Source organism: Scomber japonicus, chromosome 7 (genome assembly GCF_027409825.1).
Source record: "Scomber japonicus isolate fScoJap1 chromosome 7, fScoJap1.pri, whole genome shotgun sequence".
In the NCBI taxonomy this organism is placed as follows: Eukaryota; Metazoa; Chordata; class Actinopteri; order Scombriformes; family Scombridae; genus Scomber; species Scomber japonicus.
The window spans coordinates 24,132,708-24,270,572 of NC_070584.1; the positions used below are offsets into that span (position 1 = coordinate 24,132,708).

The following is a 137,865-nucleotide window of genomic DNA, read 5'->3' on the forward strand; positions in this document are numbered from 1 at the left end:
CTACCAAGACAAAAGATGACCAATATGTTATTCCAAAAATTCAGTGGTTATCTCTCATTTACAGAAAGTCCTTGGCCTTGTATTTGTTCTCCCAGTTGGTCACAAGTCCCTCTTTGTTAAAGTTTGCACTGGTCATTATTTTACTCACTTTTATCTCTGTTTCAAGACAATTTTGCAAGGCCTGTTGTTTCTATTAAACTGCATTCCCCTGTATGTAAGTACGTCCTTCACTGTGAGATACAAGAATCTGAACAAGGACGTGACTACCTCAGTAGCTGCAGGGATGTTTTGTTTTTGGTAAAAATCAAAGCTGATATATTACCCCACTTTTTTTAGATGCAAAGAAAAGAGCCACCTATTAACACAAAGATCCTGAATTTTGAAGGGAATAATATCAGTTTAATTTGTGTTCTCAGCACACAGAGGGTGACAAATCAAAGCTCAAGAGAGACATACAAACGTTTGCCTGAAAATACAGTCATGATTGAATCTGCTGCATAAGATTATACTATTTCACAAGTTTCATGTTCACATGAGGGTGTATCTTACTGATTTATGTGATAAAATGTCCTTTATATGTTCATGAAATATTTAATCATTGCTATTGCATTGGTGATGCTTTAAGGAATGGTTGTACTGAGTGTGTGGAGGCACAGATGTGATTTGGTCAAGCACTGAGTGCCACATAAAAACAAAATACAGAAAATATGTTTGGGTTTTTTTATTGATTAGAGTTAATATTACAAAATCATTCAAAATTTTAAAAGAATGTATCATGACAAAAGAGACAATATCAATATTACAATTATCAAACAAAAATCAGTTTTGTTCTACTAAATGTTTGCAGTTTCTGTCTGTGCAGTTTTTCAGTTTAGTATAGTGTACTCTATATTTTGTTTGTCTCTATATTCCTGTGTGATCAAAGCAAGTAGTACAAATAATAACAGTCATGAAGGCATTACCTCTGCTTGGTCTCACATACACACACAGAGTCAAGTTCACCAAGTTCGCCCGTTTGGAGCAGTGCCACCACTGCTGCCAGGTCAACAAAAATGTGGCTTAATACATGGAGAAAAACGTGAAAGGAGAGGGGGAAAGAATGCTATTTTTATGTAAATTAAATGAAAATTATGAGTATGACTATCGTATATATAAGTTTATAAAATATTCTTGCAGTATTTATGAGTCAATGTGTTTCAATTTCTAAATCCAGAATTCCCCCTGACTTTTAGATCCATTCAGGGACCTTTATCTATAATCCAAAGCTTCTTTTGTGGTCTGTGATTAGTTGCAGGCAATTATTTGTGCGTCGGCTGGAATTGAAGACCTCTGATGTGAAGCTTTTCCTTTAATTCTCAGCATAAAAAGCCTACGAAAACCCCTCCAGGAGAGCAAGTGTAGTTACACATTCATACACTAGATGGTGGCATAGCTTAATCCTCTGAAACATTTCTCTTGCCTGAGAACAAAAGCAGACCTACAAAAAAAAAAAAAAAAAATCCCAAATAAATCAAAGTTCTGTCCAAATGTTTTCAAAGATTTGGGAGTATGGCATGAACTTTGCAAAGATATGATTGGGCTCTGCATCCAACTGAAATATTAAAAGTGGATTTACAAAGAAAAAAAACACACTTTATTAAACTTTTGTTTTTGTTATGAAATCCCTGATATGAGACATTGTTCTCTGTGCATAGGTTGCAGACAATGACAGGCAAGAGGTGTTATTTTAAGAAAGAATCAGAGCCCTAATTTCTCCGTCTCCTGATTGGTTTGATGATAATTGTAAACAGGCAAAGTGCTGCAGCCAAAGCCACGCCCCCAGTGACTGCCGCCATGACGTTACGATAAAACCAGACGCAGGCCGGGCAGCAAGCCTCTGTGCTGTGGAGGAGAAAAGAAAAGAAAATGTTCAAGAGGTGTCCTGTTTGAGATGTAAAATATCAACTGGACAAAATCTCTCCTGTGTTCTGACCAGACAGAAAAAAAAGTTTATTATCAGTCTGTTTATTGATCATCCATCAAACTGTCTTGTGAGATGGTGTGGGATAAAATGACCTCCAGAAGGCATCAGGGTCGTTGTTGTTCACAGAAAGACTCACCTGCATGGTCTGATGCTCTGGATAAGGATGACCCCGACACCATTAGCTACCTTGTCTGTGAGGCTCATCGACCCATAAACGAAGGCTCCACTTTGCTGCAAAATAAGACAGAATATATAATAAGAAAGATTGGAGATTTTAAAATTATTGTAGTGAAGCACAATTAAATCTTGAAAGTCTACAAACATGTTCATGGTGGGGGGTTTTGTCAATAAGAGACATAAAGAACCTTTTCTGAGCATTTTTTCCAGTATTTTCATTAATCACTTTTTCAACAGTGTGATTGAAGAAACAAAGACATGAGAAGGCAGCAGTGAAATGTGCTGTGATTCAAACACAGCAGTCCCAAAGACTCGCCTTTAATTTCACAGCTGATAGACTCTTCTAAAGGGATTGTGATCCAGTGGCCTGAGAACAAACTTACTGGTTTGCTATGGTAATCTTAATATTAATGCACAACATTAACGCATTCATTGAACTGTAGATCTTCCCGTAATGCTCTTGTGACTGAACAGCTGATTCTGATGTGACGATTAAAACCAAAAAAGTAGCTGTTTGTTTCTGCCATGTGAGGATTTTTCTTTGTGCTTTGAAATTTGGCAGCAGTAACCAAAACTTGCATTGAAAAAAAAAAACTATTTGAACACTTTCTGCACATTTGTACTTCTGAATGTTACTTTGGCATGCATGTGATTTTTTGTTTTTCAAGGATGATTTGTTTGAAGGACTAGCATGAGTTGATTGGTTCTAAACTCTCACAGTTTGAACATTTAAATTCCACAATTACATTTTGGCAAAGCTGCTGAAGATCTTATGTTAGAAGTTTCCTCAAACTACGGACAAAATATTTCCCCATGATCTGGAGAACATTATGCACGCCTTAATTTATATTGTTGACATCAACCTCCTTTCATTTTTTCTAGTGCATTTTGGAATCCATTTTAAAATCAAAACAGTCTGTCTTAAAGGATATAGGTTTACAATTTTTTAGGTCTGTCTTAAAGCTACAATGTGTAGGATAGAGGCATTTAGTGGTGAGGTTGCAGATTGCAACTAACTGTATGTATTATATTCCATTTCTGCCAAGTCCATTGCCCTGAATAAACCACTAAATTCTGCACACTGCACCTTTAAAACCATAGTCAGGTGCCTACATGAGCACTGAAGCAGGTTTTGTTTGCTCCTGTTCATACTGACTATTAGGTGAGGCGTCAGCAGTCTGAGTTAGTCAAGTAAAGTTTAGTAAACATTTACCTCTTTGTGTCTCGATGGTCTGGAACGATTGTAACAAGAAGAGGGAATTTAGCTCTAAAAAGAACAATTGAAAATATCTTCTTGATTTGACTGATTTGGATGACTGAAGCTTCACATTATCTTCAAATAAACTTTTAAATACACATTCATTTGGGCATTGAAATATTTGGTCACCAAGACAGACTTGAAACATTATGAACTTGTGAATTGTATTCATAATTGTAACACAGTAATAGTATTATGTCGTTCTTAATGGGCTTGAGACTTTTTAAACCATCAAATCTCAGCTCATAGAGGTCTTGTGACCAAAAGTTGTTGCCTTCTGGATTTTAGTGCAGTGTCAGTAACCCCAGACCTGGAACGCTTAAGTCCTATAAAGATCGGTATATCTCTGTATGTTTCTTGTATGTTTTCTATATATGAATTACTTATTCTTGCACAATTGGTTTTTAACCTTGTTTTAAAAATGATTCTCCCCTCCTGTAGATGGCACAGAGCTTCCTGATGCAGGGTTAAACGCTTTCTTCAATGATTGGGGGCTTTATGATGTGTGCTACTGGTTTTATATCTTGTCTTATATATTATTGCCTGTGTTGTTACCTTGTGCTGTCTACTTTTTTATTCATTGTGGTGTATAAAACAAATTTCCCCATGGGTAGGAGAATATAGCTTGATCTTAATTGACGTAATTCTGCCAACCATTTGGAGGTGAGCTGCTCTCCGCTTACCGTCTGATCCCCAATGAGTGTGGCAGTCATGGACAGAGACATTACGAGGATGGTAGCTGAACCGGTTCCCAGGAGCGCCGCTGCGCCGAAGATACTATGAGCTCCCATGTTCCTGTCCAAAAACACCCAGATAGCGAAGCCAAGCACCAACAGCAGGCCTATTAAATATGTCATCTGGCAACAAACAAATACATCTCATTAAAATATATCATTCGTTCAAATCAGCAATTTATTAATCATGAAATAAACATTCATTCCTCATACAAAGGCAGTGTTTGCCAATATTTTAGAGTTTATAAAACTGAATGTTTGCCATTAAGGGAACTTCTGGCCATGATACACTCACGCTAACATCCTGGTTATGTTTTGTGCATGTGAAGTTTATACCCTGGTTTGAGAAAAAAAGTCCATCTTCAAAACTGGTTCCTTTTTTTCTATTTTTAACTGTTGAGGAAACTCCGCACAGAAATGACAGAGTTGCTGCTTAAATGAGTACATTGTTCTAGTGAAAGAGATGACCAAAATGTTGATGTGATGTGTATCTCATGTTCTATATAAGCATCATATCCCAAAAATGTTCAAAACCAGAACTCCAAAACAGGATACTAATGAGTGTATAGCAGTGGTCGTCAAATAGTGGCCTGGGAGTCAAATCTGGCCCTCCAACAAAAATATTTGGCCCCCGTGACAAAAGCTGATATTTTTCTCTATTCATAAATCTACAGTACGAGGCTCATATAAATCCTAATAAGTATGTCTTTGTAACATCTTATAACCCGATGAGACAAAAAACACAGTTAAATAACATAATTGGTCCATTTCTATTCTTATAGTGGTGCGCAGAGGATATGTCGATGTCTATGTGTCAGTTTTGCCAGATGAATAAAAGACCTTCTTCATGGATTACTTAGAAGAAATAAAGACACGAAACATATTAACAACATATTAGGATGTCTTTTAAATGTGATCAATAAAACAATTACACAAATGTAACCTAATGTGGCTCATCAAAACGAACCAACTGCTCCACTTTTCAGACATAGATAAGTTGGAATTTAAAAAATACATTGTCTGTATGCTCAATTTGTAAAGCTCATATTTTCCAGCAGCCAGTTTAAGGCTTTAGATACCAGCTAATGTTGATGTCTTAATATCAGTGTCACTGTCCAGGTCAGAGAATTCCAGCTCATATCTGTTTTTACTGCTGTAATCCACTGATGCCACTTATATGAAGTATAGAAAACATTTATCTTAATGGTTCAGGAGCCTTCAGCTGCTGCTTCCTGTTTAGTCAAATACAATAAATGTCATGAAAACTGAGACACTCACACTGATGCCTATGAGCTTGCTGATTGGTTTCATGGCCAGAGAGCACACAAAGCCGCTGACATACATCACCAGTGGTATGATGGCAATGTAGTTCTGAGGAGAGAGCAGGAAAATGAATATTAAACAGCTACATAGATGTTTCAGCAGAGGCTGTATAGCAATGTGTGGTCTTACCTTTGGTAACATCAGTGAGTTGGTGAGGTAAACTGAGATGTACGTCTGGGACAGGTTGACTATTAGTCGTGTGCACATGTAAAGGAAAGCCACCTGGTACAAAAGTAAACAAAGAAACAAAAAGGATCAATTCATGAATTTATGTTGTAATTTATGTTTTGGGTTTTTTTGTATTTTCTTTCTAGAGCTCCAGGCAGCCATTAGTTTCCACTCATTTCTGTAGAATATAGACATCAATTAGTAGACTCTTAAAAAATTGCTTAATTTTTATCATGCAACACAGCTAGAGCTCAGTGTATTTGAAATATCCAAGTTTGATTCTTATATTGGGGAATACAGACTTGTTTTACTTTAAACCCCTTTTTTAAATCTATTACATTAAAGCAAAGAAGAAGCCTGGAAGTAATGGAAAACTACATCTATAATTCTGAAATAAAGCAGGATAGTTTACTAAATAGTTAGCTGTGATATAAACTCACCAAGCATTTAATTAGAAACACTTGTGCAACTGAATACAATCCAATACAACAGCTCAGCCATAATTTCTGCTTTTATGGAGCTTGTATATTTTAAACTTTGTTGACATTGCCAGAAAGGTGAGTGGGCGGTGGTGTTGAAGTGGAGTGTATTACAGTGAAAAGTGTTCCTAATATTTCATCTAACCTCATGTATGTTAATGGGGTGGACAGAATATGATTATTTAAATATTTTATGGCAGAGATGTTGTATTGGATTGCATTAGATTGTGTAGGGGTTCCTGATAAGTGAATGTAACATTTATGTGACTTAACTGCAATAGCAAATTATATCTAAAGTTAGCAGAGACCAATTCCTTGTAACAAAGAGGAAGAGAAACTTTGCAAATCAGTATGAATTCACTGCAGCAGAGATTTAGGAGTCACCTGGTAGAAGGATGATTCCTTCAGCCAGTGTTTCCACCGGAATACAGGACGAGGCAAAGCTTCCCGTGAGGGGGCCGGAGTGAGCAGCTGACTCTCCGTCTCTGAGCGTGGTGCACTCTCTTTTGTGCCGACGTGAAATATGACAGAGAACAATGCTCCGATGCCCATCATAATCAGGGACAGCGTCTATAAATAGAGACAGACAGCTCAAGTGAAAGTGCTGATTTTGCCAGAGTGGTTAAATGTCTCTTGCATCTCTTCTCTAACCCTGAATAGAGGGATGTCCACCGGGCCCAGGCTGCCTGAGATGGATGGATCCATATTGTGCTGCGACTGGAAGTGAAAGAGCAGCCAGGCCACAGCGTACACCGTGATATTGGCCACCACAGTGAATGCATACCTACACAAGGAAGAATATGAAGTGTTCAAACACGACTTCAGTTGTTATAAAAGCTTTAAAGTAGAGCTCAGACTCAGTGATATGTACTTGCTTCTATATTTACCAAGTTACGGCTTCTAGGATTTTAGCTGCACTGGACAATATGATCAAATCAAACAACAAACAGTTACTTCTCTTTTCTGAGGAATGTTAGTTCCTCTGTTGTGTTTTTACCCAAGAACTCAGCTGCTACTGTTTTAACTTCCGCTGGCAAAATAATTATGTTTATGTATGAACAGTGCATTATTGGAGGACAGCTCTTTAAAAATGGGAACCGAGGTTTGGATTGCACAAAGGGAAAAAGGGCGGCTGGAAAGGAAGCCAGATGGATGAGGAAAGCACAAACAGTGGAAGAACTGACTGGATCATGTTCGAAATCAAAGCAAAATATACCAATCCAATTTCATTATTAAGATTATTTTTTTCTGACATTACGGCAAGTTTGACTAAGCAAACAACCTTGGTTATAAAATTATTTTTGGAAAAAGCTTTATTTCCTTTATTCACAAGAGGGCTGAATGGAAAAATGTGGCTGTAATGTAATGTCCCATAACAGTGAAATTCTGCATCAGAGATTCCTTGTAAAGGAGAAACTGCTGTTGTGTGAGTCAGACATGGACTGCAGAGTTCATAACAAACTCAAACAAATACTCAGAGACTTGATGTCACTATTAATGACGTAGATTAAAGGAGGAATACACTCCAATGTAAATGTACATTTTCTAATTCATAGCTGCAAATCTATATATCTCAAACAAATCATAGAATCAGTCACGATATTCAGTGTCAGTGGACCAATTCAGTTTTGATGTCTCCTTGTGTCTCCAAATAACATTATAGTCCAAAATCATCATAACATTATAATATAATAACTATTATATTTTTACACTAAAAGATCCCTCATCAGTTGTGTCCTTGATGACGTCACCTCACCTGTACGCAGTGAGTTCCACCTTGGCGCTCTCGCTGGACACCAGCTCTGGGATGAGGGAGAGGTGTGAGATCTGAGTGGCCGCCCAGCCAAACTGGAAGACGATGATGAAGGGGGAGAAGTAAATGATCTGAGCCCACTCAGCAGTGTTGTTGGTGCAGGCCAGGCAGGGGTTAAAAATGAAGGGGAAAGACAAGAGGACACAGAGGGTTCCTGGAAAGTAGGCGAGCAGCTGATTAGGAGAAGTCCCGTTAATCTTTGCAGAATATTACTGAGTGTTGATTAAGTCAACTGTGGTGTGCGAGTATGAGTTCAAGATACCGGCATAAATAATAAATCACATCTTGTGTTTAAACTACTTTATATTCTGTTCAGAAAAGTGTAATTATATCCTTTTTATTTAGTGCTTGAAATGACTTCAACTTATGGTAGTTTGTTTTTCTTAACTTAAAGATATCTAAATATATCTGAACCTTATGTTAAAGCAAACCTAACAAGAAATCAAAGGTCCTTAGTGGCACAGCTGAGAACAGGAATCCTTCCCTTCAATCTTGAAGTTGGCAGATTTAAAAACGTTCTTGAAGATGAAAGGTTATGTGAATTATGTGAACTCAACGAAGGTGAAAATGAATCACATTTTCTTTTATACTGTCCCTTGTATGATGAACTGTTCTGGTGCTCTGATGATGATAGAATGGACTGGCTGTTTAACTTTAATGTCTTTAAGTTTCCTAAATATGTATCTGAAGCCTGGAAAAAGCGTCAGGATGGTTTATATGTTTAATTGCTCTAATTGTTTGTCTGTTATCTGGTTTTCATGTCTTGTAAGTCCACTTGGGCTAGGCACTTCTGGTACTACTTTATATTCCCACTCTCCAGGGGTGGAGTGTTTGGGACTTAAACCCCGGGGATTTAAAGATCTGGTTAAAGTCACTTTTTCTGAACAGCAATTTCAACCTGCTGCTGACTGAATCTGAGTGAATTTATAACAGCTGTGATTAAGAGTGAAATCAAGTGAAATGCATTTAAAAAATGTAATCATTAATATCAAATATAGTATAAATGTAATATTGTTTGTATTCCTTTTGATCAAAAATTGTTGATAAGGACGAAAAATAAATCATTACTACTAGGCTACTACTGAGGTTTTGCAGTAGTCAAATAACGCAGTTCAATTAAATTCTGCACATTAAACATTGTCCCTGGCTCTGGGTGTTCTGGGCTTAGCACCAGATCTTGTCAATTCAATTATTTTACATTTTACTCCACTACATTTATTTCACTGCTATGGTTAGAAGCTACTTTTCAGATCAATATCAAGCATATGATTTGTTACATTGTTATAGATTTTCCAACAGTATAAATATGCTAAAATTATCTCAACCTTGCCAACATAAAAATGCTGCTGACATGAACTCAATGATCAATTAAACAGTATTAATATTCAATTACTTTTGATACTGACATTTTACTGACAATACTTATGTACTTTTCTCCAAGAATGACGTTGAATGCAGGACTTTTACTTGAGTGTTTTCTCATTGTATTGCCACCTTTACTTAAGTAAAAGATGAGTACTTTTTCCATCACCGTTTAAAAGCAGCCCACAACATGAGATACTTTTCTTGACCATTGGCATTTTATGCAATAGTTCAACTCCATTACAATTCAGAGGGAAATATTGTACACTATACTTATTTATGAATTACTATGTCATTGTTATACTGTAGCTCAAAGTATATAAAGTAATTTAATTGAACTTCATTAAAATGCCCCTCACACATTAATGCACCAATAATAATCCAATGAGAGCAGCCCTGCTATATTATGAGTTCTTCTACTTGGGATACTTTGTCATTTTGCAGACAATATTTCTGTACTTTAACTCACCTTTTGACGCATGACTTTTACTTGTAGAGGATAATCATAATGTGGTAGGCTTATTACTATTGTTACTTCATAATCTGAATACCATTTTATCACTGCTCATCATGAAACTAGTGTTGGTTTCACCTCAAACGTCCAATAAAGACTTAAAACGTGTGACTTAATGTACTCTCTCGCATACTTACCCAGTAAATGCCAGGTCTTCCTCCTGCCGGGGGTCCTGTCGGATTCATATCCAACCAGCGGCGTGCACACTCCATCTGCTATTTGCCCGATGAGCAGCAGCACACCAGCAGTGGTGCTCAGGAAGCCGAGCACAGAGTGGAAGTAGACCAGCAGATAAGTGAACCACATAGAGCTGCACAGGTCGTTCAGAAAGTGGCCCGTTGCGTAAGAAACCCGCCTGAAGACCGGCAAAGACCGATCCGCAGACACAGACTGCTCCATGACTGATTTGACTCCTGTGATAAAACTTCCTTTATTCACAATTAGAGATCTGTCGTTTTCATATTTACAAATACATAATGCAAATAGTTACACTAACAGACGTTGAGCAAAAACACAGTTCAACCTTGGTCTGAGCATCTCCAAAAAACCTCCCTATAATTAAACCATATAATAAACGCAATGTAATGGATTATGGCAAGCTGGGTCCCCACGCTGGTCAGCTGAACCGGTTTAACTTCCGGTCGAACACTTTAATGCTCCAACAAAAAGTTTCTCTGAGCCATCAGAGACCGTTTGGATGCACCGACGACTTCACGCGTAAAAGCGCGCGGGCGCACCATGACATCCTCGGTTTATCTCGTCTGCAGGTTATTATAAAGCGCCCGACATACAGCTCTGCAATGTACACGCCTCATATCTAAAAGAGATGAATAATCAAGCCGTGCTTATGAGTGGTTTTGAGAACTCGTGAGCAACATTACTGTGCCCAAACTGGTTCCTCTTTTTGTTCTTCACATGGCGAGTGATTCAAGCACGGACCCCACTGTTGTCCTCCAAAATCTCTCTCTCCTTCACCCCTTAATACCATTTAGGTTTAAAGAATAAAATGTCAGTTTCATAAAAGCTTAACAGATATGTTTCCATACCAGGTGTGAAATATTTGCTGAAATTGACATTGGATTACCATTGTGATAATTATGAGATCCAGTACTCCTCAGATCTCTTACATCATGTTTGTGTGGTCAGTTAACTTTGTGGGCTTGTTCATTTTAATGAGCGCGCTTTGTGTAAACTTCACGTGAAAAAGAACCTAAACTTCCCTTTACCACTTCATGACACATATGTTGTGGTTTCACATGGTCATCATTCACATCACACAATGGTGACATAATGGCCTGACAGTCTTGTGTCATATGTCAAACTAAAGATAAATTTATACAGAACTGAATCATGACAGTGAGGGAGCTCAAGTGGGTCTTAAAGGACAAGTTCACAATTTTTCAAGTCTGCCCTAAAACAATCCTCCTGGTCATGACTATTAGAAGATGCCTTCATAATGCACTTTCAATATATGTGATGGGGGACAAAATCCACAGTCCCCATGCTGTGCAAATAAGCATTTAAAAGTTTATTTTTATGCAAATTAGTAAAAATCAAGTCAATATTTTTCAAAGTTATGATCTTTTTAGTGCTAAATTCCCTTTTTGCAATGGTTATTTTCTGCAGCTGAGCCCAAAAACTGTCCATTGTGACACAAAGAGAGAATTTTTAACTAAAAACATTGACACTGTGGAAGATGTCCACTTTATTTGACTTAACCCAGACAGCTGAATCCTCATATTATCTTCAAATAAACTTAAATGTCAGACTTGACTGCTGTTTTAAGAAAAAATTGTGAAGTGATCCTTTAAAAAAGGGCAACGCCACTGATTTCACATAGTTCAGGAGTACATCTCAGTCTCTGAAAAACAATTGTACGATATCTTTTGTAGCTCTGGTGGAAACTTTCCAAAACTTGGGAAAAAATAACCAGGAATTCATCTCAGCTTGGGTTTGAAGACTACAATTTCTTTTAACAGAAAGCTTGCGTTATAAACTGCGTGTGCATAATGGGAAAATGTTGCTTCCAGTGTGCTTCGATCTCCTAACCCTAACCCAAATTGGTGAAATACTAAAAATACTGGAGTACTCCTTTAAATAACTCAGGGCTCTTTCACCTGCAATTCCCGATGTCCTAAAAACCTTGAGGGGAGACTTAAAGTGGCTGCACATATATCTTGAACACAGACAGAGATTCAACCCGTTAGACATACTGTACATCTAATTTTGTCCAGGAAACCAAAAAAAAGTTCACAAATTTAAAAAAGACACACATGAAACTGCAGCATGGAACTTAAAAGAAAATGACAATTATTGTTGTTTTTTTCCCCCTCCAAGCTGGTACAATTTCAATTTGTGATGGTTCTGATCTTTTTCCAGCTCAAAAAACAGCAGCCCACAATTAATTTTTAGTGACATGATGTAACTTATAAAACAATTAAACCGTGTCGAGCTGCATGTCTGTCTGTCTGTGACCTGATAAAAATGAAACAATGGTTCAAACAGATTTAGGTTGCTGTCTGCTAGATCTCTTTGAGCTGGCACCACACACACACACACACACACAGCCCTGATTTCTCTCCAAACCAAACACCACCACTGTACAGATGTGTTGATTGTCACAGCAGAGGGTCAGGGGGATAAATGTATACTGCTTATAGTGTTGGTGATAGTGAGGGATGTGCACACACAGTCGATACACATGTTCAACTTACAAAAACATGCAGATTTGCACGTGCACACACACACACACACACACACGCAAGCGCACACACACATACACACACAGTTGCACAGTAATCCAGTGAGCATTTGGGACAGATTAGATAAAATGTCATTGCGGGACACTCACTTGAGCTTTAAACATTTTACTTAGAAAGGCACAAACTATGATTTCCTGGTAAATTATTTTGATGTAAGAAATAAAAGTTGAAAGACATATCCCACCCACCCCCATCCTCCCCTCCCCCATGTAAATCAACATTTCTCGGCCATAACTCAGATATAAGCGTTGTGAGGACTCTTCCTAGATCAGTCTTTATTAAGTTGTTTTCTTAATTGTTAATTTCAAACCTAAAGTTACCACTGTAATTGTTTTCTTTTTTTTTCCAAAAGTGCAATAATAATAATAAGAGAGCTTAATATCTGTTTCTCTCAATCTTCCACAGTACCTGAGGCCAGTGACTGTGCTACAAAGTCCACGTTGACAGACAAAAAGAAAGCCAGAGTGAGGAGAGAAAAAAAAAAAAAAAAAAAAAATCAACTCCAGAAACACTACAACATAAAAACAAGTTTTCAATGCAGGGATTCGAAAAAACTGAGGATTCAATTACAAAAAAAGAAAAAAAAAAACAGAAAAAAAAAGAAAAGAAAAAAATACATAAAAATCCTCCAGGTTCTTGTTTTATAGATGAAATGCTTCCTGTGTCTCTCAGATTGAACATCAGCATAGTTCACCTTTTCCTCTTTACCCTTGATCCCAAAACACACACCAAAAGAAAAAAAGAAAAGAAAAATAAACATTTTTTCCTAAAGGAGCAGATTTCTTTCACTCGAACCACTGACGGTTCCCCCTGATCAACAGCTGACTGTTGGAACAATACGCGCTCTTTATGGAATCTAGGATACAACAACTGTTTCAAACAGCATCTTTTTTTCATATTCACGCCACGGTATTCGAGTTTCATTGTTACAGCTTTTTTTAACTTTTTCTCAAGCCCCCCGTTGTAATGCAGGTACTTTATTTTAATTTTTTTTGTTGTCCGTAAAGGAATCAAGAGTCTGTTGTGTAGTCGGTAGGACCGCAACATTCCTTTAGACTCGCCAGTAGCCGGGGAGCACTGAGAACGAGAAAGAGAGCGAGAGAGAGAGGGAGAGAGAGAGAGCGAGCGAGGTACAGAGTGACAGGGGAAATAAAGTGAGAAGGGGTAAAGAGGTGAAGGGGGGAAGCTGGACAGAGATAGGAACAGGGGGGTGGGGTCGGGGGGGGGGGGGGGGTCTGTGTAGTTGCTTCCATTTAAAACTTGACAGTGACCACAATGTTTCAAGTTCTCTCCATTCTCTTCTTTCACTTGTGCCTCTGGAGGGCTTTCCTCTTTCTCCTTTTGAAGAAACAACAGCACCTGCAGGCAAACGAGGGAGACACTTCAGAAACTTTACAAGAAACACATCTGTACAAATGAGACATCAGAATATCAACAGATCCAGATCCTGGTTCACTACGATAACAAATCTCTTATCAAACCCTTTGTTCTCTGTTCTCGCCTTTTCTTTAAGCAAAGATCTGAGAACAAAACGTTCATGAAGCAGGATTCTCATTTTTTTTCTGGTTATAATATCGATCTCTGGTGGCAGATTATATCAGCTGCAGACAGCTAAAGTGAAGCTTTTGGTTTCTGTCAGGAAATGTGCTCTCTGCTCTTTGTGGCTAGTGTCTGTATATTTTTAACACCACTCTATGTCCATGTTTTTGTAATTCAACAAAACCAACAGAGTCACGACTTTTACCCCTATGAAATGATCCAGCTGATTGTGTCAGGAGTATCGCACAGTTAAGCTTTTATCAATATCATGTCAAGATTTTAGGCAAAATAATAGTTCTGATCTCCAGTATTTGGAACAAGTAAATCGTAAATCGTAAAAGTAAAACCTTTCTCATGTATCAGATATGTTTGTTATTCTGTTTATCTCATTTTTAAAACTGAAGCATTTCTTTCCTCTCAGCCAATAGAAGTTTTGATAATTTACAAAAGTTCAAAGCTAAAAACAATAAAATCCGATAAGAGACTGAAGAGGAATGTGATTTGCTTCAGATTCTAAAAATCGACCCTTTATCAAAGTGCCACAGGAAAGGTTCACAAACAGTTTTTTTATGTGACAGGACAGCTGTTTCGTACTTGGTTTCGTCAGCCACTTCAACCTCGGTGGGAGCGGTGATGGGAGCGTTGGAGTGTCCAGCTGTGGGATCATCAGTGTTCAGCTCGCCATTCGTTGAGCTCATCACCTGTACAAAAGGACACCAGAGTGCTCACACACACGATCTGAGCCACTGCTTGCAGGGTGGAGATGAACATTCACATAAAAAAACATATATAACCTTCATTATGTCTGATTATCAGCACTCTCTGATAAGGAGAGCAGTTTAGTACATACATGACCTGAAACGCCCCAACTAAAGCAACTTCATTGAATTTTAAAAGCTGCAATTCTATTAGTCAACACTGGGTGGCATATTTGAGCCACAACATTAACAATGTAGGCCTCTAACTTCAGGAGACACACAAATGGCCATTTGACATCATGTACATAAGGGAAATACTAGATTGCTCTTCCATCATTTTAATAAACCAACAAACTCTTTTAATCTACTTCATAAAATAAAGATTTCATGTATTTTTTCTAATAATTTAAGAATCCTCGTGGCTGCTAGATGGCCCTTCCTGTGAGCATCTTATTAGCAGATGAGGCGAATGAAGCAGTGTGAGCAAACATAGCCGACACGCTGGGATTCAAACAGTCTGATGCAAACACACAGAGGGGGGTCAGACTGAGCACCTTACAGGCAGCCGGCGTGAAGTCAGCGTGAGGGGAAATGGGAAAGACATACACAGAGCTACGTGGCTTCATGCATTAGCCATCAGAGCAGCAGCAGCAGCAGCAGCAGCAGTAGCAGCAAGTACCTGAACAGAGCCCCCCAGCCGCTCAGCTGTGAGGTGCGACCCCAGAGTCTCCTTATTGGTCACGGGAGTGGGCTGAGACTCACTTCCTTTCGGCTCAGGCGACTTGACGCAAAAAGCAAAAAGGGGTTGAGGAAGGCAGGTGGTCGTGAAGTAGGTGAGGAGGTGGGGATGGGATGGGGTGAGGGGAGGGGAGGGGAGGGGGAGAGGTGATGTGATGTGGCGGGGGAGGGTAGAGGTGTGGAGGAGGAGGGACAAGGAGTGAATAAAAACAAAAAACAAAACAAAAAAGAAACAAAACAAAAAAATTATAGAAGACATCTCCCAAGCAGAAGCAGGCTTGTTAAGACAAACTATGTTAATAGAGGAGAGTAGAGGGAAGCAAAAATTCATGTGAAGCAACAGATCAACACACTAACAAAAGTCATGCAGGAGTAAAAGAAAAACAGCCTTGATCACCTCAACTAGAACTGCAGATAAAAGAACAACACAGGTGAATATCTAAGAGACCGAGTATTTGGATAACACCTGATCTGTAACAGTACACATCGAGTATGGGGTAAGTACATTTTAATTTGCTGAATTTAAAAGTTAAAAAGGTTTCTTATCAGTCCAATAAACAAAACCTTTAACTATTTCCATATTGTTTGATGCGGCCGACAGTTAAAGGTTTTTTGGTTTTTCTTTTTACAGTCAGGGGCAACGTGCATGAAGCTGAAGGTGTGGCTTTGTGAGCTTCAGACTGTAGCGTGTTATAAACGAGCCAATCAAGTTAAACGGGGAGCAGTAAAGAGAGGCTAGAGTCCACAGTAATAAGTCAATCATAAAATCTAACGCAGGCCATATCTGGACTTACAGGGAACAATGAGTCATCAAGTTCAAAGACATGATTTGTGTTTATCAGAAATATCTCAGTTGTTTTTATATTAGCTCGTTATTTAACCTACTATTAAAACTGTCATAAAAAACAAGGCTCGGATAAGCATGCCAATGAAAGGAATATAAAAAAATAAGAAAAAAAGAGAAAGAAAAAGTCTACACTTTGTCACACACTAAGCATAGAGGCTTGTCATTACTGGTATGAACAATGCAATTTGCATTTTCAACTCATGCATGCAATGACTGGAGCTTAGAGTGGCAAGGTGTGAGCCAGAAATGGTGCTTTGTGTCACAGCTGGAGCAGCAGAGATGCCTCATGACTGTTCAGTTTAATTCACTTTTAAAAAAGGCATCAAATCTCTGCACACTTTCTGGAAAAATGACGTCACCACCAAGCAGACTGTAGACAGGAACGAGGGGGGGTTTGAAGGAGAAGCTGAACTAGAACTGAACGGCAGCCATTTTCTCCAGGAAGTTGCTTAGAGTTGTACTGAACAGAAGTCCAGCAGAGGAACTTGAATGACAAAATTGGTCGGTCGGTCGGTCGTTTGATAGATGGGTGTGGGTGTGGTGTGATAACGCTGATGACCTCACCTGGTTTTTGGTCTGCTGTTGTGCTTTGTCTCTGCTGCTGGGCTGCACAGGCGTGTCACTGGGGATAGGACCTATTGGTGTGGGCTGCGGGATAAACACAAGATTTCGGTTAAAGGAAATAAAAGGAAGAAAACTGAAGTGTTTGAATTAAAATGAAGAATGCGTCACCCACAATATTAGCTATTTTAAATCAGTTTTAATCCAGAAGCAACTGCATCAAGAGGGACTCACAAGTGATTTGCCGACCCAGTCGTATTCATAGTCAAAGACGTAGCCGTTCCTGTCAAACAGATCAGTGAAGAGCTTCCTCAAGTAGTCGTAATCAGGCTTCTCAAAGAAGTCCAGCCTCCTCACATAGCGCAGGTAGGTGGCCATCTCTTCTGTAGCAAAAGGGAAGGTATTCAAGTCAAATTAGACATCTGGTTGGCTAATAAAGAAATTAAAAAAAAAAAAAAAAAAAATGGAAACTGTTTGGTTCTACTGACCAGGGAAGCTTTCACAAAGCACTTCAATCGGTGTCGCTCGTTTGGTGTCCCCAATTTTCTGATACCTCTCCTTCAAAGTGTCCGCCTAGAGGTGGAAGACGAAAAATACATATTAATCTCAAAATGTGTGCTAATACATGGCTGGGAGCAGTGTGAATGAATAGTTGTTATATTCAAATGTGTTGCACATTAGGCATTCAACTAGTAAATCATCTGGTAAGTTATTCTCAACTCTTGAATCATTACACAGCTTAGTGTACCTCAGCTTTAAATTTGCACCCTGTGGCAAGAAAAATGGAAACTCGTGTTTTGAGAGCTGAAATAGTGAGTCAATTAATCAATTAGTCGATCAACAGAAAAGTCATCACCAATTTATTTAAGGATTGATTTCAAGCAAAATATCAACAACACTGAGGCAAATTCCTTATATGAGCAGACCTACTTGGCAATAAACCTGAATCTGGTCTTGACGCTCGCTGTCATGTTACAGAGAACTGGTTTTGGCCTGGCTGAGCCACCCGACATCGCCCACAATCAAACAACCCCACACATCCCTCTACCACGAGCTTCCTCCCACCTAGCAAATGTTCAGATGTGTTGCTTGTCTTCTCGTCTTATTCTATGTAAACCTTTGATATCGCCTCCTACAAGAGTGCCCTGCAACCTTGCGCTGCTCTAGCTTGCTCTCCTTCCATCTGTAATGTGTGAGAGTCTCGATGAACTCTTCTCGTGCAAAGCGTAGTATGTGTGGAAGGGGATTTTTCTTTGTGGCAATTTATTCAAATGAAAGAAAGCCCTGTTTCCTCTACGGGATGAATTTTTCATTTTTCTAGTTAGTGTCTGGATCAGATTGAAAGCACCTGTGGATGCTGTCATGAGGAAGACAGCCTTATCAATCATTATACCACGACCACTCAGGATTCTTTACTGTGATTGGCTGGCAGGTGAAATTTTAAGTTGATGAATGAGTTTGTTTAGGATGTCATAGCAGACATTATGGAAAACTTACTGTTTTATGTGTGGAAATCCTATTTTAAAATCAAAGTTTAAAACTCTTGTAACCTGAGACCAGCCATACTTGTGAAAGCCTTTTACTGCTATCAGCTGTTCTACTGCAAGCAGCAGGAAATGACAAATGGCGTAGGGTAATGTTAGCAAGTGGTCACAGCATAAATGAGATAATACTCTGTGCGGTGTAATCTGCACTTGCTGTTGGGTGACAAAGTAAAGACACACACTTCCATATTACAAAGTGGGTAAAAGATTTTTAGTTTTCTTTATAAGTAACTGAAGGAAAACTAAAATAAATACAGAAATCAGTTTCTCAGAGGTACACAAGTCTGCTGCAGGTTGCCATGTGTTGTCTTTTATATCTGGACACTTAATGATCGGGCATTATCACTTCATTTCAAGCCAGTCCTGAGAAACTGCAACAAATTAAACAATCAAAAGGTATCTAAATAGTTTTGTGTTGGGTGGCAAAAGACACACACTACAAACTAGGGTGATACATTTTTAGTTTTCTTAGTAAGTAAAAGTAAAAGGATGAATAAAATAAATACAGAACTCTGTTTCTCAGAGGGAACCAGTCTGCTGCAGGTCTGGACACTATCTGGACACACTTGAGCTGACATGAGCCACAGATGATTTCGAGCTAATCCTACGAAACTGCAGCAACTTAATAAGGCGTCTAAATAGCTTGTGTTTCTGCGTGGGACTGAGGTGGCTTCTTTTCAGCTGTCACAAATTTCAGGTTCAACAAATAAAACAGAAAAACATCAACAGGGGGACCTTGAAATGTCGCCAGTGTGAGCGGATGGTGTTTTTCCAAACAAGGGAGTAAACATCGGGCTTTCTGTCCCTGAAGTTAATTTAGATGAGAGGTGTGAAGAGCTGCTGTAGTGAGGAGTGCAGCAGGAAAAAGGTAAGTCTCTATACTACTCATATGGGGCACTGCAGGAGTGATGATGTATGTGCCAACATGTTGATGATGTTCAATAACGCACTCCAGTACCTTTAGGCCCTGCCACGGGAGGCTGCCTCGGAGGAAGTACATGAACATGTGACCCAGTGCTTCCAAATCATCCCTTCTGCTTTGCTCTGAAATAGACAAGAGGAATAAAAACAGGAAATCTATGAGAAACATGTTCACAGCTTTACAATAATAAGAGGTAAATGGACAACAGGAAATGTAGAAGAATGAAGAATTACAATACTGTAATGTTAAATAAAAAGTTATGCATATTCTTCAGTAATTCTAATCTAAGTTAAAATGAACCACGTATGAAAAGACTATGATTCACGTTCATGAAGAGCAAACAGTCCACAGGTTTTCATTCCAACAATAAACCCACTTATGGACACCCCTTAAAGTTTAGAGGGGAACTAATCAGTGAAATCACCTCCTGAAGTGAGCACTCAGGATGAAAACATGCAGACTTGGCTTATCATTGATAAAGTTGACTATTATTTTTCTCCATTCAAAGTTTCGTCAATAAAATGTCAGTAAATAGTACAAAACTTCCTGTTATAATTATCTGAAGTCTAAGGTTAAGTATTCAAATGTTCATTTCATCCAATCAAAATATTTAGGTTACTTAAATTAATGTATGACAAAGAAAAGCATAAAATCTTCAAACCAGATCAGTTCTGGCATATTTTGCTTTAAAAAGTGACTAAAATGATTATTTAATTATGAAAATTGTTGCCAATTAACCCTCCTGTTCCTGTTCCTCTTTCCATTGACCATGCATTTTTTGTCGCCGAGGGTCAAAGCTGTGTCTGGTTTGGCTGTTTATAAAGCTTGAGGTATAAATTATCACCAAATTCTGTGTTGGACCTTTTTAGCCAACTTCAATCTAATTTATTACCACAGGTTTTACATATGTTTTTAGAAATTATGGTCAGTAGGCCTCATTTAAATGAAATTATACTTCATATTAAGAGGAGGGTTAATATTCAGGTTTATTAACTAATTTTGAGCTCTATGTGACACACAGTTGGTCCCTCCTACCATAGAGGGGAAAACCAGCAAAGACGATTTAAAATACCTCCAAAATTAAGGTACACACAGGAGAAGTCTTAATGATTTATGTAAGGGAGATATGGAAAATGGAAACATGCCGACACAGTTACAGCTGATCACAGGAAACACTTTTACAGTAACTTCAAATGGTTAAGCAAATAACTGTATGCAAAGTCAGCTTAGTGCTATTTGAGTACAACGCTGTGTAGACACCTGTAAGCAAAACATTTAAGCCTCCACAAAACTGAACTTCATGCAATGCTTGCTCATGCAAATTACCCCCCCCCTCCCAATAAAAGGGAGCAATCACAACCCTGTTCTCGACTCTCTCACCTTTTCCCAGGTGTGTGTTGATGCTCATGTATCGTGCCGTTCCAGTCAAACTCTTGTGCTCCCGGTAGGGGATGTGTTTTTTGGTCTCGGGGTCTATGTATTCTTTGGCCAGACCAAAGTCGATGATGTGGATGGTGTGCTGCCTCTTGCTTCCTGGCCGCCCAACCAGGAAGTTTTCTGGTTTCACATCTCTGTATATCAGACTCTTGGTGTGGACGTACTCCATCCGTGTAATCTGGACAAGCAGGTAAACAGATCAGAGTTAGAATCACTCATTCATCCAGACAGTATTATCTGCTTTTTCTGTGTATTTGTTTATTTTGGGGTTTTTTTTGTTATCCTGCAATCACTCCAAACCTGATGCTTTCACCTATCTTTGCACACTGCACCCAGCATTCCCATCAATATTAAAAAACACTTTCAAAGTTGCACTACATTGTCAGTAAAGCCCCTGCGAGCTTGTCTAAACATTTCTCATCTTCTGTCCTCCTCCGGGACTCACCAGCTGTATGGCTATCATGAGGACGGTCTTGAGGGAGAAGGTGCGGTCGCAGAGGTCAAACAGGTCCTCTAGACTGGGTCCGAGCAGCTCCAGCACCATGGCATTGTATTTCCCGCAAGGGCCAAAGTAGTACACCTGTGGGATTCCCTCTGCGTGATGACACAAACAAAGAAAACAGACTTTGTTAAATCAAGCAGCTAAATGAATCTTACAGAATAATAACATTAGCTCTTTAATGGGCACTTTTATTTCAGCAGAGGTTTATGTACTGACACTTGTGATATATTTTAGATTTACTGCAGTGTTTTACTACAGTGATGACGTGGAAACACAAACAAGCTCTTGAGCATTTCATGACATGAAATGTGGCCAGTACATTATTTCTCAACCTTTTATTACCTAAGCTCCAGTTTCTACTGTCTCATCTCTGCGTCATATAAACTAAAACTGATAAAAGAAACTGATTTCACTGGTATTAACCGTGTTGTACAAGAATTAAAATACTCCCTCTTAGGACACAGTGATACAACACTTAGTGCAGAGTCGTGTGAAACGTGCTTCGTGCTCTGAGCTGAATTATCAGTCTGGTTTGTTGACAGGAACAAAAGTGTGGGAGGAGTCCACTCTCGACGACACAAGAGCAGCAGTGATGGACTACAGTTGAGCACGCTTCCCTCAACAGGTCTGTCAGAAACAGAGGTGGCTTATGGTTTCTGTTTCTCTAAAGCAGGCATAAAAAGAAAGTGACGGTGAGCAGCACACTTGTCAGGAGCCATTATTACCTTGTGCTGCTTGAAACCACCACACCCAGTGAGTGATAATATGTGTGACTTCTGAAGAATGTGAATGAATCAACCTGACAGTGGGCAAACTGGAGCATAGGAATACACTGTGTCCCTTCTGATTAAACAATACACATACATTAAGTAAAATATTATTAAAACTTCTAAAAGAAAAATTACATTACAATGATTTATAAGTGTGTAACAAAAGGCTTCACAACCTGCTGCGGCCTGTGAGGAACCAGCATTGCATTTCACAAACACTCTTGAATAACATGCAACAGCTTGCTTGGGGAAAAAAAGAAAGAAAGAAAGAAAAAAAAAAGATAATGTCATGTAAGAAATGCTACGTCGACACTAAAGTCATTTTTCTGGTATTTTTTCAGCCCTTCCCTGTTGCAGTTAAAGTGGCTTTTTTATGTCTCTCGTGGATTTTTTTTGGGCTGATATTCATTTCAGACAGAAACAAAAAAAAAAGCGCCACCTTTGGGTCCCAGATTACTTGATCAGGTTAGTCTGGTTGTGTCACTAGTCAGCCAGCCAGCTGTCTCAAGACCTTTGAATTTCTCTGTGGTGCCAAAGGCATAGTATCCACACGGTGGCCATCTCCCTTAAAAAAAACCCCAAGCTTAAGATACCACGTAAACGTTGCTCCCACAGCAGGCGTAGCAGCGCTGATATGTCGTGTGAGTTTAAAGAGAGAGAGTCTGAGTCAGTGAGATAAAGATCAAAAAAAGGAAATAGATTTCAGATGATGAGAAACCACATTTGTACTCATTTGACAGAAAAATGAATAAACGCAAGACGGAGATGAAGATAGTTAGGGATTCAGTGCTTTTTTCGTCTGCTTGTCATAGGGCGGAGAGTTTAGTTACAGTGTGATTTTATTTTCCTAAACAACCCTCAATCACACACACACACACACACACACACACACACACACACACACACACACACACACACACACACACACACACACACACACACACACACACACACACACACACACACACACACACCTATCTGCACTTTAGTCTCCAGGATTTTCCTGGTAATGATGTCCATGACAGATGAGGCGGTGACAAGAGATCACTGGGAGGCTGACTCATCAAAGCTTGGCCCAAATCTAGAGGGCATTCAAAGCACAGTCATCACAAAAGGATGGCACACAGTGTATTATGATCTTGTGAGCGTGAGCAAACAGCTGGTGGTAAAAAGCCCATTTATGAGGTGGTTTCTAAGATAAAGTTTAAAGCAACATTATGCAACTTTTTTTTACCTAAAAAAAAAAAAAAAACTGCTTCAGAATCAGTTTGATGCTACACGAACTTGTAAAAGGAATAACGGCGCCTCTTTTACTCCCACTCTGCACCCTGAATGCCTGCTGCTTTGCGCCTTTGGTTGAGTGGGTACAATCCACCCATGACAAAATAGTAGTTACCTGGATGTAACTCCATTTCCTGCTGCTGCCACTTCACATTAAAAGCTTTTCACTGAAACTTAAATTATGTTGAAATGAAATGTAAGTTACAATCGCGTTAGCATAGCTTCATTAGCAGCGATAGTTTCAGACATATGTGGATCAGCAGATCAGTCAGAAACACTACATAGAGGAAAAGTACAAGCAGAGTGATGATGTTTGATGAAGAGCAACAAAAAACTAGCACATAATCCAACTCACCTAAACTACTTATTTTACCTTGCAGTGAAGGTTCACACTACTTCAACGTGAGGGATCACTGTGTGAAGAGGATCATACTTCAACACTGCCTCACTGTGCTTCTGGCTGACATTATTTCCGTGATTGTCAACATCTGAAGCCACAGCTGCTGTGTGCTAAAATGTTGTCGCTAACACTGATTGACGTACGTTACAATCCGCATCATCTTCACACAGCGCACAAATTAACAGTCCGCTGGCTACTAGTACGGATCTTAGATTTGTTGATGATGACTGATGAGATAATAAGTGATTGTAATTCACTGAAGGGCTCGTCAGGCGAGTCAGCTGTCGCTTATTAACTGAAGATCCATCCGCATATACTGGGAAATGTCTTCATCAGCTGGAAGCGATCAGGAAAAGGATTTCTGCAGATTCTTAGATGTAGAATGAAAACATTCAGTCACATTTTACAGATTTCTATCAGCAGAATTAAACACACCAGCGTCCTGTAGTTACCACGTGTGGCAGCAGAGGCTGCTGTTACAGAGTCAGGCTTTAATGTAACGTGATATAACCGACAGCCAATAATAGCTCTGTGAAATAGGATTTGGGAGATGTTATCTTAACTGTCACCAAAACCACCCCACAACAACAAAACAAATAGCAGAATTACTCTGCCATGCTACAAATTTTCTCTGTAACAGGAAGCAGTTTGCGGCTCTGAAGCAACAAAATGACGAGGCATGACTGGCAATTTTGTTTCCTTCATAAGCTAAAAAGGCCAAAAGATTCCATCGGAGATACAATAAAGCAAACGTAATCACCTCTGTTAAAAGGCTAAATGTCTGTAATTTTAACAGTTACATATGGTCATATTAAAGAAAAAAATCAAAACAGTACAACTGTTCAGCAACATGGGGGAAACTCTCTCTCACTGCGAGCCGACCGGTCGGTGGTGCTCTGACCCCTGCTGTCTTGACAATTTTAGACAATCCAGCCTATTGTATCCGCAGGAGGGCCCCCCTCTCAGGCCACATCGTGGCAGCTCAAGACAATGTTGCCCTACAATAAAATGTCAGCGCTGAGGGCCAGAGACGAGAGGGCTGGAGGAGAGAGGAAGATGGCCAGAGAGATGAGGAGAGGAGAGGGAATGCGTATTAAAAATTTAGATCATGGAGTATGCTGAGAAGGACGAAGACGAGGAGGAGGAAGAGGAGGAGGAGGAGGAGAAGAAGTGGCTTCCATTAAGGCCTGGCGCTCTGGAGAGGTTCTCACAAGGCTGAAATGTGATCAGCGCTCAGGCTCGTGCAGACAGCCTCGAGCTGCAAAAACCAACACAAGAAAAAAAAAAAAGAAATCCTGCGAAACGCCCCAAAGAGCTGAAGCGTGGTGGAGAAACAACAAAACTGTTAAACTATCAATATCACCGAGATCTGATATCCCGTGTTGATTTGTTTTCTCTGAGTTTCTTTGATGAATGTACATGTTCAAAACCACTAACGACCAGGCTAAATTGGGTTATTTACGAGATTGATTGGACTGTTTGTTTTTAACATTAGTCATGATGGAAAAGTTGTTGTCATTCTATCACACCACGCAGTGGTTTATATAAAAAGGCAGAGTTGGCCTAATTTGTCTTCCAACGTTGCCGCGACTGCAGCGTGACTACCAGACATACGAGCAAACATCAGGATGTGGATGCTGATTCATACATCGTTTAGCCCTGGGATATAACGTAGATTTAAATTGACCAACACTTAGTCTAGCCACCATAGACAGCACATAAGCTTTACAAAGTGCCATGTTTATTATATGATGGTTTGTTAGTATGATGTAGCTTCAGTTTTACCCCTGCATTGTTAAAAAGGGTAATCCCTTTGATGATAGCAATGAACATGCAAGGGTCAAATGTGTCGATGAGGTTTAGTCGAAGTAGGTTTTTTTTGTGTGGACCCAGCATAAAATGTCTCCTTTTAATCCATGTTGAGAGAATATATTAGAGGATTATGGAAAAAATGTCTAAGTGGTGTAACCATAAAAACTTTGTACAAAATAATTAAACTTGCTTAAAAACGCTAATTCTAAATAAAACACCACATCAACTAGTTTGGCATAATATTAGATTATAACTTTTAATTAAATAAAGGTAATGGAAAACAACAAAAACGCTAATGTACATTTTAACAAACCTGATGCTGCTTTTAAGATGATTTTTTAAAAGATATTTTTGAATTGCTCATCTTGCCAACCCTTATTTGTCACTGACCCATAAACAGAACTTATAATTTTCTGTACATTTATGCACATGCATTGTATAAGAAGTATATGATTTGCATGATATGGTTTGAATACTGTAGATCCTGTCTCACTAACACAGTACATGATGCCATCAGAAGCCTGGACGGGGCTCATAAATATTCACGGGTATGTGGACACACATCACCATTTAATCATTTTCAGGACCAGGCATCCTTGTATGTGACACTAATCACACTAATCTTGCATGTCCATGATGGTGTGAACCAAGTCCGCCTGTGAAATATTAATAGAGAGCCGGTCCATAAAAACTGGGCGTCATTTTCCAACAGTGGTGACGTGCCTGAAGACTAGGCCAAAGAGCCACAGCTTCACTACTACAAGAACTGCTATTAACGCCAGCACATTTAAAGTGTTTCATGACTGTCAATCATTTAACTCAGTAACAATGAACAACAACATTTTATTAAATACATATGTGCACAAGTGGACCTCATGAATTTTTTGTCCTAACCAATAATGTCAAAATCTTTAATCCTGACTGATAAATATTACTCCAACACAAAGTGTTCAATAAAGAACATCTGAATTATTTGTTAGAAAAAGAAAATATTGTAAATGTTCTTGCAATCGTTAAAATGACTCAAATAGATTTAAATAACACTTTTTATAGTTTCTATTATTCCATTCCACTGCTGGAAGTTTTGAGTTATGTTTGTTTGACAGATTGCTGCGGGTGAAATTAGCCGTTTGTTCCTCCAGACTGTGGTGGCAGAGTTCGGGGGGAGATATCCTCACAGCTACAGGGCCGAATTTGTGGCTAACTTTACATGCCTCAGTACATACACAGATGTTGGTAAATAAAATTACACTAAATTTGAACTTATTCCTGTATTTCTGCAACATTTGAGTGATCTGTGACTGTGATAGACACACATAGTTGACAACACTGTTTAAAAGTATTTCTAAGGGGTAGGTGGCAGGCTGTGTGTAATTAATTTATCCAACACGCTGATGTGGCTGAATTAGGTCAATTTGTCTGCAACCTTTCATTTAATTCTTCTACTACAAAGCACGACGTGTAGACGAGGACTGAGGGACAAACAACTGAATATTCACCAAATTGGTAAACTGGAAAGCAGCGTTCTCAACAGCTGGGCAGTGTTCAGGACAGGAGAGAATTAACAGTGTATAGATAAGCTCCTCCTGGGCGTTAAGCGCCCAGTAGTCCACACTGTGACATACTTGAGGCTCTTGGGTTGCGCAGGACTAACAGGGTCACATGTCCCCATTTAGCCAAGTAGACAACATAAGTAGATTTAATCTATCGCCTTGATTCCTCCCATGCTAGACAGTCAAGTGAGCCCTCCTGTCATATCACCATGTAGTGGCCGATCATCCACTGGAGACGAGGCCTCTCTGCTCATGCTGTAGTCCCAAATTTTTTTATTTTTTTTTTAGAGTGGAGCCACTGAAAGTGTCTCTGGCTCAGCCAAAGGATTATGTCTGATCTCAACCTCAGTAAAACTGCGTCACAGAACAAATATATTATGAATCAGCATTTAGCCGAATCCTCTGTCATTTACGTTGGCTAAAAACTGTTTTTTGGCCATTTAAAGTGCTTTATTTTACAGACTTAATATTCTGACTCTTGTTCAAAATATCACGCAAGCTGTAAAAGACTGAATCACAGTAGGAGGGAATCTGACATCTGTCTTTAATTGTGGTATTGATTTCCACACACACAGTGTCAGTCACACTTTGGTGACATTACATGGCACAACACACCACATGCTGTGTATGAAAATGTTTAGACTTTCTGATGATGTCAAGACACAGTCAGAGCTGCTTCATCCAACTAAAACAGACCGTATCACAAACCAAAGAAACACAATGTATGTGTTTATGTTTCTCTTTTTAAAGACAGAAATACTTTGTAATAATAAGCAGAGGTCAACATGACATCAACAGCACTGTATGACAATTACAGTACAGGATGTGCAAAAAACATGTCCTGCTTGTATGGCTTCGTATCATAGGAGACAGTGTTTATGTTCCTATAGGAATATTACAGGAGTATTGGAGGGATTTTCCACTCTGTAAATACATACCGCCCGTGGATTCTCTGCACCGTGATCCTGTCTAGTCAAGGCTCTGCTCCTGAATATGCTATTCAGTATGTTCATATTATTGTTTCATAATCTAACCAATTTCAGTATGAAACTCAGAGTGGCAGAGCTGACTCACATTAGTCTGGTAGATGGTGTTGACTCATATCTGTAAAAGCTGTGCAGTGGCAATCATAACAAAAACCATGTAAAGAGCAGCATTGATGCTTCAGAGCGTATTTGAAAACACTATAAAGACTATATGAAAGCCTACCTGTGCATATAGTCTCTAGTTCTGTGTAAAGGTTAGGAAATTGTTTATATACTGGCTGCTCCTCAGCCAATAAAAGAGAAGCTGATAGCCATCCGTGGTCTCAAAGGAAGAAGGGATGGTTAGGATGTGTTTAATGCACCAGAACAAAACGACAGAAGGCAGAAAAAGACAAGCCTGGTCTGGACGAAAGATCTACTAAAAATCACATAAAATTAAAAGCTACTGCCAACTTGTATGTGTGGGCATACATCACATAAAATTAGCTCACATCAGAGTGACTGATTAAAAAAAAAAAAAAAAAAAAAAGATAGGCCACACCCTGTTAGTAATGCATGTTTCAGTTTCCCCTCCGCTCTCTGCAGGCAGTGCTCAGTCAATCAGGGAGGCAGAGGATCCTGTGGCTGAGGAAGCCATCCACGTAGACACACCATTAAGGCCCAACTGCTCGTAGAGGGCCAACTATAAATAGTCAAGGACTGCCCTAATGCCCCATCTCCTTATCAACAGTGGAGAGCTTTTGCTGTGGCACAAGGAGCCAGGAAGCTGGCACGTGTCGCTAAATTAGACCGAGACAAACACACACACACACAGATGAGGGAGTATCACTGCACCGACAGGACTGGGGCACTTCTAAAAGTATAACACGCACAAAAATATCTGTGAGCCTTCTCACATAAAAGTACAAATATAACATGAGTTTTCACATATGCTGATACAGTAAATGCTATTTAAATAGTAGGTACTGATGCTTACAAACTAAACTTATTCCACACTAGTGCTGGGTGGTGTGACCAAAAACTTTTATCACTATTTTTTTTAAGATTCTGGCAGTTTCACAGTATCACTGATTTTTTTTAAAAACATGAACATGACTGGACCTTTATCAAGGTTTATAGTAGCTTCTTCTACTGTCAGGAGGACATAAAATATTTTTTAAAAAGTCATATATATATACACTGAAGGCTTTTATTATTATAGGGTATAGGGTTGCAAAAGTATACATGAAGGAATCAGAAAGCCTGAAACAGTTGTAGACTGTAAACAATTTTTATTATGGAAACTGCAATGTAATAAAAAGAGAACTAAATAAATACATATGCCAACAACTTTAACAAGGCTTCCTTCTGAAAACAAGATATTTTAAAGATAGTTGGATAAACAATAGAAACTGTATTACTGTAAAGTATTCGAAAGACATATTTCTCACACACTCTATTGCACAAGTAAGAAACAAGCCTTATATTAATTCACATTTTTATCCTTCAAGCCAAGTATTAAAATGGCTGTTGCTCGGTCCAATTTCACTCAGTTCTCAGTTTATCAAATAGAACATTACAATTTTTTATTTGCATTAATGTTATCCTTCAAGGTACAGTATTCTCTAAATAAATAAGAAACAATCCACATTTAAACTCACAGTAATAATATTCTGTAATGTCAACATCTTGGTACATAGGACACATTTTGAACATTACCTGCACAAATCACCCTCACAAATACAAGCTTTGGTAATCACAGGTCGTAGAGACATTACAAATATTGTTCCAGGAAAATCAGCCTGTCCACAGCATCTGGTTCCAGTGTGGAGCCTGCAGCAGGTGACAATGTTCCCACCGAGGCTGAACACTCTGTCAGACTGTGGCGCTGATGGCAGGAATACAGATCTACTTCCTGGCTCTTGTTGGCATTTCCACCACTCAAAAGGGGTCGGTGTCACTGTCGACCTCCAGAGTCCGCAGGTTGCATCTCAGTTCCATTTTCATAGAGTCCTCATCTGAGGGAGCGGCTGCACTGCTTTTTGAGAAAACTTGCCAAAGGCTTTTCACCTCGGGATCGGCCTCTGCTATTACAGTCCCGAGAGAGCTGATGAAGTGTCGGTGGTATCGGCCTGTTGCTCTGTCAGCAGTGATTCGATCTCGTCTAGCGCTCTAGCTTTGAAGTCATCCACCTTTTCATTCTTGATGAGGCAGTTTTGAAGCGGGGATCAAGAACATCTGTGGCAGGAGTACTGTTCATTCAAGTAGGTTAAAATAGTTTTCTTCATGTCTTTCATCAGTCGAGTGTCATTTTCCTCCCCCTGCGACTATGGTTTCATTGAAGAGTACTGGCTTGAGGTATGAGATGCTAACATAGCGTTCACCAGACGAGGCATCTGTGAACTCCTGAAGTGGGCTCAACACCTTGTTTACTGCCCCCTAGCACACATGTCCTGTTGGCTGGGAACCAAGTGCCTTGTTTCCTTGTCTGCTTTCGACACCTGATTTATGGCTCTCTTTTGCTCAATCAGTATTTGGATCATCTTTTGTTGCGATCCCCGTCTACTAGGTATCGTGAGCCGGTGTGTTGGCGAGCCCAGTTCAGCCTGAGCAATGTCCACATCCCTCTTCCTTTTCCAGAAGACCGAGAAGGCACCAATAATTTAAAAATACCATATATAATAATCTTTCACATTTCTTTGTGTAAAAACTATGAACACAATGTCTACTACATGCCATTCAAGTCTTTTCCCATCTCCAAAAGGACAGTCTTAACAATGTTGGTCCTACAGTACGTTGTTAGGGCCACCTGCTTCTCTTCCTCCAGTCCACAGGAATCAAGTGCCTCTCTCAAGCTTTGTGTAATTATTTCTCTGATGTGGTCATCCAGGAAACACAACGGTGGTTGTGCAACACCCAGTCAAAACGGATGAAGTGCACCATTATTGCTGAGGTATGGGTACGCTGTGGGTCTGTTGTTGTAGAAAAGTGAGCGAACAACCTGCTGTGGTGTTGTTCATATAATATTGGGATTCAGTATTTAAATCATGGCTCTGAACCCGTCTTCTTCTCGACTCTGCAGCGGGATCACGTCCATGCACCGGTGGATTGTTACTGCGTTTGTAATGTTGCTCAACCACTCGTTTTTCCTGTTATAAATGTTATGTGCCTCGAGCAAATGCCTCTGCAAAGATCTGACCCTTTGACGTTACCCTTTCACTGACGCTACTGACTGACGGCTTGAAGTGTAATGACTGTGATTACATACACTCTTTGTATTTGGAGTAAGTTGCTAATGTTATCACCACTAGCAACAATAGTGGCTCAACAACAATAGCAATACAGTGTTTTAGTATAAGGATTTTTTGTTTTGTTTTCCGTATATAATATCAGTAATATGATATGATCAGTGACTTCCTGTTTGCAAAAATACACAATAAAAGAAATGACATAAGACAATAATAAGCAAGCGATGATAAGATAGACAACACTGATAAAAGTTACAGTTACAGAGTTGCACTTTGAACTGATTTGACGGAGGATAAATACATTTACAACTGATTAACTAACTATGAGATAAAAGGCTTCTTTAAACACACACGAACAGCAAATCTCATCTTCTCTAAGTTCAAGAACCTCCGAGTAGTGTTTAAATGTTGGGGCGGGAGGGGTGGCTTCCTTCCAATTTAATAGGATTAATCTTCTTACCAACAGAGAAGTGTATGCAGTACATTTTGATCGGCTGTTTGGTAGAGGGTTATCTTCAGGTTGAATACCAATAAAAGCTGTGATGGGTTTGGATTCAATATGTTTCACACATATTTAGTAAAAACACTTAACATGACACTCCAGAGACTCGAGAGTTTGGGACAGGAACTAAAATGTGTGAGCATGTGGCTCATGAGTATTAAAATCCATCACATGAAGCATCCACTGATGACAAACATATACATCTAAAACTGATTTAACAGCAGACACTGCTCCTCTCTTGACCACAAGCTCTTCTGGTGCATCTCCGGTCTCTCTTTCTTCATCCTCATCTTCATCTCTCTTTTCTGTTCTTGAATGTAATGTAGTGACGGAGCCTCTCCCAGCTGTTGACTACTATGTTACCAGGCTAGCTACTCAGTTGTACACAGAATGCCAGTCAGTGGTGTCATTTTGTAAATATGTAATTATTAGGGCTAAATATAGTTTTGCCCTGTTACAGAAAGTTAGTTGTGGATTCTTAATTGCTGTTGTGTTATAAAATTATAACTGTAAGAGGAAGAAGGTTTAATGGTTCAATCCACTCTACACAGCTTGCCTTGACCATAGAGCACTTCACAGTGAAAAACATTAAATATTTTGTTGCCTATTGAAGAGTTACAGCAGTTCTTCGAGCTCTGCAGTAGTACGGCAGTGTATGAAAAATGTGTATGATACGGGAAGCGATAAACCAGCCCAGCACTATTTCGCACGCAAGCCTCAATAGACTTAGTACGAAGCAACTTTTACGAGAATACACTGTAAATCCCAAATCTTACAACTGGAAACTTCCTGCTGCAGAGTGACAGCGTGGGACAAATGTCACCTACAGCACAGGTCTAGTGGGCGCAGTAGAGAGGAAAATATCAGGGTACTGTAGAGGTAGGACGAGAAAGGAGGAAACAGACTTTCGAGGAATCCACTGACTGCCACTGATGTGGAAAGACAAACAACCACTGTGAAATTTCAGCCTCAAGTAGAGCGGAGGCCCTCACAGTTTTGTCTCATGTCCACACTAACGCAGATACATCTCAGCATGTATCCCTCCATATTTCGCTTTTAACCACAGTCTGCTGACAATTTTCACATTAAAAAAAAAAAACACTACTTTTGACAAATTCTCTCCCTAAATACATCTTAAAACTAAAATTTCACATAACAGCGCGGACTTGGAAACAAGGATTTTCCTAAATTAAGACTATCTGTAAAAACTGGATGACTACAGAGAAAGATAATGAATCAAATCAATACTAACAAAATATGAACTTCATAACAACTGAATTGTAGACCTGACATTTAAAAGGTTTCTTCACTTAGAACAGCAATGTCACACTAAAATGTCTGCTACATTTTAAAAAGTACATGCAGTATTTGAGTTCATTTTCCACTTTTACAAAACAAGAGAGACAAAATGGTAAATGGAAACAAATTGTTAATACCAGTGGCACGGCATAAAAAAAAAAATCCACTGAACCAAGTAAACATCACTATATTTAGCCACCTCTGAATCAGTGTCAACTTTTTTAGGGATTATATCTTTGTCCTCCTCTTTCTCTCTCGCTCACATTTGTTAGCTTGTGCTCGTTAATGGCTTCCATTACAGTATGTTGTTCCAGCCCAACTATCAGATACAGCTCTCTCCTTCAGCTGGTCTCACAAGTGAACCGGTCACACTCAAAAGGCCGGAGGAGACAAAAGCAACCTGCTCAGACTTCTATAAACTCAACTTATTAAATTAACCCTTACATACTGTTCATTTGAGAGCTGTAAAAAAAAAATCCTTAAATATGATCCACAGTACACAATAATGGAAATAAAAATGCTGTATTTTATTTTTTTGTGCGCAGCTGATACATATTTTATATATGTGAATGTACAAATTTGACCTGTGTTTATTAAAATATTGAAAATGTTATATTCATCATATTCTATAAAATGTTCTCCTGGTCCATAAACTAGTGATTGTGAATGTCTTTTTTTCCATAAGATGAATCAAACAGAGGGATTAATTCAACATTTATTAATGACTGATGGGGAATTTATGAATGTGAATTGGTGTAGAGACTAATTACATACTACAGTATGTAAGGGTTCAATAACAACTGTATTAAAATCACCAATAATAATGAGTTTACCGTCTCAAACACAACCTGAAACATGCAAGAGTGCACATGATTTCAGGTTTTCATGTTTCTGTATATGAAGTCTGACATAAACTTTTCCGTAGTGTTAAAAAGGCCCATCATGTTTTATTCATCATTATCGTGCTGTCAGCATCTCTCTTACCTGAATTTCCCAACTGTTTGTAAAATCTATACTCCAAATGGAGCTGTGGCGCCCTGGATTTAATAGGTTCCTGAAAGAGAAGGGAGAAGAAAGGAGAGAGAGAGAGTGTTTAATATTAAATAGCTCACATTAATTAACACACAATATACACAGTCTTTTAACACAATGACATTTGGGTTGTTTGACTCAGTTAACCAAGCCTCAAGCATTATTCTCCAGAGAATAACAGAACATTATGTATTTGTTAAAAAAAAAAAAATTTAAAGCTAATTTGAAGTTTAATTATGAAAAATCAATACTTGCATAGTTTTCACACAGTAAAGAAGAAAAGGAAACTCGCTACAATACCACAAGGACGCAAATGACTGATTAAGCGCTTTACCCCAAGGGAAGAAAGTAGCTTGTGAGCGACACCCTCGCATACACTTTGCTACGATTACCTCGACCTGCAATTACACTTAAATACCTACAGCGTTTTACTTATTTTAATACCGGCAGGAACTTTAATTGAGTCTCAGGTCAGACTTGTGCAATGCGAGAGGATAAAGAGCAGTTCCAGCTGGTGAACAGCAGGCTTTTGTGATGACACAGCTGATAATCAACCCACCGGGACATATTGTTCATTATACCGCTAGCTACAGCTTTACAACCTAAAATGTAATCTGATTAACCCCACTCTCATGATGACAAGGGCATTATAGACAAACGTGAAGAGGATAGAACACACATACAGACACCCAACTTAATTCCTTTCTTTAATCTTGAATAGCTGTGCCCCGGCCTGTGCTAACACCCTTGTCCACAATGGTGATGTGGTGCGCCCCCCTTTTCACACCCCAGTACTGACTTTACATGGGTTCACATACAATCTGATAAGTCTCACGTTATGAGACATCAGTTATGCATTAATTATAAGTCTGTTAAATGTAAATGTTGGCGATGTCAGGCAGCAAGATGCAAGGGAGAGAGTAAAGCTCGGTATTCTACATATAAAAATATGAAAATGCTTCTCAAGAGGTGCTTCAAATGAGATTTAATCTTAAAAGTTGTTTCCCATGTGCATCTAATTCCAAAGCACTTCTATTTTAAATTATATAAAACTAAAAGCTGAAAGGCTGTTAAGCTCCCACATTCACTCCATTAGGCCCTTATCAAATCAGGAGCATTTTCTCTTCTGGTGCCCTGACAGCACGTAGGAGTGTGCACACTAAGTATAAGCCATGTTCAACGCAGCGAGTGAGGGGACTTTGAATCCATTCATTTCTGATGACTGCTCTCGGTACGACACGACGCATGCTGCTGTTTCAAGTCGGGGTTTCCATGAGCTGAGGAGGTGATAAAAAAAGAACTGACCCACCTTTGCTGTATGTCAAAATATCCCTGCATAGCTTACTTATTAAATCACTGCTCCTAAGTGTTGTAATGAGCATGGACTCTCATATGCTCCTGGATTAACGCTCTGCCTGATTGATTAACACTGTTGGATCAAATAAAAATGTGTTTATTTTACAACTCAATTTCTATCTTGAAATAAAAAAACGTATGAAAAGCTCCAGCAGCGGTGAACACAAACCATCCCTTCAACAACCTCCAAGTAACATCTTCAATACATTTTATGGGGGAAAAATTATTCAAGCTCTCGCTCCTTCGAGATGCTGATGAGGAAAAACTGCCAGGGGAGCGAAAAGTTGCTGTACGTGTTAAAAAAGGGGGCCTGGCGAGGATGCAACCGAAAACTCAGTGTGGAGGAGAGCACGTAGCGATAGGGAGGAGTGAAGACCTGTGGGAGGAGGACACATGACTAGGCGTAGTAGGGAACTGCTGAAGCATCATCCACCTCCCACATGAATTCAAGACAACGGGCACGTCTCACACAAGTCAGACCATGCCACGAAGGAGGGAGAGATAGAGGGAAAAAAAAACATAAAAATATATAAATAATGAGTCAAAACAGATGGCACCAAACTGCAGGACCCTTTAAAAACAGCTTACAATAGGAAACAGAGGCTTATGGCAGCTTTACGTACTTAAGAGTCATCTCCATTCCCAGCAGATGGGCTAAGCTATGGCTATGCATCGCTGTGTAAATGAACTGGGAGCCTGAGCTGCCAACGTCTGATGTAACATCTTTGTATATGACGAAGATTTTTTTCTCTGCGCTCTCTCTCGCATATCAAAACATTTGATCTGCTCCCCGGGCCACCATGCGGGCCGTCGTCTGGCAGGGCAGGGCCGCCACCACAGAAGGAAAAAGAAGAGGAGGAGGAGGAAAAGGGGAGCTGTATTAAAGCTTTATTTTAAAATTGTTATCAACTCACCTGTACCCTTCACATTCTCCTCTTTTGTCTATGTATTATGAAAAGATGCTTTACTGATCCTTCTTATTAATATTATTGTCTAGCGTTAATATCAGAAGTCACTATTTGAATTAAAACTCACTTAAAATTTGGCTTTCAATTGAATTTTATTTATTTATTCATCTGCCTTTTATTTTCTATTTTAGCCTGTTTTACTACTTGGACTATTTTATTGTTTCTTCTTCATCATCACCATCATGTCTGTTATACTTCTTTACTTTTACTCCTAACATCTCCAGTTTCACTCACTTTATTCTATAGTGACTTTATTTTATTCTGTCCTTTTATATATTTTTAATATTTTATTAAACCTTTCATTAGCGCTTTATTTTATTTTTTGTTTTTTTAATATATTCATTTTTAAATCTTAAGACTACCTCTGGTGTTTCCTCATTACAGATTCTTGAGAATTATGATAGCGTTCCCTAACTTCCTATTTTTAAGTGAGTTCCTGTTTTTAATGAGTTCCTGTGTTTAATGATTTCCTTTTGTTTGTTTGTTTGTTTGTTCTGAATATGTTAAGCACTTCATGATACATCGCAATGTATGAGAAGTGTAACACAAATAAAGTTCGATTGACTGATTTAATTATCTGACAACTTCATCATTTACCTTTCAATATCAGCTTACTTGCAATATTCAATTAAAGATTGATAAGATAAAGAGTTTTTTTTGTTTTTCTGGTCACCCTGTGTGGTGTCATGCAGAGAGCCGCTGGCTTGTGTCCAGGGCAGCTGACCTACAGGCCAGAAGGGCCCTTCCCTGTCTGACCTGCTGCTACATTACCTCTCCACCTCAGCTGTTCCTCACTGCGGTGGTGTTACCGACTTTCTGTGTGTTTCTCTGTTGTTGAGTCTAAATGGGGCTTCGTGTGTGTGTGTGTGTACGGTTAGTTGCCGATACGAAACAAAAAGTGAAACTGAAACAAAAGTCATAGTTGCTACAGTCTGGAGGAGGGGAGACATTTTGTCTAACTTATTGTGTTTAGGGATGAATGTTTATCAGGTGCTGCCAGATAATCAATACTCTAATATATCCTGCTTTACTTTCTCGTGACTGCCACATTCTATTTCAATAATGGGGTTTGGGTATTTGCTTCCTTTGCTACAGACATTTAACTCTTTTTTTGCATCTCAGTTGTCTATAAAATTATGTTTAATTGAATTTTGGACAACATGTGCTGCTTGTATCATATCATACCTCTCAAATGACAATGATAAACACTTTCAGTCATTTGCTGGAATATGAAACCTTTTGGTGTCTACGCATCAGGTATTAATTTGTTTATATATTTTGTATCTTTACAAACAGATTGTTTTTCAAAGCAGCATTAAATTTATAAAAACTTAAACTGAATGAATGCAGCTAGAATTTCATAATGTGTGTATGTAATATTAATTAGGTTAACAATATTTGTTTATTTTGATATTTTACTTTGTATTGTTATTGTGTTTTATCTCTTATAGGTGAGGTTTTAAGATAAACCCATAGTGGGTTCCTGTATGTGTGTTTTATTAGATTTTTCATTGACTTTTATTTGACAAATGTGCAAATAAACCAATAACTAACTAAATGTAGTTTCTCTCATAAATCAAAAATCATTTTTTTGTTAATCAAGCAGAAAGTACCAGTCCTCTCAACAGCAGTGGTGGACACATAGATCAGATAGTGATAACAGACTTATACTAGCTGTTGCTCAAAGCTAAAAAGCTTATGGATTTATTGATATTAGCGTTACCGGCAAATGCCGCTCTAGCAGGATGAAAGCTCATAGCCTCAGTGGCGTGGGGACGGGGGGTGTGAGGTGAAATATTACGCGCCATTTCAAGGATCCCTCTCAGTACAAACACTTGTACAAATATATGATTATGTCATCGTGGATTAAGCAGCGGTTTCCGTATTTTAACCTGCGGCAGCCTCTGTAGATTTGTGTGGATGGAGCGAGCCATCAGCGGCGTACAAAGTCCTCTTCCTGGGATTAACCAACTCTGCATATGATGTCATCTGGGCTAAATCTGATCTCTGCTCTGACACAGCTGAGAAAGATCAGAATCAACCTCGGTGACTGGGATGGGAATCATGACCACCAAAACGAAGAGAGTGGGAAAAAAGAAGAAGGAGAGGAAGCAGAAGAAGAAGAAAAAAAAGAGAAAATTATAAATGATAGATATAATCAGAATAAAATTAAAGGGCAGCAAATAACAGACGGTGAAACCACAGGTGATGCCTAAATGGTACGTGTTGTGTATCTAGCATCGAGCTGAAACTGAAAATATGCAGTCAAAACAAAGAAACACACCAACACGGCAGCAGTTCTTTTTTTTTTTGTGTCGCTGACCAAATGTAAAACAAGCTGCGTGGACCTTTCACCCACGTAAACACTATCTACAATTACATTTATAGCATATTTCCACCTCTATTGATCTCTGTGACTATTAAAAATGATCTTATGACTCATTTGTGGCTTCTCCAGGTTCAACTACAATCAAAAGGCTGATAAGGGATTTAATATTACCATTGGTCATTTATCATTATGCCAATATTCTACAAAATACTGATGATAATGGTACAATCATGCTAAGTACATCATAAAAAGACCACTTATAGACTATAGACATTATTTTTAGATCCAGGTTGCACGCTCATATTTTATGCTCTGTTTTAGCCTGGCTTCTTGTTTTCTTACTTACGCTTACTTATTGTCCTCTATCTACCTGAGTGTTTTTAATCCATCTCAATGGAATAAGACTTTTACTTTGTGTAACTACCTGTTTTCTTCAGCATTTTTTTCCTTTATATTTTGCTGTTTGGCCCACACATGTTGCTTTCTAGTGAGAACATACAGGCGTGCCCTTTGACCCCACGAACAAGCTCCTACATTTTCTAAAAACAGCACGGTGTGGTGAACACAAGACAGCTGCGATGATGTAATGTGACACATAAATAAACATCTGTGTTTATTATCATCTGGAGAGTCTGTGTGACATTCAGGGGTGTGCATATGTATGCCTATGTGTGCCATATCCAGGGGAGCAGACCCAGCATTATGCGCGAGGGCCCAAAATAGACCTGTGACCTTTGCCTGACTCCCGGTTAACCATTTCACAATATGCAACAGGCAATGTGACTCAACTCATCTTCGACAGAGCGACTCAAATGACATCTCTATTCTATTTTAATACGAGAGCTCATGACAGCGATGGTTAATGCTATAGCTCAAACAAATGAAGATGATTGATATGCATGTGTGTGCCTTTTCTCTCTGCTCTTTATGATTGGAGGTGGACGGGGAAATGGGGGAGAGGGAGGGAGAGAGAGAGAGAGAGAGAGAGAGAGGGAGAGGGAGAGGGAGAGGGAGAGGGAGAGGGAGAGGGAGAGAGAGGTGTGTCAGAGAGCAACAGCTGGCCCGTGTCCAGAGCTTCTCCTGTTTCAGTTCAGATTTAACGTGCCCAGATGGAGCCATCAGCTGCTCTAAAAAACCCAGAGTGTAATAATCAGTCACTGCTTGAATCCGACAGAATTAGACATCAGTTGTATGTTTGAGACTTTTTTTTTTTTTTTTTTTTTTTAAATAGAGAGGAGTACACCGGGGTAGTTGAAGCTTGTGACCTTGGTTCACCTCGTTTGCCTGTCGTGATTTAGGTCGGATGATTAATTTGTCTACCTGTAAAAGGCAGAGGGAGAGGTCTGGTGCAGCGAGTGTCATGTTTCTCTCTGGGCTAACGCAGCAGTTCAGAGCACCATTAGCAGGCTTTTGGTGGATCTTAGAGCTGTAAGTTTTATAATAACTGCAGATTAAAAAAACACACTATTCAGATTTTATTTTGATGTTAATAGATTTTTTTTTATAAACTATTATATTATATGTAATAGATGTTGATTTCAGGAGTTGGTCTTAATTGATGCAACATATCAGCTGTTAAGACTGGAGTTGTCTTAAATCAGTGTATCTGCATATTTCTATTAAAGTACAAATTTAAAGATCTTTAACACCTCTAAGTTTTTCAAGTTTGCACTCAATGTAGAAAAAACATCACGTGGCTGGATTACTCCTAAACTCCTAAATACTCCTAAATAAATGCAAAAGCAGGATTTTACTGTTGTAGTGGGTTGATATGGAGCTCATTTTTGAAGTAATTTATACAGGACTGCAACTAATGATTAGTTTCATTATATAACTGATGATTATTTTTTATTTTAATCAATAAGTTGGTTTGTTGGTTTTTATAAAATAATCAGAAAATAAATGATAATGACAAATAACATTAATTGAACAAATGTAAGCATGCTCAAATCAAATTTAATTCATTTTGATGCATTGACCTTGAATGTCAAAAGAACCTCAATTTAAGACTTTAAAACTTTTTAAGGATCGACGGGGACCCTGTAAATGTGCTGGCGAAACTGGACGATTTTAGAGATTTTAGAGTATGAAGAAAAAAAAAAGGTGGGGGGGGGGGGCAGCTTTTTTTAAAACATGCTGAATTCAGCTATTATGGTCATCGGAGGGTAAACTCAGCACACAATGCTGCCAATGATCTACACAGTCATGGGAAGTTCCACTCAGATGAAGCCAAGTGGAGAGTCTCCTTTGTCATTTATTAGAGGAGCGGAGCACAGCAGAAGTACAATGTGCTGTATTGTGTTTGCCCTGATTTATTTAACTTTGAGGTTGTACCCGATGTGCGTCGTACTGCTGCGTTCAGAATAAAAAACACAATACAGTCACTGAATAAAAAGCACAGTGAGATATATTTCTGTTTGTCCCTCCATCTCTACTGCAGACTCCATTTTTTTTTTACAGCGTATATTGGATTTGAAAACACAATAACAACTGGAGGTTAAAGTTTCAAATCCACATATGATGAACAACCTTTTCTCACATGTATGTTCCCAAATTGCAGGACAGTGTATGACGGGGGGGGGGGGCAAACTGATTTCCATTCAAGGGCCACATACAATGTGATCTCATGGAAGGAAGGAAGGAAGGAAGGAAGGAAGGAAAGGAAGGAAAGGAAGGAAAGGAAGGAAAGGAAGGAAAGGAAGGAAGGAAAGAAAGGAAAGAAAGGAAAGGAAAGGAAAGGACAGGAAAGGAGGAAGGAAAGGACAGGAAAGAAGGAAGGAAGGAAGGAAGGAAGGAAGGAAGGAAAGTGGGTGTTCCTGCTATGGGAGGACAATAATCCTAAATTAACAGCTAAATAAACTAATGGGCAAAAAGCGGAAAGATACTCTTTTCAAATCACCATCATCTGATTCTGGTTCAGTTATTTTGATTCTGGTTTACTACTTCACTTATGACGCTATAAAAAAGTAACTAGGCAATCACAATAATCAACAAAAAAAAGAAGAAAGTATTAAACGATCTCTACAGCCTTGAACGTTACAACACTGTCACTGAAACTCTTCGGAGAAACTCTTCACATATAAATATAAATCTCTCTCTGCCATGAACCAGGATGAACACTTGGAACGTACAATTACACTCCAGCCCACACCCTTAGTTTGTGCTTATGTATATTTTCTACATGAAAAAACAACAACAAAAAAAAAAAAACACTGACGCTGCTCTTATTGCAGATCTGAAGTCACCAACATTTTGGACTCTACTGTATATATCGTGCCAGCTCCTAAATCATCTTCAAAGCAACGACGTCTGTGTGAACGCTCTGTGTTTGCTGCTCGACCAATTCATTAGAGGATTAGCTCGCTGACTGAAGGTAGGGCTTTTACATGCTGTTGACATCCAAGGATTTATTCATTCAGGCTGCCCAGCGTGCTCTCCGGAGAGCTCGAGCAGGGGCAGGGAAGAACTTAAATCGTCAAAATGTCACTTTAATTTAAGCCAAACGTGCTGATAGAGCTTTTGTTGCCTTTGCAGTTCTCCGACAATGGCCCCTCCTGGCGAACCGAGCCGGTGTAAAACTGCTGCTGAGCTAGACCACAACCAGAACTGCGGGATAGAAACACCTCGGATTGTCTTCAGAGAATCATGACTGAGCGTTAGCGCGCGTGAGAGACTTCGGTCACTGTAAACGGCTTTGCTCGGGTAGCCTCCGCGTCGGACACACACACACAAACACGCACACACGCACACACACACACACACACACACGAATGAGCTGAACGTCACCAACACACGTGACATATTGTTGACTTACTAAAGTCGTTGCTGCCAACACATAGTTAGTTAGTAAATCTCAAAACTGGTTCCCTGTTTACACACATTCAGCAAACACAGAGCAACAATAGCGTTGGTTTACAGGTTACTGGCTGAGTCCAGACCTTTAAATGAGCTCACTGACTCGTCTGGAATTGTGACGTGAAGCAGCTGTTTTTGGAGTTGAAAAGGCGATTGATCTGATGAGTGCCGAGATCTATACTCCGCTATGCTCAACTAGTTTAGTCACTAACTTTGGCAGTGTGCAACTGGTGCAGGGCAGAGGACATACATTGCTACGCTTTTTCTAGGAAAGTGAAGAAAAAAGTAAGTTTAAAAAGGACTTAAAACCAAAATAATGAACTGAAATACCCATAAACAGGCAATGTGCACCAGGTGATACATACATATGTACATTTGTATACCTTAATAGGGGCAACGTATCCTGGTGGAGACACATCTTATAAAATCCAAAATATACAAAATATCTTTAAAATTATTTGTGGAAATGTTTACTTAGGTGCAAATGAGATGCTTAGTAATATCAAAGTTAATAAAGAGGTACATAAAAAAGAATAATTAACATAATTTCTCACTCCTGCCTGTGTAAAGGTTAAATGCTCTATACGGCTGAGGCAGACTGCAGGTTCATCATTAGGAGTCACACCTCTCATATTACACATGATCATTCAACCTCCTTCTCATGTTAACATATTAATTGTGCAGCTTTCTTAGGTTTAAATAGAGGATTTTGATTACTTTTCTAGACTGCAAACCTAGCTAGCTAACTTGGCTGTTTCAAATAACAAGTTGTGATTTTACAACTCCCTCACTCTGAAAAGACACTATGTTGTTTTTCTTTTTGGATACTGAAATTACAGGGTGGCATTTCTTCATCTGTTACTTCTAGGTAAACATCTTTGCTCATACAACAGCCAGTTTTGTAGTTTGGCCAAGTAAGAACTTAACCTTAATTAGCCTCAGCTGATAAAATATGACCCTGTCATTTCAGACAGACCAACTAATGTCACAGGCTTGGAAAAAAAAAAAAAAAAAAAAAAAAGAAGCATAGATTCACATTTTATTTTATTTCATTTTATGGCTAAGGTCAATTTGAATCTTCTTCTTAAATCTTTAACGGAGCACTGTCACCGCGTATAGGAGTAACACACTGCTCTGTATGGTAGGCACACAATGCACAGTACGCCTCTGTGTTTACAGGGTCCAGCATCACCCCCCCTGTCACTGAACTATAGTACGCTGTACAGAAAGTCTCTATTCTATAAGACCCACTTATCACTGCCCTCCCATGTTGACTAGATATTAAAACCACCTGTCATAGTCAAAAACGTTCATCACCACACACAGGAGCCACCAACCGAGGCCATCACAATGAAGGAATTTCCCCTGCAGTGATTCAGGGTGGCTCAACAGCGCCAAATGTTCACAAGTATCAAGGTTTATTACTCTGATTATGTGTCGGCCGAATTGAGCAGCAACATCTTCAGAACACGGAGAACACTTTAAAATCGTATCATGGCAGGAAATAACATTAGCCTACAGCCAAGTGCCCTTAACCCTGGGATTTAATGAATGGAGTCTGGCCTTCAGATTATACAATTGGTGGAAAACGATTTTACTCCGCAGGTAAAATGCCAGCCTGGTCAGCCAAAAGGTGACCCGGGAGAGTTCAAACTTATAACCAAACTAAAATACTCATACGGACGTGTTTTTAACCATCAACCATCAGCACCGATCCCCCGTCAGCTCTGTGATGAGGACTGGGGACCCGGCTGGATGCTAATCTGAAGGAGGCTTGCAGGAGCCCCATGAGCTAGATCCCAACATACAAAACGCTGCAAATGGCGGTGCCGAATCTTCCGAACCAGACCAGGAGAGCCGCGTAATATTCAATACACACACATGGAAGTGTAAAACAAAAACAATCTGACCTTGTGAAAAACTAAAAAAAAAAAAAAAAGAAAGAACGTAGCGCAGTATTGGCAGCTGCTCGCCATCCACCATGGTTTCCTTTTCTATAACGCAGTATTGCAATACTACAATTACTGCAGCCACCCCTGAAATGGATTTAGAAGTTATTACTGATACCATATTTGCAGGCGGCCAGTCTCACACGCACATCCAAGGTGTCAAAAACACATACAAAAACCAACTTCAAAACCTTAAAAATCCAAACAAACCAAAAAAAAAGGACTCATGAGAACATCCAAAAATCAAATGAAGACACTCGTGTGAAAGAATCTCCATTAGACATGTGAATCAAAGAGATTCCACAAAAAAAGCAAACTTAAAATCATGTGACATTTTTAAAGGGGGGGGGGGGGGCTACATACAGCATTTATTGCCCCATTTTATTTAAATCATCACTGACTCAGTATCTAGTTTCTCTGAGAAATCTACAAGAAAAATGACAACTGGAAATGTTAGTGATAACTGATTCAATAAGCTCTCTCATGGATTAGATGTATGCGTGTGTGTGTGTGTGTGTGTGTGTGTCCGTCCAGCACTTGACACAAACATAATGGAGGGAGGTTAAGAGGGGGCGGATGACCTTGAGAGAAGACAGTAGCCTAAAGACAGTGGCAGAGAAAGTAAAGATGGGAGCATGAAACAGAAAGGTTAACAAAACATCTTTGAATGAAAACAGCTTTAACCTTTTTCCTCAAAAACACTTAGGAGAGAATTAGAGGGTGATTTTTTTTTTCTCTCCGTGGATTTTTTTATGTCACCATGCCAGGACACGATGGATGGAGATGGAGATAGAGATGGTGGTGGGGTAAGAAAGCACGAACAAAAGACCCTTAACCCTTTAAACAGTTTCTACAGTGATCCTCGAGAGCAAAACGGCAGACATTACGCGGCAGGTGTTTCTTTAAGACGCTGGGATCTCCCTCTGGGGGTGAAGCCTGCAGTGCACATACAGCAGCAGCTATACAGTCCTGCCTCCATCACACGCAGGCGTTTGTCAGTGTGAGAAAAAGCGCCCAGCTGAACCGAAGACTTGAACCACTGTGTGTCGACAAGGCTCGCTTAACAAAGACGACCTTTCAGCGCTCAGCAGTTTCCCCCTTCTCTCTCTCTCTCTCTCTCTCTCTCTCTCTCTCTCTCTCTCACTTTCCGTAGCAGTCGTGGACCCACTAACAGAAGATCGATCTGGTGCTGCACTGGCCAGCTCGCCATACATCTCTATCTCTGCCGTCACGTGGTGGAGGAGGGTGACACCGGCATTCACCTTTGTCCCAGGTGCTGGCAGGCACCACCCAAATGCCCAGTTTGGTACACAAGACACTCATAAAAACACTGAGTAATCACTGTGTGCTGTCCTCCGCAGCCCGGCGTCTAACGTTCATTAAAATACAACAAACGAGGACAGAGATTAAACTAGGTGTAACCCACCAGATAAAAAAACCTCAACACTTTAACTGAATAACATTTAATTTGACCAAAAAAACAGCCTCATCTTAGATCAACAGCAACCTTTACCCAGTCACACAGAGTACATACTTCCTCAAGAGTTACAGATACCAGCAGCTGTTAAGCTATACTAGACGCACTGGCTTTAACTAGGGGAAGAATTGTGTCCGTACATTAAAACTGAAACTAAGAAGCATATCAAAATATCTGAATTCCACCTCAAGCTTGAAGATCTGCTGCTTTTTCTTCCTTTTTTAAAATTTTAAATCTAATATATTCAGGTTTTATCTGTTGTTGGACAAATCAAGCTTCATAAAGATGTCACCTTGGACTCTGCTCTGGAAACTGTAATGGTTATTTTTCACAATTTGTTGATATTGTTTAAGTACAGTGACAATAAAGGCATCTTATCTTATCTTTCCCTAAAAGGATTTAATAATAAAGTTAAATAATTGAAAATATAATGAATAGCTGAATCAATGATAGCTATAGGCCAAATATACAAGTTCACATAAATGTATGATTGTACCTTCTAGCTTTTTCTTATCTTATCCAATTAAAAATGTGATTCTATCAAACATTACAGCGAACTTAATTATCTGGTGCTTTTCTTTCTTTTGAATATATTCAAGTTTTTGACTGTGACTGTTGATGTCACCTTTGACTGTGCTCTAGAAACTGTGATGGTCATTTTTCACCATTTACTGATATTTCTCTAAAAGGATTGGTTAAATAATTGAAAATATAATCAATAGATGAATCAATGATAGTTCTAGGTCAAATATACAATTTCACATAAATGTATGATTATACTAATATTAATATTTTCTTATCTTATCCAATTAAATGGGATTCTATCAAACTTTACAGCATACTTAATGATTATCTGGTGCTTCAGGCTGCCAGCCTTTATTTCAGCTTGTATCTAATGAAGGTAGCGTTCGAGGAGACGCCAGTCATTCCCAGCATGTGTTAGCAGGTGGCTGCAGATAACAGGGCTGTTATTTGTCTTAGCCTGTAAGGAAGAGCTCGGTAACAGCCTCGGACAAAACAGAGGCCTAACTTGACGGGCAGTGACATTCACTGGGTTACCCCGGAGCGAGCTGTGAGATCAGGGACGGACGTTAACATGTGGACGGACAACTGTGTTGGAGTCTGGGGGTTGGCCTCAAGCCTCAACAGACAACACAGGGAGAAGCCCTTTTTTCATGTCAGACCCAACAACACCAGGCCAAAAAAAACAAGTCAAGTACATGTCGACAATATAATCCACCATTAGCACACTTCCTCCTCCTCCTCCTCCTTGTGTTGTACATTTTAGATAAACGCCGGGGGTCCGGCGGGCCACCACCAGATCCACGGAGCTGTGTTATGGCCCCTAATGTCAGATCCAGATATAGCCGGACACCATCGGGATAAAAATACCCAAACAGATGGGAGGGTTCACAAGCAAAAAGGGGAGAGGCAAGCGTGCACTAAACTAAAAGATTTTCAGAGGAGAGGAGAACTGCAATTACAGCTGTTTGCTAACCTCTGCCTTCTCTGTGGTTAACAAAGCCTTCAGTGGACGCCCGTTCGGAGATAATGACCTCCCTGGGAGATACAAATGTAGGAATAATCATACACAGACCAGTGGAGCTGTGGTGGAGATGATGATGCAGAGCCTTCATTGCCTTTCACTAGGACTACCGCTTAAATAAAGTTTAGGTTAGGCATTACATTAAAATGCATTGTCAGAGAAAACGTGCCAGAGATAAAAGCGCTACAAGTGGTAAGGAAAGAAAAAATAAAAAAACATGTGAAGAGGAAAGTTGACGTGAAGAGGAAATGGCTGAGCAGCTCAGTCAGTCTCTGGCCTCGAATCGTGCAATCAGAAAACAAACAGGCCTTGACATTTCATGTGGTTTTTCACTTGTCTAAATGCAGTTAAAACCAGAGCTCAAAAGAAAAAGAAAAAAAAAAAGAAGTGTTCACGCTGACACAAAACAAAAGAGACACAGTGAATTATTGATTGCTCATAAAAAGGCCTGGTGTGAGCTTATTGAAGGGAGAGCTTCCACATGAATTAACATGATTAAAATGTGAGATATATGTAGGTAAGAAGTTTGATAAATCACCTTTTCAGCATCATATTGTTTTATATCAAATGTCTAATTACATAAAATCCTCAGGGGTGTTAAGAGCATATTCAAGGATCTAATATATCTATTTTTGTTGTACTTGGGGGTAAAGAAAAAAAACACTTTCCATTGTTTGCTTTCACTCTGCCCTCTTCATTGACACATGACAAGGAGGGAAAACGGAAAAACATTGGTTTAAAAAGATATTATCCAGTCTAGTTTCTACTTATTCCTCTTCACCTCTCTGATATACAAATAGAGCACGGTTGACTCATTAACAAACTCTTGGAGAAGGGTGGGGGTTAGACCGTTCATATTTACTTCCTGTGTCTGTCTCACTTTGGGTCAAGGAGTCAAACTGCAGGCGCTCTGCTGCGTATTTTGCTTTCTCATTTCACTATTTCGGTATGATTTTTAGTCCCCAAAAAAAGCACAGCTGGAAACATGTATGGTGAATTTTGAATATCAGAACATGTGTGTTTTAAAATTAGTTCAATTTTTTTTTTCTTTTTTTTTTTTTCCCCCACAAACCCAGAGGGCACACTTACCAATTTAATGGCCACATATTCGTTAGTATAGAGATTTTTTCCCAGCCGCAGTTCTCCAAAGTTCCCGCAGCCGATTTTTTTACCCACGCGGAAGTTTGGGCCGACCATAAGAACTCCAGAATTGGTCCCTGAACTCCGGCCCCCATGTCCAGTCCTGCTGCCTGCTGTCTTAGACATCTTTTTCCCTTCCTCTGTCTCTCCCTTGCCCCCTCTCTTATCAAAATCCATAAGCTTGTGATACCCTGGCCTCTCCACGGTTATTCTCCAGCCATGCAAACCATAGAAGCTCCAATAACAACGACGGATGAGGATACTTTTTAGGGAGGGGGAGGGAGACAAATCTCAGTAGACAGAGGAAAGGTGTCGCTGTTAAAAATGTGCAATGGTTCAGAAGACACTCGAACAAGCTGAAACTACAGCCGAAGTGCCCCCCTTGCGTCTATCAGAAAGCTCTTTTGACGAGCTGCACTTCCTTTTTTCCGTTGCGTGTCGCTCTGGCTCCAGTCTCAGAGTAGCACGTCCCCCAGCCTGAAGAATAGGCAGGTTGTGCTGCTAGGATGTGCCCACAGACACACGCATACAATACTAGTCATAAAAAAGCACTCCGAGAGCCAGCTGCTGCGTCCGCAAGAAGGCCACTTGGGAACATCTTCTGGAGCGCCTCGTTCCTTTTCGGGTCAGCCTTCAGTGACGCGGTGGACGCTCTCCATGTTGCAAGGGGCGACAGGCAGAGAGGAGGTAACCCAGAGTTCGAGCCGACAGTGACGAGCCAGACGGGTAACGGAGGGGTTCGATGTCAGCTTGATATCTGTGGAGAGTAACAGACAGAAATTAGTCCAAATGCTGTGAAACAATCGCCTTTAACAAGAAGTTATAACACTTTGAGGCCTGTTTTACAGTTTAAAGAAGTTTTAATGTTAGGAAAGTAATATTCACTATGTATTAGAATAAGTTAATAAGTTAGTTAGTAATAGTTGTCAACTACTGAATTAACCACCAACCTTTTTTATTACTATTCAATCACTGAGTTTGAAACATCAACATTTTCTGATTCCAGCTTCTTAAGTATGAATATTTTCTAGTTTTTTTGGTCCTCTAAGACAATAAATGTCATCTTTGGCTTTGGGAAACAGTTAGACATTTTTCACAGTTTTCTGGGCCAAACAACTAATCGATTAATCGAGTACACAATCAACAGATAAATCGATAATTACAATAATCGTTAGTTGAAGTTCTAATGAAACGTACTCTGAAATACTAAATAAGCTGTGAAGCAATCAATACATGTCAAAATATTCGACAACCAAGTGAATCAATAGTTAAAAATTAGAAAAAAATAAATAAAAATTAAACCTTTTACATGAAGATCAAATTATGTCTACGGTGGCTTTTCTTTACTACAGCTGAAACGAGATCTCGCTGCAGACCAACGCGAGGCAAATTCAATAAAGCGATCAATATGAGACATGAGGAGAAAGAAAGAAAAGAAGAAAAAAATAAGACCTATTTTATAATTAATTATTATTTCTCTGAGAGCCAAAGTCACATTTCGTCCTTTAGGAGATTTTGCAGATCAGATTAAGATGTATTTTGATGACATAATAGTCACATTTGAGATTAAAGTGTCTAAAGCTGAGTTTCAAGCTCAATCGAGAAAAGACAGAGTGAAAAGAGATGCCACGAATAGATATGTCTTCACTTATATAAAGATTCTTGTATGGTTTGTGAAAAGGTGACAAGATATCAGTGCCAGGCACACACACACACAAAAACCTCAATCACAACCATCATTTCAGTTCTGTAACCATCTCCGTGCGGCTAATATATATAACTGCTTGCTGCCATCTCTACATCCAAAGCAGCAGCTCCTCTCCTATAACTCCCCCACATCCATGATCTAAGAGGCCGGCGGTGCTTTAGAGGAGCAGGTAATGCAGACAGTAACGATGGGCAGCTACTCTTTCCTTATGGAAAGGCACTTACATGGATCAATGACCGCTGTAATGCCCCATCTCATCGTAACATTTGCATCATTGGGAAGCGTATTATTATTATTATTATTATTATTAGCATTATTGGAGGAATTTTGACAGTTAGATCATCTGTATCTGACTGGTTGGGCAGCTAATATCAGATGGTGAAGACACCGCATTATCAGACAAACATATGGAATAAAGATCATCTGATTGTTGAATGAATCACACACACATGATTTCATCTGCCTTTTTTAATCTGTTCTACACAAGCTAGGTTTATTACAGTTTCTAATGGGACAGGAAAGGCTTTAATATCTTGACACTATACTATCTACTGGAGCCTGAAATGTTGACGTGTATATAGTCAAATAAACAAATAATGACACGGCCTATAAGAGACAAAAAATCCCCACCTGAGAAAAAGGAACATTTAAAACTTGGGTGTGCAGTCAATCATTATCACTGTCATGTTTTTTTCCTTGTAGCATGACGCATACTTACTGTAGGGAAACGAGAAGAGACTAGCCTACCTGGGTCACAAGATTACAAGTACAATAAACAAGGTGGGTAAAAAGCCATTAGAGCATGCATGTTAAATTATTACAACTACACTGAAGTGGCAAAGTGCACTACACACACACACACACACACAGCCAAGCTACTTGTCAAGGTGACACAAAACACTACACATTACTAGTCAACACATTGGAAACAATAAGTGGTAGATATGTCACTGTGAAAATAACATAAAGCTAATGAATAATAGTCTGCCTCGGTTACTTTTGGCAGTCTTTGGCCCATATGGCTAGACTGTCTCCTTCCAGGAAGTTTGTATTGTTTTTGTTTTTTTCACTTCACGTCAGCTGTTTCATAGTTACCAGATCGTTGATTAAAACATGCTACATAGTTTGAGGTTGTGATGTAACATAGGAAACTGAGATCTTAAAAGACTAAAATGAAATGAAATCATGAGTGTTAAAAAAATAGACGGTGAAACGTCAGCTTGCCACAATTGCATTTACACAGCTAATACAGCTAGGGTTAGCAAGCAATACACACGACATAATCGAGTCGTAATGTTATAGATATTAACCAAAATACAACCAGAGAAGCTTAACTTGATAATAAACATTCACCCCACGTCGTTAAGTTACATTTTTACCCTCGATAAAAAAGCTAAATATGTGTCTAATTGAGCTTATCGAGGCTAACACAGCTAGCTGGCAGCTGTCATCCAATCACGCTTTAGTTTTACCAGATCTTAAAAAGTACCTGGAGAAGAAAGACGAAGAGAAAAATATGCAATCTTACACACAAAAATCCTGATGATAAGTGTCCTCAGAGTAGCTGTAATATGTCTAACATGAGACTAATAGTGAAGGCTGGCTGGTGTCAGGTCGGCGGACAAGGCCACATATTTAGTTAGCATTTGATCAAGTTAGCGTCATATATCTCCAATCGTAGTGCAATTAAGTGAGTGTTAATCTCTCTATAAAATCTAATAAAACAGCAGTCAAGTGTAAGTTATGGTTAAATTAATGTTTAAAGCGTTTGGATGTTGATCTTCGTGCCTTAGCTACCAAAGCTAACCCTGCTAGCACCTAAAACAGCGTCTCTCTTTTCTCTCTCTCTTTGGCCTGATCACACACAAAAAGCACACACAACAGCGTTAATCTGTCAACATCACCATAACCAAGTGGAAACAGGACAGAGCATAACATATAAAACATTCATTGATTGATTGGCTATCTGTTACACTACCCTGGTTAGTTAGTTAAACGCTTAATAATAAGCTGAGAAATACTAACACTATAATACTAAAATGTTGTCGACTGTAGTAGTAAGAGTGTGATTTTAAAAAGGAGCATGGTTTCACCTTTTTTAGTTCAAATTCCAGTCATTATTATCTTGACCACTGCCGGGGCAACTCCTTAATCCTAAACAACCCCGACTGAGTGCTGAGTAGGGGCAGCCTGCGCTCTGTTACCGCTCAGCTAGCTCACGAAACGTTAGCAACTACGTTAAAACACGGCGAGACGACGTCTTCAAAAATAAACCAAAAAACACAAAAAAAACAACAACAACAGTACAAAGAGTAAGTGAGTTTCTGTTGCTAAAAGAAACCAAAAATAGAAGCATGTTACCTTTAAGCTGTCGAAGTCATGGTTGTCCTGTGTTGTATAGGAATCGTCCCCATTTAATTTGTCTCTCGTCCTCAAGTTGCTATGGTTTAGCTGTTGTCTCTTTAAGCCTCCCTCAGCTGAAGAGACCCGCGCATAGCGTCACGCAGCGCCTACTGCGCAGATAAACCGACGTAACCACGTTTGGTGAATAAAAAGCGAAACATGTGGCGTAAATTTAGTTCATGTACTTTTTACTTTAAAACCCTTTAACAGGCTGTGTGCACCAGTAGATACAGACTCTTGAACACCCTGTTAGGATAGTTAAGTTGGTTGTTCAATAGTATGTGCCCTGACTTGGTAGAATTGAAGCTTGTGGTAAATTTATACTTTGATAGAAATTATAAAAATCATCTGTTTAGAAACTAGTATGTGTGATATTAATGACAAGAGAGAACTAGTATGTGTGATATTAATGACAAGAGAGAGCAAGAATGTATCACTTTTTTTCTATATTAAATAAAACATTCAATTGTTTTTACCATTATGCCCATTTTTATACCTTAATAGGAGCAAGGTATCCTGGTGGAGATACAGCTCATAAAATCCAAAACATATTAAAAATATGTGAAGAATTGTTTTACTTCAGGTTCAAATGAGAAAACTAGTAACATCTATATCATTTTTTATATCTCATTTTCCACTTCTGCTTGTTTAAGGGTTAAGATAAGATAAGCAGGTTGGGATTGGGAAGGTTACTTTGGAAATGTAATAGGTTACAGATTATTAGTTACATTATTTAAAATGTAATGAGTAATGCAACTATTTCAATTAATTAATCAAAGTAGATTAGATTAGATTATATTCTTATATAAATACAAAAATAGAGATAAATAAACATAAATAAATGCATCCATTCATTCACTCATACTCTCATCTTCACAGCAAAAACAAACCATACACTCATTCATTGTCAGCATATGCAGTTAAAATGGGATATTAAAAAAGTGTTCATAGATATTATTGCACATAATAATACATAAATAAATAAATTATTGCACATGAAGTTGTGCTGTGTTCCAGGGGGTTTGCTTTCAGTTCAGAGTTAATTATGGTAATGGCTTTGGGATAAAAACTGTTCATAAATCATGTGGTGTGTGTTCTGGTGGACCTATAGCTTTTCCTGGAGGGCAACAGTTCAAACAGGTGATGGGGATTTTGTAATAGACCTTTTAAGATGTTGTGTGTCTGCTGCAGGGAGCGGGAGGTGAAGATGTCATCTAGGGCAGGTAGCTGTTGTAACTTATTACATTTGATTACTTTTTGAGTACCTTTCTAATCTTCTAAAGAATGTTTTCAACTGGGTAAGTACAGTGTGCAAACTACTATATCATGTCTTTCAGGGGGGCTCACATTTTTCCAGGTTGGGGGCAAGTAGAGTATAGTATACCCTGCAGTGTGATGTACTATATTCTATAGTTTATCAGCACATATAACTAACACACACACACACACACACACACACACACACACACACACAGGTCGAGCTGTTGAGCTGTTACCCCCATTTCCAGCTTCTTCTGTCAGCTTGTCCTGCGTTATCAGTCCAGGAGTTAGTAGGTTTGTGCTGGCAGCAGGTGCACACTCAGTGTTGGTTGTCACTAACATTTGCTGTAGAAGATGCCACTGGTTCTGGTAGTCAGAGTCGATTGACTTGGGTTTTTGGCATCACTGTAAGCTGACTACCACACAACAGAGAAATAACTAATGTTGATTCGATAACCAGACTGATGGAACAAGAAAGTTAGTTTTTTTCTGATCTTTCACTTAAACTCATGAAGTTTATATATACAGCACCACAACACTTCAATGGTGATAGCAAGAATACCATACCAGTATCTTTATTAAAGTGACTTTTTGCTAGGGAACCTCCTGGAACTACCTCATGGACCCCTGGGGGTCCCCAGATCCCACTTTGAGAACCACAACTGTATCAACTTCTAAATGTGTATAAAGTAACTATCTTTTTTTTTTTTACCATGTAATATTTATCTCAGCATTTCACTTCTTTGAACTATTTTCATCCTGTCTGCAGTCAACAGAAACCGTTTCACCTCTAAATACTCATTCCTTGTGCAGTAAATAGTCATTACTGAAGATTGTTTTTTTAATTTTGTGTACATTGAGAAACACTTTACCAGTATCTGTAAACATACTTGACCAATAGATAAATAGACTCATAATACAAGCGGAGCAAAAGTAGTTTGAAGAGTTTCAAACATCTACAACCTGTTAAAGGTGTGCTACACAATGCTATTGTTTTGGCACAAATTAACACAAATTATAGAATTATTGTCCTAAATATTAACCCTTAAACATACTTAGTCTATTATGCTACAGGTGGATCTTGAGTCACCTCTATTATATTGTTGTTACCTGTACTGTCAGCACCCTAAATCAAAAGCTGAGAGCTTCCACTTTGTTATATTTTGACAGCTCAAATCTAAAATCCTTGACAGGACTATTTTTAAGTCTGTTCATATTTTAATATTTAGGTTTAACAGACAAAAGATGTTCACACTAGAGAGATCCACATGCTGTAGAGCTTAAACATAACATGTGACTTCATTGACCAGTTTTCCTTTACACAATGTTCTAATATTTGATCTCTGTTAAATCACTTCCTGTCTGACTTTCTGACTACATGATTTAGACTTTGAAGTCTTACGATTTTTGTCAAAATATCTAGACAACAAAGACAAGTTTAACAATTGTTGTCTGCAGTGCTCTCACTTTAAAACCTATTTTTCTATATTAATATTAATACAATAATCTGATATCTATGACATGTACTGACATGACAAATGTTTGCAAAATAAAAATATAGAAAATCATGTTTAATCAGCGACTGTCAGCATGTGCATAAAAATAAGAATGAATTGATGTGTTTTATTATAGTTCACTTTGAAAAATTAATCTGTAAAATTGGATTTTGCAAAATGATAATACGTTATCATCACATCACAATCCAAATTCCACTGCCAATAAATGATAATATTGAATTAGAGACTTATACTAAATAGTTGCTCATGATTGTGTCCCAAAATACTTTTTAATTGAATGAAACCCATCCCACTGCCAGCACTACAATACAGCCTCACCAAAAAACAGGTAAAAACAGAGAATTTAATGTCTTTATTTCACATTTCTATGTTGTAGTGCTTTTTTACATTAAGGAGCATTTCTCAAATTCTTTAGTTATTGTTGTTACTGTGTACCTACTGGCTGTGTAGCCAGCTATATAATGACATATAGTCTTATAATGCAGAAGGAAATAGATTACAGGAAGCAGCCTGTATGTAGGTGTTAATTTAAAAAATATATTTCTAAGTATTTATCAAACAATGTGACTGTACAGCTTTACATCCCTTTACACAGACAGGCAGTCAATAAAACTAAACAGAAATGCATATTTAGTTCTCGTCTGTAGTCGAGTTAACAGGAAAAAGGCGGTTACCCTGTCCTCTCCCACATATGTCAGCTTCAGGTGTACTTGAGTCCACATGGAGCTGAAAGGATGTTGGTGTCAGGTCTGTTAAGTTCACAGTTACAACCCCAGGTGAGGGTGAGGCACAGCTTTACTTGAACAAGCAGTCTGAAGGGAGAGGCTACAGTTTTTAGTAACGGACGATGGAGGAACCCCCGGGGCAGAGCTGTGCTGCTGTATGAAGGGCCAAAACATCGGGGGGAGGGCAAGTTCAGTGGACAGCATTCCCACAACAGGCTGGTGGGGTGCGTGGCTGTAACGCTCCGCCGCTGTCATGAAGGGGAAAAGTGGAGGAGAGGGAAGTCGAAGAGGGCACCTGGAAACATTGGCGTCTGTACAGGAGGTGAGAGGGGGGCAAAGATCCCTACTTTTATCCACCGGAGGAGGGCAGCAAGGAGGAAGGATGTTGTTGTCAGTCTGTGATGTAGAGATGTCTTGTTTGTCTTCTTCTTGTCCCACTATGCTCTGATGTGGCACCTCCTCCAGACTCTGGTCTCTGGAGAGCGGGGAACACCTCTGACCTTTACGAAACTTTGCCCTCCTGTTCTTGAACCACACCTGGAGGAGACAGAGTAACTTTAATGATTTAGCACAAGGCAAATTTTAACATGCTTTACAATTCAATTTAAAAATGACCAGAAAACCAACTTCAAAAGACTAAATTAAAGAAAATGTGAACATATATACAACATATTTGTGCTCTTAAGAGTGCAGCAGGACTTTATAAATACTTTCCAGCTCTTTGTGGACCAAAGATGAACAGTTATACAAACATGGAGACAGTCAGGTGTTGGAAGGAGTGAGCTCTGACCTGAATGCGAGCCTCGGGCAGGTTGATGCAGACAGCCAGTCTCTCTCTCATGCTGACATCGGGATACTGCGTCTGTTGGAAGGCTTTCTCCAGAGCCTGCAGCTGGGACACGGTGAACGCTGTGCGGCTGCGGCGCTGCTTCTGCTGGTTGCCATAGCGAGCCTCCAGTATGAGCTCTGGTGCAACGGAGAGAAACAAAAGAGGTTAGGTTAAGGTTGTTAAGGAACATAGCTGAGAGGTAGTTTGCAGTTTTTCAGAGGTATGTCCCATTTTGTTTTGGGGAGGGTTGATTCAGTTTGGAGTGATTTGACCGTCAGCTTTTTATCTGCTGAATAAACTTGTTAGGCTGATATACAAATGAGTGACAAATTGAAGGAAAAACCATTATGAAGTTTCGTAGTTAGTTTCGTAAGTTTGAATGTAAGTCCTTCAACTCATTTTCTCTGATTTGTCCTTTATAAATGAATCTTAGTAGAAGCCGGATGGATGCTGGTTATTTGGAAACAGCATCTTCTTAGGGCATGAAAATCAGTGTTCATCTCAAAGTTTTAATACGTTTTTAAGTTGATCATGTTGGGTTTTAACTGTCATGTTTACACTTATTATGACCAACCTACCATCTTTTCAGTGTTGTAAGAACTAAAAAGATACTTTAATTGAGTAAGAGTAGGAATATCACAATGTAATACATTGTCCATTACAAGTCCTACATTTAAAATTAACTAATAGAAAAGTACAAAAGTATCATGAGGTATAAAATGAAAAGAATCATTTATGCAGAATGTCTTTTTTCAGAGTGGAACATATATTCTATAATTGTTTTGGTATTACTGCATTATGTAGCAAGTGGAGGTAAAGTTAATTATACTTTTTTATATACTAATTGATTGTTTGATCTATAATAATAAATCATATAAAATAAGATGATCATAGGTATTTAAAAATCTGCAATTTATCATATTTTATAACTGATAAGAAGTTTAAATAGTCCAGGAAAAAGTGTCATTAAATCATTTTGAACCTCTGAGTAAACTGTTGGATGTTACTTTTTGAATCATGTGCAGTGTTTGTGTTAGTGCGGGACTCTGGTGACCCACCTGCTAGCCTCTCAGCCACAGACAGGGTGTGTACTGTTGGACTGGCTGCAGAGTAAACGTGGTACTGCTCCGCCATCTGGTGGTGGAGGTCGAAAAGCATCGAGTTTACACCGCGGAGGGGGTGCACACCCGCGTTTGACTGCCAGCAGAAATTCAGGGAGTTCATGTTGATGCTAAGGACAGAAAAATATCATTATACTCATTGTATAATAAGAGATTTATTAGAGAAAAAAAGGTGTTCCAACTTTCAGACCATAGTAGTATAAATTAGTGTTACTTAGTTTTAAAGGTCTGAATACACTTGAAATGATGAAACAATTAACTAAAGATAAAAGAAAAAAGAAAAGACAATGAAGATGTTACTTGTTGATTTGACAAAAAAATCACAATAAGCAAAAAAAAAAAAGAAAAAAAAAGACAAATATATCTGCGAGAGACCATTATTATTAAAGGGAATACTGATTATTATTTATCCCTAGAGTTGCCTTTTCTTCATATAATAATTGCATTTTTGGCTTATTTGATGAAATCTTTGCTTTACAGGATAAAAATTTGGACTCACTTGAGTGCGAACACCTTGCACCCATTTTATCCTCAATCACAAAGATTAAATAACTAAAGATTTCACTGGTACGCACCGTAAAATAAACTCACTAAATGTCTTACTAATGAACCCTTACAGAGTAGACAGGTTTTTTTCTTGGTTATTTACCTGATATCCAAATCCTGAGTTTGAGCGCGGGGTCCAGGTGCGTCTTTACGCACCGACTCGAGCTGTTAGTCCAATATTTCCCAGTCCAGTTTGGGCCTTATCCTGCACAGCAGCGCTCTTTGTCGAGGCAAGGATCTAATTCTCCGAAACCATTCTCACCCACAACTATTTAAGAAGCATTTACCCAGGCTCCCCTTAGCCATTAGCCAATAGAAAGAAAGGTATTAGCCGGGATTAGGTGGGATGAGGGAAAAGAGGGGGGTTGCAAGGGGCTCAAGTTTTTGAAACTATTGAACTTGAGAGATTTATGCCAAGGATCCCCCTATAAGCGAGCGTTTCATTCCCTCCAGTTAAAACAATTAAAACAATGTGGTCGGCTAATCTCCGAGGCAGGACAGATTAAAATAGCAGCCTTTGATTGTCCTCTCCTTCTCAGCCCTCTTTCTCCCATACCGCTGCCTCTCTGACAGCCTCCCCTCGGAGGGGGTTTTCTCTAAGGGTTTGTTTTGCTAACAGGCACCATATTTTGCCTATAAACTGTCACCGTGTGAAGTTAATCTGAACCTTTACCCATTCAAAACCATTTCTGAAAGGCCAGCTCCCCTCAGTTACAAGTCTTCCCAGGAAGAGGCAACCAAAGCAAGAAAAACATCAAGTCAGCATCAAGAATTAAGTCGGCTGATGTTTTATTATTACTTAATTGTTCTACAGACACAAACAGCCACAGCCAGGTTTTCATTCACATTATTCAAATAGTGAAAGATAACTAAGAACATTTAACACTTCTCATGTAGTATGCTTTGGTACTTTATGCTTCTACTCCAGTACATAAACTCTTTTTTCCACCCAATTAATTATAAGTAAGTATTTATTATTGAATTTCCATTTTTTGTAGGTTATTTATTAATTCTGCTTAATTCTTCATGGGAGTGTTCACAGTTCACCCTTTATTATGTTATTATGTTCACCTTTTTGTGCAGCACCTATAGGATGTTTAAAAGACAAAAAACTAAATTTATTGGAAAGCTGAAGTTATTGGTTATGTCATTCCAATCAAACCTTGAACATATCTACACCTAGATATGTAAGTATAGTTATATATTAAACTGTAAAGTAGGAAAAGGTTCATGTTTGTGAATAAAATGCTGAAAATGGCATGTGAAAACTCTGTAAACAGATTAAAATGTATTATAATGTTAATTGTTGGCATGTGATACCTTGTGTGGCAGTTGAAGCATTTAGAGCAGTTGAAGTGTCAATTGAAGTTTAAAAAAAACTGAAAGGGTTTAAAGTGTCTGTTGAGGTTCAAGAATCAAAATCAGTTTTAAAGTGCAATTAATGAAAGATTGATGTTTGAAAATGTATCTGTAATTTTAAGCCCTGTAGGCAATTCAGCACTGAAAGTAGTCAGAGAGTCAAAGAGTTGAAAAGAGGTGAAGAGTCACAGCGATGAAAGCAGTTGAAAGGTCTAATAATAAGCTTATAAAATATGATGAATTAATATAGCTAAAGTCAAGATGAAATGAAAAATGCTTTTTTTAACCCTTTACAATCACACCCCACTTCCTCACCCGCTGTCATACACAGTAAAACCATCCAAGCTCACTTTATGAAGAGGCTGAAGCTTGTTAATATTCTTCCTCAATGCCTTAACTGGCATTGTACAATGATGTGATTCACACTGATAAAAAAAAAGAAAAAAGATTACCATTAAATAAAATTAAGAAAATGTGACTCACACGGCCCAAAATCACAAATTCGCTTTATAATCTGTGCAGCATACAACACCCTCTGTCTTAAGACTTGAAAAACCTCAGAAAGAGCCCTTTTCACTGAGAAACCTCGGAAAGAACAAAAGGGGAGGGAGTCCTTTTCCTGGACAGACATGCAATAGGTGTCACATATACAGAGCAGGCCAATAAAGTTGAGAATAATTTACCCCATTAAACTTAAATGACACCACAAACAAGGACCTAAGGTTATGTCTTTAGGAACTGACACTGATTGTAGAGAAACTCGCTGTAAATCTTTCCTGATAACAAAGACAGGCTGAAATATAGAAGTTAAACTCTCAGGTTTGTTTAAATATTCTTTAAAATACTGTGATTCTTTGTAGTTTGATATTTCATTAAATTACCTAAAATGCAAAATACAATGCTACAGGTACATTCCTACACCAAAATCAACTGCACACAAACAAACAGCTGAGGTTATTGTCAATATTCACAGAAATAACAAGTGAGATGTCTCCACTGCTGTGCAAGTTGAGAGTAAAGACCTTAAACTGTGGTTCACTTCTTCCACTCACACTTGCACACAATCAACTGCTCAGACTTCCAAAATATGTGAAAATGTTTGTGCTCTTTTTCTCTCCTGGCTTTTTTCCTCCTCCTTTCGCTGTTCTTGGCTGTCAAGCTATATTAGTGTCTGATAGAAATAAGTCATTTAGAAGAGGCTCTGTCGGCCAGCCCCTCAGCCCCACTAAAAGCTCCAGGATTAGGTCCCAGAGGCCTTTGTCTCCGCAGCCCGCAGGATTAGGGGAGATTTACTGCGAGGAGAGAAAAAAAGTAGTTATTTCATGGCACTTTCATGATGAAACCTGGCCAAAGCTGTGTTGGCTGGGGGGATTATAGGCACACAAAGAGTGTGGTTGTGTGTGACCCTCCCCATCCCAGAGCCGCCACCACTGACTCACTCGCTGCCCCCCCTGGATCATTTCCCCTTCTGCGGGCCAGGCAGGGCTCGGCCGGGTTCACCTCCTACCCATCAAGACGACCAAGGTTCAGTTGAAATAAGTAATGGCCTCTTCAATTAGCTCCTCGGTTCTCAGTCATCTGAAAGCTCCCTGACTGACTGATTGCTTCGTCTTTTTAAATTCCATCAACAGCCAGTGAACTCTGAACACATCTTATCACATTAGCCCTTCAGATAACTAGCAGTTTAGTGAATTCCCTGCAAGAAAAAGCTTTTCAACTTGATTTTCTTTCTCTCACCAGGATGTGAGAATCTAGCATTTAAAACTGAAGTGTAGGTAAATGAGAAGTTACTGGATTTTGGTACCTCCTGTAGTGTTTAAAACCAGCTTAAAAGGAGTTATCCTCCTCTCACAGGATCCACTTACACATGCATGGATTACAGTGAATAAAAAACAAAGACTATCCCCAGCTAAGTCGCATCACTGACAACCGTCTCACCACTGAGCAGGTGAAAACTCGCAGGTTTATTAACTGTTGTCACCGAGCACAGGGAATTACAGTGAATGCAGTGAATAGTCACTGTCAGAGCGCTCAGGTTTTATCCTTCTTGATGTCAAATAAAATGAAGCTTTAAACTTTAGCTATTACAAGTCCTGTTAAACATTTTTCTGTGCTGTGGCAAACATAAGATTCATGTATTGCAAATCATTTGATACCAAACACTGTTTTACTGAAGCAATGATGAAAAAAGTGCTAAAAGTAAATTACTTTGTGGAATCAATAAGCCTCTAAAAATGATACACAAAGAGAAAAACAAATACATCAACACAATTACAGATGCAACTAACAATGATTAACAATGAATTTTAATTATAAATTAATCTTTCAATTATTTTGTTGATTTATCAATTATTTGATCCATTGGTGACATCATCAAATGTCTTGTTTTGTCCAACTAGTAGCCAAAAACCCCAAAATATCCTGTTAAATTTGACATAAGACAAAGAAACACAGAAAATCTTGCCAGCTGAGAAGCTCGTATCAGAAAATCTTTGGCATACTTCTGAAATCATTCTAAATCATCAATTAATTGTCTATGGATAAACAATCAATTAATGCACCTGTTAAATAATATGAATTTTCTTTGTTGACGTTGTGTTTCAGGAAAATATCTGCATCAATGGAAACTGTTAGGCAGCTGAGATAACTGTGGGGGGGGGGTGTTAAGTTTCTTCTCTTTTTGTCATTGTCTTCTTTTTTTTTTGTTGCTAAGAACTTTTTTGTTAACGTCTCCTGTTTAACAGATGTTTTAGAAAGCCAACACCCTTATGCCCAAGCTTTCTTTAATTGCTTATCAATAGTGGAAATTTGTATTGACAAGGGCCTGTCAGGAGGGGACCTTTGTAGTTGTCAGTTATCTCAAAGGAAGGCCCCCTTGGACACAAACTGGAATCGATCGGTATGCAAAACACAATTGAGAGGCCTCTGGGGCCGCGATGTTGGTACGCGAGCATGTGGGCCAAAGAGGGGAGAGCAGGCGGAGGAGCTAAAGACTTCTTCATCGAGGGGAATCGATAGGGCCGGCTGGCCTTTGACCCGAGAGATACAGAAAGAGCGGGGCGGTGGGTCAGTGGCTCTTTTTAAGCCCCTCTGAGTGCCAGGATCACGCTGTGAGGCCTGACACTGACTATGACACACTCAGGGCTTAGACTGACACTGACCTGGCTGTGAACACACAGAGTACACACACAAAAAAAATCTCAAACATACACACATGGAGATAGCTCTGGTTCAGAAAGCAGAATTTAAATGAGGATAGTTTTATGACTGCATGATGCAAAAAAAACCTTTTAATCGATCGCCAAATCGCCTGATTTACGGATATGAGAGCTGTGGGTCTGAAAATGCATTAGACTCGAATAATTCCTTCTTTATTAGAAATGGAGCCCCATTACCTTCCAATTATCTTCTTATGATCTCCTGCCTGGCCCCTGGGAGCATGGCAATAAGCAGCTACACCAACAGATCAATACAAGGGACTGAGTAAAGATCAGTCTGTTAATTAGGCGGGAGTGCTATAGATTAAAGACATAGAGAGGGATAGGCAGCTGTGGGTGTCCCGGGGGTCAAGGGCACCCACAGTGGGCTAGACCGGGGTGCTGGGGTGAACTTAGAACGCATAGAGAATACAGACCCTGGTCTTTTCAAGCCTTCATCTTTTCATCCTCATCTTTTAGAGCCCAGCGACAAAACAAACTGTCTAAGTAAAGATTTTGGTCCACTTTTAGGCAAGCTGGAGTTTCATTTAAACTTGAGAGGAGGTCATACAAGTATGTTGTCTTTTATGTTCTTGCTCTCAAGTATTTTGATTGTTAAAATGTATCTTCTGCAATAACTCGATCTTTTCAGTGCTGTCAACCAGTTAAGGATGAAACAGATAAAGAACTTTATTCATAATACCACCAAAGCTGAAACGATTTATCAACTGATGCAACTGTTTTGATAATAGTTTGTCATTTTAAAAACAAAATGCTAGTTTCAGTGTCTCGAACTTGAAGATTTGCTACTTTTCTTCATCTTTGTACTGTATGTTTAAAACTTTAAAATCTAAGAAACTGTATGCAATTGTCTCTATTTTCTGGACAAAACAATGAATAGATAAAGTAAAAAGATGAACTGATGATGAAAATCCTGCAGTACATAACATGAGCAGTAAAGTTCAATGTTTCTTAGCTCTGGCTATAGCAGAAATAATGCAGCTCTCCATCTCCCAGCATGGGGTGAGTTTCAGAGCAGATTCCCCCTCTTGACCCCCTCTAGTCAAAGGTGATCACAGAGGAGAGAGAAAGAGAGGCACTGATCGAATTTGATAATGAAGACGACCCCTCTAAGCTGCTTTGCTCCACATGTTCAAAATCTTTGCAACACTCAATAAACACTAGGAAGCCCCCCTCCCTGTCACTGGAACATTGTGTAGCTATTGATCCGAGCTAACTGGCTCTTTTAATACCTGGGGTCTGTGGCCTGGCCTGGGGAAATGCATACTGACATGTGACGGGACGAGCTTAATAGGCAAACACACCGAAGAAAGGATGGGCCTCTCAGTTTAGCATTTCACTCCTATTTTCTCCAATTTACACATCTGCTGAAGAAAGGAGAATTACGGCTGCTGCACCTGCTGTTAAAAAAGACATATAGCCTGGACGGACGAAAATGCAAGAGGCCCAAGCACTGTACTTAGAAAAAGCTGTCACACTGTCAGAAACTATTTGCGCGGGGAAAGGACGGTCCACACGTAAAAACACAGAGCAACGTCGTCTTTTAACGAATACCTTTTAATAGAAAAAGATAAACAACCAAAAATAAACAAATACAAAAAGGAAAAAAAAGCATATTTACAGCACTGTGGTATTTCTTCAGTCATCATCAACACAAAACAGCACCTTAGCTGATACGCACTGTTTCTTATTAGTAATTCAGTCCTTATTCAATATCACTGATGCTAACTTTGTATTAACGGAGGAACGACATGTCATACCTGCTGTAACAATGATTCCTGTGATTCTATTTCATGCAGTGCACATGACATGGAGACAGTGGTGGATTATAGTCAGCGTTTTTTGTCTGAACTACAAAATACAGTGATATTATATATTCCATTCAAACTATACCAAATAGGAAGCAGCAGAGACTTTACATTTCTGCTGCGGGTCTTTATTTATGATCAAGTATTATAGGATTAGTTCAGGCTGGAGAGCCAACAAAATTAACTTGATGAGAACCGCTGTGCAAACATCAACAGCATCGGCGGCAGAAAAAAATGAGGTGCAACGTGAAAAACACAAGTGCATTTACATAGTAATGTTCAACAGACTCTAAGACGTCAATGCACTTAAGTGTAACTAGGAACAAGTAACGTGTTATTCATTAGAAGTGTATGCATTATAACACAGATGAGGTACTCAGACTTGGGCCCTATACAACAAGAGCGTTTTTATAGTGCAATTTAGGCTGAAGACACAGCCTGGCATGAATATCATACTAATCGTCATTGTTCAGCGGACAATGCCCTGCCATTTGAAGTAGTTCTGCTATAGAAAGGTTTTTATTTATAAATGGTTTTAAGAGCCCGCTGCCCTTAAAAGACACTGCTCAAATAAACAGAAATACATTTTAACTAACATTATTTATAACTGAAATAAAGTAATGAAACACTGATCATTTGGGCTCCTATTGCTTTGAAGGGGACTGACACTTCTCAAGTATGACAGGAGGTAAAGCTCTTCTCAGGATATTTCTGCTGAAAACTTCCAACTGTGCTGAGCCATCCCTCTCATCCCACCTCCTGAACATTCTCCTCTGTGTCTCCCTGCAACCAACGTGAAGGCATGAAGTACAACTGACAAAGGTGGAGTCGAGGGGTCAGAGGTCATCTTTTGACCTTTGCGTCCTCCTTTATCCTCCAAAACATCAGCTCCATGCAGGCGGACGCATCTTCACTCGAGTCATGGCCATCCACTGCAAACACATGAACAAATGACAAAAAAATGTTTTTATTCCTGAATATTACGTTACCAAATTTGTAAGAAGTTACGATAGCATGACAGTTTCCATTTTATTACAACAAGTATGTCTTAAAGCACCAAGCCAGCAATGAATTGATGCTACTTTAAGGTATTGTGTGTTTATCCAAAGCCTCACATATCTTATTCCTCTGTGCTGTAAGTCTCCGTTGTTGTCCATAAACCACTAAAAAACATATCAGTGAGCTACACTGTTGAATTGGGTGATATGTTCCTTTGATCCAAAGACAATATTTACTGTAGCTTGTTTAGATACGGCTCTAAAGAGTTATTAACAGCAATCACATTTTCAGTCTCTGCAGAGTAGTTGTTTGTTCAGTAGACACCACTGTGGATTTGCTAGCTTTTGTGCAACATATCACAACCTCTTGACTTTTTGCTGTGGTTCTTGGAGAAATTGACAATGAGTTCACAAATTGAAGAGGTTGTGATTTGTAGCACAACAGATGAGCAAAGCCCTGTGAACGGAAACACTCTCCTGAGACAGAAAACATTCCCAGACAGGACTTAATATTTAGTAAGATGTTTCATCGAGTGATGAAGAATCAAGGCTTGACTCATTTTGGTCAACTGTATTAAAAATGAGTTCAACCCTTGATTATAAACACATGAGTTTGCAGAGGTGTGACATCTGTTGGTGAAATGGTTGTAATGCAGTCAAATAACAATTTATGAGAATGGATCTGTTCCTATTGATATATGTTGCCAAATACATATGTGCATATGTATTTCATTTAGGTTGAAAAACATTCTCTATTTAACTAACTTTAATCTCATTGGACTCACCTTATTGAATTTGTGCTTTTATTTGCCTTGAAATTTTCCATATATGTTTTATTGTCTTTACATATTGCTTTTATTGTTCCTTATATTTTAATATTTGTATTATAATCATGAAATCCTTGAAAAAAGAAAACTTGTGGGCCTACCCTGTATAAGTAAAGGTTTGAATGAATGAGAGGTCACAGAGGTCATTTCAGCTATAAATGATGATTTTTATTCTTTTGAATAAATGAGACATAACAAAAATAAGTATTGGGGACTCAGATGGCTTCTCAGTTTGCTGATAGTTTTCCCTTATTTGAATCCTAGAAATGTCATAATTCATTCATTAATTGTTTTAACTAAAATTATGAGTAATACACAATTAAAAAAAACTCCCATAATAAAGTTTACAGTAATAATATAACTACTGCCTGTTCTGTGTGATTTTTTTCTCACCGTTGTCCTGGATGATGCGTTTGAGGTGGTCGGCCATCAGATTCCTCAAGGCACGTTTGTAAGGTAAGCCGAGTCGGTGAGGGAACACGATGGCTGTGTCTACGACTGAACTGTGAATAAGCTGCAATCGAGAGATACAGACAGAGAGAAGCAGAGAAGGACAGACAAAGCATTACTTCAAGGGTTTTACATTTCAGCTGGAATAACCTGGAACAAAGGCTGTTATGACGTTTTCTCCAATCCAATAAAGTAATTTTGCGCCGTACATGAGCGTTACACGCATAGAAATACTGAAAACGTTTCTAATAAATGAAATTCATCCACATGGATTACTGAGTGTCTACAGAGCAGTGGTTCTCAAACTTATTGGATGTTTTAATAAGTTAATAAATTAAATGAAGCATGCTATCTTTTTGTTCTGTGACATAAATTATATTTTTTACTAATGTAATGGTGCACAAGTTAACAATACCAGTGTAATTATTGATAAAGTAGCAAGAACAGGAGCCACAATTGACACTGAATATCTAAAAAACCTGCATTCATTGTTAATTGCCAGTTATGGTAAGTCTAAATAGGACCCTCATGTTTATCATATGGCTTATTTATGATATTTGTTGTGATACTGTATTTTCAGTTATCACTCTCTTTTGAAGATTTTATTTGGGAAAACAGAAATATATAAACTGTATGTTATTAGGAGGGTATAACTGTCCTCTGTGTTGTAGTTACACAATAATGCATTTTCTAAAGAAAGTGATATTTTTGCAAAAATCACTACCTCATTCAAATGCATGCTTCACACTTTCAAAAACTGTGATTTATTTGGTGAAAGGAAGGGGAAATTAAAGGCATTGTGCACACTTCCTGGTGAATAGATTATTCTCATACATCATAGCTACGAGCGGCAAAGAGACACAAGAAGGGAATAATGGGAACTCAGATTTTGCCCCATCATATCATTATAAAATCAAATAAAACAAAAAAACTGTCACATGAAGTGTTAAAGACTAATGAAGCTGAAATCAGAATAAGACTACCTTGAGAGCCAGGAGGTCACTTTCTAGACTGTGTCCTATGAGGATGGACTCAGCGCTGAACATACTGAGAAGCACTGCCTGAACGTCTCTGAGGGTGATGGTGGAGCTCTCCAAGTCCTCCTCCGTCACACCTGAAAACCTGTCAATCAAGTGCAAGATGTACTTCCTTTACAACACTGTGATTGTTTCATGGACCATCTTTATGGTAAACAGTTGGACTTCTCACCTAAATGAATTCAAGACAAGGCTGCCACTGACAATTATTTGTTTACCAGTTAATCTATGAATTGATTGATTGAAGGGGGAAAAACTCACCGTGTGTTGTAGTCGACCACTTTGCTCCCAGGTTTGACAAACGTGTCATAGATGACTTTCAGTTCGGAGTCAATGACTGTCACCCTCGTCAGCTCCAGGCCCTGTGTTGTGTAACACTGTTTCCAGGGAGGCAAAACAAGTGAATGTGATGAATATAAACAATATGACACTGTGCCCCGCTGCGCAGTAAAACTGAAAAGTGATTCATTATTATTCAGCATTCAATCATTAATTAGCACCATAATGTACTAAACTAGTCAGCACTGAAAGAAAAGGCAGTATTTTATTGTTACATTAAATTAACTCAAAATAAAAATTAACTCAAAAATTTAAAAACCTGACTCACCATTTCACAGTCCAAAGCAAACACCCCTGCATTTCCGTCTGGTGGTAGAGATTTACTGAACGTTGAGACGTAGCCGTCAAATGTCTCTTTACGCCCATCTTGAACATGTTGCTGTGGAAATGTGAAATATTTTAAGTCTGTTTTTTTTTATTAAAAGTAAATAAATAACTAAACAAATAAATAAATAGATAGATTTGTGCAGAAAACTACTAATCAAGAGGAAAGTTATAGTGTAGGCATTCTAGATGTACTTTATTTAGTTTTTGGTGTTTGAACTTGAACTTAAAGCACATTGAATTGCCATTGTGTATGAAATGCGCTATATAAATAAAACTGCCTTGCCTTGCCTTGAAGGCAAAAAAGTCAAGTCCCATTGAATGTCCACAGTAACCCAGATATTACACTTCTTAAAGTGGCAATCTCGAAGATCTCCATTTCATTCTCTTTGGCGGCACCATATGGCGCTAAGCTGTAATTGCAGGTAAGTTTTTGGACTTCACTTTAACCTCCAAACAGTATCACTGTTGGGGAAGTGCAGAGAGCCCAGTATTTGTATTTGTATTTAAAAGTGGAAACAGATGTAACAATTTTTGCTTTTATTATACTTTTTCTTTTTAGGATTTTAAAGTATTAAAATAAGTGTTCATCAATAAACTATTCTGCAAAGTAAGGTTCCCACATGGGGTCTCAAACCTCAATCTCTCAGAGCATGGATCACTGCGCTGACCACTCAACCAAAGCTCATCTACCCCAGATTCACAGACCTGCAGCTATTTACTTATCCATGACACAGTGGAGCATGAAAATATTCGATATTATAACTTTAAATAGCTCAAAGGAATATTTAAAAGCTGTTGACTTGAGAAAGGATAATACCTTTGCAACTGAGCAACCAGGAGAACCCACAGCCCCGGCGCAGCAGCTGTAGATGGTTTCCCAGCCTCCAGCGACTGATGGAGAGGATGAGAGTTGGAAGGAAAGAGATGGAAATAAATAAAAGTTGAGAACAGGAGGGGTGGAGAGACCATTCACACACAAAAAAAACAAAAACAAACGCACCTTTATGTCTGCGCAGACGTCCCCAGTGAAAAGCACATTCTTCTTTCCGCACACAGTTGCCGTTGATGTTGATTTTATACTCAGCGCCACATCGACAGCATATCTTGGTGAATGCTGGGAAAACATTACAGATTAGTAATTTCCCTGGAAAATCAAACCACATTCATGAATGTTAATATATGGTAGCCGCAGGGCCTCTGCCAGGGCTTGTGTGCGTATGTTGCAGGTTGTTCATTGGGTGGAAGCCATAAGGGTTAGATAAGTTTAGACCTGCCCAATGCTGGTAGCCTTGAGGCTCCTACTCACCTCGCACCACTGTTATATTGAAGTTCAGATTTTCTGTATAGTTTATTTATCTTTATTTCAGTCGGCTAGCCGGCAGGATGTTTTCTGCTGAATTTGACATTTTTACTTTGCTTTGTTCAGCAAAATAAACCACAAATGCCTTTCTGTCCCTCATGTGTGTTTCCCTTGTATGTTACGGTAAATAGTATTAGAAATTAGAAATGAGTAGTGTTAATTATCAAGGATATGGGAGATCTATGGGGTCATGTAGTTGCTTACGGTCTGCAATGGCCTTTTTCTCTGGGAGGTTGTATATGATGGCCTTGCCAGAGGCCTCAGGGTTCGTTCTTGGGTAACCGTGCTCCTGGAGCTGCTCCTCTGTCATCAGATACGCCTTCAGCTTCCTGTACAGTGTGGCTCCTGCAGAGGGTCAGAGCAACAAGTAAAACAAATGTTGTCTTTGTGTAATAATGTCATAAAACCAAAACTGAAAGGGTAAAGACACAAGTCATAGTAGAAGCTTTTTTTTTTTTTTACCAGGAAATTGTTATCATAAATACTGTTGTGTCAACGTTATGCGGAGTTGCATATCAGAGAAGCAAAGAGCGAAGTATTTATTAATTAATTTCCTGTTTTCCTGTTCCTGACCGACTGAATAAACAATCCCTCCCAAAACAGTAGCTTTGTAAACATGCTCCCTCTGACGTGAGGTCATGAGGAGGTAGTTGGCAGTAAATAGGACCTGGAGGGAGTCACATGGCAATTTTGAACAGTTTCACTTTTAGTGTAAAAGCCTCAAACACATCACTGAGTAAACAAAAGAAGAACTGGGTTGAAAAAGTCCAAAAGTCTCTACTTAATACAAAGAGTCTTTCAGTTACTTCCTTGATTGTAGAGATAAAGTCTGGATTTTTTCGTAACCAAACAATACAATGAGGGAAAAAAGGAACAAAGGCAAATGTAAAGGAGAAAAACTGAAGTGTGTCAAAATAAATTCCAGTGGAAACACGTTTCATGTTATTGCAATAAAGCCACTCAGTGGGAGTCATAAACAAAACAGGAGAACAAAATAAAATCAAAACCTAAGGTCGACCCTCACCGATGAGCTTCTCCTCTTGCTGTTTACCCATCCTGTTGACAGTGAAGCTCGTTGTGGCAGCCAGACGACCTCCCAGAACATCCTCATGGGATTGGATCCTCCTGTTAGCAGCTGACCCTGGCTCCTCTGTTAACAGCACACACACACACACACACACGTTAACACTGAACCCTCCATACAACAGTTTATTCTCTGCTCAAACTCATTTGATGCTATCCTTAAATTTGTGAAGATTTTTGTTCATGCATGTGAACAAAAACAACATCTACACACTGACAGAGTAAATACTGTATTGTGACTGAGGTGACATACTGCTGACAGGGGAGGGACAGGAGGTGCTCTTGCTGCGGAGCTTCTTCAGCGTGTTGACAGCTACGTTGAGGTAGATGTTCTTACTGTTGCTGCGATCATACACCAACTTCTCCTCGTCAAGTCCCTGAAACAGAAATGAAACTCCGGTCACTGTCAAAACCACAACTTCTTCTACTGGAGAACTTACTCACGGCATACAAGAAAGAGTGTGATAAAAGCTTTCCATTTTCAAACATTGCAGCTTAATGAACAATGAGTTATGCTAAAACAGAAAAAAAGATGCTCCAAAACCAAATCAGATAGCAGCTTAGGATGCATTTGCTGCTAAGAGGGTGTTATTCATACCATCTGGAAGGCAATGTCGTCGGATGGGCAAAATTTGACACACTCATCTATGAAGGCGGTGAGGTAGCGCTGGCGGATGTTGTTGGGCACTTTGGCTCCAAACTCAATGGGGATGACGGGGCGCTTCATTGAAGTACTCTGACAAAGTCAAATCAGAGAGAGAACATCGACGGTGAGTCAAATTTTACGGGTTAAATAAACATTCGTCTCTAAAAAGGCGATCCAACTCTACCAGTAATCTTCAAGGTTATGCAGGGATAAGCAGAAAAAAGTCATAAGAAACTTTCAGAAAAATAATTAGTAATAAACATCGTCGTCCTTGCAGCATCATATTTTCAAGTCGTGTAAAGACAAACTGCAACTATAAGATTGTGCCAAGTGACTAATTCAGAGAGTTACAGAAGTCAGTAGATACCTTCATGGTGGGCATGTGAGCCACTCTCTTCTGTGAGACAGTGGACATGGTCTTGGACATGATACCAGCTGTGGTTTGAGCCTTGACAGATTGATGGGTCTGGTTGGGGGTTAACACTCGACTGCTGGCTGGTTTAGCATCCGCAGAGCCTGCTGTGATTAAACACACACACACACACACACATACATACACATGATTTCATGCTTAAAACAGTCGAAACAGCTCAATTTCTGTCCCTCAGAGAGAAGAGTTAGACACCATTACACATATTTTTTAAGTTACCATCATCACATATTAGGAAATTATAAGAGTAAAAGCAGTAATATTTTTTCACAACTTATTTAAAAATAATAATAAAAGCTAAATCCTGCTTCATTATAGAAGAGTGGATGTGTTCGTACTTGTTTTGGATGAGGACATCAGTGGGCTGGGACGGTGCGCTATTCTCTTCCTCTCTCCAGAGGAGCTGGGACTGGAGATATGTGAGACCGCTTTGACTGAAGCAGAAAGCTGAGCGGCTTGCTGCTGCGCCACCTGCATACGTTGGTAACAAACCTCCTGGGCCGAGGGCCTCTTGTACGGCCGCACCACAGACTTAGAAGGTGCATCATTCTGACAGAGAGGAATACATTTCATTAAAAAATGACCACTGTGTTTTTAATATGGAGAGAATGTGTCATTCTTGGGTGGCCCACACAAAATATTAAGGCCAGGGTCTGATTTGCCAGAGGGATGGTGGGGATCCCCTCCCCCTTCGGTCTATAAATCCTTGCATCTGCTGAGTTTTTTAAATATAAAATGTATCCCCTTTATAGTGGTTTATACTGCTTCACTCACAGACCATTTAAAATATCTAAAATAAAAATAGGCTGTTTAAAAAAATGAAAGTAAAGGGCTGCAACATGAGAACAATCATTAGTGAAAACAACATTAAAATCAGAAATGGATTTTAACTGTCAGTGCTCGTGTGACAACTGAGATGACACCACATCTAAGCTCTGTGAAGACAGTAAATGGACCGGCTGTTGTCTGCATCCCTGCTTGGAGATTTGTCATCAAAGCAGACAAGTAGGCAGATACTGTAGCCTATTTACTTTAACAATGACAGCACATTGTTCTGTTGCATGCTGTAATTATATTTTTTATGTTATGTAGAAGTTTGCTGCATGCTGCATATAGAGCTGAATTAAACACTAACTTGCAAGAATAAATGTATTGTCACATCTGGCTCAGTGGTGCTATCCACATTACTGAAAGGAGTGTTGGAGGATTTAATTCTGTTAAATTAGCATTTAACATTATGTTTTGTTGTATACAATCACATCCCCTATGTGCCTGCATGAAAAGAGGACGAGAAAAGAGCTTGACATCACATCGCTGAGAGTGAAATACTGCACTACTTGATTAATGAAATTGGGGGCGGGGTGTATTAAAATATTCCTGCAACCTGCTGGGGTCAAGTTCAAGTATTGTTACTATTTAATTAAAGCTCATAATTACTTTATAAATGTTACTGTAACAGCTTCAAGAAATAGCCTAATATTCTTCATAGTCTACCGTAGTTTCACTGTGGTTCTGATTCGTTTTCATGGATACAAACATTTCAAAAACATCACCCCTCTGATTTCCTCACAAATCATTCCCTGATTAAAGCAGTACCTCTATGATGGGTTTTGATGGACACAAACAAAAACAGCAGCTTAAGTCCAAATTGTTCATGCTGTGATTGTAAATACTGTATGAGCTACCTCCTGGTGGCTTCTTTAATAATGTGAGTAGATCATAATGTACAACTGAAAATCAGGACAGACTTCTATAATGTGAATTAGGGCTGCAACTAGTGATTGCTGTCTTAAGTGATTAATTGTTCAGTCTATAAAACTAGAGAACAGTGAAAATTACACATTATAACATGAAAGACCCAAGGTGATCTTTGGTCTTACTTTGTTGGATCTGTCAAACTGAAACTATGGAAGAATTATCCTATCTTTATTCAAGAGCGTAGGTTTTCAGTTTCAGAATGATTTTATTCCTTTTCAGTGACACAGCCCCTTCTCATGCTCAGATTTATTCTCCTCATGCTCGCACTGAGATGTCTGCTGCTTTCTTTCAAAATGTGTGCTTGAAATCAAAAATCACATGCTTGTGCTCACAATTCTTCTTCTTGGACACAAACATTTCGCTCGCATTCAAATATGTCCTGTGCGCGTTCAAATCTAAAGTCTACGCGCTCAGATCTAAAGTCTGCATGCTCAAATCTAATGTGCACGCACTCAGAACAAGCTGTGTAACCAGCTGATTCTCTGGTTGTGAAAGCATAACCAACACTAACCTAATTATGCGCCCCCCTGACTTTGACCCCCGGGTGTCAGCGTAAATAGGCTAACTAATTAGTAGTAGGTGAAAGTAATAGACTGCATTACAAGCACCAATGTTATCCTCAAATCATCATCATATTGTATTTTAGTGTATTTATTCAGAATAAATCTGAGCATGAGAAGGAGCTGTGTCACTGAAAAGGAATAAAATCATGCTCTCAAACTGAAAATCTACGCTCTTGAATAAAGATAGGATAATTCTTCCATATGAAACCAAAAGAGAAACAATTTACTGTGATGTAAGAGAAAAAAAAGCAGCAAATCCTCACATTTGAAAAGCTGGAATCATCAAATCTTTGGCTAACTATTCATTGATTATCAAAATAGTTGCAGATTGAGGTTTTGTCAATTGACTAGCTGATTAATGGACTAACCGTTACAGCTCTAACATGAAAATCAATGTTCAATATGTTGACATTATATACTGTAATGTGTGTGTTTCATTTACTGTGTGCCTATCTTTGTATACTTTTAGTTTAAATGGTTGCTGTACATTCATAATAGAAGTAAAACAAGCTCATATTTTCGGCATTGATCAGTGCTTGAACAGTTCACTTCTGATCTCTTAAGAAACATTTGACTTGTGTGATTATGTGAATTAACCCCAAACTTTATATGGACAAAATGAATCTCTACAAACTGAGCTTTTAATGAAGCAGCCATGGACAGTGTAGTTCAGTGAAGCCATGCTGTCAGAGCACCCTGATTAACTGATGGCCTATTGATCAGACAGCCAGATCTCTGACAGACTGCTTAGTCTATGAACTCTGTGGAAACACTGACAGCTGGTTGCTTACTGTCAAATCGGATGGCACAAACAATCTACAGCGACTGGAAACCCCCAGCTGCACCTTTAGTTTCATTATTTTTCGTGTTATGCTTTCACTGTTTGTTTCCTCTTAGGCTCTGATACCAGCGTGAACTTCCTGAAGCATCACCTGAGCTACCTGTACTGAACTCCAGCAGATTCTGTTGTTGTAATCTGAGGGGTTTTCCCATTGCTGCCTAAGGCTTTCATGTACATGTTTGCAAAGACAGGCTGCAGGTTTCCAGCACAGAGTCACACAGAGCTGAGAACAACTGCCTGTTCATTTCTCCTGTTTGTAAAAGCAAATGTGCATCTAATACATCTAAACTTTAAGCAGAATATCCAAGAAAATTAAAAGATAAGATTGTGAATAAATTCCTTCAGGATTCGAATATATTATACATATAAATGTCAAATTTAGCTTCTTCTAAAATGAAACATCTTTTTTTGTTATGCTCTTTACAGAATAGAAGGACAACTAACCAGTGAAATCTGTGAGGTTTTTGCTGATAAAGTGCAATAAGAAACGCTTACTCCAAGTAACTTTTTCCTCACGTCATGTCACCAACCATTCTAACATCATATGGATCAACAATTTGAATTAAATAGTTATTAAAGAACAGGATCAACTATTTAGTGAACTTGTTACAGACTCTTGTCTCATAAAGGAGACAAGCATCATTTAAACAGTGGACAGAGCAATGACACGTAACAAAACTGCTTCTCAACCAAATAGCTGTGTGCCACGGTGAGCAGGTTTTGTAGACTTCCTCCTCTGATGGTGTTGGGTAATAATGAATGATATCTAAGCAAGCATGATATATAAGGAAGTATATATGCATAAATTCAATGTGCCTTGTGAAAACCATGGGGAAAGAGAATGACATCAAGGTGAAAAACTTACACTTCCTTTGGCAACGAAATGGGAGACTCTCTTCTTCTGACCAGGGAAGAGAGTTGTTAAAGTGCTCTCTGTGCCTTTGTCCTCATCTGAATCCCTAGAGGACTGAGAGAGCACAACATGATATCATTCATTCAGTCTCACCAACTGTCATTGCCAAATTTGACACTAATAAAAAGACCACATGAGGTAAATGGGAGAAGGAGAAAGTAACAGCAATACCTGCTTAGCTTGCCTTCCCTTGTCTTCCCTCTTCACATCCTTAGATTCATTGAAGATCCGCAAACACTCCTCCATGGGATCGGAGTCAAAGTCCAGATCATCCTGGAAACTGGAGAAGTCTATTCCAGCTCCGTCAACCTCGTCCTTATCTGCTCTGCTGCCCTCCTGGCTGCAGTCGGCCTCGTCCTCAGACGAAGACAGAGTCAGCTCTGACGCTTTCCTCTTGTTCAGTCGACCCCTCTTTAAAGCGTCCGCGGACTTCCTCACCAGCACTTCCTCTGCCTCTTCATCGTCGTCGTCCACCTCCATCGGTTCGGCCTCCTCTGGACTCTCATCACCGAACAGATCGGCGTGGCTTAGACTGAGAGTTCTCCGTTTTTTCTCAGGTTTCTTCCCGTTTGATGAGCCGATGGTTGGCTTCAGCTTGTCTTTACTGTTTGAAGAACTCCCTTTACTGTTACTGCTCCCGCTACTAGAACTGCTTTTACTAAGTTTCTTCACATCCTTTTCTGTTTTACTGCTATCAAGTTTACCATTTTTGTGTTGTCGCTCTTTATTCTTGCTATGCTCCTTTTCCTTGTCTATAATCTTGGGTTTCTTGCTTTCCCTTGCACTGTTTTCTGTATCCTTATCTCGCCTGCTGTGGTCAGTTTTTACTTTTTCCACAGCTTTAATCTTACTGTCACTTTTCCTGTCTTCTCTGTGAACTTTGTCACTTGTCTTAACCTTAACCGTGTTCTTCCTATCATCTTTCTTCCCATGACTCTTGTTCTCTTTCTTTGCAGAGTCCTGGTTTGAGTTCTTTAATGATCCTTTATCCTTACTGCTGCTGCTGCCACTCTTACTATGTGATGTTTTGTTAAGTTCCTTTTCGAGTTTGTGCACTTTCTCAGATTTGCCACTTTTCTCGTGACTAGTTCGACTAGCCACTTTCTTTTTCTCCAGGTTGTCCTTTAGCAAAATATCTTCCTGGATGTCTGAGTCCTGTGCCAAATCATCTTTATTCCTCTGTGTCAGTGCGTTTAACAAGTTTTTAGTTCTTTCTTTTCTCTCTTTCTCTCCAGCTGACCCACTGTTGTTTTTTCTCTGCTGGAGGTTACTAAGCGAGGTGGGTCGATACTCTGTTCCAGAGCTCTCCCCATCAGAGTCAGAGAAAGTATACTTTTTTGTGTCCACACTCTGCTGCGGTGGCTTTTTCACCGCTACGACATACTCCTCATCTGACAAATCAGACACTGGTAGTTTGTGTGACTTGCTCCCCTCTCCTTTAACAGTATGTGCACTCTCGCCCCTCTTGCGCTTTCCTGCGATTCCCGCTGAGTAGTTGGAGAGCGGGTCATACTCCATATCTGTAGATGGTTTGGAATTGTCCACAGTGTATTTACACTTAGAGGAAGATGTGCTGTTTGAGTACTTTGGGCTGGGGGGAGGAGAGGGGGGTTTGTGTGTTTGTGTCCGAGACAGGGGCTTTTTCACTGAAGTAGGAACATACTCCATTGAGTTACTATTGTTCCCCTGGTTGTCTGAATCCAAGGTGTACTTGCTACAACCAGGTGTGGGATTATACCCTCCTGATGTCATCTGGTAACTCCCAGGATCATAGGCCGAGTGTGTGGATGCTGCTGCTGCTGCTGCTGCTGCTTTGCCTTTACCAGCATTACATGAAGACAAACTGGTGCCCCCGGTGGGTTCATATGGTTCGTCCCCAATGCGAGAGAGCTTCCTCTTCTCCCTCTCCACCTCACTGCGGACCTCCTCGATGGCCTTGTTGACCATTTCCAGAGCACCGCTGAGGTCTCCTGAGGCAGCCGGCTTCCCATTCTGCTGCTCTTGAGGCCTTACAACTTCTGGGTTGAATGGGTCATAACCTTGTTCTGCAGGGATGAAAGACAGACAGCCTTAATACATTTGACCAAAACAATCTTAACTCAAACTCAGCTAATCACTTTCAACTAGGAATGTACCAATCAAATCCTCTGGCCTCTGATACTGAACATATTCAGCAGAACCAGTATCAGCCATAATATGACCAAATGCTTATTAGTACTTCATCAAAGTAATTATAAAATTCACATTTTCTGCTCTAAGTTAGATTAATTCAAAGACAACAAGCCACTGACCACTCCTGGTGCATAATATGATCGAGGTCCAATAGTTAAGACAATTGACAACAAATGAATCAGCAACCAATTTGATAATAAATTAATCATTAAGTAATTTTAAAGCTAACATGTCAAATATTAAATGTTTCCAGGTTCTCAAACGTGTTTCTTTGCTGCTTTTCTTTGTCTTACATCACAGTAAATTGATTATTTGCTTTTCAGACAGCTGGTCCAACAAAATAAGACATTTGAATATATATGTTGAAATGTGTTGGATAAAGAAACAAGCGTATTTGAGTATTTGGTACCATTTTTATGGGTGATTTTGTGCATAATAGACGTTCATAATGGCTTCGAGTTTCAAAGTTACTTATACGTGTTGTGTTATTGTTCTGCTCCTGTTTTGACTCTTCAATTTCCCTGTGTGAGGTAAACATGTCGTGAACCTGGATATCAAATTTATAAGATGCAGTGAATGTGATTGTTTGCACTGTGCAGCTGACATCAACACTTTTGGTTTAATTTGCCCCCTTTTTCCCCCCCCGACACATTTCCTCCCAACTCAGTCCGCTCCACACACGTCCTCTGCGAGTAATATCACATTTAGGTATTCAGCAAAGCCTGGGTTAGTGAAAACATTGGCTATAATCACCTTTCTGTGCCGAGTGAAGCTTTTTAACATCGGCTGCAGCCCCGTAAGAGAGCCGTCTTTGCTGGCTGTGCCTGAAGTGACAGTACGGTCTGTTACACCCATTTCTGCTGCCTTTGCTCTCGCTATATTCCGCGTAAAACGGACAGTCAATCCCGCGGAAGAAGCCGGTGGATCTCAGCATTATCTCCAGGTGTTGCTCTCATGCCCGCATGAACCCGCTCGGCCCAGTTTTTCCGCGTCGTTTTCGGTGAACAGCGAAAAAGCTTGAAGGGAGCGACGGAACAATAATAACGTCCCTACGGCGCCATGTTGGATCGGTCGGGGGAGGGGGGCTGGGGGCACGTGAAGTCTCGCGTTGATTCAAACGTGACGCGCTCGGCGACGTCATGCGTGATAGCAACGGTTGCTAATGGCGCAGCTTGGACCTTAGTGTAAAAGCCCCAAATACGCCCTTAAAACTCATACTAAAAAGAGAAAAATACCCTTAGAGGTCGGCTACACACCCACACAAATATGTCTTAGTAAATATACAAGAATTCATGGATAAATTGTATGTTTCCTTGCTTTCAGCTTGAGTGTAATTTCATGGTTTCATTCCTTCAGTTAGGCTAACCATTAAAAGCTAGTAGACACACTCATGATGTGCTACTCATAGTATAACTAATTTTAAATAACAGGTTTTGTCTGTAATTAGACAAAAATAAAAACACAACACAAGTGTTAAAGTATTTTATTTTGTAAAGGGGAGGATGAGGAGAGGGATTTTGGGGGTCAAAGACAGGAGGAACAGGTTACCAGGTTTAAATTACAAGCCTCATGAAAACCTCTCAGCAGCAGTCTATAAAGGTACAACACACATGAAAGTCCCTCCATCCAAGTGTGCTTTTAGGTGGGATTTAAGATAAGTGATTTAGCTAGTCCAATATAAAAATAAAAAGTAATTTCAAATTCTAGGTGCCTTAATAGAGAAAGTAGTCACTTTAAAAAAAAGGACACTTCACAGCTATCAATTGGACAAATCAAAGCAGGAAAGTCACAGGTGGAACTAACACTGATGGCTGCATACACCAGTCACTCACAAGTCTTACATGGACAAATGACATGTCATTTACACATGAGTTTTTCCTCCTCTGATGTCAAAGTGCTGTGAAAAGGGTCTATTTAGTGGTAAAATAAACAGAATTTGAGTTACAGTAGCCTATGCACACATTAAACTGGCAGTCACTAAACAATTGTTTTCTGGCTAGTTTAAAACAAAAATGCTTAAACTTCACACGACTGATTTACTGAAGTTCATGCAAGTTAAAAAAAAAGCCTGTTCAACTGCTGTTCACATGGAACCCTTCTCCACTTCGGCCTTCAAAGTTCTCCTTTGAATATTTGCTACAACCACCAAGATCTGCACCCGCAGCGGCTCCACCTGGGCCCGCGCCCTAGGCTTCCGTGCTCACCGCGGCGGCCCTCCTACTCGTCGTGTCCTAGCCCTCACAGCTCCTGTTGCCGGTGACATTAAATATTATAACTTCAGGTAAGAATTTACTGACTCCCAATACGTCAAAAGTTACAGAACAATTACTAGATTTTTACAGTAACAGTGACTAAACAAATTTGTTCCTATCAAAATCCTGTCCTCAGAGTTAAAAGGGCAAACCAAATGTCTTCTGAAATGCTCCCTCACACCTACCTCCAGCTGACTCACAAACATCTAACTAACAGGTGTCCAGGCTTTTTGTGCACATCACACAGGTCAGGTGATCCAGGTAGATCCAGTCCCAATCAACTATCTCAGGTGTGTCTGAGCAGGTAATCAGTGTTGTAGTAATTGGCACTCCAGATGTAGCTTCTTCATCTCCACACGCTTTGTTTTAATTAAATAAAGAGTACAGCAGTAATGACAAATATTCCTAATTTCCTGACATCGTAGATGCTTCATCCAACAGTTCATCCCAAGGGTTTGGACACAACTCCAGCTTTACAAGCCTTTGAAGTCTAAAGGTAACTTGTTTTTTCTTTTTATGCTACCAATGTTTATTGTCATTATCAATAAATCTGTTAATTATCTTCTCAATTAATCATTTAATTGTGTGGCCCATAAAATGGTGAAGAATGTTGATCGCTGTTTCCCCAACGCCCAAGATGACGTACTGAAATATTCTTATGTCTCAACCAACAGTCGACCACCCAATATTCAGTTTACTTTCACAGAAAGCAGGAAATATTCAGAAGCTGTAACCAGAGAATATTTATCCTTAAAAGAATAACTCCAAATAAGTAATTGATTATTAAATTAGATGGTGATTAATTTAGTGGTTGGCAATGAATTGATTGATAAAACATTGCAGCTCTAGTGAGTTTATTACTTTTTAAGTTCATTTTTAGCTCTATCTTTAGATTAACACCTTTTACACTTTATACTAGCAGATAAATGTCCTTAACATGAAGCCACAGACTACACAACACCACAGCTCCTAATACCTCCCACTCCCACATAAAAAGACTGATGCTATCTTTAGTATGTTGAACCGAGGTACATTGCACACATTTAGATAATCTCAGGAATTTCTCCATATTGCACATTTATTTATATATTGCAGATTTATTCACACATAGATTGTTATTGTATTTATTTTATCACTTTCACCCTTTCACTGCTACTTTTTATCCACTGTACTGCTGTGTCAATGTGAATTTCTCCCAAGGGGGATCATTAAAGATACATCTTATCTTATCTTAAATAGATTTGGCGTGTATGAAAAGACATATCTAAAGATCATTTGAAAAGTATAAATGCAATCCCGATCAGGAAAATAGAAATTACAACAAATTATGTTCAAAAATAATTCTATTTTCTAAATGTCTACTAAAGTATTCACTTGACCCTCTTTAGACTTAAAATCTAATGATCTGTGAATAATGTCAGGTAGGTAACTAATGTTTGATACAATTAAATTGAAAGCTGAATTTTTTTTTTTAATTTACTGACTAAAGATATAATCTACCGCATTGCGTCTGTGAAAACTCCACCAGAGGGAGACAGATACTGTGGTGTAGTTTGTTGGTGGTCACATGCTCCTGGAGATTGTACTGAAAACACATTGCTGTTGCATCATTTCATTTCCTGATGGTGACGTTTGCAATGCGAAAATAAACGTTATGCAATTTATTTAGTTGTGCATTTTGTTTCGGATGTTAATGAAAATCTTTGAGCTTTATTTCTGCATGAAGAGCAGACAATCTTACAGAAATCATCATGACATTAAATATTATGGATCACTGTGTGAAGTTATTACATTGATAGTGGAGCTGAAACACTGAGTTGATTAATTGATTGACACAATTAACACTATTGATCATTGTTAGCCAAACATTTAGTGGGTCAAACTACACAATGTAAATAGTTTTTTATGTTTTATGCTATTTTAAATAGACAATATGAAGATAAGCATGGGCTCTCAGAACTTGTGAAGAGCAGTTTTGACTATTTTTCTGACATGAGTCTTTAATTGATTTAAATAAATAAATAAACAATAGATAAACTTTTAGAATTGGTGTAGTACATTGTTAGTTGCTTCCGTCATTGACACGTCTTGAGGTTTCTGAACAGTCATTGATGCTGATGCTTTTATTTTTGGATATAAAAAGTGTCTAACAAGCATCTAATGACTATAATAAGTGTCTATTAATAAGTGTCTCTGCTCATTCATTGGCTTAAATATCAACTTTGAACCAAACCCAGCTGATGTTTTTAGGACTTTAACAGCATCAAGAATATTTAGCAACACATGTATTTAACATTACTTCAGTCTGCACAGCTGGATTTAACAATACCAAGACATATCCTATTATTAGTGTTGAGATGACACATTCTGGCATTCAGCAGAAATCTTTTCATATCTCCAGGGAAATCATGAGGAGCCACACAGGAGCCGCAGCAGGAGCTCTTGCAGCAGGTTGCATCAGTCTGGTGAGAATCGGGCCTCCTGCTCTGCCGTATAGAGAGAGAGAGAGGGAGAGAGAGAGATAGCGCCACCACCCTCAGCGGTTCCCAGCATGACTAATGCAAGGTGAAACCGCCGTCATATTTCTGTGCGAGGAGACAACTGAGCTCATATTTACCAACAGCCAAGGACACATGTGATGCAGTCAGCTCGGGTATCAGAGGGCCACTGATAAAAGGATTTACAGCACAGATTCAGATGAAACGGCCTCAACCTTGGCCAAAAGATAAGTGCTAGTTAATATGAAACTGCTGATACAGGAGAAAAGGACGTATAAGGGAAAGTACAGTAGTTTTCACTTTATCACTTTTGTAGTCACCCCAGAAGAGAAATAGAAAGACAGCAATGAGACAGACAAGTGTGTAGTTTAAAAGCATTTTATTGCTCTTTTTTTAAACTTTTTTTTAGAAAAACAATACAAAATTCTGTAGCAACTGTCATAAATGTTGCCTTGAGTGAACTGCAATCATTCACATGGTACAGTAAAGTGCTTATTTTTAATCAAAATATTTATTTTTTTTTGTATTTAAAGGATGTATTTATTTCAAATTTCTTCCCATGAACACAATGGGCTCCGGGGGGGGGGGGGGGGGGGGGGGTGATTCAGACAGCGTTAAAATCAAGTGTCAACTCTCAAAAAAAATAATAAAAAGGTTTTAAGCTTGAGGACTCAACATAGACAGAATTGACATTTCCCCACACCGTGTCCATGAAATGAACTATTTATAAAACATTTGATCAATGTTGCTGGATTGTAAATGCTTTGCCTGTGGGCTACATTCAAACTGTGGGGAGGTTGATGGGACTGTCCATTTGAATGAATGACTGAATTTTAACACTTTCCTTACTCCAAAATGACATACAATATAAAAATTGAGAGGCGTAGGATATCATTTTGTCATCCCCCCCCCATACCCCCCCCCCCTCAATAAAAGGCAGTCTGAAAAACTACTGCCATCTGACAAAAAGTAGAAATGGTCATGACCAAGAAAACTCCTTTTACACCATTCAGGATATTACAGAGTATGGCCAAGGTCTGTGCATTTGAGTATCCGGCCCTATCAAAAAGGTAGGGACTAACTTTTATGATGCTCAAAACAAAAAAAGGGAGAGAAAAAAAAGGCAGAATACTGAACTGTATAGGTATTTTCAAAACCCGAAGATTGCCTTGATCATTAGCTTAATGCTTTGAGATTACTGATAGCAAAGTAGTTTCCCAAATGGAGAAGAAACAGCTGCATACACAAATTCAAGTAAGTCTTATTATAAGACATAAAACCCCCATAACGATGCATCTATAGAAAGGTTTTTTTTCTTTTCTTTTTTTTTTTAGAACTATTACAGTGTCCTATTATCAGCATAATGGGTCCTTTCACACCAAGGGAACCATTTCCAGAGTACCGTTGCTGCATTGTCGGCAACAGGACATGGACAATCAGATGATCCCCACTTCTTCTGTGATGGATCGTGCTCAACTTGTTCAACGTCATGACTTTGAACCCTCTTTGGTGAAATGGCTACAGTGTTGTGAGACCTCATCACCAGTCCGTTACCTGTCAGTTTCAGAATGAGCTTTTAACTTAATCTGAACGCCCCCCCCCCCCCTTCCCCCTTCATCATCCTCATCCTCCAAAAAAATAAAAATAAAAAAAATGGTTTTGATTATTGCCAACTCTTACACATAAAAAAATAAAACTTAAAAACTTGCCTTCACTGGGCATGAACGCTCCAGCTCAACTACACAAACTCTCGCCATCTCTCACCCTCATACTCTGAACTTTTAAAAACACAAAACATTAAAAAAAACAAAACTTTAAGGAAAACATCCGGTGTTTCACCTGAACTCAACAGCACCTGCATGAAAATCACCATGTAGAAAATAAAAGCTTATTAACAGCCATACAAAAAGAAAAAAAAAAAAAAAAGGGGGAAAAAAAATATATCAGTGTGGCACATTGACATGGAGTTTTCAAACATGAAAAAAATAAGGTAAACTTATACAGCTACATGTTCATGGAAGACTTTTTTTTTTGTAGTTTTTCTTTTTGTGGAATGTTTTTCCTTTTTTTTTTTCAATGTTTTTTTTTTGAGAAATCTCTTCGCCTCTTATTTGTAATATTGTTTTGAAAAGGGGTGTCATCAAAAAAATCCCCAAAAACAAGACATTAGTGAACCTTTAACAAAAAAATAATAATATGATGACTTTTCAATCAACAAACGACACTCGGGTCACATTGGCCAAAATGTGCTTTTTCAAACCCCGTGAGAGGAGTTCTAACCTTTACTGCCAAAATATTAAAGGTCTAATGCATAAATTGATTTTTAGAAGAAAAAAAAAACAAAGGAAATACAAAAAAAATATTACAAGTTCTGGTTGTGGCAAGGGGACATGTCATGAACTCTTTACACTGAAAGCAACACCGACCCAAATTTCACTTGTGTGGCCATTTAACATAATTAGCCTGAACCAGCATACCAGCTGTACCTCAGAGTGAGCCGAGTCTTTTTTTTTCTTTTTTTTGTTAAGACCATTCATAATAACCCAAGTAAAATAGTTTATTTAATACTATTAGACTTGTCAGATGGTCTTCAAACACTTTACGGTGTGGCTACTGATCATTTGGCGTGTGTGTTTCATATGAAACCGGCATCAGAGTAACTCGTGGCTGGCAGGGAACAGACAAACATTTGCTGCTCTAAAGGAGCTTTAAGTGCATGGCCACTAAACGGCCACCAAGAGTGCGTTTCATCTCTGACCATTTTACAGGAGAGGCTCAGTTGTGAGGAATCTATCTTTAAAAATGGAGACCAAAAAAAAAAAAAAAAAAAACAACAAAAAAAAAAATTCATTCTTTGAAGAGTCCCCCAGCCACACAATGGACCGCAACAGGCACGGACAGCATTGGCTTACAGCCCTTCCAACCCCTTAAAACTGAATCTCTTCAAGACAGGAACAGCCTTCATCTTGGGATATTGCATAAGCTTGTACGTATCTGCAGATGGGCCATTCATGCATATACATACAGGCAAACATTCCAGATAACTTAATTCACAGTGGATCCAGTTGTAATGTGGGAGCAGCACAACAGGTTGTCCTTTGGTGTCTGAGCTTAGTTTCTTCTGAACTGAGTTGTATGAAAAAACAAAAAAACAAAAACATAACTTAGAAAATACTTCTTTCTTTCTCTCTCTCTCTCTCTCTCTCTCTCTCTCTCTCTCTCTCCCCCCCTCTCTCTCCCATTTCATTAAACCCCCTCCCACCCACACCCCTCCCCTAACCTGGACGTGCACATATGTGTATTTGCTATTTGCAGGCCCTGGGCTGATGTGCTTCAGAAGTGCTGCAGAAGGGCAGAAGGCATTTTTTAGGAAGAGCTGTGAGCAGCATCTCCCTTTACAGCGAGGCAAGAAAGCCTGAATGGCAGAGGAACCAAGGCCAGCTAAAGTCAGAGAGAGGGGGCAGAATTAGGGAGGGAGAGTATCAGGACAGTCTTAGATCTGGACTTGAATCTTAACGGAAGGTCGGAGGTCCGGGTCGACGCAGTTCAGGCACAGTCTCCCACAATAACGAGAGGGGCCAAGAGCTGACGAAGCTCAGCAGCGGAGACGGGCCCTCCCTTGGGTTGACTGTTTCGCTGCCTGCGCCTGGCCAGCTTGGAGTTGGAAGGAGGAGAGAGACGCATAGAAGAGCCAGCAGCCGTAACGACGAACGGGGCTTCCTGCTGCTGCTGTTCTTCCATGCCATCCTGTTCAGCCAGCTGCCGGTTCACGGCCATGGCTTTGCCAGCATAGAATGTCAGATCCCTGGCATTGCTGGTTCTGATGGACGAGACACAAAAAAAACAGTCAAAACAGTGATCAAATCAAATATTTTAGATGAAAGTATGAAAAGGTGTTCAGTCTTCTTGTGTATCCAACATCTGCTCACCTTTGATGAAAGATGGATGTTGGCAAAGTGTCACAGATACCCTGAATAAAAGAAAATACACGTTAATTAATGAGAAACAAAACTCTGACTTTAACAGATGAGTCAAACATTTGCAGAAGTGGCTCAGAGGTTTTAGACTTACCCCTTGCACCCATGGGTGATGCAGCACCTGGCTAGCACTCAGGCGGTTTTTGGCGTCCCGCACCAGAAGTTTGGATATAAGGTCTTTGGCACTTGAGGAGATGTGAGCCCAGTCTTTCTCTGGAAACTCGTATTTTCCTTCCTGGATACTCTCAAACAAAGTGTTCTGGAAATGAACATAAAATACATTTTTTTAAGTTTTAGATTTCACTCGTCTTGTGCAGGACAAACAAGAAGTGAACTGAATGTCGTTTCGGATGTAAACACCAGCTCACCTGGCAAGTGTGGCAGGGTTCTCCTAACTCCCAGCCACAGTCACCACCACAGCGGCCTACGAAAGGAGGGTAGCCACTCAGCATGATGTAGAGGATGACTCCAAGGCTCCACAGGTCACAGCGCTTGTCGTAAATTGTGGCCTCCTCACTGAAGGCCTCAACCACCTCAGGTGCCATATACTCTGCAGAGCCACACTGTGAGACAGAGGAAACAAAAACATGTTTGTTAGCCTGGAGGAATGACAAAGCTGTAACCAAAGCAGAAAACTGGGTACAGAGAAACATAATCTTCTCTTGGCTGCTGCACACATTCCTCAGTTCAGCTGATACCTCGTGGTTCAAAGTGTTAAAGCTTGGGGCCTTCACTGTTTCTGTGTGGTTGGTTCAGTGAGGTTAGGGGGGTGGGGGGCTGTGTGACAGTCACATGCTTATCTGCAGTGATGGGTTCATTTAAAATGCACCATACAGCTTTTCTTAATGTGTTAAGGACGCCTAAGTAGGAACATTGTGTGCAATTGCATCAAGGCTGGAGGAAGGGAGGGCTGCTGTAATGAGGCAGGTTAGTGTGGGCAGACAGCAGCAGTGAATCACCACTCAGGCCGTCTAAACTGCACACAGCCGAGCCAGAACAGGCTGAGGGCAAGGGTAGGCTCAGCTCTGACGGAGCCTTGTTATGTAGCCAGGAAAGAAATTAGGCCAAACACTGAGCAGGGAAAAGAGGATTGGCTGTCCTGCCGAGCCACAGACTGGGCCGAGCCCTTCACCGGTTACATAACGTGAAAACACAAACACCAAATGCTGTTTTAATACTTTAGGAACAGAGAAGAGGAGCAGGTCGCTAGTTCAGCAGGGCACCGAGATCTTTGTGGATAAAATGTTTAATTGTTTCTTTTACCGACAAATGAGAACATTTGTTGTGTAACCCACAAATGAATTAAACATGTTTCATAGTGAGAGTTAGGATTATTATTTCTATAAATATACAAAAACCTGATCTGAGGATACTTCTCTGCTCCGTCTGTTTCAAACCTGCAGTAAAGCAGGTTATTTAGTTGTTATTATTGTTATGTGAAATATTTGTCTACATTTGGTTTTATATAACAAATAACAAAACGCCTCCAGCCTGTATGCTTCCTCCCATCTGTGGGCAAGCATGTTTACATTGAGCAGGCGTCTATTGTGTCCCAGTACCACATCCCAGCTGTCTCCTAAACTCCTCCTCCGCTGCCCCGCTCTACCCTTATGTAATGAAATTTGCTGCGCAGGAATCTCTTCTCAGACAAAGCTGCTTCTGTCGGGAGACCCCCCCCTCCCCCCAACATCACGTCTGGGACAACTGCCTACACAGACAAGCCCCCAGGATCGAGGCCAAATGCAGCTGCCACACAAACACAAACAAACAGATAAATGAACGACAAGCACAAAATTATATTTCTCCTACCAAGGTGCCCTGAAAATGGCAGGCCAAGGTGATAGTTGTGCTATCAGAGCTAATCTTGTTTCAAAGCCACCCTGATACCACCAACCGACACTAGTCTGGATAAAGATAGCCAGAGTAGGACTGCCTGAAACGGCCACAGATGAGAGCTAAAGTTATCTCGGCTCTCTGGTCTGATATCTTGTGCTTGTGTTGCAAAAACTTTGTGAACTTGCATCAGTCAAGGCTTCCTGCGAGCTGCAGATAGTTGCCAATCAGCTGCTGCTGCCACCGCAGGATTTGTTGGTAACTGCAACCCGGGGCTTTCCTGAAACCATGTGACCAGTCAGACCATATCGACACCGCTGATGACACACACACACACACACACACACACACACCTCTCCGCTGTTTGTAAACTTCAGGATTACCTGAAGAGGCTTACTGGAAGGCGACTGGCGGCTCTGTCGTCATGCAGCTGCATATCTTTTACAGATAAATACATTAGCTGCTTCGTATTGACTTTCAGCCTGTATGCGAGGCTTTGACATTTAAACAGTCTGATTTATTTCATCCCGAGCAGACAGAGGGACGGTCACTTGTCAAGTTCTTCGTAAACTAAAATTAGCCTTTTTCTTAGAAAGGACCCCTCTCCTCTTTCCCGTGACCCCCGTCACCTTACTCTATATTAGAGAGCACAAACACATCTATAGTAAACACACATTCACACATTTTTAAAACAATCTCTGATAAAAAGCTGATTTAGGAACATAAGCAATAAACTGCAATAGCTCATCGTATTGTGCAACAGCAACTGTAGGAATGTGGGTGAATGAGGAGGAGGGGGGAGGGGAGGGAGTGGGTGCCAATGAGATGAAAATCAGATAACATTGTTCCTGTGATCAAGGCATAAGAAAACAAGCCAAAGCGCATGAGCAGACGGGGTATTTTGTCCCTCCCAGTTGCCCTCCCCCCTCCCACCGGTCTAAGCCAATCACATCTCAGTTGCTAGGTGTCAGAGGGGAGGAGAGGGGGGGCTAAAATTTCTAGAACAAACCTTGTGCACAGCCTTTTGTATAAAGAACATAAAGGAAACGCAGAGCGGAGCACATGCGTTGGTTGGGGCCGCTGGGCGGAGATTGAGCAGAAAGGGTGGATGTTTTTCTCTCCCTCCCTCCCTCCCTCCCTCCCTCCCTCTCTCTGCAGAGCTAGAGAGGCTGTGTTTTGATTTCGTTGTAACCCGTCTTCACACCACCAGGACACACGGCCTTGTATAAGTCACAGTCTGCTCCTCTCCTTCCATCCAGTCTTCTATTTTACTTCAAGGCTGTATCATAATGTCCCATCGTCAGGTCAAACTATTTTTTTTCCCCCCCTCTCTCTGTCTGTCTCTCTCTCACGGAAATCTTTGCTTTTGGACCAAGTCTCATCTTTAGAGGTCGGCCAAGTAGTTGTTTTAAAAATAGAAGATAAACTAAAAATGGGTACACCCCCTCACCACCTTCAAAAAGACACCAAAGACTAAACACGTGAGGCCTCTTTCCTAAAGTCCTGGGACAGGGGCTCTACATCCATTAGTTGTGTTAAAAGGAAGATGAAGTTTCAAGTGTAGAAACCCCCACCCCCTTCCACCCACACAGCCACATTCCTGCAGGCTGAACCACTCTCCGTCACCTGTTTCGGTCCGTCTATCCAGGCTCAGATAACTGACGGACACTGTGTTGACACGAGTCAACAAAGCGAACCAGGTCAGATTTACATTCTTCTTTAATGTTACATGTATCCTCTTTTTTTTGGGGCAACACTGAGGTACTGTGGTTTATGTTTATGTTGTGACGTAAACAGAAGGGTTAAACAATCATAACCCCCACCCATCCCAGACTAATGGGGACTCAATATTTGCCAACGATAAGAAACAGGACGTTAACATTAAACCTTCCAAGTGTTGCTGATACCACAGCACGATAAGAGGGACATAAAAGCTGCCGGGAAGCCGCATTCAGGAGGCAAAATGTCAGAATTTCAGAGAAACTGCCTAACACTGAACTGAACTACCTTAACCTCCAAAACGATTTCCCCTCTTCCAATCAGCGAGCTGCGCTCTAGCTAACACCACCAAGATCTGCCCAATCAGCAGCCAGTCAGCTGAACTTGATAAAGACATTGTTTTACAACCTGAAATTGCTCTGCTTATCCACAACAAGGAGGCGAGTCATATAAGTAGGGGAAAAGCAAGCGAGGCCATATGACAGATTAGCCAAGCCTATGTATGTACACAGCAGTGCATTTCCACAATCATTTATAAAAAAATAAAAAAAGGTGTTTAAATGTTCTGGAAAAGATGAGCATGAAAGGCTGGTGAACTTACAGGAGTCAGGAGCTCAGGGGTGGAGATAGGTGAGCTGTCACTATTCAGCTTGATCCCACTGCCCAAGTCAAAGTCACAAATCTTCACCGGGGAAATCTGACAAAGAGACACAAGTTCAGAATAATTAATATCCACTTAAAATCATTTTTATTCTGTTAATGATTGTGAAACAAGGAGGTTTCCATCATCATGTATCTTTACGGATGTTGATTATTATTATTATGTCATAGAGCGCCTTATCATTCTGTATCGCAACATTAGTCGCCCTTTGAACTAACTGGGCTTTAACGTGTTTGCAGTGAACTCACCTTGTCTGCACTCTCACAGAGGATGTTTTCAGGTTTCAGGTCCCTATGTGCCATTCCTGGAAATAAATAACCAAGTAAATCAGTCACTTTTCTTTAGTGGGGATCCACACAATCTCAGGATTAAGTCAATACTTCTGCATCTCCACAAAATTCATATAATAATCCAATTACACAGTTAAAATGAATTTGTGAATAGGTTCCATTGTTGATTTTTAACTATTGTTTTAAATCTGGTACATTTCCACCCTCGGGGTTAAGTTCCGTTTTTGGCGTTTGCGAGTAGTAATAAAATTGTGCTTTTGTACGAGCGGTCTTACCCTTGTTATGCAGGAAATCCAGAGCACTGGCAATGTCCTGCACGACAACGCTGGCTTCCTGCTCACTGAAGTGCCGCCTCTTGTGAATGTGTGCCAAGATGGACCCTAATAGAAGTGTGGGAGGATAGAGTAGGTCAGTTTTATTTATAAGCATATAGAGTGAATTCCTACAGACAGAAACTGGATACAGACGAAAGACCTGATACATGCATTACAGGAACGTTTATAAATAACGAGGGATATGATGCAGACGCCCTGCTGCGGCGATTATTCACTAACCTCCTCTAAGCTTTTCAAACACCAGGTAGAATTTGTCTTCCTCTTCAAAGAACTCCACCAGCTCCAGGATGTTACTTCAGGAAGGAAAGAAGGAAAGAAAGAAAGAAAGAAAGAAAGCCACTGTTAGCTGTGTCGTCAAGTACCTTCTGACTGAATTTCATGTGATATCTGCACTAATGGACTGCAAAATTGAGGCTAACAAGCATAAACAGGATAAGATACAGAACTAATTGCTAATTGGGCCATTCACGCTGCAGTACTGTCTCCTAGCGTCCATTACATTTAAAGCTGGTCATGACAAAGGTTTTTTTTTTTTTTTTTTACCTGTGGCCCTGGCACTGATAGAGCATCTCAACCTCCCGGAAGACACGGCTGCGGCTGTGACCTGGTCTTTTCTCGATGATCTGGAAGAGAACGACATTATGGTTGAGCCGTACTGTCCGAGAAGAGACACACCAAAACAAATAAGTCACTTTTAACTCCTACACAGCAGCAGGGTATATGAGAAGAAGTTTGGGAGAATTAATATTTGGGTGCAGGCCGCACCCCTCACACTGCACCACAAGACCCCACCCATGGCTGTATTTACTGTAAACCAGGCTGTATAGCAGAGATTACACATCCCATATACACACACAGGCAGTACCCCAGTTACTGGTTTTCTTCCAGACCAGCCCTGTTTTTCCTTTCTACTTTACCCCACCCTATGATATAGTTTAACCTAGTTTTCAAGCTGCCCTGCCAAACTCAACATGGAGCAGAATGAGAATGAAACGAGTCACAACGCATCTATATTTAGTGTTCATGTGTGACCCATATTTAAATCCTAAGTGCTCTTAAGGAGCCCATGAGTGTTCCTTTGAAACGTCCCATGCGCTAATCCAAAAACTGTTTACGATAACAAAAAAACAAAAAAAAAAGCTCTCTAAATATAACTTTGTGCTGCCTGGAACTAAACCACTGAGGGGCCCACCAGCTGCACGATGCACTGCCAAGAGACAGAAAGATAGACTGCTGACACCAAAGCAAAAAGGCCTGAATTTTCCAGTCCTGGTCTGTTATTGTCTGCTTGGGAGGCTGTGCATGTTTCTCTTCCTGGTAGCTGGATTACAGCTGCTATTGAAGCCCAGTGGGGCCAGAGTTGCAGTGTGTGTCTAGGATTAATGCACAGACAAGAGGCCTGTGAGCAGTCCAAAGCCCCTTGCACTGTTCCAGCCTGAGTCAGCAGCACAAAAAAACGGCCCCCCGACCGACCAGCTAGCTCACTTTCTCCTGATCACAACACAAACGTCCCACCCTGATAATGCAATCAACATGATAAGAGGGGTGGACAGGTATTTGAGAAGTGCTAGATTTATGGTTGTTTATCCAAATCACAGATCAAGAATCCGCTGCCTCGTACCATAAATCCAGGGGCATGAAATTATGTATTTAAAAAAAACAGGGGGAGAGTATTTGTTTGGAAACTTGAGCTCCAGAAAAGGCATGCTCTGCACAGCCCTCTGCTCGCCCCTCAGTGCTCAGGCTTTTGTTGCAATTGCAACACAAGAAGCCCACATATACAAGTCGACCCCTGTCTGGAGGGGGAGGGGAGAGGCAGGACATCTGGCAGGAGAAGTCTGAGCCCTGTCCGACTCCCAAATGACCTCCAATAACTGCCTATCCCCGTGCCTCCTCCCCCAGATCCGTCACGTCCCAAAGGGGATCCACCAAACCACCCCACAGTAAACAATACCAACAGATTATGATCACATGACTGAATCTGAACCATCATGAAATTGAGTAGTATTTGGTGCGATGTGGACACTTAAAAGGGGAACTTGCCTTTAACCTTCAGTACTTTAAAACATAAACTACAAATAGAGATTCATTAAAAAGAGATAAGATCTGTGTCTGTACATTGTCCCAAAGGGATTAGAGGGTTATGTGCCAAGAATTCATTAAAAAAAGAAAGAAAAAAATAGACAAAAATAAGCTCCACTTCCACTTTTCTACACTTCAAAACATAAAAAAAAAAAATCAGAATGTTTTGTTCTTTAAAATGAGGAAATAAGCATTACAAAAGGCAAAAAAAGGAAGCACAAGACTGAAGGCATGTATTCACAAGTCCACCCCCTCCCCTTGAAGAAAAAAGAAAAAAAAGAAAAGTAAAACTATACTGAGTAAGAAGGAGAACAAAGCAATGTAAACACCCTGGGTCACAACCCTCGCCCAGCACCCCTCCTTCCTCTCTATATGTGGTTTTGTTTTGGCACAGTTAGCAGTACACAATGTTCTCGCTATGAGCGTCCTCTATAGGCAATAGGAGTAGAGGGAAAGGGTGGGTACAACCCTCCCTGCGCTGTGATTGGCTGACAAACTGTAAAAACAGTGAGGGGAAGTGTCTGCTAACAGCAGCTGGTGCTGCACATTCAAAAGAAAAAAAAAGGGAAAAAAGAAAAAGAGCACATCAGTAGCATAACATTGAGCCTGCAGACATCCACTTTACAGAGCTGAACTCAGGGAAAAAACTCGTATCCTGCCCCGGGAACAGTACTTTCCTCAACAAGTTTTATAAAGAATGACCAGTAAGAAAAGAAGGCAACATGGACACAATAGGGACATATCCTGTAACCTAGTTTCCTTCATTTAGCTATTCATGTAATGGCTCAGGGTTTCTCCATGTAAAAAAAAAAAAAAAAAAAAAAAAAAAAAAAGCAGTTTCATTACGCAACTAACATCTCAAAGTTAAATCATAGAGTAACCAAACACAGTCCTCGAAATCTAACATCTCTATATTCATCACTGGCAGCAGTACTCCACACTGGCAGCAGCAAGGTGTTGTGTGGCGAGGTGACATTCACAGACTACACTGACACGTGGGAATCAAGGCTCCATATATTGTGTTCATGTTTTCAGATAAATCAACTGCAGCTAATAAGTGTGAGAGAAAGTCTTACCTTGACAGCATACTCTTTGTTGGTGATGAGGTTGATGCATGTTTGCACTCTGGCGTAGGCACCCTCTCCTAAAACCTCTTCCTGCAGTCTATAGACATCTGTGGCAGAGAGTTTAAAAGGTTATTAATCCAATTCAAGCACTAGACTGTCACATATTGCTACAAATGACATTTTATGAAGAGCTTTTATAACACCAACATAATTAGCTTGGGAAATGATGGGTTTTTTTACCCTCGAATCGTCCAGAGAAACTGTCAGTTGCCCGGCAACGCTTTTTCTTCTTGTTTCTCTTCTTGGCATCGGGGATGTCGATAGGCTGGCTGGAAGGCATGTCTGTCAAAACAGGAGCAACTACATTATCATGTGCTAGTGAGGAAAACAAAACAGTGTAACAAGTGCTAAAAAAAAGAGGCAACGCAGAAACTAGCCACAGTGAATTAACTAGGTTGCGCTTGATGAAAACTTAAGCATTATTGACTGCATTGACAACTCTCAGATAACATTGCTGTAAAGAGATAAGTCAAGGTTTTCAAAATACCCACCGTGTCTTGGGGAAGAATCAAAATTAAATGACGAATCAATGAGATGGGATCCATTTTTAGTGAAGTCATCTGACTCAAAGGGATTTTGGCCCTGGAAGGTAATAACAAATATGCTTGTTAAAAAAGGTATGCAATCTTATCAATGACCTATTCAACTGTGAAAATTGTTAGTCGTTAACTGATAAGAGCCACATGCATCTCCCCATCCTGCAACCATAAACTGAAAATGGTGTGTAAAAAAGCAGCCAAAGGGCAAAATTTACAAAAACAACCATAAAAATAATGCAGATAACATTAAAATCTTCTTAATATAAGTATAGATGACTCCAGGAAATGCAGAAGCTCTTGAACTCTTAACTTCCATGCACTGAAGTCATACTTTCATTAACTGCGCATTCACGTGTTAAGCAGGCCCATGGTATGTTTGTCAGCCATATGATGTGGGAGAGCAACAGATGTGTTTATATATAGCGAGGTGAACTCTTCTCTCACACATGCAGACAAATGTGTTCTGATTATAGAGACTTAGCGAATGGCAATAAAATGAGACCTGCATTCTTCATTCAATACGCTCAAACTCACCTTGAAAGAGCGATGGAATCCAGTGACTTCGGTTATCTTATTTTGCACCATTTTCGCTTCGATTTTGGGTAGTTTTTTGGAGGATGTGCGGCGGCAGTGGTTTTTTTGAGGGGGGTTTATCAATTTGCACTTCTCCGAAACAGAAAGTCGTTTCAGAGAGAGTCGCAAGTGATCACACTGCGTTGGCTGGTCAGCTTGATGCGGCGCTTTAAACGGGAGCCCTGTATATAATACAAAAGACATAGCAGCGTTAATAATAGCCCACATTTTGAAAGCAAGCAAATCATTAAAAAGCAGCTCTACTGAGGGGGGCACACAGACTAGAATAAACCTAGTTTAACTGAATACTTAAATCAAATACACCAGACAAGCTAGTATTCGTCACAAGTTGATGGTGCAATAAAAACAATCGGAGTGCAACAACAGCTCAACGAGAGGCCGCCCACGTTTATCTCTACAGTGTTAGCTAGATTTGTCACAGCCTTTGTATTTAAACAAGCCAAGTTAAGATACGATGTCAATGAAGTCACTGTAGTGTTACAGTTTGATTAAGATAAGCAGATATGGGGGGAAAACAGCCGTTTTAACAGTTTAGGCTAAGGGGTGTTTCGCTGTATCTGGTGACCGTGCAAATTGGTGACTTTCTCGCATTGCATTAAGATAAGCTACCAAAGGTGAATGAGTCTTACACAGCAACATTTAACTTACGAAAAATGGGTTAGCGTAACTTAATGTATTAAACACAAATGAGTATGTATTTTACCATGGGATTAAACTACAATTAAAAGGCGTTTAAGGAGGACACCCGTGTGAAAGTCATCAGTTAACACGGTCACCAGTTTAACCGAACATCGGTCGCTGACAGATTTAACTTTTGACGTCAGACAACAAAAGGCAGAGACCGTTAACACACTGCTGTTACTGTAACGTTTAAAAAAAAAGATTAAATTAAATTCGCCTTAACTACGCTGCTAAGAAAAGCTGTGACATCCATTAATAAAAAAAATGACTTTTTGTACTCACCCCGTTGTTAATTTTACAGCTCCAGTGTTATAGCGTCGTGATTTAGCCCACTGCTTCAGAAAGCCGCAGAGGACGGTCGGAGGGGGGAAACGCCTGATAGGATGAGCGTGGAAGGTGGATAGAGAGCAGCAGTGGAGGGGCTTTTATAACCTCCTCCCAGATGACTCCGCCCCCCTAAGGGATGCGTCAACAGACTGGATACGTCACGTGCTTTCTCGAAGGGAACATGGTGGCTGCGTACCGTTTCGTGTCGCTGCAGCGTACTTCACCACTTCTTCACCACAAAAGAGTGTAAAAACTACCTCTCTATCACATGTAGAAGACGTGAAAGACAACTTAAATACATATGCGATTCAAATGATTAATATTGTCTGAAATTTAAGTTTAAAGTTTAGAACCCTTTTCAGGTAGAGGTATGAAAAATAGTGAGAACAGACGAAATGGTACCAGTCCAACAGTGATGTGTTTTGTTTGAGGCACTAGGACAGGATGAAATGGCGAGTACGTGCACATCAGCACAACTGGCACGTACGACTGTTTGTGATGAAAGAGGATCTCAATGCAGGTGCGGATATATGCGGCATGTACACAGACAAGATTCACCAGTTTCCGCTGCAATCATGACAATTGTTTTAGGCCTGCTTTGTAAATAGAAGCCAGAACATTTAACAAAAAATGTCAGCCATATTAAATAGAAAATTAAACTCATTTAACTTTATTGCAGACACGTAGGCCCATAACCGTGTATAAATAATAACAACATACAATATGAGGACTACAACACAGATATATAATTATTGCAGTTCACAAGTCTACAATGGGCTCATAAAATCCATCAGCACAGCATGAAAACTGGGAATATTACTAGTCACAAATGTGATTTTACACTTGGCCATCCTGGGAGCTTTTGTGCAAAATTCTGAATGCATCATTAAACCTAAAGATTTTTCATGTTTGCTTTACTATAACTGCACCATGAGTGGGCTGTGTCAAGTGGAGTACATTGGTGTTGTTTTAGCATTATCTGTACACATATGAAATTTGCGTACCAGCATATTGTCTTGTGCTTTAAACGAGAACAGTCTAAAACAATACAATAATCAAGAAGTGCAAGGCCTCGGGCAGATAGGTGTTCAGAAAAAAAAAAAATCCCCACCTGAGTCACCACATGCAGACTGGAAGTGGCATGATTTCAGCTGTTTTCAGTATCAGCAAACACACGTATGCGTGTACTCTCATGCAATCTAATGCAACAGCTGATGGAGGAAAAAGTAGTTTGGTAGTTCTATAATGATGTCATTTTATGAGATGATAAGCCGTTTTGTTGGTAAAACCTTGATCTTTAAAGTAAGAAAAAACAGAAAAAAGTACAGCTACCTCAAAACTGTATTTAGGTACACTTGAATGGGGCTGCAACAAACAATTACTTTCATTATCGATTAACCTGCTGCCTATTTTGTCAATTCATTGATTAGTTGTTTGGTCCAGTTTTCAGAAATGGTGAAAAACATCTATCAGTGTGTCCCAAAGCCAAGGGTGATGTCCTCAAATGTCTTGTTTTGGCCTGTCCAAAAGTCCACAAGTCAAAGATGTTCAATACTGCCACAGAAGACTAAAGAGACTAGAAAAGATTCACATTTGAGAAGCTGGAAACTGAGAACTTTGACGTTTTTTTTCTCATAATTGACTCCAAATGGTTAATCTATTATAAAGATAGTTGGTGATTCATTTAATAGTGGGCAGCTAATTGATTAATCAACTAATGGTTGCAGCTCTGCAGTTGATTTTCCATTATATGTAGAAAGTAGTTGTAGATATTACTTAGATGTAAAGCCTATTTGCTTTGGAGAAAGTAATCATTTTATTAATTAAGGGTTTTACTTTTAAGACAACTGAACTTAATTACGCACAGGGTGAAATGTTCTCAAATCAGACACAATTATTCAGACATTTACACTAGTCACTTAGATTTACTACAAACACGTGTCCAAGCTAGGTGAGGGGGGTGGCCAGTCACAACCCCTCAGACTTTTGTGATGTGTGAAAAGGCAGACACGGCACGTTTTTGAGCCTGATGAGGAGGCTCTTCAGACGAGGGTGGAGACGCCGTCTCATGGTTATGATAATTAAAGAAAGCCAAGAACTCTGATTATGTGGAAACGTGTGCGCTCTTAACCCGTCTGCTAATTGTGAGATGCCACAGACATGACATGGTCATACTATTTCATCAGAGATTAAAAACAAAAATATTGTGACTGATGTACAGTAGGGGAATGGCAAACCCCTTTGTTATCGCTTCTAAATATTGGTCTTTTACATGCGCATTAATATTAGAAAACATCAATAACTGCTTAGCACCTTGACACATGTTGCCCTAAATGTCACATGCTTGATGAGCCATGTGCTTTGTGCTTTGTCTGCAACATGTTATTTTTCGCAGTATATAATCCCTATAGTCCAAACCTGTTCTGTATATTATTAATGTATTGTTTATCAAGGGTGTCTCAGTTGTTTAATCCATGTAAGGTTTGTTTTCAGGAGTTGGCTGCCTTGTGACTGGAGGCTTTCTGCCTCTCCTCTTCCTTTCACCTTCTGTCCCTCAAACATAAGCCCAGTGGTAGCAAACATTACGCAAGCTGTTGGCTGACGATCCTTAGCCAGGAGCACATGGTGTAGTGGCAGGTTTAGTGGGAAAACAAGATCACACGTCGAAGTGCAGGGGGTGGGTCTGTGTCACTACAGGTCAAAAGGAAGGAGGGATTGGCCTTCATAAATAACTTTAGGTGGCAACAACCACATTTCTACAACTGCAGTATAGGGGCTCCTCTGCAATATCCTGATGCTTTACAGAGATACAGTACTGTGCAAAAGTTAAAGGCACTGAAAGTAAAATGAGGATGCTTTTAAAAACAATGGGGTATTCATCAGTTAACTTTGTGCAAAGTGCAGTAAACACAAGACAGTATTTGCTGTGTCCATGCTATCTTTGCCTTTAAAACAGCATCAATTCTCTTCGGTACACTTGGACACAGTTTTTCAAGGTATTTGGCAGGCCAGATGTTTCTGCATTTTGGAGAACTTTCCATAGTTCTTGTCTTGATTTAGGAGTCTCGGTTGTTTCTGTATCCTCATGTAAACCCACACTGACCCAATGATGTGGAGATCAGGGATCTCAGGGGGGGCATACCATCTGTTGCAGGACTCCTTGTTCCTTCTGGTCACTGAAGATAGTTCTTCATGACCCTGGCTGCAAGTTTTGGGTTGTTGTCATGATGTTGAATATGTTTGGAGCTGATCAGAGACCTAACTAATTATTGCACAATGAATAAGAATCTAAACATCTGAAGTGCCTACAACTTTTACACTGTACTGTATCTATCTGTAGATGGAGATGTTTGTTTAACCACATGATTTTGATGCTGCTGTATCTGATATTACACTCTCCCCTTATGAGTATATAACTGCAGCACTGAAATATTACTCAACACTTTTTCAAAACTGCCTCCACAAATGTTCCAATATGCTTTAACCCAACAGTGGTCCAGTCAGCACAAAATCATGCTGTGCTGTTCAAATTACAGAACTTACTAACCCAAGTGGAGGCGGTTAATGAGTATAAAATAATGCATAAGAAAACTGGAATATTTCACTCAGTGTAAACATCAAATGGCTTTAACAGAGAGCTGAAACACGCCGATACAGAATATATATGTGACACTTTATGTTTTATGGAAGGCTTTATGTTTAAAGGCTAGCATTACCCTTTCTAAACCTTATGAACATGTCAGTAAAAGAGCAGAAAGCTACAATTTAAATGCTTCGTTAAAGGGTAAAACATGTCATTTAAACTGATGTATTGAAAGCACCTCAGGTACAGTATGTCTGAACCAACAGGGTTTGCAACCACATTCCTATGCTATCTAGGATAAACAGTACAGTACAATACACTGTATTTATCTGCACGTGAAAAAATATGGCTGTATCGTTGATTTTATTCATGTAATGCACGTCTAGCATGGCCAATAAAACTGCAGCGGATGCCAGAAGTACTCCACGGTCTATTAAAACAAGGTGCATACTTTTCTCTACTTGTAAGGTCACAGTGCCCCTGAGTGCAGTTTGTACCTTTTCTTAGAAACCTTCTCAGAGTAAACTTCTAAGAAGCAAGATAGCCCCCGGGGTAGGAATACACTCAAACATCCTCTGGCAAAAATGAGTGAGCTTAAAGAATTACAGGAGGAGGACAGCCTGCCGATGAAATGAAAAACAAAGTAATGCTTTTGAGTAAAGACGCCAGTGTCCAGAAAAAAAAGTCCTTTAGCACAGAGAGAGAGTTACAAAGGATTTTGCAACAGTCCTTGTTTTTTTTCCAACTATGTTCCAGTTGTGCTCTGGAAGAACCTTTTGTGTTCTTTTTTTGCACTTTGTTCTGGTTGCATAACTGTGTATAAGAGTAAATTTTAAAAAAGCATCATGTTTTTTAAATTCTTAGAAATCTCCTTTTGGATTGGGTAACACACCAGCAGTTGCATACCATTCCTAGTCAGCACACAGTTGAAATATTACGACTTTTCCATGGACATTTGAACAGCTGTAATGTTTGTGTCACTACTTTATTGTGTCTGAATAATCGACTGTGACACAAAACTACAGCATTTAAATAACCATGGCACATTTGATTGGCTGCAAGACGTGTCAGAACTAGAACGACACAATTTTCTCTCTGTGTGTGTGTTATTGTGAAAACCTCAAGCAAGATTACAGTAAACAGAGGAACACTTCCATGTCCATAACAGAAAGGGAAATTGTTGTTGTGGTTTGCAGCATTGGCATGTAAAATCACTGTGATATACAGAAAGAGTCGCATTGGGTTACACTTTGATTTCGGTGTCTTTTATAGTGTGTCATCTTGACTTAATAGAGCTGCAGCTTACTAATATTTTCATTGAAGATTATTATGCTGATTTGTCAATTGACTGATCTAGTAGGTCTCAGGAAATAGTGGAAAATCAACATCACCACCTCTGAGAAGCCCCAAGCCATAGCCCGCTGATCTCTAATTGAGTATCATGTATGAAAAAGAAAAACAGCCAATTGTTAGAGTGGAGAGGCTCAAATGTGCAAATGTTTGACATTCCTGCTTAAAAAATAACTTGAATGATTCATAGATCAGTTATCTAAAGAGGCATGGGTTTAGGTTGGACTATATGAAAATAACTTTCTTCTGGGCCCCTTCTTAAATAAGTCATCATCTAACTGAGCAATTTGTGGGTCGCCACCAGTGGTGTGCCGCCCCCCCCCACAAATAACATGATCCCCTTTCACTTCATTCACTGCAGCGCTGCATGAGGCAACTGACTCGGACTCGCGAGCAACAAGACCGTTAAGGGTGTGTGCTCATTCCTACATTTGCTGACTCACATTATCTCCCAAACCCTTTCTCTTACGTGTAAATAATCACACTGTACCATCAAAACAACAGGCAGACACTGCTGTGTAAACCCTGACAAGAGCTGGACATGCTTTAGTGTGATTGGTTACAGCTTGAAATTCTTCCCCTTGTTCTTGGCCTCTTTCCAGTACTTCCCTTCATGTCTTGCAACTGCAGAACCCTTCTGGGCTGTCTGGTACATTCCAGAGGAGAAAAACACAAGGGGAGGGAGGGAGCGACGTGCAAAACGTTACTCGTCTCTGCCAGAGTACAGTGAAGCGGTTAGAGGAAGTGACTCCACTGAATGAGGAGGGAGAGAGAGGAGGGACAATCCCCTAAGAGGATCAGGTTTCAGTAGGCAATGAGGTCATCTCAGCCGTCTGTGTTATTGGGGCAGATTGTTACATCATGTGACTTTAAACGTTTAAATGTATATTATTGTGTAAAAAGGGGAAGTGTGAATTGTATTTCAGCTGTTGATATGGTGACAGAGGTCCGATGTGAAGCATAGTTTCGATGACTATGATCTAATTGGCAGGTCATGACAGATAATGAGAACAGAAGCGTCTTGCAAGGCTCTTACATTTGACTTACCACCTGTGTGAAGTGGTGGAAAAGTACTGTACTGTAAATGCAGTCTGGAGGTATTTTCCATCTGATGCAACATTTCAGAGCTGAATGTTGTTACATGATTGTTAACTCCATCACATTTATTTGACAGCTACAGTTAAAAGCTACTTTTTTTTAGATTTTACATAAAAAAAGAACAAACTTGTATATAACCTCATATGGTGTTACGTAGGGATATGTGTCTTATTCCAGATGTTTATGCCTTAATTCCCACTCTAAACTTCTCTCATGGTTTCATTTTAAGAAGTTTTCAAGGTTCTAAAAGGGAAAAACAATCCAATACTTAACAATAAAGCAACAAGTAAAAGTCTTTTATGTTTTACAAATTTGTGTTAAGTCTTGTGACCCTTTGGTGGATGTCTGACCCCATTATTGGAAACCACGAACTGGCTCCACCTCGAACAGCTATAACGGTAAAATGTGACGTATGCACGGCTATATGAGCATTAAAGGCTAGGTTCTTAAAACAGGTGGCCGTATGAACACTGATAGAGGTTTTCTTCACTGTAATGATTCCTCTTGTTCACACTGGCTACCAAAACATCCCCTTCAAATGTGCTTTCTATGTAAGTGATGGGGGCCAAAATCCACAGTGTGTCCATTGTACAGAAATGTATTTGAAAGTTTATCTGTAGTTTCAGGCTTCAGCAGTCTGAGTTATATCAGGAGCTGACTGCCTTGTGACTGGAGGCTTTCTTTAGCATTATGAAGGGGTCTCTTAATGACTAATACGAACAGGAGGAATGAACACGGCAAGAAAAACCTATTTAAATGTTCATTTGGCATCTGACTGAATTGTGAACCCGTCCTCTGATCTAACAGCATCATCTTTATTAATACGTCAGTCATGGGAGCCATTTTTCTGCAAGTCAAGCACCTTGTTCTTGTTAGTCAATTTTGCTGACACTGCTTCTGTGCCTGTATTTAATAGTCTATTGATTGCAGGACTTGTTAAGGGTGTGTTTTGACATTGTTATCTTGACACTTCTACATAAGGATCAGAGTATTTCCTCCATCCTGTCTTGTGTTTACTTTGGCATGTTTCTTGTGTGCAGGATTGCTGCTTATTATTTACATAATCCAAGCCATTATGACTGACAACTGCCACTAAATCTAATCAACAATGTCGTCCTCAAGCCTATTTAGAGCTGTTGTTGACCTGATCATGCAAAGCCGAGTTCATTCAAAACAGAAAAGTCTCTGTATTCATCACAGTACAGTCTGGCCTGTTTTCTTACATAACCAGCTTAGAGGAATCATTAACCTGGATCAAGCTCCATTTCCCCTCTACATGGCTATAACTGGGACATTGGGCAGATTTTATACGGGCTACTACATTAACTGTATGATTACAATATTTCCCCCATCTCACTGATTTTGGTGCCTGATGCCACCCAGTGGACAGTTTTGAATATTGTCAAACATGGTGCCACCACCAGACTTTAGTCATGTGAGGTTCGAGTCTCGTGTGACCTTGAGCTGCCAAGAGTATCTGCAACAAACACCTGCAGGTTTGACATCTGAGAACTTGCCTGGTGGCCCGAAGCCCAAAGCGTACAATAACATTGTACTGACTTGATAATGTTGGAGTCACCAGCAGGCCATTACTGTATTTAGGTCATATCCAAATGAATATACTACTTTCATAAAATGGGTTTTCTAAGCATAAAAATATGCTCAGAAACAGAAGGGAAAGTGTTTTTCTTTCTCCGACTTAACATTTTGGGACAGTTTGAGGATAAAACACAACATTGCTGCTTTGACTGTTCAGAGTTAGTCTGTAAAATGTAACAGATGTGAGTGCTAAAACTGCTAAACTGTTGACAGATTTGGAGAGTTAAAGAAAAAATATCTTTCCTACCTGGGGAAAAAAGAAAATCATCCGAGAAGTTTCAGGAAAGAAAACCAGTCTTAATAAAAAAAAACAGATCACCAAAGCCAAATTATAACAGAGTAGAGAATTTTAATGTAACAACATAAGGAATTCATCGATGTACAGTAACATATCGTACTATTTTTAGATCTTTTTTAGACAGAAGGAAATGAAAGAAGCATCCTGGAATGATTCAAGAGTCAAGTAAAATAGAAAAACAAAAACATCAACATGAACATACAACCTCTTAATACTGTGCTCTGATAAAATGTTACTGATAAAACTTTTTTTAAAAGGAACAGAACACCTCACATGACATGGTTCTTGGTTAAAACCTACAGTATGCAGCTAAAATAGATTACAGTACTTAAATATAAAAATAGACTCTTTTTTTGAATTCATTTGTTCTTTAAGTTCTCCGCTGCAGTCTTCTAGATGGACGGATGTGTTTGCCCGGTGTAAGTCCACAGGTCAGCTGTTTTCTCCCTCAGTGGCACATCCGAGAGGTCATCTCTTTCTGCAGCAGGCACAAACCACATGGAGGTGTTGCAGTGAGTTACAGCACTTAATATATAGAATACATATGATACATATTTGTAAGCTCAGATATATTTTAAGTATCCAGCACATTGTGGTCTGCAAACACACAGTTAATAACATATTTTCTTAGTCACATAGACCTATGTAAGAGCACGAGAAATTCAATTCAGTGTCATGTCTCCAGGAGAATGGAGTTTTAAAGATCCTGAAAACAGCAATGTGATTTAAAATAGTTGAGTTATACCTAATTAAATTGTAACTAAACAGTCTGGAATAGCCTACTGTAGAAAATGTGACTATACTTTATGTTAGGGTTAGGGTTAGGGCTGCAACTAATTCATATTTTCATTATGAATCAATCTTTATATTATTTTCTCAATTCATTTATTGGTAGTTTGGTCTATAAGATGACATATAATGGTGAAACATGTTAATCTCTGTTTCCTAAAGACCAAGGTGACGTCCTCAAATGTTTTCTAGTGTCCCAAACAACAGCTCAACTTACTATCATGAGAAATTATTCATCTGTATTATGTTCTATTTATTTCAGAAGTATGAACCTTTGAGATTTTTGCCATTTTTAGTTGGTGATCAGTTTACTTTGGATCAACCTTTGCGTTTCTACTTTTAATTAGCAACCACAAAACAAAAGGACAGTTTACCTGCCTCTTCACTTTTTACTAACTCTAGCTTATCAACTATCTATTGATCTATGTGTGGCTGATAAGTAACACATTGCAGTGCAGCAATGCTTAAAATATGTTTGAGGTCATTTAAAAACAGTGTCCCCATTACATTACATAGTTTGTCCACCAGGGGGGCGCTGACACATTTATTTTTTCAACTGTAAAATATATTGCTCATTAATTAAACTATATTGACCACAATTCCTTACAAAACAAACTGATAAAGATCCTTAATAAAAAAAATGTAATGTTGTGTGTTTATGGAAGAAAAAAATTATTATGCATTTTAATGCCATATCGTAATTTCATGTGACTTTGCAAAGGTAGCAAGTGTCATTATACATTTATTGGAATAATTTATGATTATATTAACTCTTTCATATCTAACAGTTCTTTAAATAAATTATATATATTGTCATTTTTCACACATTCGGAGTTTCAAAAGTGTGTATTTAAAACTCATCATTTAAACATAGCTCAATGCTCTTATTCACAGTTTCACTTTCACCTTCTGCATTAGACATTTGACTCACCAGAGGCTCAAGCTCTTTGTGGTCGGTGAGGTTGAACTCAGTGACGAAGTAATAGAAATGCTTGTAGCAGGTATTGACGTGAGCCTCAGCCCCCATCTGGCTCACACGGTCGAAGTGGTGGATGTAGACGTGAACAAAGACCCGGAACAGACGAGACAAAATCTTCTTAGCCACCTGCATGAAGGTCTTAGGGAATGGAGTACCTGGCAAACAGACAGATGGAGGCGGGAGAACACAGGGGTCAATCCACAATGATACTTTGCTACTTTTTTGCAGAGAGAAATTTAAACACATTTTAAAATATTGAGGGTTTGAAGCCAATGGTTATAAAATATTCTGTTTATAACCTTTTCTTGTCCTCGGAAGGCCCTCAGGTTAGACATCAGCTAGTATCAGTATATGTATTTTTATATATATATATATACGTGAATGGAAAACCAACACAACTAGGTGCAGGGGGATAAGCCCCAGCTCTACACAAGTGATTAATTTAGTATGTCGTTTTTGCTTTGACTAATTCAATAATATTTCAGGAATCTGTTCCAGAGGACAGGAGCGTCAAAGGTCGTTTCTATTCATAGTACCCTGTGCATCGTGTGACCCATTTTTAAAAGCCATTGCTTAGATGTTTCTGTAGTTTGTCAGATGCCGAGCAACAGCAACACATCACGTGCACAGAGGAGAGAGACAGAGATAATAAAAACAAAGAATGCCGTGGCAACAGAGGATAGTGTGCGATGTTTGCAAACACTGTATGTAATCTAATCTAATCTAATAAATATGGCCTTGCACATTTAATCTAAAACATCTTTCATTTGTCTATTGCGGCTTCAAGTTTTTTGATATTATCTGCAGAATTTGTATCTGTATCTCGTTTCATTTTATTTTTTCCAAATGATGTTCTTGTCCTTATTGTGTCCTCTCTGTGACATTTTGGAAGATTTTGATCATTTATTAAGTAAAAAATACCACATATTAGCTTGCTTCAGCATCTCAACATGACAATATGACTGTTATTTGAATGCCTTCTGAGTTTGGACATCAATTTTTAACTCTTTTAAATTGGGATGGGCATTTATTATTGTTGTAGACAAGAGAAAACCTTGAAATTGCAGAACTGACAATAGAAATCATGACTTTCACAATCATGCGAATCATATGAATGAGTGGTGACTTGGTTAACACACAAGATGATTTCTGTACTTTCATTTCAAAGAAATTTGACTTGATCCACTGAGATCGTTCACAGTCTGACTTCTATAACTTTTACATGCCACAGTGAAACCAAAAAGCCTGTGACCTAATTCTGGATCCTCACATCTGCAGCTGATCTTAACACTTACCGACGTTGGTGGGGAAGATGTTCTCGTTGTTGATTTGTACCTCGATCCAATCCATGAGCAGGCTCATGTATTTGGGGGCCGACAGAGCAGTCGGCCTCTTGTACTTGTTCTCATCCTGCCAGCGGTATTCGTACTTGGGCCCGCCAGACATTACGGGGCAGGTCTGATCTGTGCAGGAGTCGCTTATGGTGCCGTAAATGAGGTTGATGCGGTTGAAGAAGTCGACTACGTGGACAGCCACCCAGTCGTTGAGGTCCTCCCCGTGGGGCAGCTGCACAGCCTGCTTCAGGTCCAGCCCCGCGTTCAGAGACGCCTGGGCCTTCTTGTGCAGCTCGAAGCGCTGCGTCCCGGGCTCAAACTTGCGCTTGGGCCGGAATGTCCTGTCTTTGTTGAAGACTTGTTTCAGGGCCATGGACATGGTTGCATGTGGTGGCAGTGGGTGATTTGTTTGAATGCTTCTGGTGAATTATTTACTGTTGAAAGGGAAGCAGTCAAAAGGTTGTGTAAACAACCAGTGCAGACTTTTTGTTATGGATTGTCTTTTGTTACTTGTTTCGAATCTGTGTGAGATCCTGTGCATGATAAAAAGAGAGGACAGAAAGAAAAAAAGGGAGAGTTTGGTTATTAGATGCACATTGCAGATTTGAGTTGAAATGCAGAATTTCTATTAAGACTGTTTTGTTTTGTTTTTTTACCATATATTACAATCTAGGGCTGTAACTAACTAACTATTAATCAATTATCATGTGTTAGATAAAATGTTGACAGTTTCCCACAGTCCAAAACTGAGATAAACTATCTTTTTACTAGTTAAAGACAAACAAATCCTACCAGTTAATAAGCTGGGACAAGTTAAAGTTTAGCTTTCTAAAAGACTGACTAAGACAATAGTGACATTTACACTCTGTTGATCGCCTAATAAATTAGTCAGCTGAGCTCTGTGACAATCACTCAAGCTTATTACAGTCAACCTTCACTCAAACACATGTTTTTATCTTCTTGTTCCTACAGCTGGATGTTTGAGATTCACAGTGTTGAATGATGTACAGTATTTGCAGCGTTTGATACTACAAGGCTATTTTCTCATTTATCTGCTGAAGGTGGAACGTTTCTCTGCCCTCATTAAAAATCACATTTTAGCAGGCTGGCCTTCATGCATGATTTGTGACATCACAAATAGTTTGGAGGCTAATCCTGGTCCCATATTGAGCTTCAACAAGTGTGATGTGGAAACTTCAAGCCTCCAAGGAGACATGTTGTGGATAGAGTTAATCTAAAATGAAAAAACATATTTGTATATTCATAGATCCTGTAATTTTAATGAGAAGGAGTAGATGTCATTTTAAGTAACTATTTTAACTATTTTCTAGAAAAACCATATCCGGCACAAATCACTATTCAAAGTAGAGTACTTTAAATACATCGTAGACATGTTTGCAGGAGATCTTTAAACATATACACATACATTGTCATTTGAGTGGTAATTACAACATTTGAATGTGTGTCCTAGCTTTTTTGTGCATTGTCTTGGGCCCAGACTTGCATGCAGGGGTGCAGTGAAGTGTTTAAGCCCCTTATCCACCTTCTTGGGCTAGAGTATAAAACTTATATTCATAGTGTTTATCTTGAGAGCTGGCATGATCAATTTCAAGGACTTTAAGCCATGAATTTAAAGTGCAAGAGCATAAACAGGCTAAATGTTTGTGTGAATGTACAGCATGCATGTGTGACTTTTTAAAAAGTAATTTTCATCATTAAATATGGGACTATTTACTGTTTTACTGTAATGTACTCTATCTACCACCCCTTTGCCTGAGGGGTCGATCCAATTGCATTACAGACAACCTGAATTAACCTTTAACTTGCCTCATTTCAGGTAAAAGAGAAGTGGGAACAGAAAACTTGCACAAAAGACGATGCTTGGCCTCATAGTGACTCATTTCCTATTTCAGACACCCTTACCGCCTTGAAACTCAACAATCTGCGGTATTACAATGAAACGTTAAAACCCGGCTTTTACTACTATAACATTTATAGTATGTACATAGTAGACTAATGTAGACCTCCATTTAAATACGTGCACCTAATCTCCATTGTAAATGTGTGTAGTGTTAACCTATTTTCCGACATAAAAGCCAAGAGATTAAACAGCAGGGCACATGACGACTGTACCAAGTTTACATGACGTGACTATAGCTAACTCGGTCGGTACTTGTTGCTCAACAAAACAGCCTCAAAATCACACAAAATGCAGTTTCAAATCGACACCATTCACATTACATTTTAAATAAATCACAAACAGCCTTTTTATTTCAGGATTGAGGGATCAAACGGTGACGAAATCGCACAGATGAAAAAAAAAGGAAAAAAAAGAGGCACTTTCGCGAACTTACTTGTTGTTCCTCCTTCCTGTTCCGCCAGTTTTCCGTCGATATTTTACCGAAAAACTGTCCGGTTACTGATCGATAGCGTTACGTTGACGACATACGCAGACTACATTATGGAGAGACGGTGCGATTCATGTTGTGTGAATTACTGTTAATTCAATAAAACATGTCACTTTAATAAAGAAACTAGCGGCTGACTCCTCCCTGCCAAACGAAAAGTCTACCGATGTCAAACTCGCCCCTGTTACAGGAACTTCCGGTACGGACGTACAAAATAATGGATAGCTTCATTCAGGCATAGCGACGTTTCTGTTATGAATTGTTAATACCACAGTTGTAATAAAGATATTATCAAAGAGTTGAATAACAAAACCCATTATTGTTCCAAAATAAACTATACAATATGGTATGGTATATTACAATACAGTAGGCTACGGTATGATACAATATTGTATATCATATTACAATATGGTACGGTACAATACAGTACGGTATGATACAATATGGTACAGACGGTATGGTATGATACAATATGGTACGGTACAATACAATACAATACGGTACGGTTGAAATATGGTATGGTATGGTATGATACAATATTGTATGTAATATTATAATATGGTACGGTACAATACAGTACAGTATGATACAATATTGTATGTCATATTATAATATGGTACGGTACAATACAGTACAGTATGATACAATATTGTATGTCATATTATAATATGGTACGGTACAATACAGTACGGTATGATACAATATGGCATGGTATGGTATGATACAATACGGTAAAGTACAGTACAATACGATACAATACAAGATGGTATGGTATGGTACAATATGGTACGGTATGGTATGATACAATATGATATGGTACAATACAATACGGTACGGTACGATACAATACGGTATGTATGATACAATATGGTACGATATGATACAATGCGGTACAGTAAGATACAATATGGTATGGTATGATACAATACGGTACAGTACAATAGAATATGGTACCGTACGATTCTATATGATGCAGTTCGGTATTTACAACATGATATAGTACTATACAATACAATACCATTACGGTAGGACACAGTAACAACACAAAATATAAAACAAAACACACAAAAAAAAACAAATACATTTGATAATCTACATTTTGCAAAACACTCCTGAGCTTCCTACCCATTCTCTGCTTCATTATCACATCTATCAAGTCAGGGGTCAAACCAATAATGAATCCTGGCTTCCTGATCACTTTATTGATCTTGTTCATGTAATCTGAGTGTAAGCCTCACCCCCAACTGACAATGGCATAATATAGGACACTTACTAAATGCTTTTATAAAACATGGGCAGGAGTGATCTGCTGCCATCTGCTTTACTGAGATTTCACATCCAACTTAAGAAGAGAAAATATTGAAAATTGAAAACATACATTTTTCAGCAAATAGCTCAGCAATGTTTCCCCTTGATGACACCTTGCCAATGTGAGGATTTACATTGTTCAGTGTATTCTTGATGTTCAATTTTAAGGATTTAGGGATCACTCTTTGAATGCTTGAGCACATTTGACCACTTTTACTTTTATGTAAGTAAGATTCAGGGTGCAGGACTATCTTTTTCTGTCTAATCAGCTGATGTTCTGACGTCACCGCTGCAAGCAGACAGAGTCTCTGAAAGGGTTTGTCTTTACTTTGAAGGGAAATTGTTGAACTTCCGGTGTTGTGTGGCTTTTAGTGCAGCAGCTCAGATGCGCTTCCTTTGATGTGTCATTGAATGGCAGGGAGCAGCCTTACTAACCACAGTTATTGTGTGATTGCAACACCTGAGGACATGTAAAACAAAAATGTCAGAGTCTTCTGCCCTTCCCATATCTTCTCTATCCCTCCTTTCTCCTTCTTGGTTATTAATTGAATTACAATGTATTGAAGTAGATCCATTGGATTTAATGTTTTAGACAGTTTACTTTATTCCTAACATTTTTAATTGAATCAAATTTGATTTTGACTTTTGCTTTAAAAAGTAGTTATAGTGTAAGAAGAAGTAAATACTAACAAATTACCCAACTTAGTCATATAAACTCAATCAATAAAACTTTATTTATACCAGAAGAACCATAATTATTTAGAAGTGGCAAGTACAATCAACACAAACATAACAGTGTAAGAAAGGGACAATAATCTACATTTCTGTGTAGATTATGACACTATGGCACCGTTCATACAGTTGTATGTGCCTCACAGATGACTGACAAGTCAATAATAAAAGAGTACAAAAAACAGTTGAAGCAATTTGGACTAATATAATAGACTAATATTGAGCATGTGGGAAAAAAATGAATAATCGTTTAAAAAAACAATTAAATAAATCTATGAAGAAATAAAATCAGAATTAGATTGAAATGCAAAAAAAAGACTTAAAATCGATTGGAGGGATTAAACATAAATTAAATAAAAATAAATAATGGTAATAAAATGGTATGTTTTAAGTTTTAAGAACAGCTGCTTTCAGGTACTCAGGCAGACTGTACCAACAGGTCGGAGCATAAAAGCTGTTTCACCAAAGGTTTTGTCATGTACTTCAGAACCAGTACAGGACACGAGGGACTGTACTGGTTCATACGCTGCAAGCATGCATACATATCAGACAAGGCTGGCGCAAGACCATGAAGAGCTTTAAAAAACAAGTAAAAGAATTCTTAAGTCAATACAGAAACTGGAAGGCAACCAATATCAAGACTTTAAAACAGATATAATGTTTTCTCTCCTTCTGGTCCCAGTTAACACTATATTGTATCACTTCTGACTTCATTGTGACTGATTTCTAACTTTTTTGGGTATACACCATATAAGACAGCAGTACATTAGTCCAATCTGTGGGATATTAGAGTATGCATTCATTTATTTTCGTTGCTCAGAGAGTAAAGTGGTTGAAAGTTGGTAAAATGTTTGAGATGATAAAAAGCAGCTTTGGTCACAAACCCCACATGAGCATTACAGTTTAGTTCTCTGTCAAAGATGATGCTGAGGTTTCTGGCTTATAGGCTCGGGGTAATTCCCAAAGAGTTTAGTTCTGTGACCATTTTCTCTCTCTGAGCCTTAGACATACAGTTATTATAGTCAACTGAATCCAGTGCGTTTAATGTGTGCTCGCTATGTGGGAGGTAGAGGCCCTTTCTCATTCTTTCTTTCCACTCTGTGCTTTCAGTGAAAACATAACGTGATTGTGTTTTTTTTTCCCCCTCTGACTCTGCCATCCTCTCTGCTCGAGGACAGAAAGGTTGTCAGTGGTTTCCCAAGCTCGTGCCATGCTACAAACCTACACATAAACTCAAACATCCACCCTGTTCTTACATCCACACACAGACACACATACACTCCCTTGTGAGGAAAAGGACAAACATAAAGGTCTAACATTGTCAGTCCTGCATCCTTTGCACTGATACTGTATGATCACCCTTGTGTGTGCCTGCATGTCAGTAACAAGAATTAATTTAATTAAAATTGATCAGAATTAAACAATAAGACCCTCCCTTCTTATCAATTAGCCTGAGGGATATTTAAGGCACCTGTTGCTTCCTCTTGCTTCTATCATGTGCCCTGGACAAAGGTGTGTCTTCAAGATATACCCTAATCAACAGACAGGCCACTGGTCATTTTCACCATACTCCAAATACATTTGACCTGACTCCGATGTGATCCTCTCTGCTCCAAAAATCCCTCAAGCCCTGAGGCTCCTAGTCATGCATATGGCTGGTGGTTTCTTATTTACGATTTCATAACATTGATTCATTTCTCATCCATATTTGGCCTCCGACAGTCTTCAGCCTCCTTACCAGAATTTCTATCTCTTCCCTTTTTTCCACATCTTAATTCTTAACAATTGTTTATGTGGTGGTTGTATGGTTATATGGTGAATCACTCCCATCACTAATTATGTTTACTGTGTAACTATCTTGTTCATTGTTTTTTGATATTGTCCATGTCTCCTCTTAGAATTGAATCATCCTCTGCATGCTAAGAATGCTTTTATTTATTTTGGTAGTTCCTGTCTAATCTCCTATCTTTATAGGGCCAACGTTTATGAAAATGTCTCACTTTGACTATTAAATCAGTTGCTTAAACATTGTTGGTCACTTTCAGCTGAACTCTCATTACTGAAATAAAGCTTTGCCCTAAATTCAACAAGGAACATCTCTATAATCTCACTCTGCCTTTAATATCATGAGTGAACATTGCTATTTAATTTCGTTCTTTGTTACTTCTACTTTCACACACTGTTATCAATTCTGATGTCATATCAAGATTATCTGACCAATGATAGCCATGTTCCTCTTAGTTTTTCTCTCTAAATATCATTACAGTTCTGCACTTCTTCCTCTTTTAGATCTCCCACCTCCCCATCACCACCATGATGTCCATATCAGAGCAACAGTTTCCTCAATCAGTGGAGCCTGAGAGCAGAGTATCATCAGCATGCTCCACTGGGCTCTGTGAAAGGATGTCAGTTTAGTGTGAACTAACACACTGTGTTAGTGTGTGCATTTGGTTTTTTGTCCTTTTCCTTTTTTTTGTTTCAGTTCTATATTTCAGCAAGAACAAGCTGAACAAGCCACTGGCCTGTGAAAATCTTATTTAGATATTTAGATAAAGTGAATTACGTACCACTTCATGTCACAGGCAGTCAACACAATGATGACCATTATACCAAAATTATTCTAGAGGTGTGGTGTCAGCACAATGTTGCTATTTGATTTATTCATTCAGTTTTTGCTCCTCAGCTGTAGCTACGACATGATTTGAAGGATGTTTTATCAGACAGGCCCAACAACTGTGTTCAATCAAGTAGAAACCTTAAATTTGAGGCTTTGTCTTCGCATAGCTCATTGATGAATGAAAGGACCACCGACAGGCGATGTCACTGCAGACAAGATGTTATTTTATTAATACTTAAATTTAAGGAACTGAATGTTTGCTTTTTACACAGTTATGTACAGTCTACCATTTTTATTCTGTGGTATCTCAAAAATATACACTGTAGTATGTTTATGAACTTAAAGGCATACTATGCAGGATTTGTCGATTGCTGTTTGTAAAAACAATACAGTGAGAGAGAGAGAGCTGTGGAGTTCAAGCAAGTTATAGAGTGAATGAAAGAGATGGTAGGGATAACAAAGCAGTGAATCAAATGAATAAAACACTACTTTTTGATTATTTCACAGTGGTTAAACTCTAAAACACAAACCTGTAAGAAGGTGCCGCGTTGCCAGATTTGGTGTGACTGCAGCCAAAGGGCACACTTCATCCTGTCCACTGTGGCCTCTGCTGGATGTGTGTATATGTGTATGTGGGTGTAGCTCAGCCACACCCTTGGTTAAACAGACATAGACAGCAGAGGAGAGAGACAGAGACAGAGACAGCGATGTAACCTGGTCGTTACACTACCACTACACCCTCACACCCTGCAAAATAATAAGAAAATACAGGCAGAGGGCAGAGTCTCTGCACATGATTGCATCACCAAAAACTTTTAGTGGGTCATAAGTGATGATTGATCGTTTTTTGTTTTGTTTCGGAAAATCCTGCACAGTACACCTTAAATTCTAACCTGCAGTCTTTGTTATTTTCATGAGGACAAAAATGGTTGTATTTCCTTCTTTTAGTTGAGTAACTTTGTGTGAAGCCTCCAGAAATAATAATGTAATATTCATTACTTGAAATAACTGACTTAATAGACATTTTGAAAAATGGCATGAATGAGAACTGCTCGGATTATTTCAAATTCTAGTTCATTAGTCATAAAAAAAACTCATACACTCCAAAATGGCAAGATATAAAATTAGTTTGTTCATCGATGCAAAGACGTAGATACTAACATTCAAACCACGACACACACACACAGATAGAAATCCTCCTAACAAGGCTGACACACTAATTTACATCCAATTTACAAATGCACATTTATTGTCACTGAGGCCAGTTTCGCTGTATTTGCACTGTAGTTGAGGCTGGTCAGTGTGCACTGTTCATAAAAAGCTCTTTGTTTTTGGTTGTTTAATGGCCAGTTGAATGGATGCTTTGTGAAGCCGTGGGACAGAATGTGCCTTGTTTCTGTCTACTTGATAGGCTCGGCAGCAACTGCAGCTCCCTCAGGCACGGCCTTGTTCGATATTGAGTAATGGTAAGACCTCATGGACTCCTCAACCTTCTTGAAATCAGGACGGTCCTCATGCCTGGTGAGAGAGGAGACAGAAGGGGCTCATAACAGCTGTTGGAAGGGGTTGTGATTGACGGGATTAACGTCACAAGAGATAAAGAGCGTCACAGTGATGTCTAAAGCCAACAGACTCTAAAATATATGCAGAACGTGATTCAAACAGTTTCTTACTTGTAAATCCAGCATTCATTCATCACTGTGTACATTCGCTCTGGACATGCTGTTGGACACTCCATGCGACTCCCACTTTCAACAAAGCGAATCACGTCTGGTCCTTTCATTTTCTGGCCAAGTTGGGACAGAAAAGACAATCAGAGACAATCCCACATGAATTATTTGATCTTGTCTGTTTGTATTGTCACCGCATTGATGCATTTGACAGAGTTCTGTGGAAACGTTCAGTACCTTGTAAGGTTTCCCTCCATAGGAAAAGGCCTCCCACATGGTGACCCCAAAACTCCAGACATCACTTTTACTGGAGAATTTGTGGTAGTTTATACACTCTGGAGCGTACCACTTCAATGGCCATTTACCCGTAGTACGAGCCTGTGCAACACAACATGCAAGACAATGACTCAACAAAAGCAGCCAACATTAATATTGAAATAGTGGATAATATACTGTATTTAAAGTAAAAAGATGGTGATGTAGAGGATGCTATGTAGAGCAAATATTTCTCAAATGATAAAAGTAGTGTTGACGTATATCTATTAAGTCTAAGTGACCAGTTTTATGTTATTTTGTCGGAGTCTGGGATTCCTTTCTGTGATACCTACATTCTTTCTAGATGTAGGTTAGTAAACCAGACAAAAGGAAATCAATGGAGTGTTTGCTTTAGTTTGCACAGAGTAAGAAATACTTTAGGGATGATAAGGAGTCAGTATTCGGTCAAAAGATCAGCAATTCTCAGAAAAGCAATCAATTTCAGTTACTTTATCTATTTGTCTTAGCTGCAACACTACAATTTTACCTTGTAGTACTTATCATCAGCTCCCAGAGCCTTGGAGAGCCCAAAGTCACTGATTTTGGCAAACTGTTGGTTGACCAGCAGGACATTGCGAGCTGCTAAATCTCTGTGCACAAAGTTCTTCTCCTCCAGATATTTCATTCCCATCGACACCTGGTGCATCAGGTTGACAATGTTCACCATAGTTACAGTATCCCTGTGGAGACAATAATAGCAATCATGACAAAAATCTGAAGAAAGTTTTTCCTCACTCAAAGTGTTTCCCAACATAATAATATGACACTTTATTGATACTTGAGGGGAAATTAGATAATCAGATTATTCTGAAGATGATTAAATATATAATAGAGAAAAAAATGTTACACATATTTTCATTTTATCAACAACACTGTCGCAAAATCACTCTTTCGCAATACTAAAGCTATAACCTGTGATCAGTGCTCATGAGCCAACACTGCTACAGTTTAGGGAGTAACAAGCAAAAACAGGTTGAACCAGTGTCTTATGTTGTTCAGACTGTTAAGCTGTAAGCTGATTTTGGGCTTTATATATAAAAACTGAGCTGAATGATTGAGTATGATTAAAAAGTGAGAGTAGCAACTGTACCAAAGTCTACTTTAAACTGGAAACAATGAGCTCTAAATCATTACCAGTCATCAACACACAATTGGATCAGGTAACAAGAGAGAAAGAAAGGAAAGTAACATGATGATAGCAGTAATGTGCAAAATTCATCAGATTATTAGTTTTATATACATTAATAATCGTTACATAGTAATAATACTCAGATTGGTATTTCTCTACATCTTTGATTCCCTTGTGATCTCTCCTCTGGTAACGTTTCGAATGTTTTTTGTAAACTGGAACGTACTTATGGCTTGACAGGAATTTGTTGAGAGGTCCCGCAGAGGCCATCTCCATGACCAGCATCAGATTCTCTGCATTACACAGCCCCAGCATGCGGACAATGAAGGGATTGCTCAGCTGGTACATGATCTCTGCCTCCCTCATCATCTCCTCCTTCACCAGCTTCTCATTGTCACTCTTCAGCACTTTTATGGCTACGTCTATCTGGCCCCTGAGGGAAATCAAACATATAGAGTTAGGAATGAATGTCTGACCTTTAAACATAAGCACGTGCAACACCATCTGCAATCTGGTAGGGCGCTGGGTTCAGTAAATGTGTAACATGATGCACATGCGGCCCATTTACAGAAGCTTATATGCTATCTGAGATAATGCCATGGGTGTCGGAGGATTACTGTATATGTCAAAGGTTTGTTTTCTAATATTTCAGTACTCACGAGTCAGCCTTGAGGACTCCCTTCTTGACGCAGCCGAAGTTCCCAGAACCTAGCTCCACTTCATCCATCAGCAGCTGTTCCCTCTTAATGTTAAACTTCCTCACTTCATTCGGGTTGTGATAAGGGTTAAACCCGGTGCAGTCCATCGGCAGAACATCACGATCATCAGGCACTGGTGTCGTAACAGCTAAAAAGTAGAGGGTAAAACCATATGGACTAAATATCCAATTCTGTATGTGTTGATAGGACTTCAAGAAAATCACAACAGCTGGTAATATTTTCTGTTGAATCTTTTAAGACGATCATTTCAGGCTCATTTATAATCTACAATTTATTAATTTTTCAGTTACTGAACATACTTTTCCCCCCTTTATTCACAACAATATTCTTGAATTCTCATAAGCAAAATATATTCATTATTATCTTACTACTACTTACTAAATATATTTTACAGAGCAGCTAATACTATGTGTGCAATGGTGTTGCAGTAACTGTGAAGTGTTGTACTGTAGGTGACTGACCTCGAGGTGGCGGTGTGTATCCATTTGCGCCGCCGTGCCGCCTCTGCAAAGAGTTACATTAAAATGAATCACAGAGAATGAAAAAGATGCTGACTTGAATACTGAAGGATATGGTCAATACTCACAAGTGCAGGAATACTTGGTGTCTCTGAGAAGTTAGAAGACAGATTTCATTTGTAAATAGAACAAAACAAAGTTAAAGTAAGCAGGAATACATGTTACATATAAACATGAATTGGACACTCAGTGACTTGTGCAGCAGTGTCGTGATGATATGATATTATTGAAAAATGGAAATAAAAAAGATGATAAGTACTTTCAGCAGCTTTGCTGACGCATGATTCTCCTAGAACAGTCACTAGGCCATCAGGTTTCATCTTTAGGTACTCAACCAGCTGGTGGGATTGACAGAAAGTTCAATTAAAATTCAGAAAAAGGCCATAAGCTGCAGCAGAAGGAACAGATAACCTACCTGCCAGACAGTGTCAAACTTTGTTCCTTCTGGCATGGAGTATTTTCCTGATTTGTCTTGGAGGATCTGATAGTGGTAAACCGTTTTTCCGTACATCATGGAGAGAGCAAAACTGCCAGACTCCTCTCTGTCTCGAATCCTGAAAAAGAAAAAGCTGTGTTAAAAACTGTGCCTTTAACCTTTAGAGGTTGACTTAAAGAAGGTACAGATGTGACCACCAGCTACTTACAGAAACTTGCCGTCTGGTTGTGCTCCAGAGTAAAGCCGCCTCTCACCTTCATGTCGGCTGATTTTACCGTGATACCAAGGCATCTTCTCGTGGGCCGTAGTGGCAATCAGCTTCTCCAGCTGAGGAGCTTGACTGATGATGGCCTGCTCCATGGCTTCTCCCTGAGCAGAACAAACAGACACAGAAACAGCTATATCAACAGACAATTCACACATTTAAACTTATAAACTCACTCTCAAAAAAGAAATGTAACACTTAGCATCTTGCAACATTTTACTGTAATGTAGTAATCCGCAAAAGAAAAACATCACAGTTCGCAACCATGGCTCATCTTTCAGAGTTTCCTCGCCCACATAAGGTGTGAAATGTGGTGCATGGGGGATAAGAGGTGTTATGGCAGACAGATTCGGCTACAATCCTTTCGGCTCCTTTTGGTGCCTGCTGGGACCTGCAGGCCAGGTCTTCATACACCTGGAGCTAGTTTGACTGTTTATTAGGAGCCCAACAGTGATAAAAGACTGTTGGTCTCAGTGTGTGGCTGCAGCAGGAGACAGTCTATAGTGGCACTTACCACCAGACCTTAAACTCGTCAAATCATCATGTTTGGTTATTTTGGTGACCCGTAAGACAGACAAAAAAGAAAAATATGAATACAAAGGTACAGCTTACAAAAACCCCTGGAGATTTGGCTTATTTGTGTGTGTCTTTGGGATATTTCCGTTAGTTCAAGTGAGACTGCATCTACTTTGGTTTGTGATGGGATTTTTTGTTCAGGTTTCAGTGAACCATTGGGAATTTTGTTTTTGTTTTTTCTTTAATGTATGAGACTGGTATATTTCAGCAGCTGTAATACAACTACAAACATTTTTGTGTCATTTGTTTTCCTCACTTTAGTTCTGTTTCTTCAGTTCAAGACATGGTTGGTTCACCTAAATTACCGTTACATATTTTTATCTCACTTTGAAAACTTTTTTCTATTGAAAACTGTTTACTGTTTAAAAAACTGCTGATAGTGTGTCTTGTGGTTTATTCAGATTACAGATCAGAATACACCATCAGAGAGAGACACTCATGGAAAGAATTGTTGCAGATTATTTTTTCAAATGTTTTTTTTTACCTCGATTTTTTTATTAGGGTGGTAGCAGAAATCTAAGAGACTAAATTATCTGGACAAATTAAATGATAATATTTGCATGGCTAGATAGGCAAGACAATGTGAGTTTTCTCTAATTTGAGTGACTCAACCCTTTAACTGTTAAACTCCATCTCATACTTGTGAGAAGAAGAAGTTACCACCCTTACAGCCCTCTTAGAAACTGTGACTAAAAATACTGATAATTTTTGTCTCACCTCCAGGTTCCAGGTCTGCTTCACATACTCCCTCAGCATGTTCTCTCTCAGGTTGTCAAACACACCGGCGCGTATGGGTGTATCCGGGGAGCGCAGACAGGGTTTCCTTAGGGTGCATACCAGTCCGTCGGAGTCCTTGCTGTAAAACTCACAAAGTTCTGCAGGCCCACAGTGGTTCTTGCCTCCAGTGATGCAGTAAGTCCCATTAAGCTGTTTCTCTACGGGATAATGGTGAAACTCCAGGTTCCACACAATGGAGAGAACGTAGCCTCCCAGACTGCGGAGACACTGCCGCAGCAAGAAGAGACCGTCGGCCATCCCAGCCAGCTTCAAATGCTGCTCAGCGTCCGAGCGACTGATGCTGCCGTAGAAGAAAGGCAGCTCAACCGCAGGGTCGATGGACATGGTGAGACCTGGGAGAGAGGAGATGGACTTTGGCTTGAAGTCGAGGATGTAGGTGGTGGAAAGAAACTAGAGACAGACATAGAAAGAGAGAAATTGTCAGTATTTAAGCAATTCTTGCATTTAAACAGGGCTGAAAGTAATGAGGACAAATGTCTGTGACCCCTGACCCCCTCACTCACTCTCCTCAGTCTGCTCAATCAAGTCTAAAAATGTCATCAACCAAATTACAAAACACAATATTCAACACTACAAGTCTTTTCCAAAAGAGCAAAAACACATCATACCGAGAACTTCACCTCCTCTTCCTCTCCTAACTACGTTACACCAGGATACAATTTACAGAATAAAGTTTTTCCAGGACTGCCAACAATGCCGAGACAAAATGTGAGGCGCAATGCGTCTGGATGGCTTATTTAGCAAGAAGCACCCACACTTAGAGATTGCATGAAGCTTGCAGATTAACAGACTGGTGACAAAGCCACAACAGGAAGCTCTAGTCCGCCCTCACAGCCTCCATTCTCCAGTGTCTCACTCTTCTGTTGAACAGGTGCTTTTTGGTTCTAGATTATTCCCTCAGCTTCAGGAACTCAAGTTTACAAGTTTTGCTTCCATAACAGGTCAAACATATTGGGGAGAACGTATCCCACCACGCTGTTAACACTTTATGCACAATGAGAAGCGTCAGTTAGACATCTGATAAAAGCTTTCATAAGAAGTAAAGCAATAAAGATAAGATCAGAATCAAGCTGTTTTGTAGCAGTTATGTGATAGCAGCAATGGAAAATGCACACATGTCAGCTCGTGGAAAGAGATGAGTTATTTTTCTGGGGATGTACCCATGATAAGGGTTGAGATTGTAAAATAATCACATCAAACTGTGAGGAAGTAAGAAAATGTTATAGGTGTTTGGTGTTATATATTGAATATCAGTAACCAGATTTATAAAAGTTGAAGCTGAAACAATTTCTGGCAGTGTGGTGTAAACTGATTTTGACTTTGTATTCTTCTTTGTTTTATGATCTCTTCTGAAAAGCACACTCAGATTTACATGTTGTTTAAAAAGAAAACGCAACCATTTGACATTAAAGTTACACTTCATGTTTTTACTCTCTCACCTCAGGTTTTGAACACGATGAAAAGTAAAATGTAAAGTTGTGAAAACCTCAGCTTCCTGGCTACATACCTGTGCTGCTGCCCACATCCACAGTGGACAACCGAGCAGCAACACAAAGTTGCCACAAGAAGTGAGACTTCTACTGTGGCTTGACCCCCTTCTCACCACAACAAGGGCCATTTGGACAAACTGATACCTCACTTTACAACGTATATAGGAAAAACAAGCTGTGAAACTGTATCATAAGACACAGCAGACTTGTTTGCATGATTTATCTTCTGCTTGGGTTCTTGTCAGCATGATATGATAAAGTTAAATTACAGCTTTTGGAAAACTTGAAGCAAATTGTTACCATCCTATTTAAAATGTGTATGTGACTGTTTTTATTTTAATTTATTTTTTTTAAAATTATTAGTATTTTATGGATGTCTGACTTTGACCGGTGATAATTGTATGGTGGTTATCCTTATTTCATCATTCTATCACCTCCTACAACTTTACATCAGACACCACAATGGAAATAAGTCTCTTATACCGTTATCATTGACCTTTATGTAGCTTTGTGTGGTTTGAAGTCATCTTTCATGTCATAGAGGAAAAGTTAAAGGATCATCAAAGTCTTTAAGGTTCATGAATGTTAATGAATGTTACTGTTGAGATGTTTTAGTCAACAACAAAGTGGTGATGCCATTGCTATCCATACTGTTGTTAATGTAGCATGACTAAAAACGAAAGTGTTGCTATAAAATAACACATAGTCATATCACATAATCACTTTGCTGGGCCAAAACTAGTCCTAAAGTAAACTGCCCTCAAATAAATACAAGAAAACATGATTAAGTGTGTTGACAGATGATTTATGGTAGTTTTAATTTAAAGATTTGAGATTTAGTGTAGTGATGAAAGTAATTGTAGCAGAAAAGTTATCGCTAGCTATTTTGATAACTGATTAAGTCATTTATAGTATGTGAAGATTTGCTCTTTTCTCTGTTTTATGTGATTGAATAAAATTTAAGACTGTTAATCAGACAAAACACGCAATTTCAGGACATCAGTTAAGACTCTGGGTAACTGTGGTTGGCCTTTTATAGACCAAATGGTTAATGTAATGATTGATAATTCATCCACGTCTTGCGAACAGACTTAAACTGAAAGAGAAAGTTAATTCAATTACAAACCAACAAGCCCCCCCCCAACACACCTTGACATGAATATTAGCTACACAGCAATAAATATGACCGAACTAACCAAAATGTTCCAACAGCAGCAGCGGCCAAGGCTCGGCTCGGTTCACGTTCTTTTGAAAATATGAGTTTTACGACTGTTCTACTTTAATTGTACATCACGGGCCGCAAAAAGGCAAAGAGTGGAGAGCAATGAGGTGACACATGACACAGTTCCTGAGCCAGCACTGAACCCACAAAGTTGCGTGGTGTCTTTCATACCAAGCCAGGGACTGTTTTCTTCAAAAGATTATTTAAAAGTCACAAACTGGCTTCGTATAAACCTTTCATTGTGTATAAAAAACATGGTCTTGTAAAGGCAGTGTTGCAGAGTAAGCAGATAGTGACCCAGTAAGCAGTGGAAAATGACCTATGAGTCATTCTGTTTTCAACAAGTGGAGGAGTACATAAGTACACACACTAACATCTACAGACTTAAGTGCCTGTTTTCCAAAGTCGACAGAAGGTGAAATTTTTCTGCCATATTTTCGGTCGTCTCAGCCCCCTCAGGCACAAAGTAAATGGAATTGATTACACACAGCAAAAACAAACTGATTGTGTTTATCGTTTGATTGAAGATTATCTAACCTGGAGAAAAGTCACTGTCCCAGAGGATGTCAGAGGCGGAGAGGTTTTGTCTAACTGAGAGGAACTGAGTGAAACCATCAATTCAGCTTGAAAAGCCAAACACATCAGACAATACAGTCTCTCTACTATTAGTTCATTGTCACTTCTACTGACTATAAACGCCCTTCATATGGCAACAAACGCTCAAGCTCAGCTTTTCTTTCCAAGAAAATAGCCTGTTAAGAAACCAAAAAGTCCTGCACTGTCGATCACTTGTTCTCACTTTATTGAACTAATTACCTAGTGCAAGTCTGAGCACCTTCTGAAACCTTATTAATAAAGTACAAGTGATTAACAGAGATTTTTGTGGTCCTTACATAAGGAGAGGACAAAATCACGTTTTTTGTTTTTTTTTTTCATTTGAAAAGACGAAAAGCAACAATGTGTGTCATACTTCCTACTCCACCTACAGTGTCTGAGGCACCCAGCCTCAAGCTCACTGGTTCCTATAGAAGATGAAAAAGAAAGATGAACTGCACAATGTAGCACCCTTAGATGCAGTTTATGAGACTTCTTCTGAAGAAGAACATGTAGCTTCAAACGCCACTGGCGAATGTTTCAATAAACTGCATCTGGTGTGCGGCCCCTCATCTTTCTTTTTTACATTGGTTCTTTGTTTTCTTTTGTTTTTTTGTCTTCTATACTAGATGTGCACATCTGCCAGTCTTTCCAACTAGAGATGTAAATCTTTAAAATGTGACACCAACACACTGTATACTTTCTTTTACTTAGGTTAAAAAATTGCCCAAAACTGCTGGGCATTGTAACTTTTCATAAACGCTACTCAAAATGGACTAAGTAGTGTATTTAGTGGGGACTATTTTCAGCTGTATGATTAATATACATTTAGTGCTCTGATGGGTATTTACTGTACAGCAGCAAAAAAGGTTATATTCAATTGACTGAAATGGTGGTTTATGGCAAAGAGGAATAAATTAGATCAGGCTTTGGCAGCACATTCAGTCTTTTCTGGGATAAAAAAAAAAGAATATTATGAGATTTATCCTTAAATGTTGTACCTTATCGAGGAGCTCATTTTAACTGCGTCATTCTCTGATGATGTGTCATATGTTTTGTTTCTAAACTCTTAACGTGTTAAATCAATGTAGTGAAGTAATACGTACAATATTTGACCCTGAGATGTAGTTGAGAAGTGTAAAGTAGTGAAAAATAGATATATGTTTATACCTCAAATGTGTAAGTACTATACTTTTACCTTCAACCACAGCTCTTCACTACAATATGATACTAAATGTCATATCATTTCCACTAATGTCAGCGTTAGACTGCCAGGATCAAGTCGATATTGTGTGAATATCGTCTGCAGTACGAGTAGTGGAATAGTTTACAGAGAGAGAAAGATTGAAAACACAAGCGATGCGTTCAGGCTAAGCACATTATTCACACGCTGACCTTTAGCTCTTGTACTCTCCTGCGAGTATCACAATGAGGTCACTTATTTGCTTCTTTAACTAATACGAGCTGTGTTTTCTGTAGATTACGTGATTCAAGTCAAGAACATTCCAGGGGTGACTATTTCGCTGTTAAGAGTTATTTTAGGTCATGATTATTTTGGTTGCGCTATCAGTAAGTTAGTCCGGGTTATGTAACTCAAAGCATTCCTCGATACATACATCAACATTTGGGATTGTGTAGGCTAACAGACAATGTACACATTTTTTCCCCAGACTGGAAAAAAATAGAAGATTTAACCTGAGATGTAGGAGGACTTTAATTCATATGAAGGTCAGAAATGCCCCAAAACTGGAACATACTTTCCTGCATCAGTGGAAAAAATGGAGAATTTCTCTGTCTCTCTGTTATGATTCATGTTTTTTTCCTCAAATAAAATGAGCTTGTTTAGTTTAGATCTGCAGTGATGTCAATTGCCCATTTTATTTGCATTTTAATGACTGTACAGTTTTTTAAAAGACCTAGATAGAACAACACAGCCTCAGCAGTCACTTCATTTCTGTTCAGGAAATGAAAAAGTGCTAATCATGATGCCACTTTTTTGGGTGAGTTGTGGCTCAATCTCAAAACGTATATGTAATGTTCAAATTGTTACACCTCAGTTGTGTTAATGAAATCCTCTTTCTCCTGTCCAGGCCATTATCGCTTGACTGTGAATGGAACATTTTGCAGATATGCCTCACTCCAGGACCAAAAATACATCCAGTAATTTTCAAGAAAAGTTACAAGCGATAAAAAACACACACACACGAAACTCTTGGGTGTGTTAAAACCTACCCATTTTTGGTTTTTCTATTCCGAGGCACAATGAAAGCAGCTATTTATATTTTTGCACATGTAATCTCTACTTTTGTAAGCCAGAGCAACAACATCTCAACCCTGACTGTGACTGTGGTGCACACACTGTTTTATTCTTTTTTTGTCCCTTTTTTTACTGCTCAGACACAGCTGTGGAAATTTAAAAAAACATTTTAAAGGGAGATTTTTTTTTTTTTTGATGATATGAGTAAGAATTTAAATATCACAGATTATTCTACATTTCCCGACTCGGTTTGGATTAAATTAAAAACTCTTCAGAGAAATTAGTTCTGTAAAACACACACACACAAATACCGTAATCTCAAGTATGTGGCATTTAGGAAAGGAAAATAATTGATTAACCAGTAAAAACCTTAAATTTTAAGGATATGAACATTTTGTCAAGCTGCTGTAGTTTCAGTACTTTTCATCAGGCCATTTCATCATTTTGTTACTACCAGTATCATTTTTTGTTTTGTTTTTCATATAAGAAATAAATGTATGTTTTGTGTGTAAGTGTAATCTGTCAAAACAACACACTTTTTCTGCTGTTAAATCAAAAGTTTACTTACATTTCACTGCTTAACGATGTTGTCGCTTCAGAGACAAAGATATATCTGTAGATCTGAGAGCAGTGCAAGGTGCTGTGAGGAACTGGGGGTTAGAGACAATCACACACGCACACAGACACGCACACAGACACACACACACGCACACACACACACACACACACACACACACACACACACACACACACACACACAGATAGAGAGAGAGAGGCATATATGAATCTAGCTTGACAGTGTGTTCACGTGTTCTGGTATTCTCTATTATTATTTACTTCAGTACAACCTCAAGCTGGGTGAGACATGAACAAAACCTTTGAGCTCATTATAACCTGCTTGATTCTTTACAAAGTCAGAACAGTGTCTAACACCCCCCCCCCCCCCCCCACCTCCCCTTTCCTCCAAAAACAGGCCTTAACCTTAACACGGCTCACAAACAATTACTTCTTAACACGTTAAAATAGTAAAACCACAATGTGTCTGTTCTTTTCTCTCTTTTTTTCTTTTAGCCTACTGTTTTGCTTTTGTATGTAATAAACAAACAAGATATATCTGTGTTAACTTGTAAGTTTAAGCGGTTATCTCTGTTTCCTGCTTTTGTGATAAGCTAATCATCTTTTCGTGAAACTTTCCACCAGAAAGTGAACCTGCGTTTCTCAAAATGTCACACTTCTTTTAAATGATGCTAACTACGCATGATGCTAGTTAGCATAGCTTAGCATAAATAGTTGAAAGACGGGGAAACAAACAGCTTGCCTGGCTCTGACCAATGCCACCATTAACACATTATTTATATCTTAAGTGTATAAAGAAACACGTTACTGGTCCCAGTCAAGAAATACCTCAGAGCAGCAGTAAAATAATGTGTTTTAGTGTCAAAGTATAACATGATACTGTGTCAATTTTTATTTTTAGGAGGTTCTCCTTGTTTCCAGTCTTTATGTATGTATATGCTAAGCTAACTATCTCATGGTTGTAGCTTCATATCTGGTTGCTTGTTGTTTGTCAGTTTGTGTTTTGTGCTGCATTTTTATGACCTTTGTTGTTGAGTTTCATGTTGTAATGTGTGCATATGTGTTATCGTGTTTTGTGCTTAAATTCATATATGTGTATTGTTGAGTGTTGTATTGCAGTTTTATGTGTATTTTACTGTTCAGTTTTATTTTATTATCAATTATATTGTAAAAGCCCATGTAGGGACGGACATTACAAACTAACTTAGGCTATAAATGTAGTGTCGTGGGGTTTAAGTTCATGCTGTATACATGTCCCCATACAAATAACATTAAAGCGCCCTTCCACTAAAACATATGCTTTGTATGACGCTACAAGACTCTTTTCACATTTATCTGCTGAAACTGAAAAGTGTCTGTGTTTATTGAAATATTGTTTTTAAGGGGCCTAAGAGCATGATTTGTGACATCGCAGCTAGTTTGGAAGCTAATCCTGATCCAATATTCAACTTACGCAAGTGTGATGTGGAAACTAAAAGCCCTCAGTGCACAAATACTGAGAATGGACTTTGCAGTGACGTAGGAGGGTCATCTCATGTCCAACAGGATAGCTTTTGAAATAGAAAATATTTGCACATTTACAGATTCTGGACTTTTTTTTTTATGAGAGAGAAGGAGTAGATGTCATTTTAAGGATTTCAGTGTGGTATTATGCTTTTTTTGTTGGAAAACCCATATCAGACACACATTATTGTTCTAAACACAGTATTTTTCTGTTTTCATGTATGGAGGGGATGTTTTAATAAATGTCAAACCTTTTCTTTAAAATCTTGCAGGTTATTTAACTTTATATTAAATTATACATAAATCTATGTTGTGTTTTATACCTGTTTTCTGTCCTCATTTCTATGTGCTGTCTCTCTTATTAAACATTATAGAATAACAATTATATGACACGAACACACATCTATACTCAAACACCTGTGTAATAACCACCATACCCCCCCACCCCCTTCCCCCTCACGACCCCCACAACTCACACACACACACACAAACACACACACACACCACCACCACCACCCTGCCGGCTGCAGCTGCTTCCTCGGAGTCTCACATCAAGCAGCCAATCAGCAGGATCCAACCGAATCAAGTCAGATACAACAACACCAGACAAACCCGGAGAGGAAGAGCTCTGCATTCAAAATAAAGCATCAACCTTTATTTTAAGATTTTAATGGTAGCTCAGGTCTTGCTCTTGAACAAGAAATCCCAGCTGCTCACAAATTGAAGTGTCACTTAAACAGATTATTGAGTATTCAGATAGAAATGTTGTGAAGCACAGCATGGGGAAAACTGCACATACCAGTGTTTTAGACAACTAATGCACTAAATTTGCACTTGAATTAAAGGTCGGTGCCTCAGCATGTCTTTAGCTCTAAGCATTGAGTGAAAAAGAGGTAATCTTTGTAGCTCAGTTATTATGATAATTTTGGTGCTTTTTATATTAAAAAAATTCTGCTAATATGGAGAAAATGAAATGTATTCATGGATCAATTTTCTCATCAATCTGTTGTGAATAACGGTTCAATACTCTAATTTGATGATGACAAACTTTTCCAACTCCTCTGTCTTACCTTTAATGCAATTGTGTCGATTTACACTTTGGTCTGTTAAGGAACACATTAAGAAAAACCTTTCTTTAAAAGTTGTTGCCTGCCAGATTCACTTCAAAATAAAACATCTTAAATATCATACACAGTGGTCAACACAGACAGGGGAGAGGAAGACTTTATACATGTTAATCCATCTGATAGAAACCTTTGTTTGATTGATAAAGAAGTACAGCATATTCCCTACATGCATGTGCAAAGACAATAAAAAACATGAATTAGGAAAGGTCCAGTTACTGTCTGGTTATATCAACATCAATCAGCTGCACAGAACATATCTACTGTGGATTTTTACTTATATATTGAAACATAAAATCTGTAATAGGCCACATAAAGGGCAGATATTTCAGGGGGGCAATTTTACACTCTTCCAAAGTAAGTATTTTGTTTTGGTTCAAGTGAAAAGTGCACTAAATGATGCAAAAACACACATTTTCATTCATGTCTTTAACAGTTGGTATGGAGCTCTTGATCCATCCTTGTCACGATTTGGAAATAAATCTGTTAATTCAGTCCTTTACTACCCTACAACACTTCACTTGAAAAAAAAAAGGCTGTTATTTTGACAGTTGAAACCGGAAGTTTCTTGGTTGTATTGCGGGTAACTTTCCACCACACTGCGGCTCTCTCTGCTGCTGGAAGTGGAAGAAGTCGAGTCTCCCCGCCGGCGCCGCCTCCTCTCTGCTCCGCCGCTGAGGACAGAGGACAGACTCACAGCGGAAACTTCTGCCCGGGGACACGGGAAGGTAGGTCAACCAGCCCGGCCACACTCTCTGCTTTTTCATGCAATGACTGTGGAAGAAAACGCTGCTGACATGATGCTGGCAGGAGGCTGTTCTTAGCTCCTGTGTGTGCTCCTTTCTCCTGAGATATTTCTGCAGAAACTTTGAATGCATTTGTGGCACTGAGGTGTATCGCACTGATTTAGTTAGTTTAAAAGCTCTTTTATGTCATGATACGCTCTTCCATGGATTCACTGTGTTCTTATTGCATTTGCATGATATTCCCTCTAAAAACCTATCACTGAATTTACTCTTCTCCTTAAGAGCCCTTACTTGTGGCTGGGATCTCCTCATTGGCTGATGACAGGGCAGTCAGTCAGTGTGTGTGTGTGTGTGTGTATGTGTGTGTGTATGTGTGTGTGTGTGTGTGTGTGTGTGTGTGTGTGTGTGTGTGTGTGTGTGTGTGTGTGTGTGTGTGTGTGTGTGTGTGTGTGCAGGCCGGTGGAGGGATGATGTGGCCGACAGCAGACATGAGGTACACATGTGAAGAGTGACATTGTGTCGTTCACCGGTTGGGGGAGCAACTTGCAGCTTCTCCTTGGTGGAAAAATGATGTGTTACAAGCTGCAGAAGATATCATACAAACATAACAAAACTACTATGTAACATCAAGATGATAATCCTCACTTCCTAGGCTCACATATATGCAATAATTAAATGTATTTGTTTATGCAGTATGTATACCATTTGTGGTCCCACATTGGTTAGATGTCTATGATGCACTAAGTATAGGTTTCTGCAGGTTTCTGTTTATTATGCATGCTTATTTATGATGAAATCCAGTCTCTGATTCACACATGGCACTTGCATTCTTATTCTCTGTGCAGTGTCACTCTGTTTTGTTTCATTTCTGGTAAAAAGGCTTTACAAGTGTGCAGAGCTTGTGTCAGATTTTTGCCTTGAGTTTTGTTTTTGATCCAGCACCTGTTTTAAAGGTTGTGTTGGATGTTTGTCCCCCCCCCCCCCCCCCCCCCCCCTTTATGTCAAAAGTTTGTTTTATTCCGTATAAATGCATTATTTCATTATTTAGCTTGGCTGGAGGAAGCCTGCAGACGCTATGAGAATGATTAACGCATTGTTTGAATCTATCCTCTGATTATCCAGAGATAAATTTGCAGCTTGAATGTGTTGCCAGCACACACACAAGTTTCTCAATCAAACCACTCACACATACTTGCACAACTTTTCCCTCCTGATACAACACATCCACTGAGGACTGTACTGCAACCCACACTCATTTACAAGCCTCCCTTTGCACTACATCAGTGTTATGTAAAAACTACACACTACACACTAAACACTAAGCTTGGGGCTGTAACTGAGGATTATTTTTATTATTGATTAATACGATTATTATTTCCTTGATTAATCGTTCATCGGCATGTTTATAATTTCTGAAAGTAGTAAAACATTGCCGTTACAAACTACCAGAGTCAAAGTTTATGTCCTCAGATGCTTTTTGTGTCTGATCAACAGTCCAAAATCCAAACATTTTCAGTTTACGGTCATGTTTGATAAAGAAAAGCATCAAATCATCATCTATGAGAAGCTGAATCCAGCTAATTGTTTGGCCTCTAAGATGACTAAACTGATTAATCGATTATCAAAATGTATAGTCTTTCAGTTAATTGATTAATTGACTAATTGTTGCAGCTCTATATAAGCTTGATAGATAAAGACTCATAGATAAACAAGAACAGAGCTTCAATAATGAATTGAATGATTAGTTGATCTATACAGAAAATGAATTGCCAGCTATTTCAATCAAAGCTGAATAATTGGAGCCATTTCCAGCATTCAAATGTAAAACAGTTCTAGCATCTCACATGTGTGGATCGTCTTTTGTGGCAGTAAACTGAAGATTTTTGAGGGTTTTCAACTGTTGCCATCCTCAATGAAGATTAAAGAATGACAGCGAATTGAATTTGATAACGGGAGAAAACCCTCCACTGCCATCTGCGCTCTGCTCCCAAAGCTGCTGGCTGACTCACTTCATGTCGAGTCAGCTCTCTCTCTCACTAAATATTGTTTCAGACTCGAGAGGCACATTTTCAGTGTGAGGGGAGCACATCCGAGGTTCTCCGGCCTGTTTATGTTCCCACTTTTCATCTGCACGCTGTTTATTTGGGGAAATTGAGAAAGGAATGCCCGCCTCTCTTTTCTCTGTCTTTACACCAGACAGAGAGAGTTTAGTCTGAGATAACCCCCCCCCCCCCACCCCCCACCTCTGCCTTAACCCCCCTCAATGCTTTGTATTATTTTTATCACCTGTTCTGGGTTTCATGTGGAGATCTGTTTGAATCCAGACTCATTTTTTTTCAAGGCAGTTATGAAGGAATAATTGCTGCTGAAGCAGTCTGAAACACTGCATCTGACTTGTGACATTCGTCTTATGGGCCATTTAATCCCACAGCCTCATGGACTTATTAGAAAAGAGAAGCCGCGCTGCCAGTTTAATGAAATAACAAACTGAACCTAAAGCTGATTCATGAGCTACTCTCTGATCAAAGGAGAGAGAGAGGGAGAGAGGGGGAGAGAGAGAGAGGGGGAGAGAGGGAGAGAGAGAGAGGGAGAGAGAGAGAGAGAGCTAAGCTGAGGGACACTTAGCATCTGTTCGCTCCGCACAGACTTTACTTTGAGCCGGTCATATGGCTTTGATTAGTGTGCTAGTTTTCGGATAGCTCCACTCTCCCTGGCAACAGTTAAAGACAAGGACAGCATAGTTAGTCTTTTTTTTTTTTTTTTTTTTTTTTCACTGTACATCCTTTACACCATATGAAAAGCACCAGTCACTGTTCACTAGTAGATGACAGGATGAAAAAATGACGTGTCAAAACGCTTCTGGGTCCACTGGCTTGATTACATTGCAAATTTGGCCCAACCTTAAATTCCCACCTAATTATCCTGAGTGGTCCAACTTTTCTCTCTCTTGTTATAACAACGACCCCTTTCTTCTCCCCTTCTTTCCTCTTTTGCAAATTGTGATTGCATTGGAAATTGTGTGGCCTGTCTGCAGCTTGGGTCCACTCTCACTCTCTCCCTCTCTCTCTCAAACTCTCTTTCTCTCTCTCACACACACTCTCTCTCTCTCTCACACTCTCTCTCTCTCACACTCTCTCTCTCTCTCTCTCTCTCTTGGCCGTGATTGCAGCTATATGGTCGATATTCGTAGCTTGTCAGAGGCTCTCATCCAAGCAAAACACAGAGCGGAGAGTCCGCGTATGTGCTCGCCTGGCCTGCTGACAAACATACGTTTTTTATTTTCGCAAAAGTGATACAGCCCAGAGGGAAAGTTTTGCACAACAGACCACGGAAGATGTACGACACCATCACCTCTGCGAGACGGCTTATTCTTAATTTAGCTGTGTTTCTGTGCGGTTTATAATGGAGCAATAATTTACCAAGAAAGCAGTGCGTGCATGTTGTTGTGGGGGGATTCTTTTGAAACCTCCACAAATCTTTTTAAGCAGCTTTACTTAAAAAGCACCGAGGGACAGCATTGGGGGGTCCGATCTCTCCCTCTTTCTCCTGTTAAAATAAACAAAATGAGAGTTAGTGGTAATGAAATGCACTTGATATCAAGCTGCAAGTTTAATAACCCCACAATAAATCGAGAGCGGGAGCAGAAGTAATGAAAATGGAGGGGAGTTTGGCTTGTGCAGGAAATGACTGGGAGAAAGCCTGAGGGAGGGGAAGAGAGAAAGACTTTCAGTTGTTCCACGTATGAAGGAAGCAGCAACAGTACAAAGACCCCTCAGTGTTTTTTAAAGCAAGCTCTCCCCTTTTACTGTACCTTCACAATACTGCTTGAAACGCGGGGAAATGGGAGGCACATTAGGGCTCTTTTCACATCTACACACTCACAATCATTCCTCCACACTCAGTTCAGGGTATTAACACTCAAGAATGGCTCTCCCAGCTGGCTTGAACAGCTTACACTGCTGTCTCTCTTTCATTCCCCTCAGGCTTTGCGCTCCTTTTTTTTTTTTTTTTTTTTTTCCTCTTTTCAGGAGGCAACTTGTTCCCCCTGCTCTCGTCACCGAAAGGTTTCCCATCTGCTTCCGATTACCTTTGGCTGCAGTTGGTTAGCCGCCAGCCATCTGGGCCAGTGTGGCGTCTCCGCTCGCTCTTCTCTCCCCAGACGGCTCTGAGGGAGGGATGGAGGGGAGACTGAGAGAGAGAGAGGGAAAGAGAGAGAAAGAGAGAGAGAGAGAGAGAGAGGGAGCTGGGTGGGCAGACTTTACAGTGAGCGAGAAGTATAGCAAGGGGTTGAGTTTTAGCTGACACTGCAATCCAAAGCCAGGAAACTCAGAGAAGCAAGTCAAAGAGAAGGGCACCCATGAAAATGTGACTCCTGATCCTGGCTCTGGTCTGTTTTTGTAATGGGTACTGTGGATCTGAGGAACTCATTTTCCATTGTTATTATAAAGCAGACTCGCACTGTGTTGGTCTCTAAGTAAAAATGAACTCAAACGGAATAGTGCTCCATTAAAAAAAAAAAAGGAACTTTTATTTATAGCAGGGGAAAGTCTAATTAGTAATGTGGAAAATTAAGTTTTTCTCCAGTCATCCTCCAGGTGTTGATAGAGAAACTCTGAATTTCACTGGTGCAGCTGTGTGGATGATACACAGCTGTATGTCCAATAAACCCTCTGTCTGTGTGTCCTGTGTTATGTTGTATCTTGCTGAAATTAAGACCTGGATGTCCAAATATTTCCTACAATTGAATGATTTCAAATCAGAGGTCGTCATACCTCTTATACTTACATTATTAACAGTCTCAAGCTTAATCTGGTTGCCTTATTGAACAAAGTCAGTAATCAAGGTGTAATTTCTGATGCTGAGCTGCCTGTGGACGCTCAGTTGACTTAAAAGCTGTAGTTCTCTCATTTAACTGATATATTGAACCAGAATCAGACAGGCAAAGTCAGTGTATCTTTTAAAATCATCTTAAAACTCTTAAAACTGCTTTTGTCCCAACCAACAGTCCACAACTCAAAGATACTCAGTTTAGTATCAAAGAAACAAAGAAAATATTCGAATTTAAAAAGCTGTAATCAAAAGAAATCTCCAAAAACGATAGATTGATTATAAAACAAGTTGGCAGTTAATTGATTAATTGCTGCAGCTCTACACCTAACTGATGATAATTTGTAGTAATTATTTTATGTTTTGGATTTTGTTTACTCTAGCATTCCTAATTTTACTGTAAAGCACTTTGTAACTTTGTTTTTTTTAAAGGCGCTTTATAAATAAATCACCTCATTATCCTTACAGTACTCTACACTTTGTCTCACGTGTAAACAAGCTTCATATAGACACTCATACCATCGGTCTGCGAGCCAGGAAGCCGGCCAATTAGTAAGCTGTACAGTCAGGCAGCCAGCCAGCAAGTCACTCAGCCATACAACCAACCGCCACAGTCAGCCAGCGTAGCGGTGATGGCAACCTGCTGCTCCTCTCAAATTGGCTCATTTTACCCCCAGAGCCTCTGACATAATACCCACTTCAAGCCCTGTTTGGGCATTAAGCACAGCTTTTTACAAGATCAATGGCTTCCTTTGTGTTTGAACTCTTTCCGGTGGGCAGGCAGCTTAAAGAGAGGGGCCTCAGGGGCCCCAGGTTGGGACCTGCTGTTGTCTCTGGTCATCAGAGTGAAAGACAGGGTGTTTGCCCTTTGCCAAAGCCAAGATTGATTAGCTGAAAGAACAATGCAAGACTGGGCGGTCCCTCACTGGATGCTGTGTATGAACTGGGTAGATGTGTCTTATTAGACTGGGAAATGCATGGGTCAACAGGATCTCATGCTCTCTCTCTCTTAGTCTGGGTTTCACTATG

The 137,865-nt window shown here is 39.4% G+C and overlaps 7 protein-coding genes across 11 annotated transcripts; all 7 read right to left on the reverse strand.

Moving 5' to 3' along the window:
• Window positions 1–1,729: 1,729 nt before the first annotated feature.
• mfsd12b (major facilitator superfamily domain containing 12b) lies at window positions 1,730–10,190 on the reverse strand. The gene is made up of 9 exons (XM_053322639.1): window positions 9,929–10,190; window positions 7,859–8,069; window positions 6,754–6,886; window positions 6,487–6,672; window positions 5,585–5,677; window positions 5,411–5,503; window positions 4,082–4,255; window positions 2,100–2,194; window positions 1,730–1,881 (listed from the first exon to the last, which is right to left on the reverse strand). Exons 1-9 carry the CDS (start codon window positions 10,188–10,190, stop codon window positions 1,746–1,748), a joined length of 1,383 nt encoding a protein of 460 aa, XP_053178614.1. The 3' UTR covers window positions 1,730–1,745.
• A 1,735-nt stretch (window positions 10,191–11,925) lies between these two features.
• Window positions 11,926–52,980, reverse strand: csnk1g2b (casein kinase 1, gamma 2b). 4 transcript variants are annotated; one of them, XM_053322637.1, is made up of 12 exons: window positions 52,893–52,980; window positions 48,773–49,580; window positions 34,156–34,225; window positions 21,285–21,433; window positions 20,783–21,017; window positions 19,439–19,524; window positions 17,425–17,509; window positions 17,171–17,319; window positions 16,940–17,023; window positions 15,470–15,571; window positions 14,687–14,793; window positions 11,926–13,912 (listed from the first exon to the last, which is right to left on the reverse strand). In XM_053322637.1, exons 2-12 carry the CDS (start codon window positions 48,998–49,000, stop codon window positions 13,858–13,860), a joined length of 1,350 nt encoding a protein of 449 aa, XP_053178612.1. In that variant the 5' UTR covers window positions 49,001–49,580; window positions 52,893–52,980; the 3' UTR covers window positions 11,926–13,857. The 4 variants fall into 4 exon arrangements, with proteins under 4 accessions (XP_053178612.1, XP_053178611.1, XP_053178609.1 ...); XM_053322636.1 differs by lacking the exon at window positions 15,470–15,571 and having other exon boundaries at window positions 17,171–17,316; XM_053322634.1 differs by lacking the exon at window positions 15,470–15,571.
• A 3,473-nt stretch (window positions 52,981–56,453) lies between these two features.
• On the reverse strand, window positions 56,454–58,489 carry zgc:101100 (uncharacterized protein LOC445169 homolog). Its single transcript, XM_053323006.1, has 3 exons — window positions 58,324–58,489; window positions 57,227–57,402; window positions 56,454–56,973 (listed from the first exon to the last, which is right to left on the reverse strand). Exons 1-3 carry the CDS (start codon window positions 58,487–58,489, stop codon window positions 56,476–56,478), a joined length of 840 nt encoding a protein of 279 aa, XP_053178981.1. The 3' UTR covers window positions 56,454–56,475.
• A 6,566-nt stretch (window positions 58,490–65,055) lies between these two features.
• On the reverse strand, window positions 65,056–80,124 carry rexo1 (REX1, RNA exonuclease 1 homolog). Of its 2 annotated transcripts, none has more exons than XM_053322602.1 (16): window positions 79,815–80,124; window positions 77,061–78,934; window positions 76,842–76,943; window positions 73,153–73,363; window positions 72,752–72,900; window positions 72,337–72,474; window positions 71,992–72,115; window positions 71,680–71,805; window positions 70,860–71,000; window positions 70,296–70,409; window positions 70,113–70,186; window positions 69,237–69,347; window positions 68,891–69,006; window positions 68,576–68,714; window positions 67,536–67,656; window positions 65,056–66,249 (listed from the first exon to the last, which is right to left on the reverse strand). In XM_053322602.1, the coding sequence occupies exons 1-16, from the start codon at window positions 79,993–79,995 to the stop codon at window positions 66,161–66,163; spliced, it is 3,810 nt and encodes a 1,269-aa protein (XP_053178577.1). In that variant the 5' UTR covers window positions 79,996–80,124; the 3' UTR covers window positions 65,056–66,160. The 2 variants fall into 2 exon arrangements, with proteins under 2 accessions (XP_053178577.1, XP_053178576.1); XM_053322601.1 differs by having other exon boundaries at window positions 72,752–72,903.
• Window positions 80,125–87,087: 6,963 nt separating this feature from the next.
• Window positions 87,088–98,039, reverse strand: mknk2b (MAPK interacting serine/threonine kinase 2b). Its single transcript, XM_053322633.1, has 14 exons — window positions 97,932–98,039; window positions 96,909–97,129; window positions 96,327–96,417; window positions 96,016–96,117; window positions 95,785–95,882; window positions 93,170–93,249; window positions 92,846–92,919; window positions 92,567–92,671; window positions 92,250–92,305; window positions 91,942–92,037; window positions 88,157–88,351; window positions 87,883–88,047; window positions 87,741–87,781; window positions 87,088–87,631 (listed from the first exon to the last, which is right to left on the reverse strand). The coding sequence occupies exons 2-14, from the start codon at window positions 96,957–96,959 to the stop codon at window positions 87,358–87,360; spliced, it is 1,428 nt and encodes a 475-aa protein (XP_053178608.1). The 5' UTR covers window positions 96,960–97,129; window positions 97,932–98,039; the 3' UTR covers window positions 87,088–87,357.
• Window positions 98,040–105,937: 7,898 nt separating this feature from the next.
• mob3a (MOB kinase activator 3A) lies at window positions 105,938–111,583 on the reverse strand. The gene is made up of 4 exons (XM_053322641.1): window positions 111,361–111,583; window positions 108,968–109,539; window positions 107,625–107,827; window positions 105,938–106,382 (listed from the first exon to the last, which is right to left on the reverse strand). The coding sequence occupies exons 2-4, from the start codon at window positions 109,383–109,385 to the stop codon at window positions 106,353–106,355; spliced, it is 651 nt and encodes a 216-aa protein (XP_053178616.1). The 5' UTR covers window positions 109,386–109,539; window positions 111,361–111,583; the 3' UTR covers window positions 105,938–106,352.
• A 5,360-nt stretch (window positions 111,584–116,943) lies between these two features.
• LOC128362005 (tyrosine-protein kinase ZAP-70) lies at window positions 116,944–122,821 on the reverse strand. The gene is made up of 12 exons (XM_053322626.1): window positions 122,417–122,821; window positions 121,067–121,227; window positions 120,838–120,976; window positions 120,682–120,760; window positions 120,491–120,513; window positions 120,366–120,408; window positions 119,845–120,031; window positions 119,412–119,618; window positions 118,544–118,736; window positions 117,979–118,119; window positions 117,745–117,857; window positions 116,944–117,589 (listed from the first exon to the last, which is right to left on the reverse strand). The coding sequence occupies exons 1-12, from the start codon at window positions 122,819–122,821 to the stop codon at window positions 117,472–117,474; spliced, it is 1,809 nt and encodes a 602-aa protein (XP_053178601.1). The 3' UTR covers window positions 116,944–117,471.
• Window positions 122,822–137,865: the final 15,044 nt, after the last annotated feature.

What these genes read in the sequence shown, in the direction of transcription:
- mfsd12b (XM_053322639.1), bottom strand. Translation starts at nt 10,190, where the DNA reads ATGGAGCAGTCTGTGTCTGCGGATCGGTCTTTGCCGGTCTTCAGGCGG. An exon ending in ACTCACTGATGTTACCAAAG is followed by an intron (nt 5,504 to 5,584) that starts GTAAGACCACAC and finishes CTCTCTCCTCAG; the next exon opens with AACTACATTGCCATCATACC. An exon ending in GCAAGCTCATAGGCATCAGT is followed by an intron (nt 4,256 to 5,410) that starts GTGAGTGTCTCA and finishes GTTTGTTGCCAG; the next exon opens with ATGACATATTTAATAGGCCT.
- csnk1g2b (XM_053322637.1), bottom strand. Translation starts at nt 49,000, where the DNA reads ATGGATTTTGATAAGAGAGGGGGCAAGGGAGAGACAGAGGAAGGGAAA. An exon ending in TCATGATAGCCATACAGCTG is followed by an intron (nt 21,018 to 21,284) that starts GTGAGTCCCGGA and finishes CTGCTTGTCCAG; the next exon opens with ATTACACGGATGGAGTACGT. An exon ending in AACAGCAGACCAAAAACCAG is followed by an intron (nt 15,572 to 16,939) that starts GTGAGGTCATCA and finishes TTTTGCGTCAAG; the next exon opens with TCGCCTGAGCCGAAAGGAAG.
- zgc:101100 (XM_053323006.1), bottom strand. Translation starts at nt 58,489, where the DNA reads ATGAACTCCCTGAATTTCTGCTGGCAGTCAAACGCGGGTGTGCACCCC. An exon ending in TGTGGCTGAGAGGCTAGCAG is followed by an intron (nt 57,403 to 58,323) that starts GTGGGTCACCAG and finishes CCGTTGCACCAG; the next exon opens with AGCTCATACTGGAGGCTCGC. An exon ending in TGCCCGAGGCTCGCATTCAG is followed by an intron (nt 56,974 to 57,226) that starts GTCAGAGCTCAC and finishes TGTCTCCTCCAG; the next exon opens with GTGTGGTTCAAGAACAGGAG.
- rexo1 (XM_053322601.1), bottom strand. Translation starts at nt 79,995, where the DNA reads ATGCTGAGATCCACCGGCTTCTTCCGCGGGATTGACTGTCCGTTTTAC. An exon ending in GATGTCCTCATCCAAAACAA is followed by an intron (nt 72,904 to 73,152) that starts GTACGAACACAT and finishes GTTTAATCACAG; the next exon opens with CAGGCTCTGCGGATGCTAAA. An exon ending in GTGACCTCCTGGCTCTCAAG is followed by an intron (nt 67,657 to 68,575) that starts GTAGTCTTATTC and finishes TCTCGATTGCAG; the next exon opens with CTTATTCACAGTTCAGTCGT.
- mknk2b (XM_053322633.1), bottom strand. Translation starts at nt 96,959, where the DNA reads ATGGTGCAAAATAAGATAACCGAAGTCACTGGATTCCATCGCTCTTTC. An exon ending in ACAAAGAGTATGCTGTCAAG is followed by an intron (nt 93,250 to 95,784) that starts GTAAGACTTTCT and finishes GTTCTCTTCCAG; the next exon opens with ATCATCGAGAAAAGACCAGG. An exon ending in AACCCTGCCACACTTGCCAG is followed by an intron (nt 88,048 to 88,156) that starts GTGAGCTGGTGT and finishes GTTCATTTCCAG; the next exon opens with AACACTTTGTTTGAGAGTAT.
- mob3a (XM_053322641.1), bottom strand. Translation starts at nt 109,385, where the DNA reads ATGTCCATGGCCCTGAAACAAGTCTTCAACAAAGACAGGACATTCCGG. An exon ending in CATCTTCCCCACCAACGTCG is followed by an intron (nt 107,828 to 108,967) that starts GTAAGTGTTAAG and finishes TCTGTTTGCCAG; the next exon opens with GTACTCCATTCCCTAAGACC. An exon ending in ACAAAGAGCTTGAGCCTCTG is followed by an intron (nt 106,383 to 107,624) that starts GTGAGTCAAATG and finishes TGCCTGCTGCAG; the next exon opens with AAAGAGATGACCTCTCGGAT.
- LOC128362005 (XM_053322626.1), bottom strand. Translation starts at nt 122,821, where the DNA reads ATGTCCATCGACCCTGCGGTTGAGCTGCCTTTCTTCTACGGCAGCATC. An exon ending in AGCAGACCTGGAACCTGGAG is followed by an intron (nt 121,228 to 122,416) that starts GTGAGACAAAAA and finishes TGTTCTGCTCAG; the next exon opens with GGAGAAGCCATGGAGCAGGC. An exon ending in ATGGAGGGAAACCTTACAAG is followed by an intron (nt 117,858 to 117,978) that starts GTACTGAACGTT and finishes CAACTTGGCCAG; the next exon opens with AAAATGAAAGGACCAGACGT.